At 41.4% G+C, this 132,678-nt stretch overlaps 9 protein-coding genes and 3 long non-coding RNA genes across 19 annotated transcripts in view; 4 read left to right on the forward strand and 8 right to left on the reverse strand.

Annotated features, from left to right (window-relative positions):
* Positions 1-1,523, reverse strand: part of LOC145429175 (uncharacterized) — a 1,648-nt gene extending 125 nt beyond the window's left edge. The window contains exons 1-3 of the long non-coding RNA XR_013909392.1: positions 1,054-1,523; positions 314-395; positions 1-140 (exon numbers count right to left, since the gene is read on the reverse strand). The exon at positions 1-140 is cut by the window's left edge and continues 125 nt beyond it. This is a non-coding gene — a long non-coding RNA (uncharacterized LOC145429175). The remainder of the gene's footprint in view (positions 141-313; positions 396-1,053) is intronic.
* Positions 1,524-1,648: 125 nt separating this feature from the next.
* On the forward strand, positions 1,649-6,699 carry LOC113019587 (hyaluronan and proteoglycan link protein 3-like). Of its 2 annotated transcripts, none has more exons than XM_080302257.1 (7): positions 1,649-2,073; positions 2,202-2,257; positions 2,907-3,068; positions 3,147-3,369; positions 3,465-3,610; positions 4,798-5,100; positions 5,531-6,699. In XM_080302257.1, exons 1-7 carry the CDS (start codon positions 2,018-2,020, stop codon positions 5,824-5,826), a joined length of 1,242 nt encoding a protein of 413 aa, XP_080158383.1. In that variant the 5' UTR covers positions 1,649-2,017; the 3' UTR covers positions 5,827-6,699. The 2 variants fall into 2 exon arrangements, with proteins under 2 accessions (XP_080158383.1, XP_080158387.1); XM_080302261.1 differs by having other exon boundaries at positions 2,907-3,035.
* A 280-nt stretch (positions 6,700-6,979) lies between these two features.
* On the reverse strand, positions 6,980-9,473 carry LOC113018711 (uncharacterized). The gene is made up of 4 exons (XR_013909393.1): positions 9,096-9,473; positions 8,391-8,568; positions 8,101-8,315; positions 6,980-7,361 (listed from the first exon to the last, which is right to left on the reverse strand). It is a non-coding gene; the product is annotated as an uncharacterized LOC113018711 (long non-coding RNA).
* A 5,932-nt stretch (positions 9,474-15,405) lies between these two features.
* On the forward strand, positions 15,406-17,805 carry mibp2 (muscle-specific beta 1 integrin binding protein 2). Its single transcript, XM_026163389.2, has 8 exons — positions 15,406-15,725; positions 16,119-16,209; positions 16,411-16,459; positions 16,686-16,875; positions 16,959-17,030; positions 17,125-17,231; positions 17,338-17,428; positions 17,517-17,805. The coding sequence occupies exons 1-7, from the start codon at positions 15,700-15,702 to the stop codon at positions 17,421-17,423; spliced, it is 621 nt and encodes a 206-aa protein (XP_026019174.1). The 5' UTR covers positions 15,406-15,699; the 3' UTR covers positions 17,424-17,428; positions 17,517-17,805.
* An 8,775-nt stretch (positions 17,806-26,580) lies between these two features.
* Positions 26,581-29,928, reverse strand: LOC113018776 (uncharacterized). Its single transcript, XR_003271858.2, has 2 exons — positions 29,641-29,928; positions 26,581-27,855 (listed from the first exon to the last, which is right to left on the reverse strand). It is a non-coding gene; the product is annotated as an uncharacterized LOC113018776 (long non-coding RNA).
* A 1,993-nt stretch (positions 29,929-31,921) lies between these two features.
* bloc1s6 (biogenesis of lysosomal organelles complex-1, subunit 6, pallidin) lies at positions 31,922-36,362 on the reverse strand. The gene is made up of 6 exons (XM_026163435.2): positions 36,202-36,362; positions 35,904-36,002; positions 34,414-34,573; positions 33,594-33,681; positions 33,400-33,486; positions 31,922-33,296 (listed from the first exon to the last, which is right to left on the reverse strand). The coding sequence occupies exons 2-6, from the start codon at positions 35,965-35,967 to the stop codon at positions 33,177-33,179; spliced, it is 519 nt and encodes a 172-aa protein (XP_026019220.1). The 5' UTR covers positions 35,968-36,002; positions 36,202-36,362; the 3' UTR covers positions 31,922-33,176.
* slc30a4 (solute carrier family 30 member 4) lies at positions 35,908-46,785 on the forward strand. 4 transcript variants are annotated; one of them, XM_026163412.2, is made up of 8 exons: positions 35,908-36,082; positions 36,849-37,358; positions 39,042-39,188; positions 41,058-41,211; positions 41,354-41,579; positions 42,001-42,106; positions 42,221-42,355; positions 45,575-46,785. In XM_026163412.2, the coding sequence occupies exons 2-8, from the start codon at positions 36,965-36,967 to the stop codon at positions 45,727-45,729; spliced, it is 1,317 nt and encodes a 438-aa protein (XP_026019197.1). In that variant the 5' UTR covers positions 35,908-36,082; positions 36,849-36,964; the 3' UTR covers positions 45,730-46,785. The 4 variants fall into 4 exon arrangements, with proteins under 4 accessions (XP_026019197.1, XP_026019189.1, XP_026019201.1 ...); XM_026163404.2 differs by lacking the exon at positions 35,908-36,082 and adding an exon at positions 36,362-36,520; XM_026163416.2 differs by lacking the exon at positions 35,908-36,082 and adding an exon at positions 36,399-36,419.
* A 5,619-nt stretch (positions 46,786-52,404) lies between these two features.
* Positions 52,405-53,913, reverse strand: coxfal3 (cytochrome c oxidase associated subunit FA4L3). Its single transcript, XM_026163514.2, has 4 exons — positions 53,629-53,913; positions 53,434-53,522; positions 53,220-53,280; positions 52,405-52,911 (listed from the first exon to the last, which is right to left on the reverse strand). The coding sequence occupies exons 1-4, from the start codon at positions 53,665-53,667 to the stop codon at positions 52,843-52,845; spliced, it is 258 nt and encodes an 85-aa protein (XP_026019299.1). The 5' UTR covers positions 53,668-53,913; the 3' UTR covers positions 52,405-52,842.
* Positions 53,914-54,089: 176 nt separating this feature from the next.
* On the reverse strand, positions 54,090-58,542 carry afg2b (AAA ATPase AFG2B). The gene is made up of 11 exons (XM_026163479.2): positions 58,405-58,542; positions 57,616-58,216; positions 57,308-57,493; positions 56,903-57,187; positions 56,479-56,664; positions 56,050-56,208; positions 55,738-55,947; positions 55,412-55,639; positions 54,708-54,842; positions 54,428-54,553; positions 54,090-54,310 (listed from the first exon to the last, which is right to left on the reverse strand). Exons 2-11 carry the CDS (start codon positions 58,207-58,209, stop codon positions 54,173-54,175), a joined length of 2,247 nt encoding a protein of 748 aa, XP_026019264.1. The 5' UTR covers positions 58,210-58,216; positions 58,405-58,542; the 3' UTR covers positions 54,090-54,172.
* Positions 58,543-60,147: 1,605 nt separating this feature from the next.
* On the forward strand, positions 60,148-77,593 carry nnt2 (nicotinamide nucleotide transhydrogenase 2). 2 transcript variants are annotated; one of them, XM_026163458.2, is made up of 22 exons: positions 60,148-60,289; positions 60,960-61,126; positions 61,846-62,075; positions 62,397-62,596; positions 62,679-62,766; positions 62,909-62,997; positions 63,084-63,271; positions 63,830-63,963; positions 64,091-64,282; positions 64,790-64,940; positions 67,610-67,771; positions 67,863-67,973; positions 68,083-68,228; positions 70,582-70,777; positions 71,470-71,703; positions 72,229-72,389; positions 72,562-72,741; positions 72,820-72,979; positions 76,396-76,477; positions 76,603-76,721; positions 77,057-77,172; positions 77,273-77,593. In XM_026163458.2, the coding sequence occupies exons 2-22, from the start codon at positions 60,997-60,999 to the stop codon at positions 77,417-77,419; spliced, it is 3,216 nt and encodes a 1,071-aa protein (XP_026019243.2). In that variant the 5' UTR covers positions 60,148-60,289; positions 60,960-60,996; the 3' UTR covers positions 77,420-77,593. The 2 variants fall into 2 exon arrangements, with proteins under 2 accessions (XP_026019243.2, XP_026019234.2); XM_026163449.2 differs by lacking the exon at positions 60,148-60,289 and adding an exon at positions 60,717-60,862.
* Positions 77,493-82,371, reverse strand: dtwd1 (DTW motif tRNA-uridine aminocarboxypropyltransferase 1). 2 transcript variants are annotated; one of them, XM_026163492.2, is made up of 5 exons: positions 82,259-82,371; positions 80,267-80,568; positions 79,952-80,089; positions 78,108-78,384; positions 77,493-77,985 (listed from the first exon to the last, which is right to left on the reverse strand). In XM_026163492.2, the coding sequence occupies exons 2-5, from the start codon at positions 80,564-80,566 to the stop codon at positions 77,756-77,758; spliced, it is 945 nt and encodes a 314-aa protein (XP_026019277.1). In that variant the 5' UTR covers positions 80,567-80,568; positions 82,259-82,371; the 3' UTR covers positions 77,493-77,755. The 2 variants fall into 2 exon arrangements, with proteins under 2 accessions (XP_026019277.1, XP_026019287.1); XM_026163502.2 differs by lacking the exon at positions 82,259-82,371 and adding an exon at positions 81,709-81,839.
* Positions 82,372-88,023: 5,652 nt separating this feature from the next.
* On the reverse strand, positions 88,024-94,165 carry fgf7 (fibroblast growth factor 7). 2 transcript variants are annotated; one of them, XM_080302324.1, is made up of 5 exons: positions 93,738-94,163; positions 93,170-93,447; positions 92,847-93,052; positions 89,629-89,735; positions 88,024-89,501 (listed from the first exon to the last, which is right to left on the reverse strand). In XM_080302324.1, exons 3-5 carry the CDS (start codon positions 93,001-93,003, stop codon positions 89,292-89,294), a joined length of 474 nt encoding a protein of 157 aa, XP_080158450.1. In that variant the 5' UTR covers positions 93,004-93,052; positions 93,170-93,447; positions 93,738-94,163; the 3' UTR covers positions 88,024-89,291. The 2 variants fall into 2 exon arrangements, with proteins under 2 accessions (XP_080158450.1, XP_026019312.1); XM_026163527.2 differs by having other exon boundaries at positions 92,847-93,447; positions 93,738-94,165.
* Positions 94,166-132,678: the final 38,513 nt, after the last annotated feature.

A 132,678-nucleotide genomic window follows, 5' to 3' on the forward strand; every position in this document is an offset into this window, starting at 1 on the left:
AGGAACAAGGCTGAGGAGGAAATGCTCCATTGGAGACTGGTGTGGCCTCTTCAGGGACACCAGGGTGGCCAGCTCCACCGCCGATGGACCGTCCTGGGACCCGTCCCTCATCTGCCTCGGAGCCGTCCTCCCCTGTGGGCCTGTAAAACAGCACAAAACACAAAGAAATGAGAAGGCTGCTACTAGATTTTAATTTCAACATTGAGAAAAAAAACAAAAACAGGATATAATCAGATTGGTTGTAGATATTTAGTAAAGGTGATCACAAGGGAATCCCACCGACTAAAAAGGTATCAGTGCTTGCTGTACATACCTGTGGGTGCAGCAGCAGGAGCTCAGGGACTGGGGAGCCAGGAGAAGCAACAGGGGATGCTCTGCTGCAGAATCAGTTGGTTCTATCAATATAGTATTAAATGTTAACAGGTTGAATATAATAATCATAGAGTAGACAGTGGTCCCTCATTTATTGCAGCAGGGGTTGTCAGAATAACTAGCCCCTGGCCACGCACTTTATACACTTTTTTCCACACACACGAACATTGGTCACAGTTCTCACAATTGATTCTCAAAGTGCAAACCTTTGTAGATTGCAAAACGTAAAAGTATTATTATGCCGCCGTTTGTCTTCATCTGCCTGCCACTTTCGTGCGCGGTGCAGGTGTCTATTTCCGAATGAGGCTCATAGTTATGGGTGTCTTCGTGCTGTTTTTTCTATTGGACGTGATGGTTATCAAAACCAAACATGATAAATTTGGCAAGCGCAGGAGACGACACGGAGCAGATTTGTCAATCAGGCTGCAGAATGCAATGCTGTACTGTGCAATAAAAAGAAAAAGAAAATTTAAAAAAAGAGGCAGTGACGGATGAACAGCGGGACCACTGTGTGCTGTTTATTAATAAACAATAAAATATATTCTTAAATGACAACATGCCTAAAAGCAGAACGGTATTTGTACGTCAGTGGGAAAATAGCGGTGGCTTGCTAGCTTTTGTGCGGCTTCCCCGGGTCAGTGAAAACTTTAGAGAAAACTTAAGAAAAATGAATGAACTTACCAGGTTGCCCGATCTCTTTACATATCTTCCTCCAAGCTCGGTCCTTTATATTCCTGTCTCGGTCCAGAAAGCAGCTGGTGTCGTACGGCTCCGGGTTGTTTGCTACGGCATTGATTAGCCTTCCTTCTATTGAAGAATAAAGGGCTTTGGCTGGATCTGCCCCTTTGAACTAGGTAACAGCCACGTCACCAGGCTCCTGATTGGTTGTCGCGGCGCGATTTGACGCTGGAGTTCAGATTTTTCCGACTGGAGCGGGGGACGCGAAACGCGTGTATGCACAAAATGCAACACATAAACTCACGCGCGTGGTTTTTTTCGCGAGTCAAACGCCTGAAACGCGCTACACTCACGCGCGTTTCAGGCGTTTTCGCGTTTCGCGACGCAAATCTGCGTCCGAATTTTCGCGGGAGCCGCAATCGCGGGTCATCGCGCCTTTCCATTGACTTTACATGTAAGCCTGACGCTCTGCCTGCCTCTATCGCGTTCGGTGTGAACACACCTTAACACATGATACTTCTTCACTGTTTGTGTCTGCTGTATGTGACTGTGTAGGTCATGTTTTCCACACCATAAAAGGAGCTCTTTTTAAAGATTACGGTGTTTCTAGTGTTTCTAGTAAATGCTGCTGCCCTCCATAACAAGTATCTGCTTTCAAAGAGTTTTCCTCCACAAACAGCTGCTCAGCGATCCCATGTGCCGTTCCTGTTGAAGTGTATTACTGTGGTGACCTTAATATTTTTATAGAGCCTCCACAAAGACTTTACCCAATAGTAGAATAATATGCGTAACATAAAAGGCTAAATTTCCATCAAAATCACGATGATCTTTAACTTTCCTTTAAAGCTATAAACCACTGTAACTGCGCTTACTTTGCGGGGGTGGGGGTAATTTCTGTAGGTCTTCTTGAACCGCAGATGCACAGCTTGCACAAAGAGACACACGCGGGGATGTTTCCAGCAGCTTGATGACTGTGCTTAAGAATCAGAGCAGCGGTACGACCCGACACTCCTCGGGGAGAAGGTCAGGACATTCTTCATCATTATTAACTGGCCCATAGCTGCACCTGTTTTTTATCATCGACAGAGACCGAGGGGAAGCTAAATGCGGTATTAATATCCTGGGAATATTTTTGATCACTTTGCCTCCAGCTCTCCAACATCAGACCTTTCACACGAGGTGGAAAAACCACGCAGACAATTTCGCGGTAAGTGGGAAAGAAAGCCATCTAATAATTATTATTATTATTATAACAACTGTACGTCAGATATAATTTGTTAGCTTTAACCTCCTGCATTTTTAATTTCTCTTTGATATTTGGGCTGATTGGGACCTGATGAATGTAAAAACAAAGAATTACCAGATTTTTTTTTAACGAGAAAACTACTGTGACGAACATTAATGGCTATTGTTACATCTAAACACTGAAGTCACTTTAAGTGACAGTCCCGCAGTGTGAAAACGCATTTTCCCTGTATAAACACAGCAAACTATATACAGTGAGGTCATTACATTTGGCACACCTGCTAAAATTGTATCGTGCTTTCCTTTACTGCTGCTGCTTTATTATAACATCCAGTGTTCACAATACAGCAAGCAGAGTCTTCATTTTTTTTAAAAACCCTCGAGAACAAATACTTTTTTGTCCTCCTCCCTGTCATCTCCATATTCAACATCTTTTGTCGACTATATCCACTATCCCGACTCTGCACATGCCCTAACCACCTCAGCCTTGCCTCTCCTTGTCTCCAAGCTGCTCAGTCTGAGCCGCTCCTCTGCTGAACTCATTTCTGATCTTGTCCATCCTGCTTCATGACCTTTAATGATTAATTAGCTAATATTTTTTCTCTTCGCAGGTTTGAGGATAGTGCAGACACTGATGATGATGATTTGGTGCTTCCAGACTGTATTGTTGTTCATAGCTCACCTGGTTCTCTCAGACTGGGCCCCGGCTGCCCCCCCAACCCAAAACAGCTTCTTCTACGGTGACTACCTCAATGAAAGCGGCAACAACGAACGTATGCACATTATTGCTCAGACCCTAACCTTTTAATATAAAATTAGTATGATAAGTTAAATCTGTATTTATTCTGCAGTTCATTTTATTGGTATGAAACTCTACGTGGACTCTGCTGAGCAATCAGTGCTTTCGGTCAGAGGGGGTAATGCGACCCTACAATGCAGATTTTGGTATGAGCCTGTGCCGAGCTCACCAAGGGAGGTCCGGGTCAAGTGGTCCTGGCTGCCCGCCGCTGGGGGACAGGAGACTGATGTGATCGTGGCTTTCGGGACTCGATTCCGAAGTTTTGGAGATTTCAGGTTAAAGATATGATCAACTGAATAAGATAACCTGATCGCTGACTGTTTGACCATGTTTTTCTTTAAACTATTAACATGCACTGTCTGTCGGGCAGGGGTCGTGTGCAGCTCCGACAGGATTTCCCAGGAGATGCTGCACTTGTGTTGAATAAACTCTGGCTGAATGATACAGGTCGCTATCGATGCACTGTGGTGGATGGACTGGAGGACCAAAGCGCAGTGGTTCACCTAGAGCTACAAGGTACTGCATTTACACCTTCAGCTATCCTGTTTGCTTCCGTGAATGAAAGCTGCGACATGTAGAGTCTAGATCAGCGGTCCCCAAACTTTTTTGCACCACGGACCAGTTTAAGTCCGACAATATTTTCACGGACTGGTCATTAAGGTGTCGCGGAGAAATTCAACAAAATAAAACCGGTACCAGTACCAAAAAGAAGATGATTTATTCATAACACAAGGGAAAATTCCCAGAGAAACAGAGTTAACGATAAAAACGTCGGAAAAAAACCCTCTGACAAGCTAAAAACCGATAAAAATGGGGCGATCGTGGCTCAAGAGTTAGGAGTTCGCCTTGTAATCGGAAGGTTACCGGTTCGAGCCCCGGCTCAGACAGTCTCGGTCGTTGTGTCCTTGGGCAAGACACTTCACCCGTTGCCTACTGGTGGTGGTCAGAGGGCCCGGTGGCGCCAGTGTCCGGCAGCCTCGCCTCTGTCAGTGCGCCCCAGGGTGGCTGTGGCTACAATGTAGCTGCCATCACCAGTATGTGAATGTGTGTGTGAATGGGTGGATGACTGGATATGTAAAGCGCTTTGGGGTCCTTAGGGACTAGAAAAGCGCTATATAAATACAGGCCATAAAAACCCTGAAAACCAGAAATTTCGCATCCGAGCCTCATCTTTTACGGCCGTTACCAAACGACTTACGGACCGGTAGCGGTCTGTGGCCCGGGGGTTGGGGACCGCTGGTGTGGATATCCATTATAAAAGCAGACTGCTTACATTTGCAAATAAATAATCAATTTAAAAAAAAAAAAGACAAAAAAAAGACAAAAAAGAAAAGAAAAAAAACCCCTGCAAACAACTGACAAACATTTTACTTTCCAAATTGAGTTGTCATAGAAAACCACACAATTAACTTTAACCACTCATCTGTTTGGTTCAGCTGACCCAGTAGCCTGTGATTTCCCACTGTTGCAGATCAAAGTGTTCCGTTTTGTAGTTTGTAGTAAGAGCAGATGATTGCAAACCTACTTACTGGAATTTAAAAAAAACAAAACAACAAAACAACAACAACAACCCCACAAGCCAGTGGTAGTATCACCTGGTAAGCAAAGTAGTAACAATAGCTGAAATAACAATAGCAGTGAAAGCTTGACACACTTTGAAGTCCACATAGATATTCTGATGTCTGATTGAATCTTCCACCCAGGTGTGGTGTTTCCCTACCAACACCCTCATGGTCGTTACCATCTGAGCTTCCTGGGAGCCCAGCAAGCCTGTAAGGAGCAGGACTCGACAGTGGCCACCATCACACAGCTCTTCCAGTGTTGGAAAGAGGGAATGAACTGGTGCAATGCCGGTTGGCTAGCTGATGGGACAGTCCAGTATCCGATCACGCAGTCCAGGGAGCCCTGCGGGGGAGCCCGCCTCGCCCCGGGTGTCCGCCGCTACGATAGACTTCACCTCTACCCTAATCACTACGATGTCTTCTGTTTCTCCTCTTTGCTCCAAGGTGAGGCGAAGCAGAAGGTGATGCGAGGTCAACAAGGCCACAGAGAAGCTAAAGTGATATTGAGTGGCCATTTCCTGATGTGTAATTGTGTTTTCCTTACTGTGACATGTCAAGATGCCCACACTGACAAAGATTAGCAGATCCATTACTTAGCAGTTTCACACCCTCATTTCTGAAGAGCACAGTGGCACAGATTCCCATTATCCCTCTCTTTAAAGGTGCTAAGACTCATTACTTGAGCCTCCATTTATTTATACATATAGTGTATGAATAAATGACCTAACTGAATGTTATAATTCATCATAATTAATTTTACAGAAACTCAAGTACAAATACACATTAGCATTTATGGGTGATAAATCGCAGCTATATAGCAGTCTGAAACACGTCTGTGCAGCTAACTGTCAAAATAAATGTGTTTTATTCTAAGGGAGAGTCTACTACCTTCAGTCCTCTCACAAGATGAACCTGACTGAAGCTCAGCATGCGTGTCAGGAGGACGGAGCAGAGATTGCCAAAGTTGGACAGCTGTATTCTGCGTGGAAGTTCACGGGGCTTGACCGCTGTGATGCCGGCTGGCTGGCCGATGGAAGCGTTCGCTATCCCATCACCAGACCTCGAAGTAACTGTGGTCCGTCTGAGCCAGGGGTACGCAGCTTTGGTTTCCCACCTCCGCAGCACAAGCATGGAGTCTACTGCTACAAGTTAGATACTGAAAGAGTGTAGATCTCCACCCATCCTTGGTGGGCCATAACATTTAAATATTTTTTAAAATTGTTATTATAGCCAACAGGATGCTTAACACTGTAGACGAGTGCACTTCTGCAGTCTGCAAAACATCTACAGGTTCACAAGATGATGAACAGAAGAAACTTTAATGCTACAACATTTTAAAAAAAAGAAAGAATCTAAACTCATATACATTTCTTTCCATGTGAGCTACTACAGATTTTACTTATAATTACCACTGAAATTATTCAAGTAGAATAAAACTACTTTCAGCTGTTTCTTCATTAACAAGGGCTCACCACATCAGCTAGCACTGCACATTTGATTTAGCAGTTTTTGTAGAGCTTTTTCACTTCTTGGATCCATATGTAAACCACTACGCTATGGAGCTTTAAATACTCCAACAGAATAGTAAAAAGAAAATCCCTCGTTATATTTGACACGAGGATTCAGAGCTCAAATACTAGCATTCCTGTACTTTTTAAACATTTTTTTTCCTTTCACTTTTACTATAGCTGAGAGACAGCAGGAATATAAAACGAAAACCTGGGGAGAAGGAAAATAACATTCAACAAAGTTGCTGTCTGATTTCCTCTTTCATATATGAACGTAAAGCATTTACTGTGACGTCTCACCAAGTTGTACTTACATCGTATCTGAAGCACATGACAATCAACTCAAAATCTAGCAAAGGAGCCGTCTAGTTGATTTTTTTAATGGAAATATATATCCTATTTATTACAAATAAAGATCCTCATACAGAACATCTGGTTTTGTCTCTCTGCTGCTGCTCAGTGTTTGAATGTATAACTCAAGCATGCCACCTGTCCTCAACAAATAAGTCTGTTAATTGTTAAACTAAAAAAGAAAGTGTTTGAATTCAACTATCCTGCTAATTCGCACACATTTATATTAAATACTGAAATGTTTGAAATAATGTCATGTTGTAAGTTTGCATTTGAGATGCAGTAGCCTGGCACAAAGACACAAAACACTCCAGGCTTTGTCCACAGTGAAAAAGAAAACATATCACTTCCACTTCTTTAAGTAATTCATGTGCAATCAAAATAAATAAATCTGTATTTATATATATATATATATATATATATATATATATATATATATATATATATATATATATATATATATATATATATATATATATATATATAAAAAAGACGGTATGCTCTTCTCTATGTAAATTGAGCTTCGAGAAGAAGATGCTCGATTTTCATCCTGACCCCTGCCTTTTTCTGAGGAGCCAACTTCTTAAACACTTTCGTGAGGGTCATAAAGTAATACTCATCGCAGTCTTGTGGTTTTGGAGTGTCTGTCTGTACTCCTTTGTGACATTTAGAGGAGTCCATCTCTGTACTCCTCTTCATTTTCCTCCCAGTGTCACATTTGCCTGATCTGGTGAAACTGTGAGACACAGAATGGCCGCCGCTGGCTCTGTGGCTGTTTTGGCCCTCTGAATCTTGGCCCTCTGAATCTGAGACGATAGTTATGCCGTTACCGTTCACATCCCTCTCCTGTAGAGATAAAACATTTTTTAAACCAATTAAAATCTCTTGGATGACTTTCCTTTTTGTTGGTTTGATGCTCAATTGGTAGAACTGGTTCCACATCAACAACGTTGAAAGAACACACTGAAACATTTGGAGCTATTAAGCAAATAGCTTAAATATGTGCAGGGTTCACATCTCGCCATAAGGATTGTGGTAATCAGTGGGACCTTCAACCGATGTTAGCATATTTAAATTTAGCAATGAAACAGAAGCAGCTGGTTGAAGGTAATGGGTATTAGGTGACTGCTGCTTGTCTGATATATGGCTGGCAGTGCATGATTTTATTAATATAAATAGAAAGGTACTCTACTACAATTAAAGGTCTGTAAAAATCTTAAAATGAAACCCATTCTCTCAACCCCCTCAGCCCCAGTTATCATGAATGTTGAATATCAGAGACATCCACTCATTCTGGGCCATCTCTTTTTCCTTCAGAGAAGGGGAGCTGTGCCCCATCTATAAATTTCTTGGATGTCCCCCTGATGTTTTTAATAAATGCTGGTTTGCTTTGTTTGGACAAGCTGACCAATTGGAAGTGACTGAGTCTCTTTCTAAAGTGGCTACAGCTTTTCCACTAGACCACACACAAAGTATTTAATAAAACTATAGACATGCACACTAAATATTTAGGAACATTGTTAAGAGATAATGCATATCTGCTTTAACGTAGAGCATGTGCAGCACTACACCATCACACCCTCACCATGTCATATGAAGGGCTCCCTCTGTCATTTTGGAATCTTTGTGTCAATTCAGCCTGTAGTTTGGATAATTTCCGGACCCTCCTCTGTTGTTGCTCACTGCAAAATGACAGATGACTGTGGAAAGTTTTCCTTCTTATCACTGTGGCTTTGCAGTACAAACAGTGGTAATGCGCCTGACTTCTGCACTGGAGTCTACACCTGTGGAAGGTGTATTCTGAAACAGAAAAGATGTAAACATCATGATTAGGAATGAGTTGGTTTAACTTAAACTTAAAGTTCTGAAACATACTTCCAGTTTCAAAGGCTTCCCTTTGATGGCTGTCCAAGTGGATCCTAAGACTGGGGCGGTTTGTGGGTTTGAAAATTTCAGGTGAACAAAACGGACAATGAAATTTTCCTGGAGAACAGCAAGTGTTGCATTTTTGCAGAGCAGGAATAGAAGATCCCTTCCGGATAGACACGTGAAACTGGAACAGATAATAAAGTCATTAATCCGAAAATATCAGATGCACGAAGAAGGGCAGCCAATAACAAGTCCTGATTTCTGCTGGAGGTACGACAGCAAGGAAGCTTAGTAGAAATACAATTACTTGGAAACAGCAATGTGGAATTATAAAGTTTTAATTTGTGTTATTTAATGTGTCCAATGCAAGGGGAAAAAATGTGTAATTCTGATTGCAGTTGAATCACTTTTAATGACTCTTAGACTATGTTTGTCAGCAACTGCTAGCCTTTTTCAGAGTTAAACTTACTCCTTTGCATCTCTTTGTTTAAGAGATGCAAACTGTTTGTTTGCATTTTTCTTTTTTGACCTTGTTTAGGTCAAAAAAGAAAAATGCAAACAAACAGTTCCTGTGACTAATGACTAGCTTCATTGTTAGCCACCTGCTAGATAAGCTGAATGACACTTAGTTAGTTGCCAAATAGAAAACAGTCAACCTGCTATGAAGGCAAAAGACTTATAATCAATGCTGCCTAGAATAAAAATACTTACATTTAACTGCTTGGGACTGTCCATCTTTCTCACAGAGCTACCTGAGGCCTGCTCTTCTTCTTTGGGGAGCTCACTGCAGTTTTTCACCCTTTATATTGCTTTGCTGCCTCCCTCTGGTTTTGAAGTGTCTGTCTGTACACATTAACATTTTTGTACTCATTTTCGTCATCCTCACGTTCACCTGACCAGGGGAAGCGTCGGTGCTCTGAAATGATAGTTATTTTGTTACAGTCAAAACCTTTGATGTAACTCGCCTCTTAGTGTGATGCTCAGTTTGTAGTAACATGCAGGTAACATTATTCAGCATGCCCACATCTTTCTAAAGGCTTATAAACCAGCTTTGTCACCGACTGCTAACCATTTTTAGGGTTAAAGTTACTCTTTTGCTTCTCTTATGTTAAATACAAATATAAGCAAACAATTTCCAGTGTTATGATAGCATACATATCAGCCTATCTGATATGTTGCCTGTAAGCCAATTAGCTACCAGACAGAAGAGTTAACCTCCTATGAATATAAAAGGCTCATAATAACTGTTAGTTGCTAGCTAAAACAATATTTGCATTGAACTGTTGGTCACTGTCCGTCTTGCTCACAGAACTACCTGAAGCCTTTTCCAGTCTTTTCTATGAATATAACAGCAATTGGTTATCCCCCCCCCCCCCCCCCCCCCTTTACTAAGTCCACAGCCTAAAGTACATGTGCAAACTTGATCGTAACTTGCACCAGTTCTGATGTAAAACTGTAACCACTGCTATCTATAAACAGTAAGTACAGTTATCAGTAAAGAAGTATGCACAAATCTTGAGTCACCGCTCTTGTCTTTATATTTTGCTAGAAAACTGCTAAATAAATGCAGCGATTTTTTGAGTTTGTACAGTTCTAATGAACATGACAGTCAATATTTATTATGACCATCTTTATCCTTTGACACACCCTGAACTTTCTTAGACAGCTTCCTTCTTTAAATAGTCTTCAGGAATAGTTCTTCAGGCTTCTTGAAGGACATTCAAAGCTCTTCTTTGAATGTTTTGCCTTTTGTTGTGTTCTCTGTCAAATTTCTCCCACACTAAGGTTGAGGTCCAGGCTCTGTGGAGGCCAATCCATGACTGATAGTTTTCCACTATGTGTTTTTCTATCTAGGTGAGCTTCCAATGCATTGAGAATGTGTTTGGGATTATTGTGATGCTAAAACAAATGCGGTTCCCAGAAACTTTCCAAATGGTATTTCATGCTGGATTAAAATTTCACAGCACTTTTCTGTGCAGAACAGCAGTTGCTGAAATGAAGCCACAAACCCTCGTGTTTTACAGAGGCTGTAGGCACTCACCTCACTCCTGACCTCCTCTATACTTGCTGATGATGATTTTGAAGCAAAAACCTTACATTTGGATTCATCACTCCATAAGACTTCTTGTCACTGATTTTTAGAACAGTTTTTATGTAACTTGGCATGCCTGTGCCTTTTCTCCCTGTTTCCTTCCTTGAGAATGGTTTCTCGACTACCACCCTTCCACTGTGAATATTTCTGATGATGCTTCAGTGAACAGTGTAGATGGAGCAGGTCCTGTCAGGTCTTTGGTGGATTTTGTTCCCCTGTTTTTTAATAACATGACTCTCGGATACTTTTCATCTGCTGTAGATAGTTTTACGTTTAAAGATATACCTGGAAAAAAAGATAATAGGGGAAAAGCTGGGAGCCGAGGATCAAGATGATACTGACAACCTTAAAGCTGCTTAAAAGGGAAAAACAATATTTTACATGATGTTTCTTTACTGTTAATGCTGCTGTTTACTCTATCTGTACCAGACTTTAGACAGGACATAGTTTTTATTAGGTGAAGTTTTTGTTATTGAACTTCCCAACATGATCCCAACCATACTCGAGATGCTGACTCACAGTCAAACCAAATATTGCACTGTCTCAAACACAAATGCCTCATACACCTGAAAGATACTGAGGGGTGTGTGAATGTACACTGACGTTTCTGCTTTCTTCTCACTGTTCACACATAATATTTCATTTCAGATTTTCAGAGGTCAAAGCTTTGCCACCCAGAACTCCTCACGCTCAATTAAGTTGCCTTTGAAAATAATTTTCTGCATGATATTCACGCTGAGTTCAGGAAATCAAGGAAATCTATTATCTTGCCTGGCTGTGTGATGCAGATGGGGGATCATGTGAAATTAAGGCATGAATGTCATGTTGATAAGAATTTAAAATGCTTTGTTTTAAATAAGTAGATGCTACATATATCCTTGAGCTCCACATTACAACCAAAACATATGACTGTCATCTGGTGGATTTAAAGGTTGTGGTTCTCATTGCTTACCGAAAAGCCTCCATTTCAACCAAAGAATTGTCCGTTTATATATAACAGAAACAAAAATATGATGTTTTCAGAGTTTCGCTTTAATATAATAATATAAAACTGTCATTCAACTATAAAACTTTATGGGTGATTCAGTCCCTATACAACCACAGTGAGAGCTAAAGCAAATAATTCCTTGAAGTACATCCTAAGAAAGGCACAATCCCACCACTTGCAAAAGATGGTGAGCAAAGAGGAGCTAATCCCACTCCTCGTCCTCCTGCCGCCCCTTGATTCCAGATAAGACACTTTGATCCTCAGGTGTCCCAACAGGTGTTGATTGTATCTCCGGTGTTTGATCCTTTGAGGAATTTCCTCTGCTTTGCCACACGGTGGAGTCAGTGTAATACAACACAAGGACTTTTGCAGACAAAATAAGCAACCCCAGTCATCTCATAAACTGCTCACATAGGAATTGAAAAGGAGAAAAGAAAAAAAAGGAGGAAATGATCGTTTTAGATCCCAGACAATCAGTGAATCAACAATCAGATATAAGTCATTAAATGCTAGACAGAAAACGACCTTCAGAGAGTGCCACCTTCTTACTGCTTTTCTTTGTGAAACTACTTTCTCTGTACACAAACATCCTTTTTATGAATCTCTCGTTAAATGGAAACAGGGCATCCTATTGTGAGTCATTTTATACAAATTGGTTTGTTTGTATAAAATGATCTAAAACCTGTTTTTCTGTTGAGTAACTGGTTCCCGAAACTGACCCGAAAGCAGAGCACTGTGTGTTTGGCAAGCTATGGCATCTGTGTTTTATTGGAAAGGAAAGACACAAAGAGTGCAGTTTTACAGCCATGTGTAAAAATGCCTCTAAATAGAAACAAAACAAAGGCGGTGGATAAAATTTGACCAAATATGAGGCTGCCAAGTACACAAATGTTTGGTTTGTTGGCTTTACAATGTGGACTTTTAATAATCTACCTTGCATAACAAGTAATTCTTCACAAAAACATGCATTAGGTGGATTCATTCATTTTGTTCTCACATTAGAGCCAACAGCAGAATATGCAATATAGTTCCACTTCATGGTCCTTTGTAATGGCTTTATAGCAATTTTGTTTTAGGGAAAAAATATCCTGTTTCCAATACAGGTGCTAATTGCCTTGCAGGTCAGGTTACGGTAAATTGTAATTAGCCAACATTATACAGCAATCTGCCAATACAGCAATGTGTGAGAGATTTTACAGGACTCTGAAAACCTAAATATACACCATGCCTCAGTAGCTTGTAGAACCAGCTTCAACAGCAACAACTTGAAGTAATGGTTTTCTGTTTAACTTTATCAGCCTTTCACATCACTGTGGAGGAATTATGGCCCACTCTTCTATACAACACTGCTCCACTTCATTGAAGTTTATTACCATTAGTTATGCATGCCTAAGTCTTGCCACAGTATTTCAGTCGAGCTGAAGTCTGGACTTATCATTTTCAGCCATTCTGTTGTAGATTTACTGCTGTGCTTGAGCTCAAGTCCTGTTGAACGACCCCGTTCTTTCCAACCTTTAGTTGTCACACAGATGCCCACATGGCCTACAGTTGAGTTTGTGGTCAGCTCAATGACACCACCACCATGTTTAGTTGGTATGAGGTGTTTGTGCTGATATGGCGTCTTGTTTTGTTTTTTGTTTTTTGTTTTTTTTTTTCAAATATGCTACCGTGCATTACAGCCAAAGATCTGTAATCTGGTCTCATATGTCAAAAAGACATTGTTCCAGAAATCTTGTGGGTCATTGTCATGCAACTTTACCAGCTCTAGTGTCGTGTTCTTTTTAGAGAGAAGCGGCTTTTTCCTGGCAACCCATCCAAACAAACCAAACAAGTATTTTTAGTGAATTTAGATATTGAACTTGAACATTTAACATACAAACCAAGGGCCTGTATAGTGTGAGATGTAGAATTTGCCAGAATTTGTGTTTCTGTAAAGGCGCTCACACTTTCTTATCAGCTAATCAGTTAATTAAGTGCATTTAATTATCAGCACCTGGCTGCTACTTGTCCACCTAATTCCTGTGGAAGCACCAAAGATGTACTTAGTGTCTTTTTCATGTAGAGCTGTTTTTCAGAGCACAATAATGATACAAAACTAACAAATATATTTAGGGTTCTAAACTTATGCATAATTTAACAATTATTATTTTACCTAATTTTTAGGTTAAAGGAGCATTTTTATATTGTGCTACATTTGCCTAGCAACATGAACTTTTGTTTCACTACAGGCTGCTTTTGTATACATGAGAGGACTGTAACACAGAAGTCACACAGCTAGAAGTGACTTCTTCAGTATTCTAGTTATCTATATTTTGTCAAGTAATACTGTGTAATACTCAGAGAAATTTTTTTATGACTTTTGGTGCAGATGTAGTCTCAGTATCAGAGGTGTTGATTATTTGACTGTTGACCTTGAAGAACACAATTACACCATAAAATGAAGGCTTTGTTGCTGATTCTTCTTCTTCAAGAAATTCATGAAACTCTCAGACTACAAGCTGCCAGAATATAGCTCTGTCAAACTATAAATATAAGTCTTACAAGCCTAACTGAATTCCACACTTGGCCACTTGCTCTTCATAGTTGAGGTTGTAAGGCCTAACACAGGCAATATTTTGGTGCAACCTCAGGAAACAGTGTCATGGAGTTGGTTGGGAAGTTTCAAAACAAAACAGAAAAAGGTCAGCAGCAGACTGGCCAAAGTAACACCACAGCAATGTGAGTGTGTAAAGACACACTCACATTGCACATTACACACACACACACACACACACACACACACACACACACACACACACACACACACACACACACACATACATACATACATACATATATATACATATATGCCACAAGGTTATGAAAGAAAATCTGTAAAAGAAAGCGGGAAATGGGAAATAATTGGAGAGTTCATCTTCCACCAGTTGCCCTAAAGTCACGCGTCTGTCAGCCCCGGTTACTCAAAGAGCCTCTGTCTTCTCTGATTAGATAAGTGAAATGCTACCAATGAGGCACTTTCTGTAAAGTGCTTTCTGTCTTTATGGTGATTTTACACCTTCTATAACTCAGTGAAGTGGCATAGTGTGCACTATAGGACTCTGTCTATCATATCTTAAAGGTGATGATATTGATTATGCCATGGTGCTCATGATAAAAATCAGGAATTCAGTGGAAAGCGTTCATATGACTTGTAGCTGATATTATATTACAGTACTGTGCAGAAGTTCATCTAAGTTAAAACTCTTTACAACTAGTGCACATGTGATGCATCAAAAGGTTATGCTGGATAAAAAAAATGTATCACTTCTGTTACCTCATTGTTACCATGACCACTTATTTTAAAATAGTTTTTTGTTATTTTAATTTTTGGTTTTATTGTCATTTCATTGTGCATATGTTTTTAAATTGCTGTACTAATGTAAACTGCTTTTGGGCTTTGAAATGGACCTAGAAATAAAACGTATTATTTTTTTATTATCTTTATGTAAAAAAAAATGTAAAAGGGGCAGTAACATTAAAAAGGTATGCTTTCCTGGGTCCTGTAATAACTCTGTAACTAACTAGACTTTCCTGGTTTGAGATGTTTCTTCTCGTGATTAAAATTAAATGGCACTTGCCTTGTAAAGTTCAAAACACTAAAAGAATACATTCGAAAAACCTAGCGGCAGTGTCTATTTCCATAAAATAGGGATTTGAGAGAAAAAAAATCCTTCACCAAGCTTCACCGAGCAGTTTCATGTAGGAACCTTTTCCATCGAAGTTGACAATATTAGCGGCTCGCATTCATGATGGCTGTGACGTCATGTAAACATTAATATAGCTGGTTAAATTAAGATGAAATAGTATAGTTTAATCGTATACTGCAGACCAGAAACAGTTAAATTAAGATTAAAATAAAGAAGTTGACGCTACTTCTATTCCGCTTCTGATTGGCTGAGAATAGAAGTACTTACGCCTCCGGCCAACTCGAAGTGTTTAAATAGCCAATCGCGTGGCTCCCTCCGGTATGTGTAGAAGCGACAGAGAACCAAGGTCCTCTTTGGTGGAAGACCGTGTGCGCGTGACAGCCCGTCTCCTCCGCTCTTACCTTACTCACTCAACTCAAGTACCATGGAGGAATCAAGTAGTTGACGTTTCCTGCTGCAACCTTCTCTTTTTAAGCTTCTTCTCGTCTGATCACTGTGCTCCTGACCCGGTTTTATTGACGTTTTGACCTCTCGGCTACTTACGGAAACATGAAGTACATCATCGGTATTGGCGGGTGAGTACTAGACGATGAATGGCTAAGCTAAGCTAAGCTAAGCAACCTTGTAGGCCTTGTAAGGCCGTCACACGTGGGGACGGCGGTCATTACATCCGGTATGGCTTTTTGTTCGAACCGTAACGTTATAACATTTCGATTGCCACTCATTGGGTTCTGTAAATATTAAACTAACCATGTGGTAATTTATGAATAATAGCTAACGTTGTAAGCATGTAATATAGCCGAGTACACCATGCACCCGGCAGCCCTGACATTACACGTTAAAATGCATTAGATGAGTAATTAACGAGGAAATATGGCTGCCTACTACCTTAAAATGACCCCGCAACACATGCCCTATTTTACATCAACCACACGTCATTCATTTTAATTCCTTTTCTTCCCCTGTAGTGTAACCAACGGAGGGAAAACCACCCTCACCAACAGACTGATCAAGAACCTGCCCAACTGTTGCGTGGTACATCAGGATGACTTCTTCAAGGTGAGCCACATGCATATCTCCATATCTTTACATTTTGGATTTAGTTCACCAAAGAGACTGCTCTGGGTAGCAGTTTGACACAGTGTGTGTATTGTTAAAAAAAACAAACAAACAAACAAAAAAAAATCTAGCGCCTTCCATATAGCAGAGTGTAGCATTAGTGGAATGTACCTGGGTACATCTCATCAATGTATGTTTCAGCCCCAAGATCAGATTGAAGTTGGTGAAGATGGCTTTAAGCAGTACGATGGTAAGCCTGGGTTTTTATGAAGGGCTTTGTGTGTGGGTGTCTGTGTGTGTTTGTGTTTTGTGTGTATGACTCAACCTTAATGTTGTGTTTCATTCCTAACGTGCATGCAATGTAAACGAAATCTGGGAGTTTGAACATGTGTTTCTCACTTGTTTTCTTTTTTGCAACTTTCTGCACACTTCTGTTTTTTTTTTTTCTTCCTTCTCCCCCTCTGCCATCTCTTCAGTCATCACTGCTCTGGACATGGAGGCTATGATGAGTACCATCTATGCGTGGCTGGAGAACCCGGTGAAGTTTGAGAAGTCTCATGGCGTTAATAACACCCTGGATTCTGAGATCGTGCCAAAGTCTGACCGCAAGGAGGATGAGGAGACTCACATCCTTATTGTGGAAGGCTTCTTGCTTTACACCTACGAGTAAGAATCTGTGCTTAGCTACATGTGAGTTAAGTGCTTGTTCTCGAAGTCAAATGACACCAATTCATCTGTACCTGTTGCAGACCTTTGATCGACGTGCTGAACCAACGCTACTTTATTTCCATCCCATATGAAGAATGCAAAAAGAGGAGGTGGTAAGTGCTCTAGTGTTGTTCTTCACATGTGTTTGCCATCCATGCAGCTGTAGCTTAATCTTTTTTTTTTAACTGGTCTTGTGTCATTCTGCAGCTCAAGAAACTACCTGGTACCAGACCCACCTGGCCTTTTTGACGGCCACGTCTGGCCCATGTACCTGAAACATAAGAACATCATGGAGGCATCAGCTGTTGATGTTGGTAAGTTGATTCCGTTTTTTATTATTGTAAATGTTGTAACCATGTGTGGTGCTTTGTCACATAAAGGCTGACCACACTGATTAAATGTGTGTGTATCCTCTTACAGTGCAGCTGGACGGAACCAAGTCAAAGGAGGCGCTGTTCAACTTTGTCTATGGCGACATCCTGAATAACATCCAGAAGTCTCTCTAACAAAAGTATTAAAATCCTGTAATTATATAGCAAAAAAAACCTGTTTTATATGTAAACTTCTGTTACTGATTTTGTGTACTTTCTGTATTGCAGATCATCTGATTGGCTAAAAGGATCATATAATCAATCTGCAAGCTGAAGACCGCCTTGCCTTAAGTTTCCACCTGGCAGCTCATTTATCAGAGTGCTATGTTTTGTTTTTTTTTTGTTTTTTTGTTATTTTGTAAATGTTTACCTTTCAGCATATGATGCTGGCATGATTTTATATCGATCGTATTTATTGCTTTGATACAGAGTACACTCCAAAGAGAATTGATGGATTTGTTAACAGGATGGTTGCACTCAAGTTGCGTATGTCAATAAATGATCCTCCTGCCAATTACAACGTGTACTGATTATTTTTAGAACACGACACTCCCACTTCAGCTGTTGCAAAATGGAACTTTGTGAATTCTGAAGTGTTTAACTTTAAATTGGTTATTTAAAATATACACCAGGAACATTGAGTAGCTGCTTAGATGGGCACATTTAGCTTTCTCTATCTTGCTCCCAGGCAACAGTTGGTGCAAACGATAAGAGGGACTCTCCTCATGAGTACAGCTTATCCAAATTCACACACATTTGGACTCTTCTTTCATACAGATTAAACTCAATTACATAACTTTGAAGTTTTACTGATGAAATGGGTTCGTGTAACAAATCGCATGAATAAACGGCTGAAAACAGTCTCATTTAGGAAAAAACATGCAGTGTCAGATTGGACAATGGTGTAAGGCACACAGATCATGTTTTTGAGTATATGCTATAGTTTGTTTCTTAAGCACATTAGTGAGCGGAGGTTGTTTTAAAAGTGTTTTTGATTATTAAAAAAAAAAAGCACTATGCATTTTTTTTTTTTTACTTATGTCCTAAAATCTTAAACATCTACGGTGCTTAACAAATGTATTAACCACCTGTCATAAAAAGAAACATCTTAGGAATTAAATATTTTAGAAATGTAAATACCAGTAATGTTATTTATTAGGAAAGCAAACTGAATGTATCTTGTGTCCAAATTTGAGGCGACACATTGGACGCCTCATAGAAAAACTGGTAATTGCCAGTACTGTTAATTTAGATCCTGTATAAACCTTACACTTAGTGATCAGTAATTGGGCCCATTCACTCATTTTTAACGTTTTTATACCTTATCCTATAAACAAACTTCAGTTTTCCCCCATGTTTAGCAAATGTAGGAAATTTGATGTTATTTTCCAGCTTTTATAGACGTGTCAAAATTATATTAAAAATCCAACAAAGAATAAAAACCCATGACTGAGTTTAAACAAGTAGTGCTAATTACACATTTACAGAAACATCGACCTTCATATAAAGACCCCTACAGACTGTTAGCTAACACAGACCGTTAGCCACGTTTAAAGATTTCAAATGATACTTATTTAATGTGCACTTTGAATAATAAAAATAGGAATAATAGAAATTGTGTAGCCACATATGGACTAAACCCACATCTTTCTATGTAATTTTTTTGAAGCAAAAAAAGATGTTCCCTAAAAGTCTCAGAAAGTTTTCCTTTTGCTTTTGAAAATTGAAAAGGAAAAACTCGAGAGAAATGATATGAATCATTTCCCTAATGTTTTATAAACAGGCCTATATAATGTGCACGAGTCAATACAGAGTGTTGTACTTCTATTACAGCTGATGAAATCTAATTCAGCAGAAGAACTATCTGAGCTGGGTGTGTCCTCTGGGCCTCTCTGAGTCACTCCACACGTTATGTAATGTGGCTGAAGGAATGTATGGAGGCATTATGTAGGTCAGAGAAATGTGAGAAGTGCTTTTTTCCCTCTTTGTCAGTGTCGAGTCGTCGTCTCATCGTTTGCAGTTATTGTGCAGAAAGCTCCTTTTCAATATCCTTTGGATTGGTTAAAAAATATGACTCATTGTACAAGAGGAGCCGTTTACCCTGATGTTAAACTAACCAGCCTTTTGAAACAAACTGAATTATATTTTTAGATCTGTCGTCATAAATCTTTTCCCTTTAGTAGTCACTGTTTCCCCAGTGTCCAGTGTGTTATTGTGGAATGAAACAGACATGTTGATATTATACTACAAGCATGCATGAAGGCCTGAGCGCATGGTACAAAGCAGCTTTTATGGTTTTTTGAGGTTAAAAAGCAGCTGCACTGAACAACCCCAGAGGAGGTGAATTAGGCTCTTACAAGCTGTGTGTTAGATTTTATTATAGATTTCATGTTTTATTGTTGTATTTATCGACATCGATGGCCTCCATACACTCTTCAGTCTGCTTAAACTTCCCCTCATTTTGGTTTTGATTGTTGTGATTTTTTTTCAGCGAAAAGCTTCATACATTCATTTAGAATATTTGATTTATGCTTGGCCTCGGGAGTAATTTTGTATCCTGGATAAAAGTATTGTACTGTGACCCTGTAGCGGCCATTCGGACCAACAATAGTCTGTCCCCCTTTTTTCAGCTTCAGCGTGGCACACGACAGGGGTGCCCTTTGTCACCTCTCCTTTTTGCCATCGCAATTGAACCGCTAGCTATTGCTCTAAGACACTGTGTTGAGGTTGAGGGAATACGTCGTGGGGATATCGAGTATAAAGTCTCTCTTTATGCCGACAACATGCTCTTGTTTATTTCCAACCCTTCAAATAGCCTCCCTAAACTTTTAGATGTACTTAAGGAATTCGGGACAATTTCCGGATATAAGGTGAATTTCGGGAAAAGTGAGGCAATGCCTTTAGGTACAATAACCGGGGAACTTTCGTCTATTTTAGCACCTTTCAAGCTCAGCTATAACAATTTCAAATACTTGGGCATTTGGATTACGCAGAACCATAAAAACTTGTATAAAACCAATTATCTTCCTTTATTGTCTAAACTAAAGGAGGATTTTGGAAAGTGGGAGTCCTTGCCTCTTTCGCTGGGTGGTAGATTAAATATCATTAAGATGACTATATTTCCTAAATTTCTATATCTTTTTCAGTGTCTTCCAATTTTTTTAACCAAGTCTTTTTTTAATAATCTAAATAGTCAAATCTCCTCCTTCATTTGGAACAAAAAACCACCTAGGCTGAAACAGAGTGTATTACAAAGACCGCGGAGCGCAGGAGGCTTAGCACTCCCAAATTTTCTGTTTTATTACTGGGCAGCTAATATAAGAGCATTATTGTACTGGATAAAAGACCATGATAATTTATCATCATCATGGGTAACACTGGAGCGGCTGTCGGTGAGTCAATCCTCCCTGGTGTCTTTGCTGTGTGCCAGATTACCTCTGGCGGGACCGATCTCCAGCTTCACCACGAATCCTCTTGTTGTCCACTCACTGAAGTTATGGTATCAGCTCAGACGGCACTTTAAACAGACTGAACTCTCTCTTAATGCACCACCGCATAGACATTGCATGTTCTCCCCATCCTTAACGGACGAGGCATTTAACATATGGACAAAGCTTGGAATAACGTCAATGACTGCTCTTTTCACGGACAATATCTTTTCCTCATTTGAACAGCTGGTGAACAAGTTCAAGATTCCTCAGTCACACTTTTTCAAGTATCTACAACTCAGGAATTTTGTTGCTTCTAATACTGACTGCTTTCCGTCCTGTCCACCACCATCCCTTTTGGATGATATTTTTGATTTTAAACCAAATGCTAAGCGGGTTATAAGTGATGTTTATGAGCTGTTAAGTAATTTTAGGCTGTCCACATTGCAATCACTTAGGGAACGATGGGGAAGTGATCTTGGCCAACGGATTACAGATGAGACTTGGCATAAGATAATCAATAGTGTTTCTTCGTCATCTATTTGCCTTAAACATGTGGTGATTCAGTTCAAAGTGGTTCACCGTCTGTTTGTTAATTTTGCCATAATTGTTGTTGGAAGCAATTCTTTGTTCAATAAAAAGACCTTGATCAAAAAAAAAAGAATATTTGATTTATGCCATTTAAACTTCAAAAATAATCTCTGCTTCAATTCTTCCTCCTACTAGAAGATCAGTGCATTCAAACCAGTATGTTCAAATGTTCATTCATGGGCATTGAGGGGTCAGAGAGAGAGAGCAGGAGAGATAGTGAGTGGGAGATCTTATTACAATCCTACACTTCTTGGGAATTTCCTGGTTTCATGCAGGGCAAAACCCATAATAATTCATCCCATCCATTTACAATGCAATTCCTTAGCTTGGACCAGACTTTCTGAGACAGGAAGTCTGACATTGTGTGCAAAGTCACAGGCAGAGATATCAGTATTTGAAAATTCTCTGTGTGAGAGTCTCGCTGTGAGTGTACTCTGTGTACTAATGTCCTCAAATGGGTCAGCCTGGCACGAAATGATGCCAAGAATCATTTCATAGATGGTGTCAATTTCCTCAAGAAGTAGCAAACCTGTTTTAGAATGGGTGTAAGTGAGTCAGTCTAGACCTGGCTGTGGGAGATAAGCAGTTACATAACTCTTGATTGTTGCGGGCAGGGCCTGCCTGGGAAAAAATGAGACGTTTTCTCAAATCTGAACTGAGGCATGGTGGCATTTACATTTCCATGGCTTTCCTTACTTTACAAAACAAAGTGGCTGGCAAGTCAAGGACAACCAAAAACTAACAAGCTCTACTGGTGCAGAGTTGGGCCCCCCTTTGCCTTCAGAAGTGAAGTTTGTAGTGAGCTGATTTACTTCTTTTTACTTTAAGTGCAAAATCTCAGGTCTAAATTTGGACTGTTTATGGGTGACAAAAATTTTAAATAAAAATTAAATGCGGAGAAAAAATTGTGTCTGAAATTTTGACACACAAAATCAGTTGGAGGACTTTTGTGCTTATCTTGGTCCAGGACACTCTCACAAAAGAGATTCTTACTCTCAGGAAATACATTTCCCAGTTTATGTTATACATTGTTGCAATAATGTGAAGTACAAATACACTCACTGGCCATTTCATTAGGTACACCTTACTAGTACTGGGTTTAACCCACTTTTACCTTCAGAACTGCCTTAATTCTTCATGGAGCATATTCTAGAAGGAGATGGAAACATTCCTCAGAGATTTTGGCCCATAATGGCATGACAGCATCACACAATTGCTTCCGATTTGATGTGCATTCACAGATGACCTTGTGCTTGGCTCTAACAAGTAGCCATTCTCCTCTGACATCAAAAATGCATTTTCACCCATAGACCTGGCCCTCACTGGATATTTTCTCCTTTGCTTACCATTCTCTGTAAACTTTAGAGATGATCATGTGGGGAAATCCCAGCAGATCAGCAGGATATAAATCACTCAGGCCAGCCCATCTGACAACAACAGTTCGTCTTGACCATGTCTACATGCCTAAATCCACTGAGTTGCTGCTGTGTGATTGGCTGAACAGGTGTTGCAAAGTGAAGTGGCCAGTGAATCTATAACTTACAGCTGCAGTGAACTCCTCGTATTCAGATACAGCGCTAATAGAAAGGCTGTGTGGGGAGAGAGGACATCATCTTCTGACACTCCTACTGCCGTTGGACTGCAACACACCCTGGAGTTTTCCAAACCACACAAGCCACCGCACAAAAGGTTAGGAGGGTTGCAGTACTGGTTCTTGCTGGATTTTGTTTGTGCGTGTGAGTGTGAAAGTTTTTGTATGCCTGCTTTTCTGTCTGGGTGTGTGTGCGTCTTCTGTACCCGTCACTTGCTCTGTCTCCTTACGCACCTCTCCAACGTGCATCCTAAAAGCAGAGGAAGCAGCAGACGTCTCTGGTCGACTCAAATAGAGCATATAAAAAACCCTATAAATTCCCTCCAGACCTCTAACTTCAGGTTTGTATTATCACATCTCCACCTCACACAGGTCAGACAGGACACAGCCGTCCAACCGCTAACCACCCTGCCAGAAGAGGTGACTGTAGCTCTGCGGCTGCCTGTCTCAAAACTATCTCTTTGTCTCTCTCGCAGCGTTGTTGCTCTATTCCCAACCAAAGAAAACAACAAGAACAGGGCACATTCATTTAATCAAATCACCCTTTCCCTTCACCACAGCTTCACTGTTTAAAGCCTTATTTTCAGCCTACCAGTTGTTTCTATATTTACCTCTTTTACTGCAGTCTCCGAGGAGCCCGTGAAACCAGCCATTTGTGCCATAAACCCTTTTAGTGGCATTTGGGATTGTTGCAAGCATTTGTTTTGAAAATGTGACCAGCGCGGCAGCGAGCTGTTGCTGCAAGGTTCAAGTTGCACCTGAAGGCTTGATGTGAAAACATCTACTGTGGTTCAACAACTATGTCTGTGTTTACACTGAGCAGAACTAACCTTGGAAGAAATTATACCACAGTGCAGACACAACAAGCCACCCATTAACCCCAGCGTTACATTAGGTACTCAAACTGTAGACGCTGTACTGCTGTTTCTACAGCAGATAGGTGCTAGAAGTAGCATTTACTAAAAGCAATAATAATCTACTAACAAAATGTAAAAACATTGTATAAATGCAGGAAATTTTGTACAGTGACGCTCACGTCTTAGTAAATACAACTAAAAACTGGATGTGTAGGCTACAGTACAGTCATTTTCCTTTAGCAAGTAGAAAATGTGAAAGTCCAAATCATTAGAGTTATTATAATGGCTAGTTCTGCTCTGTAGTGTTTAGACTTTGATGGTTGAAACTCCCATGGTGATTAATCAGGACCAGCCTGGGTCCAGCTTCAGGGTGTTGGTGGGAATGTCAAATGTTATGGCAGCATTACCATAACTGTGCTGCAACTTCAAAGGGAAATTTATTACAGTATAGAGGTTCAGTGAATCCACTGAGTTTGTTTTTGATTTTTTACTGTAATGAAGGTACAGGCAAAATGCCCAGCTTAAAAGCATTTGCACTGGCTGTCATTTTTGGATTTTTACAACTAAAAAAAAAAAAAAAACCCCAACAAAAAACAAAGTTAGATTTTTCCAACAGCTCCATCAGCTGATTTTACTTATTTGGCACATGAGGTAATAACGTATAATATTATAGGTATGCTTAAAGGTAGGTCCTACCATATATATTGCTTTTGAATGTTAATGTCTGTTTTGGTAAATATTAATAAAATCTACAGACATGTGGCAAAAAAGCTTTCACAGTTCTGTGAAAAACAAAGCACCAAGTAATGGTGTCCTGTATGACTTCACCAGTCTCTCACATCTCTTACAAAGTTGCTTCAATTAATTGAGGCCTGTTATCATTAGTTATGCACACTAATCTTAGTGACTTATCTTTTTTAGCCATTCTGTTGTAGATTTGCTGTCGATATCATAGCTCTGCTGCATAACCCGGTTTGATCCAAATGTCAGTTGTCACACAAAAATCACTTCAATAAAGCGATCTATTTAAAACACAATCCACTTAATCCCACCCTCGTTATTTTCCTTCCCTCCCTCCTCCCCAAACCATAAAAATTAAAACAACACCTGACCATATTCAAACTATGTGTTATATGTTAGCAGCCCACTTGGTTTGACTTTAGAGTTCTTTGTTATTAACTCAGTGATTGCAAGGTGCCCCTTGGATTTAAAACAAGCTTTACCACCCCTTGCATTTCTGTGTTTGACAGCTGGTATGAGGTGTTTGTGCTGATGTGCTGTGTGTGGTTTTTGCTAAATGTGGTGCTGTACATTATGGCTAAACATCTCTTCTTTGGTCTCATCTGTCTAAAGGACGTCTTGTGGTTTGTTTACATGCAAACCTAAGATGTGCTGTCATTCTCTTTTTAGAGAGAAGAGGCTTCCTCTTTTCTAATTTTATTGTCATGAACTTTAACATTTAACATGCTAACAGAGGCCCGTAGAATCTGAAATGCAGCTCTTGAGCTTTTTCACAATGCAAAGTTGAGGTGAATTTTCTGAGATTGTGTTAACACACACCTAAAGCTCCAGACCAGTAAACATCAAAAACATCTGCACTTATAGAGGTGCTCACACTTGCTGGTGATCAGTTAATCAAGTGCATATAATTAGCAGCACATAGCTGACATTTACCCCCTTATTCCTGTGGAGGTAGAAAGGGCATATTAGTTTTTCACAGGATTACACAGAATCTCATGAAAGCTTCCTTTTTCACATGTAAGTGAAGCTTTTCATGTTTCATATCCCTAAACACAGCAAGCCTCTCACTGGTAAAATCCCAGCAGTGAAACTTTCACAAAGAGGAACAGCCGACAATCGACACTTTCATTACGTAACGCTCCAGTAGGTTGTCTGTTTATTTTATCAGCTCATCGCATATAAAATCGTTACTGGCAAGCCAGCGGTCAGCCAAGACAGTCATATAAAGTTTGTGGACTAAGATGAAGGACATCTTGCTCTGGCTGAGTTGAGTAAGCCATAGCATAGAAACAAAACACTTTATAAAATTATCACTGAGTTATGACATTTTCTTCCTTCCCATCAAAGCATAAAGTTGAAATATGTTTGAAAATTACTGTTTTGGAAAGATGCGGTGGTTACATAGTAAACTGTTGTGCTTAAAATCTGCACTGTACCATCTGTTGAGTCACAGAAACCTAATTACTAATCTTCTCCGTGCCCACTTATCCAGACTTGCGTATGTAGAGTTATATAAGACACAGATGAGAAGGGAAAGAAACCTCACTCACTGTCACTTTGGTCAAAAACACCACAGTGAGATATATTTTCCAGAAACATGGGTCCAGCTTCTCACATGGTAGTCAGCGTGCATGAATATTACCAGGCGAACCAAATGGTAAAAGCTGGAGAAGACAATATTATGAAGCAACCATGGCCAGTGTGGGCCCACGGACCATATCCTGTTGTGGTGGAGCTGGGAGAGGCTTGGTGCTGCCAGGCTGGAGCAAACCACAGCCTCCCACTCCTCATCCGTCTGAATCACTGTTTACTTAGACAGGAAGGCTGCACGCTACAGCATCATCTGCTGTTGCTCCAGTCTGTGACTCGCTTGCGTCTTTGTGAAGGAGGGGGGGGTGTTATGTTTTTCCTGACGGCCAAGTTTCTAAAAGCAGAGACAAGTTTAAACCAAATGCCTGCAGGGAACAGAGCTCAGCCCCAGAAACCACTGCTCCTCTATAGCTGTCTACCTCTGGATCCTTCTCCTTTTGGGAGACCAGAGCCTCATTCAATCAAAGTATTAACTACTCAAGAGCAGATCCGGATACAGGTTCACTTTGTCAAATTTTATGAGTCCAAAAAAGGAAAATAAAACCACTCAATAGGTTGGGATAAATGTCACTTTTAAGTGGATAAAAAATTATTTGATTATAAATCAAACAAAAACCTCTTTACACAAAGGAGGTTTTTTTTTCCTTTTATAATAAATCACAATCCCAAACATAACCTCTCTCCTTTTTTTGGGTCTTTGCATGACCCATTTTCAGAAAAATGCAGAAAAACACCAGCAATTAGTGTTGCAAAAACGCATCCATATACTGAGCCACTGTATTTACAAAAAAAAATGTCAAATAAAATCAAAGTCAAGGTACTGAAAGTGATATTCAAACTGTGGTTTCCACTGTACTTCAGTTCATCGGTGTGGAACCGGAGTGCCCCTCTCTCCTAAGTCTGGACCCCACGATGCTTGCCACGCTGTGGTTCACCCCCGGCCGAGAAGGACAGGGCGGGTGTGAACAGAGTGATGTTGTTTTTGACTCAGTTTCCTGCTGTAGTAGTGAGTATAAAATTAGAGTTTTATGCGAAGTGGAAGGAGGTGGGAGAGACTCATGGTCGTGTTGGGAGAGAGAGGAATGTAACCTACTTTGCTGTCAACAAACTCCTGTTGTGTGTGTGCCTCGTACGTGACAACAGTATATAAAATTAACGTGAACAGAGACAATGTTTGTCCGTCTCGTGTTTGTTTACCAGTTCAGCGACAATTTAAGGTTTATGTGGGGACTGTTGAGGCCGTCTTAGAAACCAGCGAGGACCAGAGTCAGTAAACAAAAATCAGTCCTGCTGTTCGCCTCTATAAGAAAGTTACTTGCAGTCAGAAATTATGGAGGACCACAAGAGCCACGCGCATGGAAAACCAGCACCTGGACTTCATGCAGGAGAGAATTTCAACAATGTATTGTAAAAAATGGAACTTTATATGACAAATGTGGTGTGGTGCTTGTGGAATTTTTAACAAGGACCCTACAAAACTTTACAGTACTCATGCTGCCAAACTTCTGGTGGCTAGGTGCGCAGTTCCTGCTTTAAATGCATTCACTTTTAAGACTAAGAAATCTAAGTGATAAGAGGCCAGAAAATGTTTGAACTCGCTTATGAACCTAAATCACTGAGGCCGTCTCTCCTGCATGAAGGTTTTCCAGTGTGTGCGTCTGATGGCCCAAAGCTGCCTCAGAGCCATAACACCATCAATGGCTGCAGTATGGAACAGATGTGGGTGTGTCCTCATCTCCCAGAGGAATCCAAATCATCATCAAACAGCCCTACAGACACAAAAACGTGAAAATATAAACAACCAGACTATCAGCAGTGATTTAACTACGTTAAGACCTCTGTGAAAATCATTTACAGTATCACAGAATTTAAGGCCTTTATAATCACAGAGCATACAGAGAAAAGTACTGAACTGAATCAATTTCAGCTTTCATTTTTCATGATGTATATTGTATTAATAATTACATTTCATTATCTGTGTCTTTACCACACAGGTGTAGATACTGTAGGTTCAGTGAATGCTTAAATTGCATTGATTAGAATATACTGGACATTCAAAGCTAAGATTCAGCGCACTGTGTTAGAGGCTGGGATTTGATGAATTCATCATATATACAACCTTTGATCATCGTTTATGTCCAGTTGAGAATGAATCTGTGCACTCACATATTAAATGAACTGAAATCAGTAGTGTGATCTCCAGTCTTGATATAAGGAATGAGAGAACTGACAGCTGTTATTTTAATCAACCTGTCTCAGTTGTTTTAACTCTAAGCATCATAAAGTAATGTGGTAACATCTGGACTGACGAGTTTACTGTCAGCATTTTAATCGCTAGTTTAAAGGCTGTAGGTTGCAGCCATTGCTCTAACACTGTATAAATGTAACAGGCCTCAGTGCCGGTTCTAATAGTCTGAGCTAGGGCTGGGCGATATGACCCAAAATTCATATCTCGATATTTTTTAGCTGGATGGCGATATAAGATATATATCTCGATTTTTTTTTTTTAAAGCCATAAGTTAAGAACAAAAAGAGAGTTCTAGTCACACTGTGTCCCAGATGTCACACGGGCACTTTTATTTACATACAGCATAGATGTACATGAAGAAATTACTCAAAAATAAATTATCAGCATTTATTAAATAATCATGGTCCATAAATAAAATAAAATGTTGTTTTTGTGCATAACAAAAAGCTCACAATTGTGCAGTCAAAATGTAAACTAATAGATGCTGAGCATAGTAACAAAGAGACAGATTTCACAGCTGCACCACGTCTCTGAACAGGTGCCATTTGTGGTCCTTATACACACACAGTACGTATCACTCCGCGAGGCTCCTCCCCGGTAGCCGTAATCCTCCGACATCAAGCCGTGCAGCTCCGTAGCTTAGCAAAGTCATATTAAAACATTTTTTGACAGATTGCTGAGTACCACATAAAATCGGTTCGCGGTCAGTAAGCACAACCAGAATTCATACATAAGGCGCACTGTCGAGTTTTGAGAAAATGAAAGGATTTTAGGCCGTGCAGCCCCTCCGGGCTGCATGTCGTTAGCTCGGTTAGCTCGCTAACACGTTGACGCCGTCCAGCCCCACGCACTGGGCCATCCGCGGTAACTCGCTAACGGAGATTTTCCGCTTTCATCTTGTCATTGCCTTGTCATTGTCAGGTGAAGCTATGGGGGAGGCGGAGTTGTGTTCAGTGAAGGAGAGGCGAGGCAGAGTAACGTTGCGTAGAGACAAAAGTGGACGAAAGAGAGGCAAACCTGCGGCTCCACAAGTATAATTATAACGTAACATAGACTATATCGATATAAACGATATTGTCACATTTTATATCTCGTATGAAAATATATCGATATTTTTAAAAAACTCGATATATCGCCCAGCCCTAGTCTGAGCTGATTCCAGCTTTATTTGTGAAGAGCACAGCAGCTTACAAAATCACGTAGCTAGCTCGTACAGCTGCCACGTAAAATTTTCATAAGCTAAGATGACCTTAAAATAACGGGGCTACGTGAGGTGATGCTAGCGTTAGCCATGTTAGCACGTTACCTTCAACAGGTGGTCAGACTGCGAAAACAGGCACTCAGTCAGAGGTTGAGCTCTCCGTTTCGCTGCAGGGTCCCTTCATTCTTCACATATCCATGTCGAGCCGAGTGTAAATCCAAAGGCTGCACGGCCTTTGTACAAGCACACACGCTTCGTAGCAGGGCGAAGCTATGAGCTAGAAAAATCCAAGCAGACAGCCTGTGTCTGTCCAACCAATCAGAGAGCTCCTTACATCCCACTGTGTGGCTAATTTGAATAGCCGCAAGGAAATTAATCCAAGAGCTAATCCGGAGCGAACAGGAAAGGGAAATGGATTTTGAAATGCAGTTTATTAAAGTGCAAATGCAAAAATGATTTTGAAATGCAGTTTATTAAAGAGAAAATGGAAAAAGGATTTTGAAATGCAGTTTATTAAAGTGCAAGTGGGAAAAGGATTTTGAAATGCAGTTTATTAAAGAGCAATTGGGAAAAGGATTTTTTTTTATTTTATTTAACCTTTATTTAACCAGGAATGTCCCATTGAGATGCAGTTTATTAAATTGGAATTCAAAAATGAATTTACAAATGCAGAATTTATTCTACAATTCATTATTTAAGCACAGAATTCTTTATTTCAATGCGCGTGGCTCTTGTGGTCCTCCATAAGAAATTGTCACCTGCCAGCACGATAAAACCCAGCACAGGATGAGGTTTTTAAAATATACATTAACAGATTAAAATTTTCAGTTGTGAGTTTTCATTTAAACCACAGAATATGCAGACATCCAAAAAAAGGAGAGAAGCATTCATGGATCAGTCACTTTGCAGGGGTGTGTCCCACATGTGCCCCATCGTCACAGAGCCAGATCCGGGTAAATTAACTGTCACTCTGCTGACACCTGGTGGACTTAGATGCTTAGTACAACTCATATAAGGTCACTAATTGTTCTTTTGTCAGTGAAATGTCCCAAATATAGAAATGTGTGAGAAGAAAAATAAATGTTGTCTTCTATTTATGGATATAAGAAGCTGGGAAAATTGCACAACACACTTACCAGACACTTTGTCAGGTACACATGAACAACCACTCATTAGTGCAAATATTTAATCAGCCAATCAGATAGCAACTCATCTTAACGATATCTGTGCAGATATCGTTAAGATGACAAAGTTGATGAAGTTCAAAGTGAGCATCAGAATTTGGAAGAAAAGTGATTTAAGTGACTTTGAATGTGGCGTGGTTGTGGGTGCCGTACAGGGTGATCTGTATTTCAGAAACTGGTGATATTCTGGGATTTTCCCAAACGAGCATCTCTAGGGTTTACAGGGAACGCTTCGAAAAGTATTCAGTGAGCGGCAGTTCTCTTGGCAAAAATGTCTTGATTGCAGAGTGGAGAGGATAATAGCCAGACTGCTTTGAGCTAATAGGAAGGCAAAAGAAATTCATTACAACAAAGTATGGAGAAGAGCATGTCTGAATGGACAGACTAAAGCAGATGGGTAGCAGCAGCAGAAGATCACACCAGGCAAACACCAGGAAAACATTGCCTGGTCCATTGAGATTGCCTTTCTGCTGCAACCATCGGTAAGGTCAGAGACGATGTAAACAACATGAAAGCACGGATCTATCCTGCTTTGTCCCCGGATGATTGAGCATCCTGCTGTGTATTAACTGCCTACCGGTCTTCGCATGACTGCCTCCAGCAGGATAACGCACCATGTCACATAACTCAGATCATCTCAGACTGCTTTGTCAAACATGACGATGAGTTCACTCTACTCAGATGGCCTCCACAGTCACCAGATCTCAGTCCAATAGAGCACCTTTGGGATGTAGTGGAATGTGAGATTGACATCATGGATGTGTACCTGACAAATATTTGTTTTGCTATCATATTCTGACCAAAACCTCTGAGGAACGTTTCCCGCACCTTCTTGAATCTGTGCCATGAAGAATTAAACGGCAAAAGGGTGTATCTAATAAAGTGGCCGGTGAGTGTATCTGTGCAGCCCAAAATGTAACCTGCCCAGATATTTACCAGACAGAAAACATTCTTAAGATTAAAAATCTATAAGCAGAAGATTCCTACTTTGCTCAAATCCAAGAAGCTTGCGGCATAAGCGCACTTTTTAAACTTCAGTAGAGTTTCAAACCATCTCGCAGCATCAGGAGCATGACCCACAGTGCCCCACACAAACACTGTCTTTGCACTTTTAGTTTGCTTCGACCTGTTCACCCTAAATTTTTCCACACATAGACAGCTGAGAAGTAAAGAATACAAAAGAACACAGCAATAAGACCGTATACTATAAACCAGTCTGTTTTTTTTATTAATAGTACAAATACTGAGGTTTCAGGAACAACTAGTGCATAGAAGCCTCTCAAAAGGTCAACTAAACAAATTTACAGACACTGATCATTGTGATGGCAAAGTTTGATACATTTTTATTCATCCACCATCATAAATTAGCTATACATCATCTGAACGGCAGAAATGCAGTCAGGCAAATTTAGTGCAGACCTATGTGGCTTTAAACAGCATGTCTTGTTTTATAACATTCAACACTAAGAGGGTCCAGGAACAACATATTAATACTTCAACAAATGACACCAAGCGCAGTGATTATCCCAGGCTGTGGTCTGATGGCTACGTGAGTAATTTTCAACAATTCTGTTTGAAGAAGTGCACAAATTGGTGTGCCATCAGACACTGATAGTGGGAAGTACCAGCATTTGATGATTTAGTTAATGTCTTTGGTTTGTGGTCTTCTTGGCAATGTAATCTGGGGTCAATCAAACCAGAGGTTTTGCAAGTTTTAGTCCATGTACTAAGAATTACTTAAGAAGAGAAACATTTTCCAAAGCATCTTTCGGTTTCAAGACGGTTAAACAGATTTTTTTCTTTACGTTTTTTTTCCACTTCTTTCAATTCATATTAGTCACATAGAAAAATTACATCTTGTTCCAAATTTGTTTCCTTATGAAATGGATCTAAAGATGGTGGGTGCTGCCATAGAAATGAAGAAACAAGTCCCAGAGAGTCGCAACTCCAAAACTGAAGCAAGTTCCAGTTATTCTAGTCAGTTTACAGCCATTCCCGTTACTCCTAGAAACCAAAAACGTCTTTGAAGCCATTCTCAGCGTATAACGACTGCAGAAACAGCCATTAAGATAACAGGTGGTAAACTCTGTCTGTGCCACACAAACCTGCCTGCAACAGGAACAACGTACGTTTAAAACAATCATGCTTCAAACGCAGTTAATATTTCAAAGAAAATTTATATCAGTGAGCTCTGCATTAACATTTAACAATAATTTAAAGTAGAATTTGATATTAACTGTCATGGATTACATGTATCAAGCACGTTTCAAGTTGATGTTCATATAATATTTCCCCATTTCATTTGATCTTATAATTTTAAAGTTGTGCACTTTGGAAAATGGCTAGCAGTAACGTGCTTTATAATGATTAAGAAATGTAATAAATAGACTAAAACATGCAAACCTCCGCCCCCTTGCCCCATATTGTCTTTTAATACAGCAGACGCACTTGGGGATCCTACGTTCTTTTAGCAGGTTTGGCGTTGAGCTGCCTTTCTCTCTCCAGTTCCTTCTCCCGCTGCTGCTCCTTCTCCAGCGCCTCCTTCTGCTTTTGTTGCTGCAGCTTCAAAGCTCTTTTCTGAGAGGACACAACATGCAGGACTTTGATTAATTTGCCTCCATTCAGTATTTTGCCCTCCTCTTAAGAGCACGGCCTCCAGTGCCGTCTAAGATAATAGTACCTTTAGTTTAGTTGTCTTTTCATGGAGCATAATCATCTCTTTCCTTATGTTCACCAGTTTATTGTGGTACACCTTCGCCTCTGTAAACTAAGGAAAAGGGCCTTGCTTACAAATCACTCCTGTAGGCTGATGTAGAGTGCACAAACAACAACAACAACAACAACAAATTAGATTAGAATTCAGTTCACACATACCAGGGAATTGAGGTCCAATAAGGCATTACATTCTCTGAACTTTGTGACTTCTTGGTCCAGTGTGTCCAACAGCACAAGCTGATTTTGTCTGAAAAACAAGAAAATAAAGTGATTATATAGATGAAAAACATCCCTTTTAAAAGTGTCCACAAGCTTGTGTTTGTTTTTCATGACACATGATCTCACTGGCAGCATCAGAGGAACTGGTCAAACCAACTGTAGTGTGTTTACTGTAGTTAGCGCCTGTGTGTTTTAGGGAGTTGTCTGTGCAAAAGGCAACTCGAAATTACAAAAACCAGATTCTCTAAACAGCTTTTTAGTCTCTACTCCAGGTTCATGGGTGCTTCTTATTAATGCAAATAGTTCAGTGATTACTGACAAGCAAAAAACTCTTGGGCCTTATTCAGATCCACCAATGTGTGCATTTACCTGACTGGACTTAGAACAATTGCAACAGCAGGAGTAATCTCATCCTTGATTGCAGCCTTTGGCACAGACTTGCCCTGACATGTTATTTGATTACCAGATCCTGATCTGGAATGCTCTTGTGTATTTACAGTTCCCCCACTGAAGCAGGCTGGACAAGAACATGCCGAAAACTGGAGAAACTGCAGTAAACGGAGCGAAATGGAGGGAACCTGCTGCTGACTGAAGCTACTTTCTGCTTCTCTCTTATTCACAAGGGGTTGCCAAAGCAAGTACCTCCGAATGCTTGATTTGGTAATTGATTATGATTTTTTAGGCAAATGTGTGAGTGAACCCTAACATGATGTCAAGCCCAAGAGTGCGTCCTGAAACAATGACACACGTCAATACTCACGTGAGCTCCTGGAGGGCTCTCTTAGAGTTCTGCAGATCTGGTAGGTAGTGAGTGAGGAATCCCTCTGTGAGTTTGTCCACTGCTTTCTTATCCACATACACGTTTTCCACCGGGGCTGAGCCATCCAGATGCAATGATTCTTGCTGGACCGACTGTAGATCTGTGAAATATTTATGAATATTTATGAAAGAAAAAGAATATCCTTTAAATGTAACGGGCTACCTTTTACTTCATTTATTCTAATTACTGAGATGTTGGCTTTCTTTGTTGTGAGTGTGATCTGGATTAGCTGATGTTTCAATGTCATAAATACAAGCTGAAAGCTTTACTGTTCTCATTCTATAAACATGTGCATTTCAGCTAATTGTTGGACCATCCACAGAATGACAGTTTAATTTAATTATCAAAATTGTATGCATGTTCTTTACTCTTTGAACCTCAAGACCAGAAGTGCCCAGTTGATTTCCCCAAGGTGCCACACGAGAAACCGTGAATGCTGTGGACGGCTGTACCAACAAGCTTCTAAAGACATAAAGTTACCATTAAGCAGAATGGAGCTCAGCCTTTTGGTGTGGCCTTAATAAAAGCTAAATGAAATTCACCTGAAAATCACATCATCCATACTTTATTTTGATTTTATGGATAATATGAATAACAGCTTTTCACAACTGTCCAGTTAAAGCCTCCATTATTCTATTTTTGTTTTAATAAAATAGTTTTTATTCTCATTGTGAATGTTAAAATGGCACTACGCTGTGTAAATGTGTGTCTCTCTGGAGGAGCTTTCTAAAGTATGATAAAGATGTTGTCATTGGGATTATCCTGACATCAGGTTAGAGAAAACATCAGAAAGGTTTCTGAACTACAACTGTTTGTATAGTTGCAGAGCTGGTTGTGTAGGGGTTACATTAAAATGGAAAATTTACTGTGAAGAACAACACACTTTGGCTAATGTGAGAAAAAAGCGTTAGCCTGCTTTTAGGCACCTCTGTGTTTTCAGTTAAGGGGAATATATTACACATTAATTTTTAATACAAATATTACGCTCATATATATATATATATATATATATATATATATATACACACACACAAAGTCTGTCAACCCTTTGAAACCATAATTCCACATTGTGCTCTTGGTGCAATATGTGTATGAAAGTTCCCAAAGTTCCCACTTGTAGGCAGTTTCTGTTTTGGTGGAGTGGCTTTGTGAAACTTCTCACATTTCTATAACACTGCTGAGGTCGTGTGAATGTATTTGTCATGCTGTGTGGATCTATAGTTGGGACCTATATAAACCTTGACTACGTTATGCGTAAAAAAATGCAGAAATACTGGTAACTCCACAAACAGTTCTTTCAGCTGTAGATTAAAAACCTTTTACAACTACTTGAGGATGCCTGAGCTGCCATGTCAGGGCTTGCAGTTAAAGCCAACCGCAAATTCAAGTGTAGGCAGCAGAGGTTTAAACACACACACACTGACACACACCTTCACTGTGAGGAAGTTCACTTTGGGACGAAGATCCTTCATCTTCCATTCCTTCTACCTCCATATGTGACGATTCTACTGACCCAGTGCTTTTCTACCCTACAAAGAGGCACAGAAAAGGCAGACAGTCGGCTTTTACTGTTTTATCTAGAGGCAAATATCAGCTGATCGAGCATCAGGTATGTAAAGGTTGTGAAGAACTAGCTAGCTTGCTCAGCTGCTCCATAATGAGCACAGCGTGATCCACGAGAGGCAGAGCAGCGGCTCGGCAGTCTGTAAACAGCAGTCAGCACCTTACCTGGTTTAATCGGCATGTATCAGTAACTGTAGCCGTGATTAGTACGGCTATGTTAGCAACAAAAAAAGAAGAAAACAGAGCGGAAATATTTTGGATTTGTCACTGCGTCTTAAAAGGGAAAAAAAAAGACCCGTCATGTGATCTGTGTAATCACGTGACTGTGACTGTGCCTGTGAAACCAAACTTGCTGCTGGGAATGTGTCAACAGCAGTACAGAGGTAGTTCTTTTCCTCGACTCTGACGGTTCAACCACATTTGACGTGACCGTTTTTAACGTGGGAACGAAATACGTTTGAACAGTCTGAGGGAACAGTTAGTGGTAAGTCCCGCTCATGTTTCCTCACAGTCTTCCGCGCTTTGGTGACTGTGTGAGAGTCACAAGCCAACACCACAGGGTAGCTAACGTTTACTAGCTAGCTTGCTATTGTTTAGCCAATACTGTTTTTAGGGGGACTGTTGAACTCAAAGTTCATCGGCTCACGTGGAAAAGTGAGCGACTTGAGGGCTTATATTTGAAACGTAAGTTCAGCGTTTTGTCAGTCGTGTAAATGGCTCTTTGAGACCCCGCTGTAGAAATCGGTGAGCTGTGCGAACGTGAAGGGATGCTTTCTGTGTGTTTTTGATACCACTTTTTTTTTGTCCTGCAGTTGCTGAGATGGAGTAGACGTACAATCCCACCGTCGAGCACCCGCTAGAAAAGCGTGAATGATTACCCCAGAGAACAGCAGCCTACAGACAGAGCTCACCCTTATCGGTATCAAAGATGTCAGGTGGGAGCCTGTTCGGCAAGGTGCGGTCCGCCTTCAGGAGGGAGCGAAGCGACTGGGACCTGAGCGACACGGCACCTTTCGATTTTTCGGACGAGCTGGCGGACGATGAGGCGCCCAGATTCAACAAGCTGAAGGTCGTGGTGTCTGGAGAGATGTCGGACTATTCCGCCGGAGCTTCGTCCAACGGTGTGGCCGTGAACACGCTGGTGGCAGATGATGATGACTCCCTGCTGGACTCGTCTTCCAGCCTGGGCAGCCCGGGGCTAAACATGGATCCTTGTGACAGCTGCACTAGAAAGCGGGAGGCCATCAAACACAGGAGGGTGATGAAGAAGCTTGGCATTGCAGCTTTGCTGTATTTTCTCTTTATGACGGGTGAAATTATAGGTAAGAGATGGACCTTTGTCGCTGTGTGGTTGATCACAAGAGGAAACTTAATAACAGATCTATGAATGATAAGAGGCGAATGAGATGTCAGTAGCAATAAAAGGCTTCCATGTAAGGCCAGCTTTCTTAAAACAAAAACACCATAAAGCATGAAGATTAGGTAAGTGTGAGCCAGTAGATTTCATTCACATGTCTCAAAGTTTGAGAGTCAGAAAGTGGCAGCATTTTCTTCATTGGTGTTCTGCGTAAGCTGCATGTCAGGATTGCAGGCAGCCTGCAGATCCTATGACTGATTATACACGTCAAACATTAATTTCAGGCATGGGTTAAAATAGGGCTGGGCGATATGACCCAAAATTCATATCTCGATATTTTTTAGCTGGATGGCGATATAAGATATATATCTCGATTTTTTTTTTTACGCCATAAAGTAAGAACAAAAAGAGAGTTCTTAGTCAAAGCTGTGTCCCAGATGTCACACAGGCACTTTTATTAACATACAGCACAGATGTACATGAAAAATTACTCAAAATTAAATTATGAGCATTCATTAAATAATCATGCTCCATAAATAAAAGAAAACAAGGTTGTTTTTGTGCTAAACGAAGAGCTCACAATTGTGCAGTCAAAATATAAACTAAAAGACGCTGAGCGTAATAACAAAGACAGATTTCACAGCTGCTCTGTTCCCAAGTTTTGCTGTGTGACTGACAGCCTGGAGTTTGAAATCCGCTTCATAACCACGTCTCTTACAGGTGCCATTTATAGTCCTTATACACACACAGTACGGTAATATTACGTTGATGCACAGTACGTATCACTCCGCGAAGCTCCTCGGTAGCCGTAATGCGCCGACAATCTATCAAGCGGTGCAGCTCCGTAGCTTACCAAAGTCGTACTCAAACATTTTGACAGATTGCTGAGCGCCGTGTACCACATAAAATCGGTTCGCGGCCATCAAGCACAACCAGAATTCATACATAAGGCGCGCTATCAACTTTTGAGAGAATGAAAGGATTTTAGGGTTAGCGCTGTTAGCTCGTTAGCGCGGTTAGCTCGTTAGCATGTTTAGCTCGTTAGCACGTTGATGCCGTCCAGCCCCACGCATGGGGCGATGCGCAGTAACTCGTTAACGGAGATTTGCCGTGTCCGTCTTGTCGCTGCCTGCACGTGAAGCGATGGGGGAGGAGGGAGAGTTGTCTTCAGTGAAGGCAAGGCGGAGTAGAGACAAAAGTGGACGAAAGAGAGGCAAACTTGCGGCTCCACAACTATAATTATAACGTAACATAGACTATATCGATATAAAGGATATTGTCACATCTTATATCTCGTATAAAAATATATCGATATGTTTTAAAAACTCGATATATCGCCCAGCTCTAGGTTAAAACCTCTCCTGTTTATTTCTTGACGCCAGCCATCTCATAGATTAGTGAGTTTACTTAGCCCCGGTTAAAAAATGATTATTCCAGAAAGAAAAAAAGATGGTAGAAAAACACAAACTACAAGTCATGTTTAATCAAGGTTTTATCTGCCGTTCTTGTTTTGAACCCACATGAACTGGACTGCTCGTCTTCTTTATGTCTCAGTTGTCTCTAGTAAAACAGTACTTTTTAATAGTGTATTAGTTACACACAAGTTGTTTGAATATATTTTGTGATTATTATTATGTTTTGCTTTCAGGTGGTTATGTGTCCAACAGTTTAGCCATCATGACCGATGCGTTGCACATCTTAGCCGATGTTGTGGGTATTCTGTTTTCTATGCTGGCCCTCTTTCTTACGACTAAACCACCAACCAAGAGATTCACTTTTGGACTCCATCGTCTAGGTATGTTCTCATTTTTGTTATAATTCCAGGTCTGCCTGGCCGACTAACTCCCAGAACTTTTTCTGTTTTAAAGGTTTATTTCTTACAGTTTAAACCCAAAGAGACGTGCTGAGAAATTGCACCTTTTATTTCTTTTATTAAGATATCTCAGGGATTAGATGTGTAGTTAAACTTCTTTACACTGATGGAAAGGGGACTTTAACTGGTCCGGCCCACTTAAGATAAACTTGGGCAGTATGTGCCCCATGGTGTAAAATCAGTTTGACATCTCTGCCTTACAGCATTAGAGATGCATAATTGTAAAAGTTCTGCCAGAAACTGATAAATGTCATGTTGACTCTATGAATGTTATCTGCTATGAATGTTTATCCTTTGGTTATAAACCACTGTTTCTATTTTATGGCGGTAGAGTTAAAGTAAATATATAAATGTCTTCATGTGTCTCTGGATTTATTACAAAACTCTTGTTGAAGTGCAATCATTCATGTAGATGGCAACTACTTGAACTACAGGACGCATTGTTTTCTAAGTTTTGGAGTCCTTATACAGCAGTTAGTGTGGTCACTCTGTTTGGATCTAAAGGCCCCCGAATCCTAGATTATTTGTGTTGACTGCCCTTTTCTTCTTCTCTAGCTGAAACTGTGTTAGACCTTTGAAGTAGAATATCAGCTATGGGAGGGAATGTGTCTGAAAATAGTTTGATATTAGAGTGTTTTAGTTTACATTCAGCTAATGCTTTGTGACCTCAGCTAATATTATTCCAGCAGAAGTGTTGTAAAGTTGCAGTCCGTCATAATTTTTATTATCAGTTTATCTTAGAGTTTGTTTAGTTTACTAGGAAAGGCCTAGTTAACACATTCAATTTGCGCTGTTTTGTTTGACCAAAAGTCAGAAACGCCAAAAGTTCATCCTAGCTGGTTCCATTTGTGAAATGTGGAAATCTGTGGTTATTGGAAGACATCTCTGAGGAATCTCTGGGATAATAAAAGACCCAGCAGGGAACCTGACTTACAGTTTTCTTTCTTTTTGTATTTAAATGTAATGTAAACCAGGATAGTTCTGTTTTTTCTTTTGTTTTTTTCTTTTTGCTTTCTTTAATACATTAATTAATTAATACGCACCTCTTTGACACGTGATTGCTTTGGTCTGCTACATTTTATCAGTTCAACACTTATAAATATGACAGAGCAGATTTTTAACACTACAAATTTCTTCATTCTCCCAAGATTTATGTCTTCTTAAACAGCATACTCATTGGCTCAGATAAGACATGGTGAAATAATACAAAGCAAAACATGAGCTTAAGGTGGACTAGAAATAAACTAAAACAGGGAAAAAACTAACACAGGGTATTGGGGAGGAACAATTTGTCAGTAGACAAATAGAAGGGTTTTTCCTACATAGAAGAAAAAGTCTCTCTGAGCCGGGAAAACCCCACATGGTGGTGTCCACTTAAATTAAAATTAAGGTTCACACTAGACTTGTGTTTGAGCCATAAATAGAAATTATATTTGATCAGGAACAGCATATAACTTGGAAAACAAATGTTAGATCAGGGGGTGAAGGTGCAGTAAATTCTGTTTAACTTTCAGTAAAAATTAAACCTGACAGGAAGAAAATGGTCCACAGTGGGCAGAGCGAATGAACTGAGTTATAGTAACTGAGTAAGAATAAGATCATTTCTGCTTTTTGGGGGGTAGTGTCATAGAAGCGTTATATCATGATAGTGTCTTATTCTAAGTTGCCTGATAATACTTAGTAACATTGAATAGAAATGCGAGATTAGATTGGATGGTCTAAAAAAAAAAAAAAACCCTTAATTTCCTAGACTGGTAGATAAAGATAAACTGGTTGTTTCTTCCTTTCTAGAGGTGGTAGCAGCAGTCCTCAGTGTGCTGCTCATCTATATACTGACTGGCATACTGCTCTATGAGGCAGTTCAGAGGACAATAAAACAGGACTTCAGCATAGACGGCGATGTCATGCTCATCACTGCAGCTGTGGGGGTGGCTGTTAACATTATGTAAGTAATATTACACACATCTTCAGTGTGTAATGTTTAACCACAGCTTGTGACTGCAAGTCTTTAAACCCCTGGTGGTAGCAGGGAAAAAAATATACAAAATGACTCAATTACTTCTTGTTTGCTTCCCTGGCTATGATAGAATGGGCTTCTTGTTAAACCAAGATGGTCACCTGCACTCACATAGCCACGGCCACGGCCACAGCCACGGTCAGTCTCCCGCCCCTGCTGGTGCTTCAAGTTCACAGTCGGCTCAGCAGCAGAGGCCACATGGCAGCCTCGCCGTAAGAGCTGCATTCATCCATGCTTTGGGAGATCTCCTCCAGAGTGTCGGAGTGCTCATAGCTGCTTACATTGTCCGGTTCAAGGTATGTGTTTGTTTGCTTTTTTTTTTTTTAACAGCTTATATTTATTTTTAATACTGCAGGTGTATTTGCTTTGCATAAATTTCATTTGAGACACACTTAACTGATTGAAAATGATCTTGAATGTTATTCCACAGCATAAAGTGAAAAAGTTTTGTTTTATTATCTTCCTCAGTGACAAGTTAAAAAGAAGTGTTGATGTCCCTTTGTCCTTATCAAACCTGCATTTAGAACCAATTAAACTAACTAAAATGGAAATGTCACTGAAGTTGCTAAACATGGGAATTTTGCCTTTTGGAAGTAGTAGTTATGGAGCTTTACAACAGTGTAGGTCTGATGTATGATAAATTGTATTTAATAAAATATAAAAAGAAGATTAATTGAGAAGATTCAGGAGGTTTGATGTAGCTTTGTGATTTCACAGCCAGAGTTAAAGTTGGCAGACCCCATCTGCACGTACATCTTCTCCATTCTGGTTCTTTTTACCACATTACGCATCTTACGAGACACAGGAGTCATCGTTTTGGAGGGTAAGTCCCATCTCCTGTTGCAGAATCCCATCAGGGCATTCTGTTTACTTTAAACAGTATAGAGCGGGATGGGCACACTAATTTGTTTGCTGACGTTTTCTCTTGCTGTGTCAGGTGTTCCCAGGCACCTGGACACTCAGCGAATCAGAGAGGACCTCCTTAAGCTGGAGGATGTCCAATCAGTCGATGAGCTGAACGTCTGGGCGCTGACGGCAGACAAGACTGCAGCACTGGTGCATCTCCAGCTGAGTGAGTAGCTGCAATAAGAAATGTGTAATGTGATTGAAAATAAAAACCACAATTTCACGACAGTGCAGAGCAGGTGATTTTTCATCTGGCTAAAGCTTTTGGGGGGATTTCTGTATGCAGGAAAAACCCTGTTCAATTTGGGATTGACGAAACATCTTCTTGAATGTTACCTAGAAACTACTGAAACACTGAAAAACAGAACTTCTTTTCACACAAAAAACAGTTGTCATTGTTTGCACACAGATGATGAACACTTTTTCTTTAGTCGTGTACTTTACAATGGATGTAATACACTCACTGGCCACTTCATTAGGTATACTTTGCCAGTACCAAATTGGATAAAATTTTTCCTTCAGGACGAGCAGAACAATTATCAATAACAAGAATTATTCAGTGAGCTTATACAATGATAACCATGTAGTCAGAATTGACAAAAAAAGTAAAATTTACATTAAGAATTCCTTTAAGTCTAGTTTAAATATATTTTAAAAATCTGTTGGCAGTGACTTCTTTTGTGCAAGATAGAGTTAGTGACGTCATGAACTTTCTGCTGAGGAAGCACATCTGGGCTGTGGTTTAGCAAGCTTCTCTTATTTGTGCCATTTTCTGTACTGATTTGTCTGTGCTTTAAATGTCAGAAGCAAAGGGTCTGTGTAGAGTCTTTGTCCATCTGTATCACAGCCTTCTCTGGAATTTCTTTGTTTTCAGACTTGTTTGTTTTCATAATTCTGGCCCCATCGGACTTGACAGCAGGGAAGATTTGCAGGAAAAGTGCTCATACTGGTTGCTGCGAAATGTAGCGTGCTAGAGTATGTTTGAAAAGTTTGGGCCACACAAATGTTTTTTCCACCATTTTAAAAGTAAAGTGCCAGTTCTTCATTTATTTATTTATCATTGTTAGACAACTATAGACTTTTCTTAATTCAAGCTTTTGCTTTAAAATTAGAAATAAGTGTTTATAAAGCCAATGCAACAAAGTAGTGTATAAAACTGGCTTTCACTGTTTAACTCTGACCCACTTAACTGTATTGAAATGTGGCACACAGAACAGTCCACTCATGCGCTAAGCTGTAGATTGTACACAAGAGGGAGCTGTTCAGTCATTGTTGGAGTTGGAGCGTGAATTTTCACTGCCTACAGAAAAGTCAGTTCAACAATAGTTGCAGATATCAGCCTAAAATTAAATATGATAAAAATATGATTTCTTGATTTCTTTAGCAATGACCAGAATGCCAAACTCACAATGGCCACGTCCACCTTAAGATAATATAAACTTTATGTATTCCGAAGCTTGGACATGCCTGTGTTAAAGCAGCCAAAAATGTAATTATAACAAACATACAACAACTATCTTTAATGGTTATGCAACTCAGTACAATAGTATAAAGAGCGACTTTCATCTGCTCCATTTGACCTTTAGGAAAGGGTCACAATAGTGGGTAGCTCTGCATGTTTGATTTGGCAGAGGTTTTACACCATCCTGACACAACCCCAGAGGGATTCGTGTCCCCTCCTGGGGTCTTTGGCTTCTTATGCAAATATGTAAAGCATTACAATAGAGTTCCACTTCACTTCAATAGAATACAATGTGTAAAATTGTCCGATTTAACGAAGTAAAAACAGAATACAGTTCAGTGCAGTAAAGCAGTTTAGTGTCTGTGTGTGTTATGTGTTGTAGTGTTGTAACGGTGCAGGTTGGAAATCTTTTTACTTGACTAGGTCAGATTCGAAAGACAGACACCCTCTCTACTTTTAAGACTAGGCTTGAAACTTTCTTTTCTTTCTTTCTTTCCTTTTTTCTTTTCTTTTTTTAATTTAATATAAAGTTCATAGTTGGGGCTGGATCAGGTGACCATGAACCCTCCATTAACTAATAAAGTGTTAAGAGTCACGGTGCTTCAATAGCTGTAGGCTTCTGGGGGTATTTCTTCTTCACTCACCTCTTTTCACTCTGTGTGTTTATACACCACTCCGCATTCATTCATTATTATTAACCTCTCACTCTCCTCCACAGTGTGTCGGCTAACACTTCCTAGATGGCTGCCCCTCCCTGAGCCTGGTTCTGTTAGAGGTTTCTTCCTGTTAAAAGGGAGTTTTTCCTCCCCACTTTCTTTAAGTGGTTGCTCATAGGGAGTTGTTTGATTTTGGGGGATTTCTCTGTATTGTTGTAGGTTCTGAATTAAACTGAATTAAATTACCATAGCACATAACATGGTCAGGAGCAGATTGTGTTCAGAGTTTCAGGTTAAAATCACCTGGAAGTAAACTGAAACTGGAAGTGCCACATTTTCACTGATTCTTTTATTCACGGTATCCTCTTCAGAATGGATTCTCTGCTGCAGGAATACATATAGATGCATCTTGTAGAGGTCAACACAGCCAAAATGTGACCCAGCTGTGGCAACACAAACAGAGCATCACATTGTCACTTTAATTTACATTAACTTCGATGATGGCTCTTTTATTTTTTTCCCTCTGCTGTTGGAATTGCAGCTACTGCAGCACACATTAGAAAACTGATCTGTTACAGTTTTAGGTTATTCATCATCAAAAATTAATTTCACTTTGATATGGTGACACAACAAATCGAGTTCTCTTCTTTATTAGGCTATGGGATAGTGTCAGAGCTGAATGCACCGAGTAACCATTAATGTTTAAGTGCATGCAGTTTAAAAAGAACACATTAGTGTAAATATACTATTACATTTATTCTTCTGCATGTGTTTGTGATCAGATGAATTTAATGTGACGTAAGCATGCCCAGAGCCAGAAGCAGAAAGCCTGGAGTAACAAAGAAAGCTGCTAACTGCTGTTGTCACACCCCTCACCTCTGACTGAGGTTTTTAAGTTTGTCGATCGAAAGCCTGGTCATGTTGGTATACTGCTCAGACAGATGTGTTGCAATGTCTAGACTTACTGCGAGATTTCCTGCATCTGTCCTCACGGCAGCACAGCTGAATGAATCTGAGAGGAGAAAACGCCTCCTGTCCAGTAAGTGGTACAGACGGTGGACAGGATTATCCGTGATGCATAATTTCTCCACCAAAGTTTAAACAGTGTCCAGTGTGCAGCCAATCACAGAGCCAGTCTGTTGGCGTCACCAGCCCTAATTATCATAAGCTGTTTGTTTGTTAGTTGCAAGTTGTTGTTGTTGTTGTTTGTATATGTGTGTGTGTATATATATATATAATATATTTAAAGGTCTCTTTGTGTGCACAGCGCCCTCCAGTGCTAACAACTGGGAGGAGGTCCAGGCAAAGGCGCGTCACATGCTGCTTCACACCTACGGCCTCACCAGGTGCACAGTGCAGATCCAGACACACAGGCAGAGGGTGGCACGCAGTTGCACAAACTGCCAGGAGGCTAGCGCCTAAAGAGGGAGGTCAGCAGTTCATCACACAGTGACGGATGGCAGAGAACGCAATATATAGAGAGCCCTGAATGTAACAGCGCTGCTGCAGCTCAATGCCACAGCAGGATCCACAGCACACTGATGTAACTGGAAAAAGAGGGGTGCCAAAGGACAGGCAGAGGAATAACAACAGATCTAATTAAGAGAGATCTACAGCCTCTGGGGGCCTCACGTCTTCACGCTTGCAAAGCTTTTGAAGTGGGAGTTGAATGTTTTACCTGAGTCAAATGACAAAAACTTGCCCTTAATTCACCATCAAGGCCTCTTCTAAACCATGTAACCTTTTATTTTTTGTTTTATAGATTGATTTGTCACCACTGATGCTTTGTTATAAGATGTAAATCTTACCGTTTGTTAGAACTGCACATTATGATTTTTATTACCGTACAAAGCATGTCAGCTGACATACCTCATGTCTAACAAGATATTTGGTCAGAGTGAGGCACTGTACTCTTTACAAGTGGAATAAGTGAGCAAAACCTGCACCACTGCATCCCTTCAGGAGACAGTATAGCTCATTATGTGCTTTGGAGCTTTCATGTTATTTAGCTGATGTCTGTAAAAAGGCAGACTTTAAGAGAATAAATAACCTTAGAAATTCTTAAATTACTAAAATTACCATCACTTAAAGTTAATTGGCTTTTTTTGATACTGACATTTTCTCAATTGTGATGAGAAGGCCACTGACAATCAAATCATGACTTTAACTAAGGGGACGTGCTAAAACGGATAGCTTCAGCATGGTATCATCCATCCTATATACTCCACTTTCTTTTCCATATCATCAACTGACAGTATTTTAACACAGACAGGTGTATGCCCAGTATTTCAGAGTTGTGTTGTTTTGATGGAGGAGGTTGCAATTTGCCACTTATGATCTTTAAAATGTTCTTTCTTTCACTTGTTAAGAGGCTGTGGGGGGGTTGTGCGTAAACCTTTCCATGTCTCTGATATTAATCACCAAGGAAATTCAGGAACGGTATCACTGTTTTTGTTTGTAATAAAATGTTTTAATTTTTTTGTTTCTGCCATGATTTTCTTGACAAACCGAGCTCACAAGGCAGCATAATAATAGTTAGAACTGCAGTGAGCAGAGGCAAATGTTAACTTTTCTTTATCTCTTTTCTGTTGCTAATTGTGAAATTGTAATATTTTATTCTGAATGATATTACTCATACAAAAAAGAGAGAGAACTGGAAATTTAAGAAGCCTGAATATAGAAGTTGCAAATCTTTGTTAGAAACATTGTAGCTCAATACAGACCTCATTTAGGTGTACACTGACTTCATTAAGTACATCTATTCAACTGCTGGTTGCTAATACTAGCTAATTGGCCAATCACATGTCAGCAACTCTGGGCATGTAGCCATAGTCAAGACTGTGGGTGTCAAACATAAGGCCCAGGGGCAAGAATTGGCCCACTGTACAGCTTTGTAAAATTTGACTGAGAGGATTGATTTTGGACTTTTAACTGTATTTTAAAAACTTAAAAAGTTTTCCTATTCATTAAGATCTAACCTGTTGCCATTCATACTACACGAAAGTAACTAACTTATAAAGAATAACATTTAAAATATGAAAAAGTGACTTTTTTCACAACTCAATCTTTAGATTTAGTTTAGATTTAGCCATTTAGAGTAGGTACAATATAATACAATACGATTTTATTTATATAGCACGTTTATGACCAGGGGGGTACACCAAAGTGCTTCACAGTAAAAAATGTTACATTTGAATGCATTTGTACAGCACAGTTCATCAAAACTTCATCAGTCTCACATCCATGACCACTTTAGAGTCACCAGTTAACAGGGAACACCTGCTGGCACGAGGATAACATACAAATTCCATACAGGCTCACCAAAACTGGACAACAGAAAATCGTAAAAAAATGTCTGGTCTGATGAGATTTCTGCTGATACAACTGGATGCCAGGGTCAGAATTAGGATAAATTACATATAACAATGGATTCATCCTGCCTTGGATTAATCGTTTAGGCTACTGGTGGTGTGGGAGATATTTCTTTGGTACACTTTGGACCATTTAAGCACCACAGCTTACCTCAATCTTTTTGTTATCAAGCCGTTTATGACCACAGTGTGCCCATCTTCTGTTGGCTGCTTCCACCATGCTCAAGTCATCTCCAGTTGGTTTCTTGATCATAGCAATGGCTTCACAAGCACCAGATCTCAAGCCAATAGAGTGCCTTTGAGATGTGGTGGAACAGGTAGGTTCTTATCATGGAAGTGTGAAGCAACTGTGTGGTGCTGTCATGCTACTATGTACCAAACTCGTTGAGGAATAATTTGGGCACCTTGTTAAAACTATGCCATGAAGAATTAAGGCTGCTCTGAAGGTTCATCCTGGATGTTGTTCCAAAAAAGGGATTTGAGAATTGAAACTGTAATAAATGACCATGAATAAATGGCCTAAAATCTGTGAAAAAAACAATATGCTAAACATAACTCTCATGATAATATTAAGTCATGTTGAACCAGAAAGAACATTCCTATCATGGATAGAAGCTGCAATCAGTTTCTGACAAAGTGACTCTTTCATTTTATTTATTTATCCAGGTAAAAAGTCTCATTGACATAAAAAATGTCTTTTTCAAGAGAGATCTGGCCAAGAGGGCAGAATATATAACACATATAACAACAAAAAGTTTTATAAAGATAACTTAAGTGATTGATAAGTTACAAGAACGCAGAGTTGTGAAGATACTTGCAAAATTTTCTTTTTATATACATTCTTCATGAATCCTGTTTATTACAGTATAATATTATACTTTATTTATTTACCAATATAAATAAAGATATTAGACATTTAAAAAACCCCACACAGGAATTCAAAAATTAATTTTTCAGACGATTACTTTTTGACACAACAAGTAGCAAGGTGTACCTAATAAAGTGGCCAGTAAGTGTACACTCACTGTTCAACGCTAGGTGGTGCACTTCTAAAAACAACGAAAGAATATGTTTCCTTGTGGTGAACAGCCCTGTGATGGACTAGAAACCCGTCCGCATTGTGCCACACCTCTTTCACAGTGACATCTGGGATAGGCTCCAGCCCACCCCCACACCCCCCTCCCACAACCCTTAATTGGATGGATGAGCAGATAGGTGGATGGGTGGACGGTGAATCTATTGTTTATACAGCAAAACTTCCTTTACCAGCATGACAGTGCAGAGTGGTGTTGAATGAATGCCTTGTTGTTACACGGAGCCATTATTGTCTTCACAGAATGAAACTGAAAAACTAGAATATAAATAAGTATTATTGAATGGACCCTATAATATGTCAACACACAGTGTGTGCTTGTGAATATCTAGCTTTAAATAGACAAACATACTCCAGATTACTCATAATTATGCAATGGAGCATCAAAAGAGTCATTGTTAGAGGCTTTTATACACAGAGCAAAGTTAATGTTTAAAATGTAGACATATCAGAGGTTAAGTACTGACAATATCAAAAAAATCTAGGAGTGCCCCAGTTTCCAGGCAACAGCTTCTTTATCAAAAACCCCTGAAGCAGTGAACCAAAGGCAGTCTGGCAAAGGAAGAACTGTTTACAGCGTGTACCTGTCTGCCTTACCTTACTTTAGGGGGCCATAAAACGCTGCTGTCGTCTCTCTCCTGTTACAACCAACTACTACAGTCGCAGCATATCACACTCAAGCTCACACACATGCATTTTAAAAAAAATACTAATTCAGAGACAACAAGTGGCAGAAGGTAACTTTTTAAGTCTTAAAGTTGTACCCCTGTTAGCTGAGGAGGAAATTCCATCTCTTATTTTTTTTAACGTGCCCTGCAAACAATACCTGCTTTGCTTGGACGTCACATGATTTGTGGTGTCGTGATGTGTTTCATAGTCACGTACACAAATTCCAACACCACGTACGAGCGCGCACACAAACACACAGAGACACAAAATATCCTTCCTCTTCTGTCATTGTTCCCCTAAATAGGCTTTCAGCTGCGCTCCCCTTACCTGATAAAAGAAGCATGTTGTGACTGTTGTGTGTGACCTCTGCCCCTGTAGTAGCCTATATTTGACATGAGAGCACTTGTAGCCGGCAGCCTCAGTGCAAGTTGGCGCTTGTCCACAGTATGTGTAGTATATATATATATATACACCTCTCACGGCACATGTAGCATCAGAGAAACAGAGGAAGGAAATGTTTTTTAAGATGTGCGACATGTGCGTTAATAATTCAACATGTAACTGAAACCAAGCAGAAAATGAACTTCCTGAAAAATAAGCGCAGCCCAGACAGACCAGGAAACAAAACCCACTACTCGTCTGCTTACTTTCTCTTTGTTTAGTGGTTAATAAGTCATAAGACTCATCCTTAAGGACCATCACTGTTTCAGCAGGCTGTGGAAGGGCACGTGGTGCCTTGAAAGGACGGACACTTTCTGGTGTTATCGCTCTTTTATGAGATGCAGTATGGGTGTTAAGAAGATTGTCTGTTATGCTGAAACACAATGGGAGCACTGAATGCCCACTCGGCCATAAAAGGAGCAGATGAGTGGAGATTAGATGGTGAAAAAAACAAAATGGAATCCTAAAAGTTCATCCTAAACAATTCTAAACAGCCGTCTAATGCTGAACTTTAAGTCTGAGCGTCTTGTGCAGCAGATTGTTTACTCAGTTGCTGTGGATTAAAATTGCTCAGATGACAAATGCTTAAAAACCCAAACACACACCTATACAATTGCATGCAAGCTTTGGCAAAGCTTGGCAAACAGTTTAGTTATGAAATCATGTAATATGATCAAAACCTAGACAGTGGCTGCTTGAGGAAATTGAGGGAATCTTCCGTGTCACTGCTGCAAAACGACAGGTGGGTCTAATAACGCCCATAATGGCACCACGCCATGTCCCAAAAAGCTGCTATTGTACCAAGCTGGCATGTTTTTCAGTTATGCTTGAATACAGAGCCACTGACTGTTACTAGTTACACCTGTTCCTTTCATATCCAACTATTTGTGAGGGAGTATTTTTTTTATGACATATTCTTAAGGCTATCCTTTCAGGAAGGATTCACTCATCCAAACAGAGGAAGGGGCTCATGTAGCTGTGTGATAATAAGAAGACCTGTACATTGCTCTTAGTCAGCATCACAGCATTATTTTCACCATACAGAGAAAAAAACCCCCAAATCAACAATTCTTAGTCAAAATATTCCAGCACGTAAATGTTTTTTTTTTTTTTTAAACAGAGTATTATTTCACGCCTGCACACTTTGAAGCTTCGGCTATCATATCTTTAGCTTAGCTTAAAATAAATACAGACATGTCTTCCTGCCCCGTGCTCACAAAGCACTACCATAGGGGCTTGTTTGTTTGACCAACAGCTGCTAAAAGAATGGTACCATGATGCTGGTCACCTCTACATGCTCCATCAGCATGCACCTGGCTCTGTGCTTGTTGGAATTTGGCAAAACTTTTGAAATAAGATGAAATTACCCACATTCAAATTATCTTAAAAGCAACAAGATATAATATATAATATTATATAATATTATATTTATTTTTTATAATATTATACTGTAATATATATATATATATATCATTGTTTATTTGTTATTTGTTATTATTTTCATAGATATTGAGATTATTAGCCTCTATCTCTATTTACTTTTCTGCTTGAGCATTGTTGGATTTTGTGTATAATGGTCATGTGACACCTGGGAAGCATTGGAATGGAGCTGCAAGGTTAACGGTGGGGATGGAATGGGAAGGGGGGAGGATGGAAAATTGCATACATCACCATTGGGACTCTGTTGCCATCCTTTTTTTCTGTTCTTAATTCATTACACACAGGCCTAAGAGGAGCTTTAAACCCCCCAAATGAATGTTCCTTATATAACCAGTGTGCTGGAAAAAGATAACCAGCTTATGTGAAAGAGGCTGTGTGCAACAGCGATTCGTAGTATCTTAGTAAAGCTTTTAAAAATTCAACAGTGGATTTTGTGGTCCAGCCTGGCTGTCCGGCTAATTTCTTGCTGCCTGTGCAGATCTGCTCCCGTGACCCATTTGCTTGCATCTCTAATTTTATAAATTAGCTAATAGGTTTATTTTTAGCAGTGTGTTTATTTTGGAAAATGTCCCTCATCAGTTAAGAGGGAACTTCCTTTATTTTGATTGCCCTCAATTTCCTATGTTCACTTGAAAAAGTGTAAAGGTGAGTTTTGAACCGTTTTTGGTGTTCTGCCTTTTTAATGAGATATTTTACAGGACGTGTCACAGATAGCATGTGGACATCAGGTGCAAACACATTAGAATAATGAGACTGAATTCCATTCAGCTGCCTTTTAGCCCCGGGGTTCTCGTATTGCTAGTTAAGCTTATTAGTAACACCTGCACCCTTCCTGTTTTGATGAGTTGGCATGTTTGGTGTGAAAAACAGCAGCGTTGATGTCATGAAGCTGCTGTTATAAGAAAAATGCACAAGAGCTTAAAACTAACCATGTGTGGCATCTCTTTTGGCTACATTTAACTTCATAATGGATTTCTAGGTCAAACATACTCTCAGAATTAAATGATGCTTATAGTTTTATAGCAGACAGCACATTTAAATACGTTAGTTTGAATAAAGCACAAAAGCAGCACTGGGACAGAATATTTTTAAAATAATTTATTATCACTGTACAGTACATTACAAAATAAATCAACATTCTGTGTCTTTTCCATTAAAACACTATCGTACATTCACATCTACAGCAAGAACACGTGGACCACCAACCTTGGTAAAATAAATTCAATGATATATACTTCTGTAATAATATATACTGACAGAGACCCAGAGAAAGATAACATTATCATCCTCGGACTCAAAGGCTGCACGGTCGTCAGTTACCATATTTGCCTATTGTGGTGTGATGGATGTCCTTGAGAAAGGTCAGTACAGAGCAGGGTGAACCCCACCAGTTGAGCAGAAGCATTTCCGCACACTGAGTGTCAAAGCGTCCTAGTTTGTGCAGAAACGATTCTGTTAGACTAATGGGGGGGGAGGGAGCGGAGGCGTGTCGTCAGACTCTCGGGAGAAACCCGGGCTCTTTCACTTTGTGAGGCTCTTCACGATCTCCAGCTCCTCCACGGGCTTCCACTGCTGATTGATGGTGATGAGCTGCAATGAAATGCCAGAAATTTAAAAGAAAAAAAACATGACGAGGCTTCGTCTGACCTATTTATAAGTGTTACACTGAACAGACTTAATGATGTGGCCGCACCGGGGCTGTGCCATTACTTGTGGTAATTTATTTTCTCTCGATGACATTAATGACCGGCGTTTATGATAAAATTCTTTCCTCAATGACTCAGCAGATTGAAGCTGCAGGAGGAGAGTCTGCTTATATTTTGGTGCTGATAAGAACCGGAAGGCTTATTAGCCAGAATATAAACATTATTAAGTGCTCTGCAATGTTATTACATTACCTTCTGGGGCTTTGACGGGTCCAGCCTCTCCCATGGCTCTGGGTTGCTGGTCTTATTCAAACTATAAACAGTAAATTTAAATGCATTCTTAAGTATTTGTACACAACAGAGTTTAAGCAGCTGTGAAAGTAAGATAGAAGTGCAAATGAATCTAAAAAAAACATAAGACAAATGCATTATTTTAATAAAGGAGAAAGAGCTTTGTAACACTCACATAACGTCAGGTTTAGTGAGCAGAAAGTAGATCGATGCAGAGGTGGCTCCTGTTGCAGCAAAAGCCATAAACCCTATCAGAGGGATGAGCTACAGCACAAAAAACAATCCAACAAATTAAAACACACAATGCCCCCCACACAGGATATAACTCAACGCAACAGAGTAATAATAATAATGATGATGATGATCTTACCTCCTTCCTTTTTCTCAACATTTGGAAAAATCCAGACATCTTTCTGATTGGTTTTAAGCACTCAAAGAGGAGTTAAGTGTATTTCCACTCAACTGTGGTTATTCTAAGGCTTCAAGCATCCACTTGCAAAACTGAAGAGGAGCAGTCTCACACGCAGCTATGTTGTGACAGTTTACCTGCTGCTGGGAACTCCTTTTAAGTGCGACACGGTGTGAGCTCATGAGATGGAGGCGGGACAAGAGGTTGTACGAGGTGATAAGCACGTACACAGAGAGAGTTTCCTGTACTGAAATGCACCACTGGAGGTTAACCCATCTATAGATGATGATCAATATATTTTCTAAGTCTGCAGCACCCTCCCATGGCCATGTTGTAAAAGTGAAGGTCAGTAACTGGTGGTTGGGTTTCGAGCCGATCTCAAAAAGGATGTTATTTGAAATGACTAAAAGAGAGAGAGTGTGTCAAATTTTAGAATTTTTTATTTTATTTTAAAACAATATTTGAGTAATGATACAATTTTAAGATCAGTCAAACATTATGTGTGTCATCGGGGAGGAGTTTCATATTTGTGGATCTGCTGTGCAGTCAGAGAGGAGCTCATTTTGCTGAGGGATCGCAGGAAATGCGTGTGTTTGATGTCTGAGGCTTCCATGTTCCCGTCCAGCAATGCCAAAAGAGCAGCCTGAGGAAAAAAACAAAAGCAAAACAAACAGATATTTTCAGTTATTTCAAATCTATCCGCCAAGAAAGGATTTTACATTTTACAAGTCTAAGAATTCATTTCATAAGTTTATGTCACCTCTTTGCAAAGATTTTCCAAGTCAGCTCCAGAGAAAAGCTCGGTCTTTGCTGCGAGATCCTCCAGCCGCACATCGGCACCCACAGGCATACGCTTTGTGCACACCTTCAGGACAGCAAGTCGAGCCTAAATATTAGAAAGTGAGGGTCATTAAACACAGATACGCTGACAGGAGAGGCGCGGTTACTTTATTTTAAATGACCTCTTCATGTTGTAAGTCTTTCTTACAACATTGCTGGTATATGTAATATATTTTGTCCTGTTTTGAGAAGTCCTTTACCTCATGGTCTGGTGGTGGGACATAAATGATGTGATCAAGTCTGCCGGGCCTGAGGAGGGCGCTGTCTAAACAGTCAGGTCTGTTTGTGGCGGCTACAACCATTACATCTTTGTTGCACACTTCCTGGCAGTCCAACTGTCAAACAGTTAAAGCACATAAAGTGTTGATTAAATTATGAACAGATGGATGGATGGTGTGTCACAATGAACTGCAGGATGGTATTATGTCCTCTTTCATAAAGGATGCTCCAGTGTGTCCTCCGCTAAAAGCTGTAATAAAGGAGCGTTTAGCGCATCTTTGTTACTTCCTTTAGTATCTGAATTCAAAAAGCTCTTATTATGACCGCCACACATCTACCTCACTCATTAAGAAACCGACTGATAGTGTTGACTGATCTTCAGGGCAGTTACTTTGGAAAGCTGTAACAGCAAAAACCATTTATACAGAATCAGCTTTACGAGTTTGCCTCAAAATAGGGTTAAAAATAAATAAATAAACTTTTAAAAATTCAGCTGTTACAAGCAAATGTGGAAATTTTGGGGGCGATAGGAAAAGGGTAAAGCCAAAGATCAATAGATGTCAACCCCAAACATCTGAAGTCTACCCCTGAAAAAATCTGTGCTATTTTTACATTCACCTGTGTGCCACGAAAGCAAAATGAAACAAAACAAATTGGAAATTCAAGAGAAGAACCAGAAGCTGACCTGCTCAGGTGTGAGACTCTCCTCGACTCCCTCTGCCTGGAGGATCTTCTCCGTCCCTCTCCTCTCATGAGTCTTCAGGCCGATCCCATCCATCTCGTTGAGGAGCACAGAGAGAAGACGAGTCTGTACGCTGTTTGGTGTTTGACTGTGTGACCGCGAGCCAATCAGTGAGTCAATCTCATCGAGGAACAGGATGCTTGGAGCGCAGGCCCGGGCCTGATGAAACAGCTGCATGGGGACAGACAGACGCAGGGCTTAGTGGACGAAACACAAGGGAGGACACAATCATTAATGCTCATCTGTTCGAGATTATAAAAAGGAAGAACCTGAGCTAAAGCCTTCTCTGAATCTCCGACGTAGGGAGAGTAGAGGTCAGCGCCACTGACAGACAGGAAGGCACAGTTGGAGGAAGTAGCGGCAGCTTTGACAAGCGTCGTCTTTGCGCATCCCGGAGGCCCGTACAGCAGCACACCTCGAGGTTGACACAGACCTAGACGAACAAAGGCTTCAGGGTGCGCCATCGGCCACTCGATGCTCTTTGACGTGGAGACAATGAGGGAAAACAAACCTCCAGTAATAAGGTTTTTTCTCCGAATACATAAATGTGCATTTTTGAGCAAAGCCACTCAATTAGCTACCTGTCTTAGTTTGAGTTTGACGTCATCCAGGCCTCCAATTTGCTCCCAGGTCACCGGAGAGAGCTCCGTCCTGCCCATGCTGCTCCTAAGGCAAGAGGGACGCACCGACTTCAAAGCCTCATGAAAGTGCTTCATACTCACCAGCTGCTCCCCTGAACACTGCAGACAGTGACAGAAACAGCAACAGGTTTTTACAGCTGTCATCCACTCAGTCTCCCTATTATTTCCTATGTAATCTTTCACACATCTAAAGAACACATTCACTGTGAGCCTTTTGAGATGAATTTCTAAATGTGATTCTTATTCAGGCTTCAACTTTGACTTTACAATTACAACACAGCTGCACAATTTGCAATAAAGTGAGTCGTTCCTGTAGCAAAAAAGCAAAAACTAGTGTTTTGTTTCGCTGTGACAGGTCGCTGTGGTTACTTTGGAGTCTTCCCGTATAGCGTGCATGGCGGCCTCCCGGCACAGGGCACTGAGGTCTGCTCCCACGTAGCCTGTAGTTGTTTGTGCAAGCGCTGTCAGGTTCACACTGGGACACACAGGCATCCTCTCACACAGGACAGACAAGATGGCCTTTCTCTGCTGCAAGGTTGGAGCTCCGATTATAATCTGTGGGAAAGGCGAACACTCAGAGACTAACGACTCACATACACATATCTGCACCAACTCACCGACCTGGACATTTATTTTATATAAAAGTAAAAAAGGTACATCTTGCCTTATAATCAGAAAAAACAAACAAAAAAACCCAGCTGAAACCAATTGAAGAATTACAAACGTCATCAAATGTCATCTTTCTCAAGAAAAATTAAAAACACTGGATCCGTGACAGTGAGCGGACACGCACCTCTCTGTCAAATCTTCCTGGCCGGCGCAGTGCTGGGTCTAAGCTGTCGGGCCGGTTGGTGGCTCCGACGATGAGGAAGCGGTCAGACTGATTCATCCCGTCCATGAGTGTGAGAAGCTGAGCAACCAGCCGGTTCTCCGGTGCCGACGAGCTGGTTCTCCTCGGACACAGAGAGTCCAGCTCGTCTAAGAACAGCACACAGGGACCCTCATCTGCTGCCGATCGAGCACGCTCGAACACGGCCCGCAGCGTCTCCTCGCTCTCACCCGGCCGAGCCCCCACCACCTGAAATTATTGTTCAGAATTACTGGTAATGCATTTACATGCAAAATGCTTCGTGTATTACGAGGAACATTAGACGGCATCAACATTATGATGAGGTGTGATTAGTATCGTCTTTTTTACCTCTGGCCCTCTGACCACCACCAAGCTGGCTCCCACCTCACCCACCACTTGGCGGACCAGCAAGGTTTTGCCTACACCTGGAGGCCCCACCAGAAGCACCCCTCTGGGACAGGATACACCGAGAGAGCTCAGTGTGCTTGGATAGAGAAGTGGCAGCTTCAGCATCTCTCTAAGTGATGCAGACACCTAAAATGTTGTAAAAAAACAAACAAACAAACAAACCAAACAAACAATAAAAAAGCCCACACACATTAGGTGCTGTACAGTGGGAAAGAAAATGCTGTAAGGTGTCATTTAAATTGATTCACCTCCTCCAGCCCCCCCAGCTGCACCGTGTGCCGCTCCTGCAGCTGACTCCTGTAATGTCGGAGTGTCTGGACGCCAGCAATCTCAACAGCAGTCTTCGAGGTGATGAATCCAGCACTATCCGACTCTGGACTTATGCTTTCAATAACAACATATTTGATCTCTGTGTCGAAATCCTCCAGGTTTATTAAAAACCCATCATGGACACAAACACCTTTCAGCGTGTCTTTTACGAGCTCATGAACAAGGCGATGCGGTGTGCGTTTCCTGAAATCGACACTCTGGACTATCACGGTTATCCTGACGCCTTTCAGTTTGGAGCAGACCACAGGTGTGAGCTGAGCGGGGTCCAGGCTCAGGTGCGAGGGGAGCTCAGAGAGAAGACTGGGGGAGAAACATTTTAGGTCCATCTGCAGGAAGCCCTCTGCCAAGTCAGCCCGGGGCCAGGCAGTGCACAGGCAGCTTCCTCCGGAGACAGACACCAGCAGAGGGGAGCCCAGGTGCACACCCAGCGCCGACATCATGCCCGGACCAAGCCTGCATCTCTGAGAGCCCCGGTCTGATGGATCCACGGAAAGCAGCCTCAGAGGCTCCATACTCCACCTGATGGGGAAATAGAGACAGACACGCACGTAACGTTAGTGAAGCAGAGAGACGAAGCAGAAACTCAGAGGCAGCATAAAACTTCACCGAGGCTACATGCTACATGCTAGCCGTTAGAGCTTCTTTTAGCGGCGCTAAATGGACAAAACTCTGATTAAGATGGGTCTAAGCCAAAGAGGTTTAAGTACCGGAAACGGCTGAAACCAGCCGACAGCAGCCAAACAATCAGAAATAAAATGGGTGATAATACCAACTATATACTACACAGAACATATCAACTCCTACTTTACTGTTTACAAAATCCATGTGGCATTAAAATAACAGGGCCAACCAAAACAGCCTCCTGCGTGAGGTGACGCTAATCTTCCGCGTCTATACTTTACTATGTAAAAGTCTTCTGCTAGGAAATACAGTATATAAGACAAAGACAGTTTTTACAATTTTCGTGAACATAAAAGTCAATATTTGGAATGTTTAGGAATCTTTATTCTTCAACACAGTCTGAACTATCTTAGTCAGGTTTTCTTGTGATTTCTTTACGTAGTCTTCAGGAATAGTTCCCCAGGCTTCTAGACAGACATTCAAAGCTCTTCTTTGGATGTTGGCTGCCTTTTGTTCTGCACACTGCTTCAATAATTTAGAGGTCCAAGCAACTGAATGGTCACATGAAACTCTCACGTCCTGTGTGAGGCCTTTGCTGTTTCCCCCCGTTTCTTAAGGACATTATTTTTTAGATATAATTTGTCTGCTGCATTTGTTTTTTTGTTCTTTTTAGGCCTGTCACTTCTTCTGTTGTTCTCCACTTGTCGATCTAATTTTATGCCTGTCAAACTTGTTATCTTTGGCTTTAATTCATAAATTCAACCGAACAAATGAGAACAAATGATGTGTTTTGTGACAGGCTGCTGGTCTAAACTCTCCAAAGAAAAGATTTGAAATCGGTTCTTTGCTAAATTGTCTGTAATGTGTAGGCACAACGCTGGTCCATCTCTTGAGTAAGGTGCCTTTTTATGCTTTTTCTTTTCTCTTTTTGCCTTTTTATGTTTGAATGATTCATAAGTCAGAGTTAGGTTAGCTTAACAAAAAACACTTCTCTGAAAATGGTCAGGTTTAAGGATTGGAATGAAAATAAGTGAAAAAGAATTTGCCATAAACAACAATCATTAGAAAACTATGGATAAGATACTTTAAAAACCCTACCTGCTAAAAATGACCTATTATTGTGTGAATAAATGTTTGGCTACATGTTTTGTACTGAGGTTATTCCTCAAATATCAAGTAAACATTAAAAAAGAATAATATAATATAATATAATATAACATAATATAATATAATAATGATTTTATTCCCGTAATTACCATTATTATTAATTGTTCCTATCTATCTATCTATCTATCTATCTATCTATCTATCTATCTATCTATCTATCTATCTATCTATAATGCAATTATGGGATTTTATGTAAATATAAATGTAAATATTAATTTATAAACCGATAAGATTGCATTATCACGTGACAGGGACTAACAAAGAGAGGGAGCAGTAATAGTTTTTGCCGTCCAACCATTTACAGGTGGGACAGCGTTCTCTGACTCTCTGGCGTCACCTTGTGTGCAGAAACGAAAATGCTCACTGGCCTAATTAACAACACCGACACCAGGTAGTCCCCAATTACTTGTGCCCAAGATAGACTGAAAGTGTTTGTTCTTACTGATACTGTTTTAACAGCTACTTTATTGCACAGTAAGGACCATAGCCGGTCGGTTCATCCGCTCTAAAATAAAATGACCAGCCAGTGTCTTCCTTCCCGGGCGTCTTAATCCAGCCCTTAATTCTGTGGGAGTGTGGCAGTGTATCAGCCTGCGCAGGGCCTGAAGGAGTTTAGCTGCTTCAGAGGTGGTGATGACTGAAGTCACGTGGGCTTACTATTTATACTCAAATAGTCCGGCAGTGATAAGGAAACTGTGGAAGGTCGTCTGTCTCTCCTTGCAAGCAGACGGGAAGGATTTTGGGGGTATAGGAACCTCGCAGGTGACACTGCTGTGAAACCCGCTCTTTCTGGAAACCTGAAAGGCAAGTGTGAGAACAAGCAAGTCCATCAGCCGGTCTTTGAGTGTGTGACTAGATTACTGGAGAATGAGGAGCAGTGATTTGAGTGTGATTCAGTAAAATGAATGAATGAATGAATGAATGAATGGGAGGGAAGGTAAACAGCAAAACGTTGTTGTGACTCAGAAATCAAAACATCAACCAAAGCATGACAAGTTTCCACAGTCATGTGTTTTGTTTTGTCTTTCTGGTTGTGGCATTATTTGTCTTTATATAAGACAGACCAACATTTGTAAACACCACATTTTTTCCAGTCTTGACTGTATCTGAGCTGTCCCCCCTCCAGCCCCCCCTTTGTTATCTGCACACTGGTTGCTCTTCTCCGGCTCACAACAACCAGGCCACACTTGGCACACTTTCCCCCCTGTGCCGTCATAATTCCAGTTCTCGCGAAGAGAAGCCTGGAGTGTGTAATCAACCCTGTGCTCTGCATGTGTGTGTGCGGCTGAAATGTCACTCTGCTGTTTGTAGGCCTCGCAGCACGCATAGTCTGAGTGTGTGACTTGGGGAAAGGGGGGCCCGGGACTTGCTTTGAGGGTATTTTTAAAAAATTATGTTCTTTTTTATTTGACTGTAGATGTAGTGTCGCCTTATCGCCAACCTCTACTTCTCCTTGTTTGTGTTCGTAATCAAGAGCTTAGAAGGAGCCTCAGGGCGGACGCTCAGCAGCCATGTCGACCCTTCTCCGCTGCATCTGTAGCTCCTCTGTCATTCTGTCCCAGCGAGGGGTCCATCTGAAGTTCCCTGGAAGGAGGCATTTCAGGACTTTCCCTGTGTTATGGGACCAAAAGGCCTCCAGAGGTAGGAAATTTACAAATCTCTCTGCTTCACAGAGGACAGGCTGGGCTTGCGTGCTTTCTCGTGTCTGACTTGAGGAATGAGAGCGTAACGGTTCACTCAAGGACAAGCTCCGGCCGGCCAAAGGAGTGGAAAACTTCCACTGCAGATCACAAACTGTTTGCAGCAGGTTGCTAGAGATGTTCTCAAAATAGGGGAAGCTGCTATAAAGCAGACGGCGGCTTTGCTCGTGAGAGCTGCTAACATGTGAGAGCGGACGAGAGGTCAGTTAAAGGTGACCTGTAAAAACTTGACAGCAGTGCAGCTGATTCTGATGACAGCCTTTTGTGTATGGAGCCTGTGCTGTGTGCGAGGCACACGGCACAGAGTGCTCGTCAAAGTTTTGAGTTGCTGAAATCTTTTAAGTTTGACTTTGGAGTGTGTCTGCATAGGACTGCAGGGCCTCTGTGTGTGTGCTGGCCTGGTGCCAATCACCTGCTAATAATGTCTCCATGGTGGCGAGGTCACTACACCATGTAGGGAGAGAAATGTGTAACCTGACACTGTTTCCAGCAACGCAAATCTCAGCTGTACGCGCATGCCTGCTGCGTTGTTGCGTAAAAGAAGATAAACTTATGTCTTGTGCATATTTTTTTTGTGTGTGACAAGTTCCAAGTTCTTCACTCTCGGCTGCATTGTTTTATTTCCCCCTTTTTCTTTTTGTTTTGTTTTTTTGACCTCAGGTGTGCTCTACAAGGACCTGGTGGTTGGAGTTCCTAAGGAGACGTTACAGAATGAGCGTCGCGTGGCGCTGTCTCCGGCTGGGGTGCAGGCGCTGGTCAAACAGGGCTTCAGGGTGCAGGTGGAAAGCGGCGCCGGGGACGAATCAAAATTCTCCGATCAGCAGTACAGAGATGCTGGAGCCACCATTACTGATGTTAAGGGAGCCCTCGGCTCAGACTTGGTCCTTAAGGTTCGTACCCGGCATGCTTTGGGCCGCAGATCAGACTCTTCTTTGCAGCTTCACAGCTCAGAAACCGTAATCACCAACAATCTTCTTAAGGCCTCATACTATAGACTCATCTCAGTGCAGCATCTGACACCAATGATCACTTTGAGCTTCCTGATATGTTCCAGTCAAAGTAACCACTCTCCTCTGGTTTGAGTAATCTGTATACTTTGTGAAAATGAGCACTGATGTTTTGATTTGCTGCTACATAAGCAAACTAGATCCACATATCTGTCAGTTATATTTAATTGTGAGTGGAAAATAGATTTTTTTTTTTCTTTTTAGGTTCGAGCCCCCAGTTTGAGTGAGGTAGATCTCCTGAAACCCAAATCCACCCTGGTGAGCTTCATCTATCCAGCACAGAACCAGGAGCTGATGAATAAGCTGTCACAGAGGCAGAGCACTGTGCTGGCCATGGATCAGGTGCCCAGAGTTACCATTGCACAAGGCTACGATGCACTCAGTTCCATGGCTAACATTGCTGGGTAAACAAAAATGTATTTTTAAGTCCAGATTTCATCTGTTTGTTTAGTTAATGTAAATGTGACTTGAGTTTTTGTTATGTAGGTACAAGGCTGTGGTTCTGGCTGCCAACCACTTTGGCAGGTTCTTTACTGGTCAGATTACAGCTGCAGGAAAAGTGCCTCCAGCTAAGGTAATAGTCTATGTTTTACTCAACCAAGCATGATCTATTTCGACAGTCAGTACAGCGTTTTCTTTCCTTTCAGTATACTTAAAATTAAAAATGAAGTGTGAAGTGAAATCTTGGTACATTTGGATGTTTCTGTTGTAAACAGGTCCTGGTTATTGGAGGTGGAGTGGCTGGTTTGGCAGCAGCCGGGGCAGCTAAGTCAATGGGAGCCATAGTCAGAGGGTTTGATACCAGGTATAAGGTTGGCAACGCCTCAAACTGCAGGCTTATTAATGATGGACAGAATTTTGCTGATAGGCTGGCTGCTTCTTGACTTTCAGGCCAGCTGCTCTGGAGCAGTTCAAGTCGTTTGGGGCTGAGCCTTTAGAAGTAGACCTCAAAGAGTCTGGCGAGGGTGTTGGCGGTTATGCCAAGGAGATGTCAAAGGAGTTCATCGAGGCTGAGATGGCTCTTTTTGCCAAGCAGTGTAAAGAGGTCGACATTATTGTCAGCACTGCCCTGATTCCCGGTGAGTCACATCGGTACTTTAAGCCACTTTTGCCTTTATCGTTTGGCATCAAAAGTTTCATCACTATTTGCTTTTATTTCATCTTTTCCACAGCAACACTGAACGTCAATTAGAGATAAACATATGAAATATTGCTCTGCAAGTGTGCTAAGAATTTCACTCGCTGTTGGCTTATTTTATTTAATCTAGCAGCTAAGGACTCAGTAGGCTTCGTGGGAGTTGGTCCTAAACATAAGCAACGTATAATTTTATCTGTTGACACTTGAGTAAATTGTCTGCTAGTCTGCCCCTCACTCATCACTTTCAAAAGAGGTGGCGATGGCGAAAAGCCTCCGCTTTGGACTTTGCAACTAGATCTAACTAACCAACGTATGATGGCACAGTGGCCTCGTCCAATTTTTCTATACTGTCTATGGCTTAAGCCCCATCAACCCCATAATGTCGCTTTCATGAGGGTCACTACATCTTTAATACGGATTGACTATCCTCTTTGTTAGACAGCATGATGCTGTTTGATGCATCTCATTCCTTTCTACCTGTGGTCCTATGCTCACTCAGGGAAGCGTGCACCCATACTGATCAAAAAGGAGTTTGTAGAGTCTATGAAGGATGGCTCTGTAGTGGTGGATCTAGCTGCAGAGGCAGGGGGCAACATCGAGACCACAAAGCCCGGACAGCTGCATGTTTACAGGGTACGTTTTGGCCTAGCTTGCACATTTGGATAAACTGGATAATTTTAAGGAATGCAAAAGATGTATTTCTGATTTGGGTTATATATGATTTATTTATGTATGAATAATGTACTTTTTTGTTAACTAGGGAGTAACACACATCGGCTACTCAGACCTGCCCAGCCGCATGGCCACCCAAGCCAGCAGTCTATATTCAAACAACATACTGAAGCTTCTGAAGGCCATTAGTCCAGACAAGGAATACTTCCACTATGAGCCCAAAGAAGAATTTGATTATGGAACAATTGACCACGTCATCCGTGGGACTCTTGTTATGAAGGTGGAGTTTTTTTTTTTTTTCGTGTGACTGTCTCCTGTCAGCTTCCATCCCCACTGGCATCCCTCCTTCCCTCTCATGCGCTGTCAGATCCTGTCATGCTTGGCTAGAGCGCCAATTGAGTACCAAAACAGAGTCCCAGCTGGGAATAGCTCAAGTTGGATCCCAGCAAGAATGTTATGAACGTTTCAAAATACACTTTTCCAGGAATTTAGCTTTGACACATTGTTTATGGCAGAATAAGCACGCAACCTCAATAGGACATATCAGCTTACCTCTTGTTACACTAAGCATTATTCAGCCCCTTAAAAGAGAATTTATCTTTCAAAACCACTGCTAACTGGTTTGTGATTGCTTTTTTGTTTAGCGTAATCCCCTGTGCCGTCCACGAGTTCGTGTTCGAGAGCTCACCCACTGTGTGAAAGTCTTGCTGTCTGTTTCTCACGCAAATCTTTTGTGGACTCCTCTCTCCTCACTCTGGTCTTCTTGTGTGTTTTCTGGTGCATTCAGGAAGGCAAGAACATGTTCCCATCACCCCTTCCAAAAACAGTCCCGCCATCGCCGGTGAAACAGAAAACGGTTGCAGAGTTGGAGGCCGAGAAAGTGGCGTCCGTTTCGCCCTTCAACCGCACCATGACCTCTGCTGGTGTCTACACTGCAGGTTAAACACAAACACAGAAGTATTCAGACTTCTGGGACATTTAGCACTGCTTTATTTGGCTTCACTGAGAGGATTTGTTCTGTGTAAAACATTAATTTGTACTGAAATTAAAGCATGCAAATAATCCAATTAAAGTAAAATATCAATTTTCACTATCTTTTGGTTTAAATCAGGGGTGTCCAACTCCAGTCCTCGAGAGCTACTGTCCTGCAGCTTTTAAGCGCATCCTTGTTCCAACACACCTGAATCAAATACTGGCTTGTTATCAGACCTTTGCCAAAATGGATGGCATGCTGAAAAGAGGTAATCCAACAATCTGATTCAGCTGTGTTAGAGTAGGGACGCATCTAAAACAGGGGTAGACAACTCCAGGCCTCGAGTGCCAGTGTCCTGCAGGTTTTAGATATCACCCTGGGTCAGCACATCTGAATCAAATGATTAGTTCATTCCCAGACCTCTGGAGAACATGGGCTGTATCCCAATTCAGGGTCTGCAGCCTTAAAGTACGCAGCCTCAACGATCCTCAAGGGCCGCGTACTTAAAGACCGCTAAGGCCGGAAGTGCGAGGCTTGTGAAATGGGACGGTCTAGCCTCCGTTGCGCTGCCCAGGTTGCCTAGCAACCATGATACTAAATCATACAGCTTTGTTTGACAGAAATGAAGGAGAAAATCTTTTGTTCATTTCTTTGTTTGTTTCTACATGAGCTTTGATCATTCTCTGTAAGATTAAGGTCAGCTATTGAACGGCGTATATTTTAAAGTAAAGGCTTTAAAACCAAGTTAGTACAAACGTCACTAATGTCACATAACTTTGCCGACATGTGGCCAGCAGTAATGTTTTAATGTTCTTCGTTATTAAACATTTGCACATAAATAAGTGACATGATATTCAGTACTTGAAGTTTACTCTTCAGGCAGCCCTCATCCGCCGTTTGTTAGGAGGAAATTTAGCCATTTGAATCAGCTGCGTTGGATCAAGGACACATCTAAAACCTGCAGGACACTGGCACTCGAGGCCTGAAGTTGCCTACCCCTGATCTAAAAGCAGCAGGACAGTAGCTCTCGAGGACTCAAGTTGGACATCCCTAGTTTAAATGGCTTGTGTTAGTGTGACATTAATATTAGACAAAGATAACTTAAGTAAATGCAGAAGTTTTTAAATGATTATTTCATTTATTAAGGAAAAAAGCTACCCAAACCTACCTGGCCTTTCAGGTAAAAGTTAAAACAATCTTTGGAAGATCTGAGTCCAGTTACATCTGGCATACACAGCCTTTAATGAAAAGAACATCATACCAGCAATCAAACATGGTGGTGGTAATGTAATGGTCAGGGGTTGCTTTGCTGTTTCAAGACCTGTACAACTCGCCATAACTGATGGAACAATGAATTCTGGTCTCTACCAGAAAATCCTGAAGGAGAATGTCTGGCCATGAGTTTATAGCCCAAAGCTCAAGCACACTTGGGTTATGCAGAAGGACAGTGATCTGAAAACACACCAGAAAGTCCATCTGTTGATGTCTTAAAAAAACAAAATGAAGGTTTTGGAGTTGTCTAATCAAATTGTGGACTTGAATCAGATTTAGATGCTTGACCTTAACCTCCTAGGACCTGGCATCCACATATGTGGACATCACATTTTGGGTTGTCTAGACCAAAATACTAAACTTTGCTCTACAAGGGCCTGATATCCACTTACGAGGACATCATGCTGCCACTGTTCAATCGAAATTTAATGTGAATGTCCTCATATGTGGCTCTCATTTTTCCTCAGAAACAAAAATCAGTTAAAAAAAATAAATTGCGTAACTCTTTGTTGTTACATTCATCAGCTCCCAATCAGCCCAAATGGCAAAGCGAAATTACAAATGCATACCATGAAGTTTGGGTCTTAGGAGGTTAAACAGGTTATTCGTGCTCAAATCCTCCAATATGGCTGAATTACAATTCTGCAAAGAAGAGTGGGCCAAAATTCCTCCACAGTCACGAGAGACCCATTTCCAGTTTTTGCACATGCTTGATTGCAGTTCTTGCTGCCAAGGGTGGCTCAACCAGTTATTACATTTAGTGGGGAGGTGGTTTTTCACATAGAAGTTTCAGGTAGGTTGGGGTGGCTTTTTCCCCCTTAAAAACCTGTTTACTCAGGTTATCCAATATTAAAATCTGTTTGATCTGAAACATTTGGGTATGGCAAGTATGCCAAAAACTAAGAAATGTAAAGTGGGACTGCTTTTCTACATAATGGATATGTGCTGGAAACCTTTGTATGTGGACAAGAAAAGCAATTTGCAATTTAAGCATGTCTCTTTGGGATTTCATTGTAAGATTCATGAGGGGAAAAATCCTTTACTTTCCAGTCTGACTTTGTAATTTTTCCATTTTTAAAACAAGTCATTGTAACAGATCTTACTGTGACCTTTGGAAGCCCCCCTGTAACTGAGCACAGCGATGAATATATTTTTCAGTAAATTCAAACATTTCGCTTCACTTCTTTCAGAGAAACTATGAATCATAATAGCTGGTAATAAAACGACATGTTTATTTGTCTTATTCAGTTATTCCATTCCTTCAATGGTTAAGAAGGGACTGGAAACCAAACTTGAAACTACAGCAGCAGGGAAAGCACAAACATGGCAACAGCAACACTGCCTTGCTCTGTCTCTCTCTAGGCCTGTCTACCTGTCTGGCTCTAGGCATCATCTCGCCCAATGCTGCTTTCACTCAGATGGTCACCACCTTTGGTTTGGGTGGGATAGTGGGATACCACACTGTGTGGGGTGTGACCCCCGCTCTGCACTCACCTCTCATGTCCGTCACCAATGCCATCTCAGGTCAGAACTCATTAAAGTCATGAAAATCTGTATAGATGTGGTGATATTTGAGTGATTCCTTTTTATTTGTTAACAAATTCTTTTCTGTCAGGTCTGACTGCGGTGGGAGGCCTGGTGCTGATGGGTGGAGGTCTCACACCTTCTTCCCTGCCCGAGAGTCTTGCTCTGGCTGCTGCCTTCGTTTCCTCCATCAACATTGCTGGTGTGACATTCAACACTGGACACAAAAATGGCTTCAGTGAACATAAATAATTTCCCACCCAAACAAATGAAAACGGCTAATTCATTCATTTATTTCTGCACCTGTGCAGGTGGTTTTCTGATCACCCAGAGGATGCTGGACATGTTTAAACGGCCCACCGACCCTCCTGAGTACAATTACCTGTATTTGCTGCCTGGGGCTACATTTGTTGGAGGATATGGAGCCTCTGTGGCTGCTGGGTACAGCATCGAGCAGGTGAGACGATGCACATCATGTCATCTCACTCAGATTTGTTTCCACTGACAATCCCCTACTTAATGTAATGTGCATTAAGTAGCGTGACAGTGAAATTAATTGTTTGTAGAGCAGCGGTCCCCAACCTTTTTTGTGCCACAGACCAGTTTATGTCTGACAATATTTTCACCGACTGGCCTTTAAGATGTCTTGGATTTGTTGTACTAATCAACAAAATAAAACCTGTACTGGGAGCAAAAAAGTTTTATTCATAAGACACTGGAAAAGACTGAGGGAAACCGAGTTAATGATAAAAACCCTGAAAACCATAAATTTCACACCCGAGCCATAACTCTCGCGGACCTGTACCCAACGACTCATAGACCGGTACCAGTCCGTGGCCCGGGGATTGGGGACCGCTGTTGTAGAGTAGATGGTACTCTGTCTGGTACTTTAGTGTGGTGACCTCTGCTTGCTAGAAAGTGCATCTAATTTCATGTATAAATTTGTATCTTACAAAATGAAGATACCATGAAATGAATGCATAATTTAATTTTTATATTTATTAGACTGAAACTGAAATATTATGTTAACTTTAAATATGGCTTACCATATGAACATAAATGCAGTTATGTCAGTTTAATAGAAAAGTTAAGCGCGATCAAAAAAGGATTTCAAATACAGAAATGTCCAACTTCTGAAGAGTGTGTTTGTTTTTGCTCTCAGTACTGGATTGTTGCATGAATTACTGCATCAGGTTGCCATGGAGGCAATCCGCTTGTGGATCTGTTGAGTTGTTTCTGAAGCCCATGCTACTTTGATAGCTTGTCTGTATTGGATCAGGTGTTTCTCATCAGGTCAAGTTGTCTGGCCCGTCTTGCACAGTAATAACATGGTCAGCAGGCCATTTGGTACTAGTTTTGGCACGGTGTGAAAGTGACGTGTCCTGCTGGGAAAAGAAAATCAACATCTTCATAAAGCTTGTCAGCAGATGGAAACTTGAAGCTCTCTAAAGCCTCCTTGCAGACAGCTGCACTGACTCTGGAGTTGATAAAACACAGTGGGCCAAACATCAGCAACACTGGCAGATGATGTGGCATCTCAAACCATCAGACTGCAGGAAATTCACTCTGGATTTCAAACACCTCGGCTTGTGTGCCTCTTTGCGCTCCCTCCAGACTCTTGGACCTTGATTTAGAAATAAAAAGTGAAATTTACTTTCATCTGCAAAGAAAGGCTTCGGACCACTGCACAATAGTCCAGTCATTTTTTAGATTGACCCAGGTAAGATGCTTTTGACTTTGTCTCTGATCTTTGTTTGATCTTAGGAAGATCAAACCCCAGCCTCAGTCCACTCGTTCTCCAAAGCTCTTGAATCAACTTCTTTTTTAACAAACCTCTCAAGGCTGCAGGCGTCCCTATTACCTGTGGACACTTTTCTTGTTACTACCACACTTTTCCATTTCAGTCAACTTTCCATTAACGTGTTTTGATGTGCTATATTAATGACCTTCTATGAAAAGAGTCAATGATCCTGCTTGAGAAGAGACTCAGTGATAATCATCTATACAAGTGTCCAGTCAGCAGTCTTCTCCATGATTGTGGTTGTGTGTATTAAGTAGGCTGAATCATTTACAGGTATTTATACTGTTCTTCTAATGACATATTTTTTTGAGTCTACAATATATAAAATTTTCACTTGTTGTAACTAACTGATGGGAAATACTGAACTTCTTTTAAATATTTGAATTTTCTGAGATGCATCTGGTTAGAGACCTCCAAGGTGAAGTGTTTGGGCATGCTGTACTGGGAGGATCTCTCAGCTGGTTTTGGAACGATGCGCCCTAGAGAACCTATTAAGCTTTTTATATATATTTTTTTCTCTCACATAGATTCTGTTACTGCAGTAGTGGATGCGTTTTAAACATGTTTTTTTCCCTTTCTACTCTTGGCTCTGCATGAGTCAGTGAGATGGGGAAACTCTCATTATGGTCATGTCAGGTACACAGTTCTGGCTTGAGCACAGAAACCAACCCACCTGCTATTCAAATCTTTTCTTTGAGGGAGTTCACTGTGGGGCTGTATCAAGGCCTGGTAGAGGCTATATAGGGATTTTCTTTAAGTGTGAGCCATACAAAGATGATAAGTAGAATGTAAGACTATTTAAAAAACAAAAACAAAAAAAACAAACCCTGTAGATTAACAGACTGGGTCCACTTTGATGTCAGGTCTAGATCAGAAGCTTTCATTTAATTGGGATTACCTCTCATCTTTAAACTAATTTTCATCCTGCTTCTCGATTCTTTGATGACTTATTGATCCATTCTCAACATGTAGCTATGATAAAATGCTGATTCTCACTTTTTCTCCTCAGATGATGTACTTAGGCTCAGGTTTGTGCTGTGTCGGGGCGCTGGCCGGCCTGTCTGCCCAGAGCAGCAGTCGCTTGGGGAACGCCCTCGGCATGATGGGAGTGGCAGGGGGCCTTGCTGCCACCCTCGGTGCCCTCAAACCCTCACCGGAGCTGCTGTCTCAGATGTCTCTGGCTATGGCCGGTGGGGGAACCCTGGGTAGGTGGCTCCATGCATTCAACTAAAATGGATATGATATTGTGTTCACTGATATTTCTTTACTTAAACTGCCCCCCAAAAAAACCTCTTGTGCTGCAAAATGCCCACTGTAGCTTCACAGCGCTTCTAATTTCATCTTATAACAACTCAAGCGGTATGCCCTGCTGTTTCATTGGGTCATGTGAAGGAGACTTGCAAATAACGTAGCACCTCAAGGTTTCAGTTTTCAATAAAAAACAAATTGATCAAGTTTCGGCATGACTCCTCTGAAGTCTAGCGGTTTGTTTCGTTATTAGCTCCTCCTAGCTAATTCATAACATGCATCAATCACTCTGTTGTACATGTTAATCGTAATTTAAGAAGCAGGAAGATGAATGGCAGTGTAATCATCCTAAGAATGAGCGCATACACACAGCATTAAGAGCCGCTTAGTTTTCAAGAAAACGCAATTAAATCCTCAACTTTGAACTCCTGGGATTACCTTTTGAAGAACAGGCCCCATAACTAGAAGCAGGTGTCTGCCTTTTAACCATTTTTTCCCCTTTTTTCTTTCTTCTTTTTTTAATTTCATGTTTTTTTTTCAATGCCCTAAATGTTTCTAGCAGTCAGACTCTGCCAATGTGCATGCGAAGTGTAGTTCTGGTGTTTAAATTTTTTTTTTTTTTTAAACTTTCTTCATATCTCAACTACAGGTCTGACCATTGCCAAGCGTATTGAAATCTCAGACTTGCCCCAGCTTGTGGCAGCTTTCCACAGCCTTGTGGGCCTGGCGGCTGTTCTCACATGCATTGCCGAGTATATGATTGAGTACCCTCACCTGGATACTCACCCAGCTGCAGGTGTGCTCAAGACTGTGGCTTACCTGGGCACTTACATCGGAGGCGTCACATTCAGTGGATCACTGGTGGCCTATGGCAAGCTTCAAGGTAATCGATCTGACACTAATCTCTCATTTGCACATTGTCAGTCCATATCTGACGAGGTCAGTCCCTGTCAGATCTGACCATAGCTCTTCTTATTACACACAAATCTCTATGAAAACACATCAGGTTGTCTGGCCGGCTGCTGATTGTTCCTTTCATCTACTGAAAGCCAAAGATCCCCTCTTAAATCCAGGAGTTTCTGTGTAAGTGTCAGCACTCTCTAATTTGCGCTTTAGGCCGACCAATCAAGAGGAACACATGAGAAGCTCTCTGGTAATTTGCCATGGGAAGGGCAGGCCAGTGACTGGATGGCTGTGGTTGGTAGAGGGTTGCTGGCTGATTTGTGGATGAGACAGATGCTCAGACAGCTGATTAGAGGCTTTCGCAGATAAGTCTGAGGGTTCAAAGACACCTGACACTGGTTAAAGAAAAGCACGCTCACTTGTTTTGTCTTGTTCCTTTTAAACCCTACAAAAGTGTGAGAACAGTTTCTCTTCCCTCTCTGAAAAATGTGTTTTTTGGTTGTAGGTCTTTTGAGCTCTGCCCCCCTGCTGCTACCTGGACGGCACATGCTGAATGCCAGTCTGATGGCAGCATCTGTTGGAGGCATGGTGCCCTTTATGCTTAGTTCCAGTTATGGTACTGGCATGGGGTGCCTGCTGGGAGTGTCTGGGCTTTCCACTGTCATGGTGAGTTTGTGACCATTATTAAAGCTGCCAACAGGCAGGGGGTGGGGGGGATTGGCAACATCTCTTTCAGTGAATTTACATTTCAGCAGTTGATTTTTAATGTAAGAATTGTTTTAGCTAACTTGGAATATGTTAAAATACTTGTTTGTTTTTCTGATTCAACCTGTCATAGGGTGTAACGCTAACAGCAGCCATCGGAGGTGCTGACATGCCCGTGGTCATTACTGTGCTGAACAGCTACTCAGGATGGGCACTATGTGCCGAAGGCTTCTTGCTTGACAACAATCTCATGACAATTGTTGGAGCGCTGATTGGCTCCTCTGGTGCAATTCTCTCCTACATCATGTGTGTGGTGAGTAGATGCACATTTCCAGCATTATGCATGAAGTAAAAGGATACAAACGTGTCACTGGGCTGCTTCTTCCTCAAGGCTATGAACCGCTCCCTGCCAAACGTGATCCTGGGCGGGTACGGCACCACCTCAACATTGGGTGGTAAGCCCATGGAGATTGTTGGCACTCACACCGAGGTCAATGTGGACCAAACCATTGACATAATCAAAGAAGCCAACAACATCATCATTACTCCAGGTACACACTGTTTTACAGATGTCTCGAAGCACTGTTGAGGAATGTAATTTTCAGCTTTGTCATTGGTAACTTTTTCTAACCAACCAATCTGTGAAACTGATCTTTTATCAGTTTGTTTCGTTTAATGTAGGTACCTATATTACCACAATAGTACCCCACTTGTAAGTGACTGTATTTAGTTATTAGGTTGCACTATCTAGTTTGATTAGCAGTGTATCCGACCATCCAAAAGCAATGGACAGTGCACAAGAGAGGTGAAGAAAAGGGTTCAGGCAGGGTGGAGCAGGTGGAGATTTAGGATAGTGGAAAGACTGAGATGATTTTTGACAGAAAGATAGCAGCAGGAGTGAAAGGAAAGGTTTACAAGATGGTAGAGGGACCTGCTGTAATGTATGGTTTGGAGACTAGGAAATAGGAAGCGTAAATGGAGTTGGCAGAGCTGAAGATGCTAAGATTTTCATTTGGGTACATCAGAGGAACAGAGCAGGCTGATCAGCTTGGAAACAAAGTTGGAGACGCAAAGCTGATATAGTTCAGAGATGGGCAAAAGAGGAATGGTGGATATATTGGACAAAGGATGTTGAAGATGGAGCTACCGGGCAAGAAAAGAGAAAGACCACAGAGAAGATTCATGGATGTAGTGAAGGACATGCAGAGGGTGGGTGTGACAGACGAGGATGCTGGGGAGGGGTGAGATAGAGGCAGATGAATTGCTGTGGCGACCACTAAAGGGAGACGCCGAAAGGAGAAGAGAGAGGGAGAGCGAGAGAAGAAGAATCCTGTGTCGTCATGTTGGATCAAGTGAATGAAGACCCTATTCATAAAAGCCTAGAGGTTAGACAGTGACTTTCTGGCATCTACAGGCTGATAGGGAAAATGTGCTGTTTTATTTTTGTTTGTTTCCCCCCAACCTGCTGGTGATAACCTTGCGCTGCTCTTATATTTAATGGTGGCAAAATATGGTTGACCACAGCAATCTAGTGACCAAAGCTATTCTAAGGAGGTTTTTGGTGTAACACCCTGTTTGATTGGGGAGGGATTCCAGGTTGCAGCGAATGAAGATACATCATTTCTTTTAATTTTTTTTTAAAATGACGAGTCATTGGGCCATGTCCAATATGGAGAACAACTTGAGCATAATGCACTAAGAAAATGCATAATAAACGTCTACTGTGTATACTATGTAACATGCAGGTAAAATAATGCAATCTTACTCACTGAACTGGATCTTGGATTTTATTTAATTTTTTTTAATTGGCTGTCTCAGAGCGTGCCATATTATTTATCAGATAAGCATTACAAATGCAGGGCTAAAGGAAGGATGTCAAACTCATTTTACATTGTGCCACGTACAGCCTACTTTGACCTTAAGTGGGCTGGACTGGTCGAAATCCCCTTTGTTTATTTAAGAGACTGATAATGTCCTTTTAAAAAAAGATTGTAAAGCATAAAAACGGGAAGTTTCTGTGATCTGCTTATCTATTAATTTACTTTGGTATAATCGATGTGGAAGGTCTTTATTAGTAGGAAAAGCTGTAAGTCTTTTCCATAGCTGATTCGGTGGGCTAGCTTGGATTCTTTGGCTGGCCAGTTCTGGCTCCCTGGGTCTCACGTTTGAAGGGTTTCCAGCAAAATGAATTAGCTGAGGTGAAGGCCAGCAGACAGATATATAGCCACCTGTAATGGCATCTATGTGTTAATGAAGCCATGTCTTTAAGCTCAAAGATTGAATTTAAACAGATGAGTTAAAATGGAGACAAAGTGTTTTGGTATGTCTATTTCTTTGTGTTAGCTTCAAATGGCCATTTAAGAAACTGTTTTTGGCACTCCAACATTGGTTTCAGGTGTGTTGTGTTATCAGTTGTTAATTAAGTCTTAAGCAGACATGAAGAGCAGGTAGAAAGTTAGATAACACTGTGCTTCACCCAAAGTTTCCTCATTTTTGAAGTCCTTAGCTATAAGTTGTTTCATCTGGGGATTTTTTTTTTTTTTTTTTAGTGCTGCACAAAAAATTATGTAAACTGATATAAACTGTTAGAATTTGGGCTAAAGCCAGCTTGCAATCAGTGCATTGGAAGAATGCTCCACCATGATTTATATTTTTCTTCAAAGGTCAGCTACTTTTGTCATTTGCCACTTTGTCTGTAAGCAAATTTTGGTGGAAGCTTTAAATCTTCTACATAAGTAGAAAAACTTTTTTCCCCCAGTTGTGGGTGGAGACGGTGCTGGAAACAGATGGAGCCCTTTAGAGACGGGTGTAGACAGGTGTAGAAAGAAACTTGGACTAGCATAAGAGATTTATATTGGTGCTCCTGTCAGTAGATGGCGTGGAGTCCAAATGTCATTTTTCAGATCATTAGTTTAGATCAGTACCATCATCTATCTCCCACATAACTGCTTTCACCTGACCAAAAAAACCAAGCAAAAAAAGTTGCTCTGTGAGATCAAAAACAGCTCTGGGAAAGCCCAAATGTTTTGCAGAGTACTTGGAAATGGTCAGGCATCTGATGGTAGCGTTTTCATTAAACTCAGAATGCTGAACTGTAGTGACCACAAGAGGGAGTAGTTTGTTCACAAACTGTCCACGGGGCCTAAATAATGGTGGTTTGGATTTCAGAGTGTGAGATAATGCCCTCATGATTTATTAAGCAGAAAAGCCAGACTTGTCTGACAAATGAGTAGCTGTTGAACGGCCTGTGCGAGAGGAACCACTCCGTGTAGCTTGGATACCAGGATTGCTGTTTTTTTTCCAATGGCTCCGAATTGGTGCAGAGACAGCTGTGTGGTCGAACATGCTGGTTTGATTAGAGAAACAGTGAAAAATCATAAGGGCTATTCGGTCCAGACTCTCCATGTGCTGTCAACAACAAAGCACGGCAGTGAGGAAACAGAAGGCTCCGGCTGTTTGGGGAATTATAGAAGATACAGGATACAAGTCACTGGCTTGGAAAAACTCGATTAGGGGTAATGCTGAACTCTAGAAGGTACCTGACCACCAAGGTTAAGCAGGGGTTATGCAGACAGAGGGTAACTAGCTCTTTGCACGCAGGGGACCCCAATGCACACCACACATGCAAAAGTTTTCCTTAGAAAAATGTCTCTCAGACTTTTGGCTGCTATGATTTAACACAGAGAGGAGTCTTGTGGTGGTGGAGGACAAAAGAAGGAATGAAGGGTGATGAATATGTGGCTTTACTGTTGTCCTGCAGGACTGCTGTGCCTGTCATTTAGAAATGAACAATAGCTGTGAAATGCTTATCTATGACCAGGCACCCATCCAATAAAAGAAAAGCTGTTTGACAGGAGACTCAAGCAACCTAAAGGGATTATGGAGTATGTAGATAAGATATAACCATTATATTCCTACTAAGGCCAATTTGCTCAGCTATTGCAAGTTTCTATATTTATGTTGTTAGGTTGGGGTCTGTGTGCGGCCAAAGCCCAGTATCCTATTGCAGATATGGTGAAGATGCTGAAGGAACAAGGCAAGACTGTGAGGTTAGTTTGTACACACGTGTGTATATACACACACAAGGCAGGACATTCTTTTATCAGTGTGTGTGTGTGTGTGTGAGACAGGTTTTCAGTGAAAAATCAGTGATGTGCTGTAACATCTCCAACAGGTTTGGCATCCACCCAGTGGCCGGTCGTATGCCCGGCCAGCTGAACGTACTCTTGGCCGAGGCTGGCGTTCCCTATGACGTGGTCCTGGAGATGGATGAGATCAATGACGACTTCCCAGGCAAGCTCCGTTTTTAAAAATAAATTCTAGAAAGATCTGTTATATTTACCGTTACACGGCTGTCACTTTGGCAGGGAGGTGTTGGATTAAATTACTCGATTGGTGATTTTTAATAAACGCATCCGTTCCTTTTCATCTGCTCTTGAAGTGGCCACATGTTATGTCTGGATACTTGGATGTGCCAAGTTATTAGGACAACACTCATTGTTTTCTTAGCAACCAGGCACGCAGGCTGACACACATGGTTCTGTTTATGGTGGAGGGAGATTAGTGCAGCGCCGGAGTTTGAGTTCATCCGCCTTGTGCGTAAACGTGTAAATGTTTATGACCCACAGAGACAGACTTGGCGCTGGTCATCGGTGCCAATGACACGGTGAATTCGGCGGCGCAAGAAGATCCCAACTCTATAATTGCTGGCATGCCGGTCCTGGAGGTGTGGAAGTCCAAACAGGTTGGTCTGCCTTTATTAGATGAAATGTGTTTGAGGATATAGTACCAAAATAAGAAAAATCTAATCATATACCACCTTCTTTTCTTACTATTACCACCAGGTGATAGTGATGAAGCGTACTTTGGGTGTGGGCTACGCTGCAGTAGATAACCCCATTTTCTACAAGCCCAACACATCTATGTTGCTGGGAGATGCCAAGAAAACTTGTGACAGTCTGCAAGCAAAGATCCGAGAGACCTTCTACTAATTACAACTCATTACTGCCGTGTACAATTGTTAAGAACTTAAAAGTTATTACAATTTTTGGCATGTGAGATACCTATTTTACAAAAACAAGTTTATTGGGTCTGCAACAAATGTGATTACAGCAGAACACAAACATCATTGTGCACTAATTTGTAAATTAAAATGTTTAAATGTATCAGAAATTCCTTTCTTTGTACTACTACGGTCACACTGTCCATTCATGCATAAGAAAATGTCATTCGAGTTCAAAAACTAAAAATTATTTTTCTGCATAATCAGAATCTATTAACATAAAACGCTTCAGCTACAGTGTTTGATGTCTTTTAGTCTGTCCTCTTCAGCATTTTCCAGCAGAGGTTTTGGCTTTGTTAACAATTGAGTGCAGGTAGGAGTAGAAGAAGAGAAGGTTGTCGTATTCTCCGCTGTACTCCTCGTCGAGGCAATGCTCGTGGAAGTCCATGAGAAAATAATATATGGCTTCGATAGTAGCTAGATAAGTGTCCGGCTTGCCCTTTTGATGACGCCAGAAACACGTTTTTCTCATCTTCAACTCTACCTGGAGCAAATCTGGGGGAGAAACACGTCAGTCACAACATCGTGAGATCATGGTAAATTCAATTGTGAGTGAATAATCACCAGCAGTCTCGAGTTCTTTGGAAACCCACTCAAATGCAATCTTTCATGATTACCTTGCAGTCTCTCGTCTGTGCTGATCTTATTGGTCTGGTTCCATGTGCTGTCAATGAAGACCACCCTGTGTAGGGGATCCACCTTTGACACTGAGCTTTTTGCTTCATCTGGCGTCCCCGACTCTGAGCTCTCAGACGTGCGTGTGGAACCTTGAACTTGCTCAGTTTTTAACCTCTTTCTGCACGGTTCATCAGCGGAGTCGTGTGACCTGTCATGTAAACACTTCATCATGTCTTGAACTGAGACGGCCCTCGGACCAGGGAATACCAACACCACCTGGAGCGAGCGAAGACGGAGAGGAACGCCATCATGCAAACTGTGCTGGGGCATAAAATGTGTCTCGAACACGTGTTTTTACAGTGGGGTGATTTATAAAAGGCTAAATTTAGGAAGCAGAGAACAGGATGTAAACTGTTTGACAGGTGAGGGATAAAGTTGAAGAAGTGAAAACACTAAATCAATTGATTTAAATAAATGAGAAGACAAGAAAAACAATACAAATGTATGGCTTGTGGACTAAACTCATTCAGCTGAAATAACAATCTGATTGCATAAGTGCTGTGAGCTTTGAACTGAAGAATGGAGCTGCAGCAAATAAATCTAAATCTTTTAGAAATGTTTCACTGGTTGTTTGCAGACTGGGTAAAAATCTAAGATTTTTATGCTGAAAATAAACAACGGTACAAAATGCAAAAGATAAGCATTTACAATTTGACTTTAGTGGAGAGCAACAGTTTCAGAACATACGCTTAAATTAGATTTCTGCACTAAAATGAATACAGTTAATTCAACATAGTATCGAGAATTATTGTAAGCAACAATATAAAGAAAAAGACTAATAGATGCCAAAGAAAATGCTAAGTCAGTGATATCAGACATTGGTTCAAAACTAGCAAAAGCCGCTGCATAATAAATACTCAACTACTTCCATTGGTTTTAGTGTAAAGTAAATTCTGAAAGGGAACCATCAGTTTACAAAAGGGGAGTGGCTTAACAAACCAAAAAAACAAAACAAACATTCCTCTTAATAAAATGGTCAGGTATAAAGACTGGACTAAAAACAATGAGTGAAAAAGCAGCCAAAATCCAAAGACAAACTTTGATAGACCTTCAGAAAGCCTGAAGAACTATTGCTCAATAACAAAAAAATTGCTTTCGTCTTGGAAGAAAAAATGGTGAGTGACTCAAGACTGTTGTATAGTGAGCTCAGTGAAACACACGGGCGCAGCTCCTTTGCGCAATCACCTTTCCTCAGTTTGCTATGGTGTGCTTGTGTAATGTTTTTGTCACTGAGAAAGTTTTTAAACTTACAATGATTCCGACCACTGGATCGGATGAAAATAACAGTTCGCACGATCCCTTTTAGTTCTCGAAGCTTTTAAGTCTTTTTGGTACTAAATACACAGAAAAGTCCAAAAACTACATATGCCGCCCCGCTCTTTATATTATACACTCCAACAAGCCATCCAGCAGGCCTGATGGGATCTTTTGAAGCGCTGTTCTGGCCTGTAGGCCATATGTTTGACACACATGGATTAGTAGATGAGAGAAAATCACTTTTGATGATCAATTTAACCTCTGTTTCCAAACAAAACATGCCACATGCTTTTCTGTGTTGTGTCATAGAAAACTGAATATGCTATTTGACTGAGTAGTGAAAACAAGACAAGTGAAGATACAAAAAAGTTTTCTGGGAAGTAATTTCCAGATGAATCAATCATAAACGTAATTGTTAGCTGAAGCCACATAAGGTACAAGGCAGACAGCATGTTTTACAGTTAAATAAACTCCATTCTTTCTTTTAGGATAAAAAACACAACTACAAGGATAAAAAAGAACTAACCTTGTCTTTTTGGTATTCAGGTATGCAGGGGTAAGTATATATTGTGATGTCACTGGGTGCGAGAATCTTGGCGTGGATGGCAGTGCTCTTGCCATCTGTCTCGTTGGGATGCTTGATGATGTCTATCTTCACAGGAAGCTGAGTGTAACACACAGTGTGTAAAGTCAGGTCGAGGGGAGAGTTGGATTTCAGCAACATCATGCCAAAATATTTAACGTTAAATAATTTTTAAAAAAGGCATTTTGCAACCAATTAAGACAATGGTGAAGGCCTCTGTTAAAAGACAAAGCAGGTGAGTCCTAACCTCCTACAAACCTTCACTGTGGGGACATCTTGCAGGCTCATGCCCACTAAGGAGCAGCATGTGTAGCAGAAGAACATCCTCGAGCCTCCACATTTAGAGCACTTTAACCTGCCCCTTTGCTGTGCTTCCTCTAGCACTGCATGTGATGCCAATTTGAGCCCCTGGAGCTGCTGACTGGGAAGCTCACGGGAGTCGGATGAATCAGAGGCCAGTGTTTTTTCCCGGCAACTGGGATGATGACGCTGGTCCTGATCCAGGCCGCTCATTTTTGCTCTGTTGACAGACTTGTCTTGGAGCACAAGTACACTCATAGCTGATGAAGAATAACAGAGCAAATAATGCCAATATTAGCAGACATAAATAATCTAACATTTACAAAGACTTAAACTCAAAGGACACAATAACATGGAAAAAGCTAGTTATAGAGCTAAGAGTTCATTAAAATTGTGCGTGACTGGTAATGATTAGATTGGAAAATTTGTTGCTGTGATAGTACGGTGCAGCTTGAATGCTTTTCATCTAAAAAATTTCATAAAACAGAGCATTGTAACTCTTGGAATGAGTAAATCTTTTAAAAATAATGTTTCATTTAACTATTTTATTGTAGCGTCTTATGATTTTACATTGGCCAGATTAGAAGCTAGTATAAATTAATACGAGTGGCAAGATCATCATGTTAGTTCTGCAGTTCTGGTAACTGAATAAGATCACATTATATGACATTACCCATTTCTGGTTCAAATATGAACACGTCAAATTCCCAAACATCACATTGTGAGCACAGTCACTGAGATAGAAGTTCTTAGAAAACAGAAAACCATAAATCTTGTTAATGGAAATATCTAATTAGTCAATCACATAGCAGTAACATAATCCATTTAGGATAGTAGACATGGTTCCAGAGGACATGAAGAGAAGATGAGATGAAGTTCAAAGCAAGCATCAGAAAGAAGGAGAAACCCATGGCTGTTGATGCCAGATGGGCTAATCTGAGCTACTGGGGTTTAAAGACAATAGGAAGAAAAGTGTCAGTTCTGTAGGTGAAAATGTCTTGTTGCTGCCAGAGGTGAGAGGAGAATGGCCAGATTGCATCAATCTGATCGCAAGGCAAGAGTAATTCATTAACCACTCGTTACAACCAAGGAATGCAGAGAGCATCTCTGAAGAAACATGTTGATGACTACAGTAGCAAAGGACCACATCAGGTGCTGCTCCTGTCTGCTAAGAACAGGAGACTGAGGCAACAACTGGTAAAATTGAAGACTGGAAAAATGTTGCATGGTCTGAGTCTCAATTTTCAAATGGTAGGATCACAATTTGGCAAAAACAGCATGAGAGCATGGATCCATCATGCATTGTATTAACAGTACTGGTATTGGTGTAATGGTGTGGGGAAGATATTCTTGGCAAACTGGCCAATCTGTAGCGACTGTGAATCAAAAGTTTACATCACCTTGATGAATCGATGACACGTAGAATTAACGCACCTCTGAAGATTAAACTAGCAGGGTGTGCCTAATCAAGGGGCCAGTGATTGTATGTACATACTGTTGAATTTCTGATAAACATGGGGGATCGTAAGCATCAGCTAATGGGGAAACGCTGGTGTCCGAGTGTAGCGCGTTTGCTAAATACAGATTAGTAATTAGCACATGGATAAACAACATGAAACGTTGCTCTCTTTAACCTCTCTCTAGCGCAGTGAGATGTGATAGAGCAGAAACCGTACACCTGCAGCTTGCAGTTACTTTTCTTTGAAACCACAGACAGTATAAAAGAGTCAGTATTTTACACTGCCCATGCTTCAACATAGTGGAGCTAGCTTCTGTTAGCAAGCGTCACGTTTCCTCAGCCCCCGCTGCTAGCGTTAACAGACACAAGTCAAAAAGTCTAGTTAAGAGGAGCGAAGATCAAATGAAGACGGATGCACTGTTGTGCACTGTTAGCTCAACTGGGTTCACTAGCTTAGCTACAAAAAGAAGTCCCATTATAAAAGTGCCTACCAATGAAGTGCACAACGGCATGAGCGTCTTCTTCTACGCCGGAAGCACAGCTCCGTGTGAAGGAAATGCTGGGTAGTTACCTGTCGCTAAGCAACGAATGTGCTACTCGGTGCCCTTTGGGGGTGTTATGGCAGGCGATTTATAAATATATATTTATAGATGGTTAATTTTCAAAATGTATCAAAGTAAAGTGAATAAATGAGTGTGCTTTAATCCAGTAAAATAAAATTACGAAGTTAGATTTAAGTTACTCATACTAGCAGCCAATGAACGTCAACTCTCGCTCTTATGTATTTCGGTAAACGTTAGAAAGAAAAAATTTTTTTTTCTTAAAATAAAACACAGTTTATGATCATGTAAACCTCTAGATTTTAAATGTACAAGTTAAATTACAAGTTTAATATTAGACACACAGTGTATTGTGATGCTTTTTGTTGCATTTAAAAATACAACATTTTAGGCAATTTAAAAAGAGTTGTGCATAGTTCTCAAAAATATTTAAAATAATATATTAAAAATAACCTTAAAGAAAAATCCTTAGAGACTCTGCTTATTCATATGAATCTGGTCCGTGGCAATAATTACAAATTCCAGAAAGCACACATTTTGCTTGGAGCAAAAAATAATTTGCTACCAGGAAATATTCAAAGTATGTTTTCTGTAGAGAACATAGCTGTAATTTAAGGGGTTTTAGCAACTTCAAAACTATATTAATGTGTGTACTACCAGAAAATGTTTTAGTGTTTACGAGTCAAAATCTGGAACAGGTTGAGTGTGGAAGCAATTCAAAAACAGAAATAAAGGTAGAGATTTTCCTGATATAGAAAAAGATATTTGGCTTTTAGTATATATCTGTATATCTCTATTTGTAAACACACAATAATATGGTAATATTTTGGTAAATGGATTGGATCTTTGTAGCACTTTTCAGCTCTATCTGAGCACTCAAAGGACTTTATCCAGCTTGCCTCATTCACCCTTTCATACAAGTACTATTTGTATACATATGCGGTTTCTATCTAATATTTACACATGCTCATACTGAGATTATTTCATCAGAGATGAACTTGGAGTTAGTATCACACCCAAGGGTATTTGGCATGCAAACTGGAGAAGGCAGGAATTGAACCACCAACCTTCTGATAATTAGATGACCTGCCTGACATCCTGAACTACAACTACAGCCGCCTGACCCTTGCATAGTGTACATATTCTGTGTAACAAAAATAGTAACAACAATAATTTATTATAGTTGTTGATGTTAACACAGAAGCTTAATAAATAACTGATGAATTATGATATAAGGAATTGCACAAGTTTTGCCCCTGTACACCACCCTTTAAAACCAAATAATCAAGCTGTGATTGTGCAGGCTGCCAGCTTCAGTTCAAGGGGTTTGACTAAAACCTTTGTATTAACTGTAAAAATTACAGACTTTTTATACACCACCTACTCTCCATTTTCACAGTCTCAAAAGTTTGGACAGCAGAATGATAAGCTGTTTAGAAGCCGCATCCCTCCTCCTTTCATGGCAGTTTACACAGACTGCCCAAACTGCCCTTTCATGGCAGTTTGGGATTGAAGTTGCTTTTAGTAGTTTTTAACTGGAACTCTCAATATGACGTCAAATTAATGTTTATGAAAGCGATGGTGGCTAAATATCTAAAAAAGCAAAGTTTAGGAGTGGCCAAATCAACAATCTGGTGCATTCTTAAAAAGAAGAAATGCACCAAAGAATGCAGAATTCTTTCCTTGGTTAAGAAAAACTCTGTCACAACATCTAACTGAATGAAGACTACTTGGGGAGCTAGGTGTTTCTAGGTGTATAGGCCTACAGATAAGACAGGTTTTCATTAATGTAAATACAGATGATTTACAACTAGGTGCAAACCACTAATTAACCTCAAGGACATGAAGGCCAGATTCGATTTTGCAAGAAGACTGTCATGGTCCTGAGTCTTTGACCCAGGTTTTTGAGTTTGTTTAGGCTTGCTGTTCTTTCTTTGGGAATATTGAGATTTTAATATTCAGTTTTGATAGTCTCTGAGTTTTGTTACTTGTGTGTCTAGTTTTTGCTTCTTGTTTAATTTCATTCTCTTTCGTGTCTGTCTTAGTCTCACCTCTGTGTGTCCTTCCCAGTGTCCCCAGTGTGTAGTCGATGAAGTCTGTTTATGAATGTCAAGTTCGATCTCTGTCCTTCGCTCTCTCTTTGTCTTTCGCTCTGTCTCGCTCCCTCTACCATGACCGCAACATCTAAAAGAGCCGGCGCAGTTCTGGGAAAAATCTTTGGACAGATGAAACCAAGATGAACTTTTATTAGTTATCGTCATGATGGGATGAAAAAAGAATGGAGAGGGAGGGAAATAGCTCATGATCCAAAGCATACCACATCATCTGTCTTTCCTAGATAGATCGACTGAAAGATTGATAGACAGAATTACCTTCATGCTTATGATGAGTGGATGTAAACTTAGGACTGCACATTTATTTAGGGGATTAATTAGAAATATTTCCCAGCACAGTGATGATTTTTGCATTCTAGTAGTTTGTTTTGTTTGGTGGTGTTGTTGTAGGGCACAATAGTTTGAAAACCAGTAGCGCTTTTTACTTCAGTTACATGGTACTAACCCAGTGAATTACTCCTTGGTATGTCAAATACTAATTTATATTGTAATCACTGTGTGGTCTCATTTGGCACCGATTTAATTTACTTCTCAGTAAAAGTGTGATGCTGCAGCGAGTTGCTGGAGGTCCTGATCTTGTTTCATAATAATCTGGTGGTCTGGGGATTCCGTGCAAAGAGCTGCAAATACAGAATTCCCCAGGTTGCATAACAACAGATTTCCTCCAGGGAAACAAAGTTTTACAGCCCTGAGATGTATCAAGTTCAACTGAGTGTTCCCTCTCCCCCTCCTTCAGGGCCTCCCCTTTCTCCCGCAGCCCCAAGTCCACTGCTTCACTTTGTACGAGACTCTCTAATGTCTCTCCCTGTTACTCTTCACTCAAATTAGTAACTTTCCCCCTATTCTTCTTTTCCCTATTGCACTGTTCAAAGCGAGTGTCAGACACTGCAATTGTCTGCATATGGTGCTTGTAATGTGGTGCACATGTTGCTTTCTGTGCATTCACTTTCACAATGATGCTGCTGACTTGAACAACAGTAATTACAGCTAGTTAGTTACCCGTTCTCTGTTTCAGAACTACTGTTATTATCTGGTAATATAGAACTTTGATTTCAGATTTAAGTTTTTAATTTGACTGTAAATTATCACGACTGGGGATGATTGAACAATACTGATGGACAACATATTCGGCTGAATGTCAATTTATTTGCACACATGATATTTATATTTGTATTAATAGTGATGGTAATAATATTACAGGGCACTGTTTTTTTTTAATGGGAAGTGACTTTGTCCTTATGTTCCTTACTTGCAAGAGTTTTGCAAGTAAGGATTTCAGTGATTTTTGATTTCAGAAATAAAGAGTCTTGGAACACTGTGTAAGCTGTAAGAATTTATGTCCGATGTGCCTGTGTTGCATCTTTTTTCTTGGACGTCTGCAGCTTCACGTCTGTGACAATCTTCTCTCTTTCTCGTTAGCTTTGGCTTCTCCTCATCCTGCTGGGAATACGCAGCCTTGAGTCTGAAATGTGTTTACATTTTGAGTATGTTACAAATTATCTGCTAAGACTAACTTTGCGTGACTTGGCAGAAGCCTTCACCTTGCTCAGATGTTGTTTGGGTCAAACGTTTTTTTACAGGGTTGCACTCTCATTTTGACTGTCTTTATCTGACAAGGGTTTTCCAAGCCAGATGTGAACCCAGGAAAAAGTTAAAACTCACTATGCTGATGTCTGTCTGTGGGCCTGCACACATGTGCTCATATGAGTGTATGCATGAACGTGTGGTGTAGGCACCTTGCCAACATGTCCGCAATATTTTTCTCAACTGGGAAGAATTCACCTTTTCATAATACAGCAGAAAACCAGAGGCAATTACCTAAACAATCTGACAACATTAATGTATTTTTAAAAAATCTGCTATTGTATATTAATAGTTCTGTTATATCTTAACCTCCCTTATCAGGTTAACTGATGTTATATTGTGTATCAAGGATTGTCCAAGGACATTCAAAATGTTCCCTTGCAGTGTGTTTGTCTTTAATCTACTTAAAGATATCAACATATTTTATTATGCTACTTAATATCCCCAGGGTACTATAGAAATATTAGAGTCTGAAACTGAGTGCTTCTTGTGCAATGTGTCCTTTCAGGATTGTGCTGTTTTCAGTAAGAACAGACTAGAACAATCCCCAAAGACATTTAAGCTCAAACTCACAGCAAAATGCATTTTCTACAGTTTTATCAGTAATTAAAACAAGGCCTGAGTAACACATATTTAAGAGTTGTGCCTGAAAGCATATATATGTGCTTTCTGACTCAGTCCTCATTTCTTTCTTTTAAGTCACTTAATGTTTCCCTGAGAATCATTCAAGCTTAAAAATGCATGTAATACTTGTAACCCAAAGGTAAAACCAGTATTATGTCAACATTTATTAGAAAACTTAGTAAAGAACCTGTTTTAATCTTTATCTTTTATATCTTTAGGTTCTTTGTTATGAGCAGTCTGTCATACATGAAACATAATTTTTTGTAGTAACAATGTGGTTCCCAAAGAGCTATTAGTTGAGAACATGCCGTATCTTGGTATGGTGTGCCTTAGATGGTTAATTTTCAAAATGTATCACAGTAAAGTGAATAAAAGAGTGTGGGTTAGTCCAGTAAAATAAAATGGCAAAGTTAGGGTTAACTCAAATAAATTTAAGAAAAAAGGTGTTGGACAAAATAGAAGCAAGGGAAACAGGGAGAAAAGGCTGAGTTTTGCCAAATTACACAAGAACTGGACACAAAATCAGTGGCATCAGGTCTGATAGAGTGATCATTAATATGTCTACAGCCATCTGTAAAACACAGTGGAGGCTCTGTCATGGTGTTGGGGGTCTTGTCACAACTAATGAAACTACAAATGCAGAAAAATGCTGTCAAATTTTGACCCACCATGTAAAACCACCTGGACAGTGCTTGATTGTCATTATTTTTCATCATGACAGTGATCAATAACACATTGCCCTTGCAGTAAAAGCACCTGGATAGAAAAAGACACAATGGAGCACTATCAGTCATGAATTGACCTCCCCAGAGCCCGAACCTCAACATTATTGAAGCAATGTGGGATCATCTTGACAGAGAACAGAACAAAAGGCAGCCAACATCAAAGAAGAGCTTCCTATTCCTAACTAACTATTACTGAAGACTACTTAAAGAAAGGACAGAAAAGTAGGCCCAAGAGAGTTCAGGGTGTGTTTGAAGAATACAGGTGGTCATACCAAATATTGACATTCATGCTCCGTAGAATTGTACAAACCTTTTTCATCTTATATACTGTATTTATATATATGTTTGCATGCGCTTCGAAAAATACCTGAACCTGTTTCCAATTTTCCTAGCAGGATATAAAGAAATGAGGGTGGGTCGGGACTTTTGCACAGGAGTATAAATAGATAGATATGACATGTAATGAAGGTGTGCTGACAAAAGACAGAATATTAGGCAAGATAACTTTCTGTAAAGTATCTCTGTTTCTATTCTGAATATGTAAGTAGGTCATTGCTTTTTCTCTCTCTCCAAAGTTTACTTCCTGAATTTATTTGACCATTTATACCCCCTGGTGGACAAAAACAAAACAAAACAAACAAAACCTGAATACAGTGTGCAATACTTTATTTCCACTGTTGCACAGTAAAAGATCCAAGTGGGTTACATTGAAAGAAAACGGGACACCTTAACATACAACATATATTTTACGTAAATAAAACAAATAACTTACACCCATAAATAACAAGGTACTGTAGTGATATAGTTAGTACTGAGATATTGCAGTGATATCATGAAGAGAGAGCTGGCCTAGAAGTTAAAAGTTACAACTATTTGACGAGTGTGGTGAAAATAAATACATCTCCTGGTGTATTTCTGTCTTTTTCATGCTTAGTAAAATGGGAATGATCCGTAACCTAAAGATAACATCTGTAAAAATAAATATCATAATCTTTTAGTGTACAGGATTGTTCACTCTGATAGAAAAAGATTACATAACACATGCATTTATTATGGTGTTCACTTTGTGTTTTCATCTGGGTATCTTTTAGCAGCATCAGCAGCAGAATATTTGAGCATTTCAAAGTCACACCCTAAGGCAGAGGGAGTTGGCGAGCATCTACAGTGCATATGGTTGGAACCTGCCAGTCAGTAGCAGCCTTTTTGTGTGGACTTTGCATGTGTTGGATTGGTTTTCGTCTGACATTCCCAAGAAAAAAACAAAAAAACGAACCAAACAGGAACAAGTGTAAGGTTAATAGGTGACTCTAAATTGGCTTTAGGTGTGAGTATGAATATGTATGCTTCCAGCTCGCTTCACAGGATGGTTGATAAATGGATGCCCTGTGTGGTCTGAGCACCATGAGGGGAAAAGAAAGAAAGAAAGAAAGAAAGAAAGAAAGAAAGAAAAACAAGTCCTGCTTGCTTCAGCACATCATGGTCAAGCTTATTGTGGACTATTCTGGTGATCATACGATTGTCCTCACCTGGCTGAATGTAGCTCATCGCTGAACAAGATACAACACAGGACTGTACTGCATCGTATAATTTATATTTGTATTGTATTGTATAGTTTTACTGTATTATATAGAAACACTTTTATAAAGAAGTATTGTTATTCAATTCAAAACACCAATAATATAGAATAGCTTTCATGATATTTCCAGAATTCCTGTTTCAACTTAGTAAAACTGTAAAAAAAACTGTTTTGGTGCTCAAATTGAACTTTCTGTTTTCTGTTTTAAAAATGAGAACATTTTGTAAAACAGGTCCTGGCTCATCTGCAACTGGAGTGAAAGTGGAGTGTATTCAAGTGTCTGTTAGCACGTATAGCATGACTGAATCCACAGATATTTTGCAGATAAGTTCTTTGATTTTTCAGTCTACTCTCCTCTCCTCTGCCTTGCATTTCATAGGGATGAAATGAGATGCAGTGTGCTCCCTCCTGGTCTTCTTCCCTCTCATGGGCTTTCCCTTTTGTGACAGGGCTATGAACATTTCTTTTTTTGTCCACTTGGCCGAGGAGTAAGCATTGAAGTAGTTTTCTAGGAAAACCTCCTTAAAGTTGCAGTTGTCGTTGTAGATCCTCTGTAATGGAAACACATCAAGCCATTAATATGATTAAGTAAACGCTCTGAACTGTTTGTTTTATTTCTGCATGATTTAAATTAGCTGACAACAGCATATGACTTTCCTCCCTGTGGAAAAATATTACCTTTCCTTGCAGCTGTCCAGCTTTGTTCATAGAAATATAATACTGGCTTTTTACGCCTTTTATAGCCAGTATGCCTCCCTCGGACACTGTCCTGATTTCTAGGATACCTGCCGGACAGTCAGAAAAAGGAGGCATGTTACAGGAGAGATAAGGCGCTGTCATCATCCAGCTTTTACTCTGGCTCCAGCTCCACATACATCTTCATTAGCAAACGAGGTGGAGGTTCCTGTGATTAATCAGTCTGTGGTCTCTCTGACTTTATCCAAGCTTTGTTAAGTGGCCTGGGTGGCTTTTACACAAACCACAACCTATGCCATAGCACATATGGGAAACAGATTAGGGCTCTCTTCCCCAGGGACTGAGAAAACTACCTTCTTGCGTGTGCTTTAGACCTGGCATTTAAAGCCTGCTTTTCAAATCTGTGGGAGGGTAAACACATTTATTCTTCCCAATGTGCCATGTTGAAAGGATGGAATTTTTAAAGTATTTAAACACAGAAAATCAAATGATGTAAACAGCAAATTTCTTTGCCCAGAGTTCCAAAACAGGAGATCTTTCGTGAATATTTGAAATGATTACATTATTGGGTAAAGTGAAGTAGATGTTTAGTTATCTTGTAGGACTTTAGCGAAAATGTAACTTAAAAAAAAATAAAAATCATGTCATGTCAACAGGCTGCACCAATTATCAGTTCATAAATCAAATATCCATAACATTGACCTTTGGTAAAAACATTGCCATCATATATGAAAAATCCTTTGCATGCTGTAAACATATGATGTTTCTGTTTAAAAATAGCGAATGGTGAGATGTGGCAGTGGCAGCAAAATTAAAATAAATAGAGAAATGTGCTTTTTACAGACTGGCAATCTGGTTCAGAGCTCGTGTTTTTAGGCAATTCAAAACCTTGTTGATTTTTTACATACTCTAGAAATTCTTTCATTTGATAGGCAGAGGGGAAAGTAGGGGGAAGAGGTCTATTAAAGCTCTTTAGGCTGACACTGAGCATGCCACATTTGAGTGTTTGCTAGATCACAAACAGATGGGATCTCCCAATCTTGGAATGTTGTTTGTGCTTTTCTTGCTCTTGATATCTGACTTAATACTACTGACCTTTAACTGTTTACTCATATTTATTTAACCCCGCTTTTAGGTCCCCCCCGGCTTCTACTTATTTCAGAGGCAATCTCGAAAGTTCAGTTTAACACTATAAAAGCTACAACCTCATTTGTAAACCTGTTTACAGACTCAGAGTCAGCCAAACGTTTGTTTAATCCACATATATTGGTGGGATTTATCGATGCAACTGCATGCTTGTCGTCTGAGAGCATCATCCCCGTAATGTAACGTGCAACAGCTCCAGTCGTTTGGTGTACTGTGGAAAGATGGATCACATTTTTACACGCATATTGTAAACATTTTGGCTCTGATGCAAAAGCCTCACAAGCTGTCCTCAGTTGAAACAGATTTGCCATCACTCGCTGCCACTGGCTAAGTAAACTACTTTGTGGATAATCCCTAAGTCTACTTTCTGAGCACTGTTGGACCTCAGTGTTTACATTCATTGCGAAATGTGCTCCAGACATAACTTTCACGGAATATTGTTAAATGTGGAGTTAGCTTCAGACTAAACACCTTGTAGTTTCACAGAGGTGCAAGTTTAGCAAATTGATTCCATTTAGCTTTCATTTTTGCTGCAAAATACTGCAGGATTTAATCAGGTAATATGTATTTTACTTCGACATTCATCAAATTCGATTTAGAAATGCTTTATTTATCCCCAAAATTGAGCCTTTTCTTCTCTTGAGTTTACTGACCTAAGGTATTTGTCATGTTTTGGCTGCGGTAACACAGTGATTTTCCATCTTTTGGGAAGAAAGCATTTCTAATTCTAATTCTAAATTGCAATGAATTTAGTTGGGTGGCCGTAGAGTATGGTGCAGCCAGTCTACTATGCTACGATTGCTCTGACTCAGCAGAGAACTGTGCCAAAACATATGTCTTTACTTTTATTAGGTTATTTTCCTAGAAGTCCCTGTTTTCCACCTGCTGTTTAGAAATTATTTATTTCCAGCTTGTTGTTTGTCTGACTTTCTGTGAGGGTTAACATACCTTTTATCAGTATGGCCTCATTTTGCTTGAACCACAAAAAAAAATATGATTTTTATCTTTTACTGAAAACAAAAAACAAAACACTACAATGTAATATAATAAATCATAAAAACAAAGATTACTAAAAGTGACCTGATATTTGTGTTAGAGGTACAAAGCAAACGTTTCTCATTTTGGTCTCCTATTTTTCTTTTCTGTCTTTGTAATAAAAGACTTTTTGCAATCAGCTTTTAAGGATTTCTTGTTCGCTGCAATCAAAAACATAAATCACGGATTTATTCCATGTACATCTGCACCATGCTGCTTTCATCAAAGAACTTTGTGTGCTTTTAGCGTGCGACTGTCAGCCGCATATGGGCGTATCAGTTTTTCAGTCTTTCATTGCCAGTTGTTGCACAAGCATCTTTTCCATGAGGCATCTCTCTTTCAAGCCAACATTCCAGCCACGGAGGCACTGTCAGATAGGAGGAAATGATAACTACTTAAAACATCCTCACCATGACACAGAGACTCCTCGTACTATCTCACAACCTTTGAGAAAATGTTGGCCCCTGAGCAACAATTCAAACAAGTAGGTGTGTCAAAAAGCACTTATCACGGTTAGCAAATAAAATGTGTCATTAAGTAGTTAGATGGTAATCATTATTTTAAAATATTTGGCTTCTAATTTTAGAAAAGAATAAGTTTGGGCTGGACACAGTGTGGTTGCTGTCTCTGTGTTTGATCTCAGCAGCCAACCACAGATCCATTACAAAATTTGATTTTTCCATTGCTAATATTCTCTCCCACTCTTTTCCCTGATAACTCATTCTGGCGCTCTGAGTACTGAGAGTAAATCAGGCAGAACAAATGTGAATCTGTGTGAGTCTCAGGTCATAAGTCTCCAAGACCCTTCAGTTTACTTCATTACAGCCTGTGCTGTAATTTAACCCATCAAATCTCCCACCTGCTCCATTTTACCTGTCACTTTGGCTGCTCTAACAGAGACACATGACTTATTAACAGAGTAATAGCAGTCAGATTCACATACATTTTGGCAAATGCCTATAGATATATAGTGGGACCTATAATAAACGTTTGGTCTACACAAAAAGAGCGATGCTTACTGTAGCAGTTGGTAGAGTCTTGAGTACCATTGATATTGCCGGAGTCATCAATAGTTAGGAACCACTGCGTGCCACTGAACAGTTGTCGTATGCGCACATCTCCTCCCTCCATATAGTCATAATTCCTGGTGTGGCGCTCATGTTTGGAGCAGTTCATGATGGCGGCAAGTTGTTCTGGGGTGCAGTCACTGTAGACTACACACACACTGCCAAACAGAAAGATTGCATGCAGGTACAGTCCCGGGAACAGATTTTGAAGGTTCCATGTCAGCATCCATTTGCGCATTATAATACAATGCAGTGGGGATCAGTGAACAACATACTGAAATACAAGATAGAGATCTGTGCGTCGTTCCTCAGCTCAGGGATCTTCTGACCCCTCACTTGTGACCTGCTGGTTTTCGTTACTGCAGCACTGCTTCCTGGCGGGGAGGTGAGACAGAGTGGCTGTAGAGGAAGCAGGTTGGCAGAAGTTGGCTGATTGTATCACGAGATTATGCCCCTCTTTTAAACTTCAGTGACGGCGCACATCTACTGCTCCATCTTCTTGTCCCTCAAGGGGCATTGTAGTCCAGTTCAGGAAATATTATGCAGAATATCACTGTAATAAAGAAACAATGCATTTTAATACTTACATACAAGATTACATTTTCAATCAACTTTCAAAATAGCTTCTGGTTTTCTGTGTTTACACAAGTATGTTTTGTACATTCCCAAGCAGTAAATCAAAATTTGGGTGATGCAGATATACATCTCCCTCTCATGGATCCAGAGCATGAAATATTGCATCACTGGTGCTGTCTATAATTCCTGTACATACATACATAATTTGAAACAAGCAAAATATATAGCTTTAATTGTAACAAACAAATCTGTATTGTAATGACTTACATGTGCTCTGAGTGGTGACAGGAGTTGGCAGAGGTGCGCTCCCTTTCAGCAAGAGTTTTAATTTGAAGGCTCTTTAGATCTAAAGCTGCAGTCTCAGTGGTAAACCAGACCCAGTGATGCAGAAAAGTTAAGCACGAACTGGGAGCTTCTGTGAATTCCCATGGATGTTTCTCGGATTCTGGCAGACTGACTCTGTGCATCGTCCACTGTCGTTGTGCACTCTGCTTAGATAAATGCCTCCTGCTGACCTCACTTGAGAGCAATTAAATCCCAACCAGTCAGCTGTCCCTGGCTGATATGCAATGAAGAAACACCCTCTGCCTGCCTCTCACTGTCACTCAACCACCAGACATGAGAGGGAGCTATAAACTCTTGGAAGACTGAAATCACAAGTACTTTAAGAACATTTGCATGCTCACTCACTCTTGCAGACTCACTCTTGTTACAACCCTTCTGTCTTGTCCAAGAAACATCTTGTGCTTAAATAGACTTGCACTGTGCGTGCCACAGATCTCAGACTGACTCACATTTATTTTATTGACGGTTACAATATTCGCTGTAATGACAAACCTCAAAAGAATTTCTTTCCTATTCAATTTAAATGTCATAATTAATTTGCGGTTTTACTCGGCTGCATTGGATCACTGGTAAGGGGTTTACTGATTGAAGTTAAAAAAATAAAAACTTCAAAGAAGTCCTTTAGTTTTCTTTCTTTTTGAGTCTTAAAGTGGCTAAGGTTATGACTGGCAGGTATCCGTCCAAGCAAGAAAAACAGAAGACGTAACAACTCAGAAGCAGTCGTCTCAGTGTCAAGGGTCATACACTCTTTCACTTTTTAAGTTTGTATTTAAAGCCATAAACTATTGCCTTGCATGTCTGGTGTTTTCCAGGACGCACAACTTCAAAAGTTTATATGGGCCCTAATGATGCGCTCCCCTGGGGAGCTCAGGCCTGCAGCTTGAGAGAGTGGGACCTCTGGTCGCAGCAGGTTTCCTTCTTATCTCTAAACTGGCAGTTGTAAAGACCTCATTCTTTCCTGTTCATCTGTCCCCTCTATCACCTCAGAGACAATTTGAGTTGTGTTTTTTTTTTCAGTACACGAGCCAAGAAAATATTACTTAATCTGTTACAAACACCAGAAAAACAGACATTAAAATAAATGCTAAATGCCCAATCTATATAAATCAACATGAACAGACATATAATTCCACAACATTCTATATATTTTTTCAGGTCATCTGAAGACTGTGAAGTTTACAGGATCCGTGTCTATAAAATCCCAAGGTTCTCATGGTGGGTGGATCTGTGTTGTCTGGGCAGGTAGCACCTGGTACGTCCCCCTGAGGCAGAGTGTGTCCGTGAGAGGAACCAGACAAGGTGTTCCCAAGACTCCAATGAAAAAAATCCCTTCAAAAGAGAGAAATGACCTTACCTGGAATTTTTAACACGAAGTTTAGAAATGTAGTTGGTGAGCCACAAAATACCAAAAAGATCAATTGTACAGTTAATTCTGCCCCAAGTGAAGATATTGCCATGCTCTTTCTTTAGGCCCTGTTCATATCAGGCTGACTGAGCTCTCGACTTACTGGTGTACAGTCTCACCCTACTTACCTACACGTATTCATCAGCTTCAGCTGAAATGCAAGCAGATCACAATGATGCATATATTAATATCATGGACCTGACTTACCCAAAGGAGCTCAGATTTTAGTTGTTTTGCTTTCATTTCCAAAAGGAGCCAGTTGAAGCGAGTGAGCCATCGGATTAGTATGTCTCCCTGCGGAGGCATTATTGGTGTGTCCAATTTAGCACAGACCCTGTTTCATATCCAGAACATCCTTCAAGGATAACTTATCCAGTCAGACTTGGAAAGACATGATAATCTCTTAAGAAGAGCTTCGCATGGCTCAAGAAATGGAGATTTAACATCTAATATGGAATTGCATGCACTGGAAAATGGAAGGAATAATAGAACCCTCTGCTACCAAGTATTCATACATTTTGCTATTTCAGTAGGTAACCTTTTGGACAATGATTTATTCCACTATCCTTCAACCACAGTTTTACCATTTCATAATTTTTGTATTAAGGTAGGAAGAACAGGAAGATGTTGTAAGAATAGACACTATTTCTAGATTATCATTTGCTTAATCAGTGAAGCCTTTTCTCACTTTTGGCGGTATGAGTGGTGTCACAGAGGTGATGCCTCTGGGACTACAAATGTAAAAGTTTGTGTAAATCTTCCAATGCTCCTGGAATGCCTCATTTACAGTTCATAGCACCATTTAAATGTACTCCACTGTAGAGTTTTTCAAAAGTCCAAATTCACAGGTCAACTGCAGTGTCGCTGACCTTATGTGATGTGTTAAGGGGGAGATGGGGAAGTTAATGTCTTGGCACACAGTAACATGTTGTTTTTTTATGCACTTTATTTTTCAGCACTTATGTGGGGGGTTTCCATTTAATCTTTGTCATAAATATATATTAGTTTTTAGAAACTGTTTTTCTGAATTATCACTGCCCAAGTGCTGTAATTATTTCAGTGACTTCAATGACTTAAGTGCTCTGTTCTCCCTGTTGTTGCCTAAAGACTCACTATTATTTAAAGCATATTTGGAGACATCGTTCTCTTTTTAAAAGTGGTAGTAGTTTATTCAAAGTTTATTTAGTAGCATGAGTAAGCTATTAATTTGTGTAACAATCAAATAAAAGTTGGAGCTCTAACCATATAAGTAGTGGGAGTATAACTACTGTTATGGATGTTAATGTAAAAATGCTTTAATAGGTTATTATGGGTTGTTATGGTGATACTGCAAGCTATGTTTTAGTTGACATGATATATTCTACTGTAATCATAAAGGACATGTACTTAAATCTTGTGTCAATGTGTGCAGACATCTGTGCACTTGGATACAGTGTGTGTTTGCAGGTAGTTTGGCTTTATAGACTGAATTGCTGCCTCAAGGATCAAAGGCACTGTTTGAGGTTTACAGTAGCATATGAAGTACAGTATCTGTAAAGCAGACAAACAAGCAGCCTTCATTCCCATATGTCTGCCTCAATACTTTATTTCACTCTTTTTCTGAGTTACACGCTGTTGTGACGAATAGAGGTCTGTGTTTAGGAATCTTACTAGTCCTTTTAATTGATTCCCATTGCTATGTTAAATGCTATTGAAACCAGCAGGGACTCTGGAAGGATTTAGATGATTGCAGCATAACACGCAATCATGCAAGCTCACCATGAACCCAAATCCCATTCCAAATCCAGACCAACCAGCAGCTCCAGTTTCAAGACCCCAATGTGTGTCATGCTAGACACTCCAGCATGAACTCACAGTGACACTATTGTCAGTTGGTCTCATTGCTTTTAGAGAAATGAGACCAACTTTATACTTTCACCTACACCTTTGCACCATTTATCTCGCAGATGCAAAGATAATTAAAGAAAATACTCTTGCTTTGGCAGATTTGTCTTGTTTAGCTTTAAAAAAATATCCGTCCTAAGGTACAGTGCATTATTTATTTATGCATTATTTTGAGCCAACTCTAGGAAGTATTGATCAAAATTTTACCAGATAAAACGACTTAGTGGCTCCAATGAGTTTTTTTCCACTCCCTCGGACAGGAATATTACTCTCTAATTTATCCCTGTTTGGTTCTTAAGAACCTCTTGGAGTGTTAGCACATGAAGTTAGGTTCATAATTTATGATAGTTTCCACTATTATTGCAGAGACATCTGCCTTCACACACGATCTGCTCTCAACACTCTAAAAGCATTCCTCAAGACAGAAGAGCCTATCTCTGTCGCTCTCTCTGTGCTCTTTCCCTTGTCTTCCAATGATATAACTACATTTATGTTGGAAGATTGGATGATCTCTAAGGTCACTCTATTCTTAGCGCTGTTTTGGACTGTTTGGTTTAGCTTTTGCTTTCTAAATTCCATGGTAATTGGGGGATCTCTTGGGATGGAGCCTCACAACATTAGCTCTGACTATAAATAACTGTAACTTAGAAACACACAGTGTACACTTGTACACGGACACAATTTTACCCAAATAAGAGATGTTTTACAGTAGATATATTGGTAATAGTATATTTATTTCAAGCAAATCAAATGTGTGCAATTTTGCTAACAATTTAAGGTGTGAGAAAAGTAAGCTCAGCATGCATATACAGTGTCACACATTGCACTGTTGCTATTGTGCACATTTGATTATGTTATTAATCTGAAAGAGTATCGATTTAATAACAGTACATAATGGCTGTATGCTGAGGTGGTAAAGATGTGGTAAAATACAAAAAGTGCATATTTGTTTTTCATATAAAAATACTTTGGTTTGGAGGCAGTTACAATGCATTAGTGGTGGTGTAATCAGCCTTGTTGCAGAATGTGAACTGGCGTTGTGCTTCGCTGTCGGGGGAATACTCTGATCCCAGCTAATGCAGGAACAGCTGTTAGGGATCACAGTCTTAACTACTCACCATATCTGCTCATGTATCAGAAAAAGCAGAGCTTTGCTTATAAAAACATGCCCTATCTTAGTAGCTTTGTAGGAGAAAGAGGTTTAAAACGAGCAGGTTTTAGTTCCTGAGTCAAAACAGTGGACAGTTTACATAACCTCTAATTAAGTTCACATTTATAATTTGAAGCATGAATGCATGAAGAAAAGATACCAGCTGTTTTTAGTGTTATAAATATGTCAGTTTTGGACCTTGTAATTTTTTTCAGTAGCTGTTTACTAATTTCCATGTATTTTACGAGAACATGAGCCCTGTTATCTCTCATGCAATGTCATACTCTCATCTCCTGCTTTGCTACTTGTGGCAAAGAGCACTCTCAAGCCACATTTTCCAATATTTAAGCTGAGATTTGCAAAAAACAATAGTAGATGATTCATATAATTTCATTACTGTTCAGTGACCTCTTGTTCCCTAAAGATGGTGACATCGCCATTTTCCTTTAATGTACAGGGTGGGCCATTTATATGGATACACCATAATAACATGGGAATGGTTGGTGATATTAAAGTCCTGTTTGTGGCACATTAGTATATGTGAGAGGGCAAACTCCTCAAGATGGGTGATGACCATGGTGGCCATTTAGAAGTCGGCCATCTTGGATACAACTTTTGTTTTTTATATAGGAAGAGGGCCATGTGACACATCAAACTTATTGGTAACGTCACAAGAAAAACAATGGTGTGCTTGGTTTCAACGTAACTTTATTCTTTCATGAGTTATTTACAAGTTTCTCTTGGTTCATAGCCATTGACATGTCGAAGAGGTTAACATGTGAGGAGCGGATCGAAATTGTGTTGATATCTGGTGAACGCAGTAACCGGGTCATTGCAGCAGATTTCAATGCAAGACACCCTACGAGACCACCCATCTCCCATGCTCCAACTGCTTGCTAAGTTTCGTGAAACTGGTTCAGTGTTGGATTTGCCAAAATGTGGACGCAAGAAAACTGTCATTAATGAAGAAACATTAGTGGCTGTCCTAGCTTCATTCAGCAAGAGCCCACAGCGTAGTACTCGCCGCATGTCACTGGAGAGTGGCATTAGTCGAACATCCCTTCGGCAGATATTAGCTACTAACAAATGGTACCCTTACAAACTCCAGCTACTGCAGCATCTCAGCGAGGATGACCCAGATCAGTGCACAGAATTTGCAGAATGGACAAAACAAAAATTGGAACAGGATCCTCAGTTCACCCAGAAGATTTTGTTCAGTGATGAGGCAAACTTTTATGTGAATGATGAAGTTAACAAACAAAACCAGCGCTATTGGTCTGACACTAACCCACATTGGATGGATCCCTCCAAGACTGTTGGAAGAACAAAAGTGATGGTTTGGTGTGGTATATGGGGTACAACGATAGTGGGTCCATTCTTCATCAATGGAAACCTCAAGGCCACTGGATATTTGAAATTGCTACATGATGATGTGTTTCCCTCTTTATGGAAGAAAGAAAAGAAAAGAAAAGAAAAACAAACAAAACACCTGGATCACCTGTATGGAGAAAAAAAACAGAAGAGAAAGCAAACAACAAAGATCAACATAATAAAAAAAACAGCACCATCACAATAAACTAGCTAGCAGTAGATATCAGTAGATACTAAATAATAAACGATATTGTGCAGCACGCAAGATAGACAGCGCACAATGTGCTTTGAGGCAGCAGCCAAGAAAGGTGTAGTCCGCGTCTGTGAACACCCGTGTGAACACCCGTGTGTACACCTGTGTGCACACCTGTGTGCATACCTGTGTGGATCAGCATGCTTGTATTCCAAAGGTTTCTCCATGTAACGATCTGCTAGGGAGTGTGGGGAGCCATAGCCCCGTCCACCAGGGTATGAAGCAGGTATGGAGGAGATCCAGGCCCCAGATATCCAGAGGCCCCAGAGTACAAGGACCCGAGGAGGACCACCAAAGGGGGGGGGGAACTGTGCCACCCTCCTGGGAAGAGCTGAGTAGAGCCCCAAAGGAGAGGTCACCCCGCAGCTACGGAGCAGAGGCCAGAGGGGGTTGCAGTGGCGTGCCGGCGGGCTCTGCCGGCAGCCAGCTGTGCCAGAGAGGACCGAGCTTCAGGCCCAGAGGCCAGAGGTCTGAGGGCATCCCACCCCCCGGAAGGAGCCCAGCCGGGCCACAGGCACCCAGCCCCGCCAATAGGCCACCAGGAGTGAGCCGGTACATACATGAGTGCCCAGCCCCAGACGACAAGGACCACCAACACACCAACGTCTGAGGGCATCAGCCACCGGCAGGGAGTGTGGTGAGGGGAGATAGGCCTCCGTACTTTAGAGGGCCTGAGATGTACCCAGAGAGGTTGAGTCTAAGACCCAACCTGACATATAGACACAGACGAACAGGCACACGCGGACACAGACGTGCATTCCCACCCCATATGCACAACCAAATACTCGGCACTCACCCAACGTGTAGACAGACACAAATAGACACTGCACAGACAGTCGCACTCCCCAAACATACCCATATCCCAGGTCCAGGTACCCCCGCCCTTAGAGGGGCAAGCCGCACCTAGACCCAGGAGATGTAACCCTTCTCTCTGGGGTGGAGGCAAGCGGACCACCTCCTTATCTGCAGTAGCAGGGAGGCCCCGCATCCCAGACCCCAGTCTGACGGCCAGCACCTCCTCCCAGCCCCCCAGCCCTGACGGCTAACAGAATCAGGGTGAGTGAAGACCTTAAACGTCCCTACGCCCGCTCATATGTAGTGTTGCTGTGTGCTGTTCTAAAGTGCATTTAAAACTCAGGAGAGCATGGTACTAGCTTCCTCTCAGGGAGCAGCACGGCTCCTCCCGAAAACCCTTAGTGTCTAAATGCATTTAAAATTGAGGGTAGGGCACCAGCGCCAGAGGTGGGTTGGACTACACCGACCATCCTCTGGATGCTGTAAAACGTGCGCACCCCCAAGGCCCTATATGTGTTATGTGAGAGTGTGAGTAATGTGGATGTCTAGGTTGCAGAATAAAATTGAGGCACAGGTGGCCAGAAGGGGACAGAGGGGGAGTCCCTCCCCTGCACCCTGGTGACATACCTGCACCCCAAGCCCTGCGTGTGTCGGTGGGTGTGGTAGAGCAGGAATAGGGAGGCAGCTGAGGATGGGGAGGGAAGAAAGGGAGGGGCAAGCGGCCCCTCCCTGGGACCAGCTCCCCTGCTGACCCCAGTAGGCACCCCCACACTCTGGAACCCACCAGGGCAAGGGGGCCCAGGCCCATCTGGACCGGGACCCGCAGCAGCAGCACCGCCCAGCCCCACAGAGTCCGGGGCAGCCCACCCGACTCCACCCCAGAGAAAACTGCACCCACCCCATCATCCAATCATCTTCCAAACTACACAAGACAATAGACACCCAGGTTGAGTTCATTCTCCACCTCTCCCATATCTCTCCCCCCACCTGCAGAGTGAGCTCCTGTAGTGAGGAGACCACCTGCAAAGATATAACAACCTCCCCACCAGTTAGAGAGCCCCCTAGTAGGGCCGATGCACCAGAGGTCCCCTGCACTTTTTCCAGTTAATGAGGACCATTTTCTTGGCAATGCATAGGGCCGTAAAAACAACGTGGGCTGTTTTTATTTCTGCAGTGACCTCATCCAAGTTGCCCAGCAAGCATACTAAAGGGGAGGCTGGAATGTTACATTTCAGACACTTTGATAAGTCTTCACATATCTCACGCCAAAATTTCTGAACTGGTGGACAGAACCAAAGAGCGTGGATGTAATTGTCCGGTGTATTTGCTGTGCAGTGTGAGCAGTTGTTGGAAGGCGTATAGCCCATCTTGAACATCCTATGACCAGTATAGTGCACTCTGTGTATTATTTTGTATTGTATTAATTGCAAACTGGGATTTCTGATCCATTGAAAGGTTTTTAAGCATATCTGAGACCAAAGGATTGGGTCTAAGTTGATTGATAAATCTGCTTCCCATTTTGTAATAGGAAGGGATATTGATTCATCTATTTTAGAAAGTGTTCTGTATATTTTAGACAATAATTTGGGGGGTTTTAGACTAAAAAATTGTACCACACTTGGTGGTATTTGTAATTCAGCTTCACTGGGATTAAATTTCTTTTTTACTATGGATTTAATTTGTTGATATTCCAAAAATCGTTTCTTGTTGATCCCATATTGTGTAACTAGTCTGTCAAACGAAATAAAGTCTGTTCCTTCCCACATATGTTCCAAGTATTTAATTCCTTTGCAACTCCAATCTGGAAAATTTATCATATTATTGTTTTGTAATATGTCCGGATTGTTCCAGATAGGTGTACGTTTGCATGGGATTAATGAAGACTGTCATTTTTAGAAACTCCCACCATGCTGTCAGAGAAGAGCTAATATTGATGCTTTTAAAGCATTCATGTCGTTTGATGTTTGAGCTGATAAATGGTAGGTCTGAAATTTCTAGGTTATTACATAGTGCCTGTTCTACATCTATCCAAGGTTCATCTAAGAGGGTGTGTTTAAACCATCTAGAGATGAACTGAAGCCTGTTGGCTAAAAAAATAGTGATTAAAGTTAGGCAGATCTAATCCTCCTTTATCCTTGGCCCTTTGTAGTGTTTTTAAGCTGATATGTGGGGGTTTATCTTTCCAAAGGAATTTAGAAATATACGAGTCTAGAGATCTGAACCAATCTTGTGATGGCTTATTTGGGATCATTGAAAATAAATAGTTTATTTTTGGCAAGACCATCATTTTTATAGCGCCGACCCTTCCCATGAGTGATATGTCTGAGCATTCCTAGATGAACAGTTTCCTGGAAAGTGGATTGGTCATCGTGGGCCAGTTGAATGGCCCCCAAGGTCTCCCGATCTGACCCCCTTAGACTTTTATCTTTGGGGTCATCTGAAGGCAATTGTCTATGGTGTGAAGATACGAGATGTGCAGCACCTGAAACTACGGATACTGGATGCCTGTGCTGGCATTTCTCCTGCGGTGTTGCTATCAGTGTGTGAAGAGTTGGAGAAGAAGGTTGCATTGACAATCCAACACAATGGGCAGCACATTGAACACATTTTATAAGTGGTCAGAAACTTGTAAATAACTCATGAAAGAATAAAGTTACGTTGAAACCAAGCACACCATTGTTTTTCTTGTGACATTACCAATAAGTTTGATGTGTCACATGGCCCTCTTCCTATATAAAAAACAAAAGTTGTATCCAAGATGGCTGACTTCTAAATGGCCACCATGGTCACCACCCATCTTGAGGAGTTTGCCCCCTCACATATACTAATGTGCCACAAACAGGACTTTAATATCACCAACCATTCCCATGTTATTACGGTGTATCCATATAAATGGCCCACCCTTTAGACTTTTTTTTTAAATTATAGGATAAAACTTGCAGTCTCTGATGGGACAAGTGCACCAAAATGTCTCTCAAAGCATAACAAAGTAACTGTTATTGTATCATATTGATGAAACGTTTCACAGTATACACAGTAGGTTTCTCTGACAACACAATGGGTGGTAAAAGGTAATTTTTTTAACAATACTTTGATCATGTGTTTTTTTCTTTTTGATGCTTTTTTTCTCACCACAGCCAATTCGTGGTAGGTAAAATAGCTGTGTGGTCATGAAGTAACATTGCTTGTAACATTCACGGTACAGTTGTTGCTTAAGTAAATTGTTTATGGGGGAAAAATGCTGAGAAAAAACAACAAACTCTAAAATGCTCAATGGTAAATTCCATGCCATTTTCAAAGAACAAGTCAAAGTCTGACCACTAGATTGTTTTCAGCTTTCAATATCCCTCTCTTGTGACTTGCTTTGATTCCTTTTCTTTTGATTCCTTTTCTTTTTTCCCTTATTGATATATATTTTTAAAAAAAATTTATGACTAGGAATGAACTTAGAAAATCTACCTGCATTATGTTGTTCTCTCTTTGGCCACCTAGGCCAAGGTAATGTCATGCGGGTAATGTTGGTCATTTTTGTCTCACAGTGTGACAAACTTGAAACTGACCATGCTAACTTAATCTTGGTTAACTAACCTGACCCAAAAAGTGGACGTTTTGGGAGTCTGCTCATCTGGAGCATTCGGTTATGATTATAAAATCCCATAATCATTCCAGGAGTGGACATTCCACAAAATTCACAGCAAGCTCAAGGACCGTGCAGTGCAAGAGCTGCACATCAGAGTTTACAGGCCTAAATTCGCGTTGTAAAATTTTAAAGTTCATTAAATTAGAAAAAGACACAGGACCTGAGCACCTTGTAGTCACTGAGTCAACCATATATACCAGAATACAAGTATTCTAGAGTTGAGCAGATAAAGCTTGGCCTAAACTGAGTCTGCACAACAGGACAATGAAGGGAGCAGCAAATCTAAAACAGAATAACTGAAAAAGAAAAGAATCAAGGTGTTACGATGACCCAGTCAAAGTACACATATCAGCCTAATTAAAATGTTGTGTTGGGGCCTTGAGAGAGCTTTGCATGAATAAATGTGCGCAAACCTCAATGAGCTAAAGCAACATTATACTGAAGCGTGCACCAAAATTCCTCCACAAGGATGTTGGAGACTAATTTAGGCATACAGAATACTATTACTTTAAGTTATTGCTGTTAAAAGTGGTTCAGCTAAAAGCTAAAACACATTAAATCATGGGGTGTACTCGTTTTTTCACAGGACTGTATAGTAAACTTAACTAGAAAATTTAAACCTTTATATAAAGAGATTTGATTTTTTTAAACAGTTTTTAATGAGAAAAATTGACTAACAATCACTGTTAGTAAAACTGTTTTATTTAAACACTTCTTTTACAACTTCATGCTCTTGAGATGTGATTATATATTTAATTTATATGACTTTAACACAATATAAGAACCATATAAGCCATTGCTGTGTCTTAGTTTGTAGATTTATTTCAGAGATATCATGACTTGATGAAACTGTAGCATTAGAATGAGACTGTCCAAATAAATTATGATGATAATTACTACCAGCAGTCATGTGTTATCAGTGGAGCACCCTAATTAAATAATTATCTGAATTAAGATGTCAGATAACTGTGTGTACTCTAGAAAATTGCTGTCACGACCATTTTAAGAACTACAGTTGCTTTCCTCTTTGACACAAAATGCTTCCACATGATGTTTCATTGTTAATCAGAACCTCTGCTTGTCACAGGCTGGGTCTCTGACCCAGCGCTCTGAGTTCATGTTTGTATTTGTCTCATTTTGTTATGTGATTTAGTTTGTGTTATTTCCTATCTGCCTTTAGTTTAGGCAGTTATTGTTCCTGGGTTTTCTATGTTTTGGGGTTTTGTATTTATTCATCACATATTAGGTCTGTTAAGTTGTGTTGTCATGTTTTAGCATTTCCTGTTTTATTCTGACAATGTCATGTGTTCTTTGTTTATTGTATTTAGCTTTCCTCTCCTGGTCCTGTCATTAGGTTTATGTCTGTCAGCTGTTTTCCCCCATGTGTCGCCACTTCCCCTGATCACCTCATGTCTGTATTTAAGCCTTTTGTTTTCTTCATGCCATTGTCAGGTCGTCTGCTCATCCATGTCTCATCTCCAGGTACCCATGTCAGTTCACTATGGTTAAGGTTTTTCATGTTTTGTTATTAGTTCACCCAGTTTAGGTTATTGTTTAGTTTTCACCGATGCCCTATTATTTTGTACCCTCGTTGCTAACCTCAATAAACGGCTTGTTTTGTTAATCCACACCACATTTTGGTCTGCGTTTGAGTCCTCCTCTGCAACACATACGGTCTGCCCCAGCCAGACCGTGACAGTACGACCTGACCACTATGGACTCAGCAGACCGCGAGCTTTACGAGCGTCGGGAGGCAGCCTTCGCCCAGCTGGAGGAGGAGCTCCGCTGGAAGCCGTGGCGTACCCCCGACTACGAGCGCATTTTCCACGGGACTTGGCTAGCTCTCGGAGGTCCCAAGAGCTGCCGAAAGTCCCCGCCTGTTGCGCTGCCTGCATCTAAGCCTCGCTCGCTTCAAGTGGGAGTTTTTCGCGTGGCTACAGGCGCTCACGCTCCAGGCGCTCACGCTCCAGCCTCGTTATTGCCGTGTTGTGCACCGGGGGCTCAGTCGCTCGCTCCGCCGGCTTCCTCCGCTCGAAGGAAGCGGCGCACCCGTCGCCATAAACTGGACAATGCCGAGCACACGGTGGTGAGTGAAAATGACTTTTATTCTCACGTCCCGTCTGACATTAACAACAATCGGCTCACTTCCGATCCATGGGGAATTTCCCTTATGGATGACGACGTGGACTGGGAGGATCCGTTTTGTTTTACTCCCTCTACGCAGGGAGGGATGAAAGACAATTCCCGCTCGCTTAAGTCTGCACATGCGGTTAAAGGAAAAACTGTTAACACTTCTACCAGGTCTACAACACTCAGTTCAGGTTTTGTTAAGTCTGGTTCAATCATCCCCAAGTCAGCTCACTCTAAGACCGTTAACCCAAGGACTGCTAATACTAAGACTGCTAAACATGAAGTGGACGGCGGATTCATTTTTGCTAGGTCTGTTTTTGTCGACCCAATACATATTAACCCTAAGCCTGCCGTTTCTAAGACTGTTTTTTCTGAGCCTGCTCCTTTGCCTGTTCGTGTTTCTGCTGCCAGGGCAGCTCGGGCCCAGCGTACCCCTGCACCCGTACCAGTTCCTCGGGTGAGGGAGTCTGAGGCCCAGCTGGTCCCTGCTCTGGTTTCCAGGCCAGCTGAGGCTCTGTCCGTTTCTGCACCCGTACCAGCTCCTCGGGTGGGAAGGGCAGTTGCCCAGCCGTTGCCGGTGCCTGTCCCGGCTTCCGGGGTGAGGGGGGCTGTGAACCAGTCCACCCCTGCACCCATGCCGGTCCCCAGGGTGAGGTCAGCCAGGATACAGCCCGTCTCCGCACCCGTACCTACTCCTCGGGTGGGAGTGGCTAGTGTCCAGCAGGTGCCTGCACCTGTTCCTGTTTCTACTGAAGGCTCAGGAGAATTCAGTCCGCAACCAACACCACCATCACTACTGCATGCTTTTCAGTCTATAGCTCAGTCATTAGCTCTGTTAGCAGCCCAGTCAATAGTTCATTTTCCTGTGTTTCCGTTAGCTCAGCCCTTAGCCCACTGTGCAGCTCAGCCAGCTCCCCATTGTTCAGCTCAGTTATTTGCTCAATCACCTGCTCAGCCTTTTGTTCAGCCAGTAGTCTCGGCACCTACTGGTCCTGCCACTGCTTCTGCTGGAGGGCCCGAGGAGCCCGTCCAGCCTCATGGCACGTCAGCTGGGGGGCCCGAGGAGCCCGTCCAGCCTCATGGCACGTCAGCTGGGGGTTCAGGAGAACCGCACCAGCCTCATGCCACGTCAGCTGGGGGTTCAGGAGAACCGCACCAGCCTCAAGCCACGTCAGCTGGAGGGCCCGAGGAGCCCGTCCAGCCTCAAGCCACGTCAGCTGGAGGGCCCGAGGAGCCCGTCCAGCCTCAAGCCACGTCAGCTGGAGGGCCCGAGGAGCCCGTCCAGCCTCAAGCCACGTCAGCTGGGGGGCCCGAGGAGCCCGTCCAGCCACCTTCAGATTCTGCTTCTGTTTCGCCTGCTGCAGCTCCAGCCTGTGCTTCGCCTGCTGCAGCTCCAGCCTGTGCTTCGCCTGGTGCGGCTCCATCAGAGCCTTCGTCTTCGCCTGGTGCGGCTCCATCAGAGCCTTCGTCTTCGCCTGGTGCGGCTCCATCAGAGCCTTCGTCTTCGCCTGGTCTGGCCTCTGCTACGCCTGGTCCAGCCTCTGCTTCAGCGTCGCCTGGTCCTACGGCTGTTATGCCGCCGCCCAAGCCTCGCTCTGCACCTGGGAATCTTCGGCCACCTGCTGGACGTCACCGCCGTCGAGGTCGGCCACCTGAACTGTTTCTACGCCGTTGCCGTCCACACGGTCGGCCCCCTGAACTGTTTCTACGCCGTTGCCGTCCGCACGGTCGGCCCCCTGAACTGTTTCTACGCCGTTGCCGTCCGCACGGTCGGCCCCCTGAACGGTTTCCATGTCGCCACCATTGCCGTCCGCACGGACGGCCCCCGGAACTGTTCGACCATGGACTTCTGTGCCGTCGGCCTCCGGGCCGGCCCCCTGATCACATGAACTATGATTTTCTGGACCGTCACCCTCCGGGTCGGCCCCTTGAGGAGTCATGAACTGTTCCCTACGCTCCTGTGATTTTGATGGACATTTTGGTTTTTTTGGCCTTGTTTCTGGCCCTCCGTCCTGGACCCCCACCGCCCGCCCTTGGTGGGTTGTTTTTGGTTTTGTTTTTCGAGGTTTTGGGCGTCTGGAATCCGCCCTTGAGGGGGGGGCTCTGTCACAGGCTGGGTCTCTGACCCAGCGCTCTGAGTTCATGTTTGTATTTGTCTCATTTTGTTATGTGATTTAGTTTGTGTTATTTCCTATCTGCCTTTAGTTTAGGCAGTTATTGTTCCTGGGTTTTCTATGTTTTGGGGTTTTGTATTTATTCATCACATATTAGGTCTGTTAAGTTGTGTTGTCATGTTTTAGCATTTCCTGTTTTATTCTGACAATGTCATGTGTTCTTTGTTTATTGTATTTAGCTTTCCTCTCCTGGTCCTGTCATTAGGTTTATGTCTGTCAGCTGTTTTCCCCCATGTGTCGCCACTTCCCCTGATCACCTCATGTCTGTATTTAAGCCTTTTGTTTTCTTCATGCCATTGTCAGGTCGTCTGCTCATCCATGTCTCATCTCCAGGTACCCATGTCAGTTCACTATGGTTAAGGTTTTTCATGTTTTGTTATTAGTTCACCCAGTTTAGGTTATTGTTTAGTTTTCACCGATGCCCTATTATTTTGTACCCTCGTTGCTAACCTCAAACGGCTTGTTTTGTTAATCCACACCACATTTTGGTCTGCGTTTGAGTCCTCCTCTGCAACACATACGGTCTGCCCCAGCCAGACCGTGACAGTGCTTTACTCTAGCTGTCCTCTTTTCCTCACCTCATGGCCATTACCATGGTTCTTTACCATGTATCTGGATGGTTGTGTAGGTTGCTTTACAATAATAATAAAGTGCTAACACCCTTACACAGCCTGTTTTTAAAACAGGATAAATGTGATAATAAAATGCCACGGCTGATTTAGGTAAAGTGCTTTATATGTTAGCCTCATTATAAAATGTATGTGAGGGGTTTCAAACAGCAGGGTGCAGTGATAATAACACTCGAGGTTCAAATACACCACACATATTAACTTTATGAAAACAATCACATGCTTAGAGCTTCCCTTAAACAGTGCACGTAATAGACCTGGCAAGAATCAGGGTTGGTGTACTGGTGCCTTGGTGGGATAGACCTCTTACAGTGTTGTTTTTATAGGGCTCGTTCACCAGGGTTTGCCCGACTCTTATCTGTAACCTATACAGTGTGTGTTTCCCCTCTTGGTTGACTGGAATTAGGTGGACTGATAACTGTTTTTAACATTTAACTTGCAATACAGGGCAAAGTTATTTGGATAGTGTGTTCCTGAGACTTGGCCCATAGACAGTGTCATACAATCACGCAATACTGGTCTTGTCATTAATCTCTACCTGTATATTAATCAGTATTTTTACTGGACAGTTATACAAAGGACTTGAGCCAACCCTCATTTCCTTACATTTTGCTGTAAAATGGGAAACATGTGCAAGGGATTTTTTTGAAACATGTATAAACACGTATAGAAATATAGCATAAAAAGGCAAAAACCGAGCTTGTGAAATTCATACCCACAATCCTGAGAGACAAGTTGGAGTACACAGGTGTTGGCAATCACCTCACCACATGGATCCTAGACTATCTTACCAACTGCCCCCAGTATATGAGGATCCAGAGCTGTGTGTCTGACCGGGTCATCTGCAGTACAGGCCCCACATAGGGAACAGACTGGGCTCCATTTCTATTCACCATAAACACCACAGATTTCTCCTGTAAATCTGCTAACTGCTTCCAAAGTTCTCTGACAACTCAGCAATTGTTGGCCTCATCGCCAATGGGGATGCCAGGGTTAGGGTTAGTCAGAGAACTGACTGAGGACTTCGTCAGGTGGTGCCTGCAGAATCACCTCCAGATCAACAGTGGGAAAACCAAGGAGCTGGTGGTGGACTTTGAAACATCCTCCACCTATACCGGTGAACATCCAGGGAATGGACATTGAGATAGTGGACTCATTTAAGTACCTGGGTGTTCACCTGATCAATAAACTGGACTGGACTAACAATACGAAACAGTATCTGCACTGGGGACAGGAAGAAGCTGAATAGGCTGATCAAGAAGGCCAGCTCTGTTCTGGGACGCCCTCTTAACATAGTGGAGTTAGTCAGTGACAGGAAAATGATGGATAAGCTGTCATCACTGTTAGATAACACCTTTCACCTCATGCAGGTCACCCTGCAGCACTGTGCAGCTCCTTCAGTGACAGGCTGCTGCACCCAAAATGTGAGAAGGAGCGATTTCAGCTGCTGTCAGACTCAACAATGTACAACAGCAGTAATGTACACATGTGAAAACACACCACATGTGTGCACACTGGGGTCTGTACATAGTTTAGGTTGCAATATTTAATACCTGCTGCTCTTAACATCCAACCACTGCACTGTGAAATATTCCATTCTGCTGGTACTAACATTCTGTACTATTGTATCATATATACACACACATGCTTACACATATATGTAGATATAATTATATCTAAATTATCTAGATGATATTTCTTCTAGTTTGTATAGTGTATACTATTTTTTGCATATTATTGTTTTTCTTAGGTATGCTGAATCTATTTCTTTATTCCTTATTTCTTCTTTATTCCTGCCCAGTCTACTTTGCTTTATCTTATCTTATCTTATCTTATCTTATTCTAATGAGCTTGAAAGGACTTGGATCAACTCTCAGGTCCTCTGTCAGATGTTGGCATGATTTTTGGCCAAATTTCTGGGGTTCATCTTCTTTAAATGTATTTTAAAGTGCACTGTAATTTTATTGCTTAAGTAAATTCTTCATTGAAAAAAACCCAACTAAAACAAGCAAACAAACAAACTCTAAAATGTTCAAGGGCAAATTCCATGACATATTCAAAGACCAAGTCATAGCCTGACCATGGGGCTTTTTAAATTTGTTTAATAACCCTCTCTCATGCCTTGCTGTGATATCTTTTCTTTCACCCCTACTTACTGAGCATAATAAAAATATTTCTGTTTATGACTAGGGGTGAAATAAAAAAAAAATACTTACGTTATGTTGTTCTCACACCATGCTGAGACATGCCAGGTTTTTGGCTAACAGTTCTTTGGACTGGACTGAAAAGGAGTGAAAAACAGCCAAAGAAGAGAGACCTATAGAGAGCATGGATGGCAAGTAGTAATAGTAAATAGTTTAGGACAGGACAGAGATGACAGATGGTTTGAAAGAGAAGTGAAAGAAGCCATCTATCTCCACTGTGAATGGCCATCTTTGATGGCAGACAGTCATAAGCCATCTATAATCAAGTTTTGAAACCCCTCGCAAACGCCTTAATGCCCACTCACATCCTGGGCCATTTGACCTCAGTAAATCACATGATAGGTGGGGCTAGGTTTCACAATAGCTTCACCTGAAACCTTGGCTGACTGTGACCTACACCCATTTTCACACCTTGGCTCGTGTGATTAGGTAGAGGATCAATAGGGGGCCCATGACCCTCTTGGGGACACTCCCATAGGGACTCTCCACCAGTAGCTCTTAAAACTGAAGAAGCTTCGCGGATGAGAGGTGAAATGTCTTAAAGAAGTCCAGACGGTTTTCTTTCCAAGCTCCTTAGACCACAATGACCTGGATGACTGAAAACCTTCACAGACAATAGTAAATGTTGTTTCAAGACCTTGAAAAGAATGGACTTCTTTAAGTGTTTGAAGATGTTTTAATTCTCATCAAAGAAGCTTCTTCAGTTCTAGCAGAAGTTCTAGGAGAAGAAATGAAAGACGTACTTTGACCTGGATGAGTGAGAACCTACACAGACAGTAGTTGTAGTTGCGAAAATGATACTGTTGTATGTAATGGATTATATGCCAAACAAAACTACAGAATGACCGTTGTTAGCTCATTACCACAAGTAGGGTATAAATATTTGATTGTAGCTACAGTATCATTAAAACCCATCTTTACTGCAGATTTGCTTTACTGCAGAACATTAACTATACTCTACAGTAAATTAAATATATTTACTGCAGAGTTGTTACTGTAAAATGTGACATAAATTGGTTCATCTTCTGCCAATGCAGTGTTCACTGTTTTTTAATTAAAATACTAAATGTAAGTGTGTGCAATCATTAAAAAAAGAGAAAAGTCAAATCCTCTAAATAAAAAAATAAGAATAGTAAGTGAATCACATGTGTTGAGCACATGAGTTATAGTTTGATTTGGAGACAGCTGGAGAGGCCAGCAAGGCAGGCAGTAAAATGAGGACACCTTCAGCTGCCCACAAGACTCACAGGCAACAATCAAGACTCACAGGCAACAATCAAGACTCACAGGCACCAATCAAGGCTCACGGGCCCTAATCAACTCTCTGTCACTTTTGTATTAGCCTTGGTAATTAGTGAAAATAATAAGCAGACAAAAAGGGCTTATGATCAGAATTAGTCTCCCTTGAGTGAAAGGCCAAATCAAATTCCTTCTGTAGCAGAGCTTGTTTTGGATCCATCTGAAGTCCTCCTTAATCTTCTCATAGCTACCGGCTTTAGTGGGGCCATAACCAAAACACTGAGTCACTCAACTGTTCATTGGCTTCTGAGAGGAATGTCTGTGTCATGTGTTATGACAGAAGTTAATGAGAGTCAGTATTTTGTGTTTTATTTTCATAACCCTCATTACAAAAGGCTCACAAGTTCATCGATCCACGAATGCTTGCACACATGCGCACTCACAAACACACAACTAGGAGTTTACATGCAAGAATTTCTCAAAACATGGAGGGAAACAAATATATTTTTATCGAGTTTACATCTATTGCTTTCAGCACTAAACACAACCTCTGTGGTATCGACACGTTTGTTTGCAAGCTAGTCATCCCTCGTGGATATTTGTCTAACCAGACCATCTGTTCAGAGTGATGCAAGTGAACCTGTGTGTGCATGTCTGTGCGTGTGAGGCTTGTCTATTTTCATGTGACGTATCCATGTGGTTTCATTTTTGACAAGTAAAGCACTGCTGTCTGTGGGTTTATGATAACAGTGCCTCTTCCATTCCCTCTTTGTCTGAGGATGGATGTCTTTTTAATGTTGGAGGTGTGAGAAGCACAGCAGAGCTGGAGAACAGGAGCTGATATTGGATGTAGAACAAACACATTGCCCTATGAATTCCTGATGGAGTGAACTTGCCAGGAAGTTTCTCTGTCTGCCTCAAGCCTGACGTGCCTTGGGTTTGCTACGTGTTTAGGTGATAAACCATTTTATGGCACTGAACTGGCTTTTCCTGTTATTTATATTCACATCTACTTCTTTTTATTTTTTGATTTTGACCTTGCAATGAATGCTAATGGTTATTGCCTGAACTTTTTCTAGCAAGGTTAGAGGTCAGTGTTTCTTAGTGTTTCATTTAAGTCCACCATCACCTGAGAAGTTGAGACTTGCCATGAGGGGAGGAGCGCTGGATCAACATGAGTTATTCGTGTGGAAAGCAGGTGTTGCCTAGGAGAAGAAAGCCTGGTGCGTGTTGTGTTTGTAGATGTGTGTTTGTGTACCCTACAAAGACCCATGTGAGGTTGCACGCATGCAAAAGGCCAGGCAATCGGCCAGAGGAAATAACTTTTGTGAACAGTTATGTTCTGAAGTGGCCTGGTGTATAACCAAAGGTGTGTTGCTGTTGTCTGTGTGAACAAAACAAAACTGAGAAACCTACAAGGGTGACATATGTTTCTGTTTACTTGTGACATCTGTTGTAGGAAATCAGTCGTAAAAAACGCAGTTGAAACATTTTCTAAGCCGCCATTCTGCTTAGTAACAAAGCATCCATACTGAAAACAATTAATGTTTTTTAGCAAAACTTTAAAAAAAAAATAAAGCAAATGAACTTTTCAGATGCTGCTTTCTTCCAATTTTTCATACAAACTGCACCTAATACTCAGATAAAGTCAAGTTTTTTAAAGTACTTATTTATGCAAGTTTCAAATTTTTTTACACATTCACTAACAGCGGGACAGAGGAACACAGACAATAAAGACAACAAAAAGAAAGTCAAAACCAAAAAGCAGGAAAAAACCAAACAAACAAACATCTTGATGCATTCTCAATCATCCAGGAAAGTAAATCTCCAAAAGTTGGTTCTGTTCATCTGTAGCGTTTTGTGGGAGAAACGTTTCGTCACTAAGTGACTTCTTCAGTCTCAGCTGACTGCAGTTTTCCCCAATCTTATAAACAGTACATTTGCATAATGACTGAAACCAGCCCACTGAAGGAACAATGGGCTGGGAGGTCAGTTCCTTAATCTTAATTATGCAAATTCTTATGACCATTGATCAACAACCACTGACCAAAACCCACTGATCAAAGACCACTGATCAATGGCCATGAGTACCATTCACAGAGAGTTGGGGAATGGCTGCAATCACAACATTGTAAGATGGCGAAAGATGTACCCTTAGGCCCCCTCCTCGATTCAGAGATGGACTTTCCCTTTTCACGTAAATGGCCTCCTTGACTCCGCGCTCAAACCAGCGTTCCTCCCTGTCCAGGATGTGTACATACTCATCCTTGAAAGAGTGTCCACTGGCCTGTAGGTGTAAATCGTAAATAATGAATAACATAGTGAACTCTGATTAGTGTTTTATATTGTTTTCACTACTGTTTTAATCTATTTATGAACCTGTCTTCTTAAGTGTATTTATTAAACTAGATCTCTTTCAAATAAATGTTTTTCTTAACATATTTCTACAGCATTCACTCTTCATGAACTAAACATAAAGCAATTCACATTTTCTCTTATTGTGCAAAATATATATCTTGTGGCTTTAACCCAAAAATACCTGCACCGAGCTCAGAGTTTTGGTACAGTCTAATACTTGGATTGGTACAGGCTAACAACTGGACCAACTTGGAAATTAGCTCTCTAGCTTAACATTCGGCACAAACAAGACATTTATCATTAATCGCCACTGCTGTCTGTCACGTTTAGAACCTCTGTTTTATATTATCAACCACCCAGCTTACCTGTAAAAACATAAAAATATAACAATCAGTTCTCTTCGTAGGCTGCCTCTGTAGGCGCAGGCCGTAGGCTGCCTCTTCACACTACTTCTTCTAGTGTAGCGTCAGCTACCGATGCGTACGAGACTGAGCGCCCTCTGTAAACTGACATTGCAGTGGCCTTACTAAAAGAAAGTGTCTCTGAGTATAAAATAAAATGGGGGACTACTATTTTCATGTCTCTGTCTTTAACATAGTGCCACACTCTCCCCCACAAAATTAAATGTCTCCTGACATTTCTGTGTGCATCATCCATTCAACCATAGCTTTAACACACTCCCACAGCCCATGGTCTCCAGAAGCTATTACAGTCAATAACTTGAGCAGTAGTCACTGTACAGTTTCTCTGAACCAAAGTTGGCTGACCTAAAGTGTCATAGCTCAGTACAGTTGGTTGCTGTCTTTGTCTTTGAGGTCGTTGCCTCACAGAGTCAGTCTCACCACCAGTTGCAGCTAGAATGTCAGTCATAGCATCACCACTCAATGGCCTGTCAATGTCAGGGTCAGGGCCTTGGATCTGCCCAGGCACAGTCTCTTCACTTTGTAGTGGCAAATCCTCTTCGCTCTGTAGTGGCACATCCTATTCTTGACAGTGGAGTCTCAGATGAGGCTGGAAGGACTCTGCCAAAGGGTTAAGCGGAGTCTGCCTCTGTCGTCTCCCTGGAACCGGCCTAAGGTACCACTGGTAGGTGCCACTGTCGTCATCATCTGATGTGTTGCCATTCCCTGGCTGCAGCTGTCTACACGAAGGTCTGAACTTTTTCCTTGTCACAGTTGGAGAGCCTTTTATGGGCTGAACAGTCTGTGTTGATGGCTTCTCAAGTGGTAGGAAGTCACAGGGCAGTAGGAGATTTCTGTGCACCACTTTATCTCTGCCTTGGCCATTTTCAGGGTGGATCAGATGCACTGGACTGTCATCTGCTTTCCTCTCCTTCACTTTGTAGACTTGGTTCTCCCAAAAGGACTGGATCTTTGTGGGTCCACCTCGAGGAGTGAGATTTCGGAGGAGCACTCTATCCCCAGGCTGAAGATCTCTCCCTTTAACTTTCTTGTTGTACTATGCTTTGCCTCGAGCAGCTTCCTTGGTAGCAGTTTGAGAAGCCACTGTGTACGTCTCCTGCATTCTCTTTTTCCAGCAGCTAACATATTCATCATAGTCCACATGAGCTTCATCCCTTTTCAGGTCGAAGAGCAAGTCGTGGGGCACGTCTGAAGATGAGGTAATATGGGGCGTAGCCTCATTCTTCGTACAGTTGTACACGTGGACGACTTTAGCTAGCGACTCTTTCCAATTATCCTTCTCCTTGTCCTCCAGGGTCCGCAACATGGAGAGCAGGGTGCGGTTGAATCTCTTCACCTGTCCGTTACCCTGCGGGTGGTAGGGTGTCGTGTGGGAGCCTTGGATACCAGAGAGTTCTTTCAATCTTGCCATGAGTTTGTTTTCAAACTCCTTGCCCATGTTGTGGTGTAGTCTGGTCGGGAAGCCTGAACTTGCGTGCAAAGTCATTGAAGCGCTTGCCAGCGACTGTTTTAGCTGCTTTGTTCTTCGTTGCATATGCTTGGGCAAACCTCGTGAAGTGATCCATGACAACAAGTTTATACTCGTAGCCCTGCTTACACTTTTCCAGGTGAAGGAAGTCTATGGACACCAGCTGGAATGGATAAGTGGACTGGATCGGGGACAGAGGTGCACGGGTCTGCTTACTCGGTTTCTTCTTCTTAAGACACTCACATTCTTCTGTAACAAAGTGTTCAACCTCCTTTGCCATCTGCAGCCAGTAGAACCTGTCTCGAACTAGGTCGAGCGTCCTTTCCACCCCTAAGTGGCCCATGTCTTGGTGGAGTTCTTTAAAAACCAGGGGACGATAGGCTTTAGGGACCAGTAGCTGCTCTCGGCGTGATGTTTGGCGACGCAAGACACCATTTTGGTCGACGTGAAGCTTCAACCACTGCTTGAGTAGTGCAGCTACTGCAGGATGCTCTGACTTCACCTCAGTTCTACTCAGTCTTCTACCCAGCAACTTATACCAGAGCACTCTTGCCAGAACTTCATCTGCTTCCTGGGCTCTGCGAATCTGGTCTGGTGTAAAAGACCGAGTAGTGTCAGAATCTTTGATTAACTTCAGAGCACTCACCTGGATAACTCCAATGCCTTGGCAAGGGTCTCTCTCCTCGACCGTTACAGACTCCATTGATGCGCTTATGGCTTCCTGTCCAACTTCAGCTGTACAGCTCTTCATGTAGCTGTCAATGTCCAGCGGCATTCACAACAGCCCATCAGCATCTGCGTTGGTCTTGCCTGGATGTTAGCGGATGGTGAAGTTGTAGCTGGCCAGCTCCGCGACCCATCTGTGACCTGTGGCGTTAAGCTTTGCAGTAGTGAGCACATATGTTAGTGGGTTATTATCAGTGTACACCACGAATGATGGGGCATGGTACAGATAATCCCGGACGTTCACAAATTGCCCACTTCATAGCCAAAAGCTCTAATTTGCCAGAGTGCAGGTGGTACTTTTTCTCTGCTGGACTCAGGGTGCGGGAGCCATATGTTATGACTCTCATCTTGCCTTGCTGCCGCTGATACAAAACAGCACCTAGCCCAACCTGTGATGCATCACAATGTAACACAAAAGGCTCTATGAAGTCGGGGTACCCGAGAATGGGGGGTCTTGTAAGTGCATCTACAAGCTGGTTCAATGTCTCTTGGTGAGAGGTTGTCCACTCAATGGGTGCCCGTGATGGTATGTGCCCTTTACTTTACTTCACCTCCTTTTTGGACTTGTCGGCTGAGACTAGAGCAGAATTCTCAGAAGATGGAGGGCTACACGGGAGAAGTTGGGGATGAACGGCCTGTAATAAGAGAGGAAACCAAGCATTTCACGTACCTCTCTGACGGTTGCAGGTGTCTTTTCCTTTAAAGCCATCTCTGCCGGGTTCATTGTGTAGCCTTCACCTGTTACCAGCTTTCCCAGAAACTTGACACTTCGCCTGAATAGTTCACATTTCTTTAACACCAGCTTAACACCATGCTCTCTGTAACGCTGGAGGACAAGGCGGATATGTTCCAAGTGTTCATCAAAGCTGCTGCTGTGTACAGGGTTGTCGTCCAGGTGTGGGAGGCAGATAGTATCTCTGAGGCCTGCCATGCAGTGTTCCATGCTCCTCTGGAACTCAGCGGGTCCGGAGCTCAGACCAAAGGGAATGCGTACCCACTGATAGAGCCCCCAGGGTGTGATGAAGGTGGTTAAGGGACGGCTTTCTTCATACAAGAAATCCTGGTGGTACGCCTTACCCTGGTCTAACACGGAAAACCAGGAGCTCCCGCCCAGCGCATCCAACATGTCTTGGATCCTTGGTATTGGATGGTGGTCTGGGACTGACTTGCAATAGAGCTCCCTAAAGTCACAACAAAGGCGGAGGGTGCCGTCTTTCTTGCGGACACACACCACAGGTGATGAGTAGGGGGACCGTGATGGTGTGATCCAGCCTTTGTTAAGCAGGTCTTGCAAATACTCTTTCACTTCATTGTGCAGGGGTTTTGGGATGGACATGTAAGTCTTTTTCACAGGATTTGTGTCATGGAGGCTTATATGCATCCTCAGGGATGGTAAGCAGCCAACATCGTCACTGTCATATGCAAATGCCTCACATTCCTCTCGCAACATCTTCCTCGCAGCCGCTCGCTGATTTTCATCCAGATGCTGGAGATCCACTGGTGGGTCCCATGACTTTGGTCTCTGTTGGTTCTGACGACTGTGTCGGCGAGGTGGTTTTGCCGCCAGTTTTCATTTACTATGCTGGACTGTGCCCCTGAATCCCATAACACCTTGGCTGGGTGATTGTCCATAAAACAGTTCACAGTACATCTGTTTCCCACCAGGCTTACTAACCGTGACTTTTGTTGAGGAGGTAGATAGTGAACCTCAGTTACCACTGATGGGACACTAGCTGCAGTTTCTTTGGAGGATGTTGGTGGGCTTTGCTGGTCATTATGGGACCATGGGCTTTGGGCTACTGCTGGTCCCGTCTCAGTAGTCCCTCCCCGTTTCCCGATGACAGTCTCAGTGCTCGGCATCCACGGGAGTAGTGGCCCTCTCGCCCACATTTGAAGCACTTGCAGGCAGTTCTCTCCTTTCCCCTCTTCTTTGCACTTTTTACAGCCTTTTTCTCGTTGCTTTGGTGCCATGACTGGTTTCCATAGGAGCCATAAACATTTGTTTCATCTCTTTACGTAGTTCTTCTATAATCTGCTGCGTGTCTGCCTTAGTCTCTTTATTTTTCACTGTTGTCATGGGCACTGTAGTGGGGGATTCTCTGGTTTTTGAGGGGCTCTGAGCAGATGTCAGGGCTGTTTGGTATCCTGTTTGGAGTTCTTGGACCTTGGGAACCTTGGCTGCAGTGGACCTTTTCTGTTTCTCAAATGTTTCATTCTCTAGCTTTGAAGCTTCATTGACTTTCTCAATCAGTTCTTCATCTGTTATGGTTATGTTGTTTAGGTGGGACAGTAGCTGATACTTGATAGAGTGACTGAGCAGCCCAGTTGCAATGGAGCGGAGAAATTTGCGCTGAATGGTGGCTCTGCTATACAGTTCATCTGTCTCCTCATTTGCCGCTTTCCATAACAACTTCTCTTTAAGTTCAATGGCACGAAATACAAAGTTTAAGGCAGTTTCTTTGGGCTCTTGGGAGATACTGAGGAGCTGATGGTAAAGCTCAGTGGGGCTGTCTACCCTATAGTGTCCCTTTAATATGGTGAGCAGTTTGCTAAGTGTTAACCTACGTTTAATCTCCAACATGTCTCTTAGGGGCGTTCCTGGACTAATGGCCCTAATTACTGCTTCCACTATTTCAGTCTCCGAGTGCCCTTTTTCACTTCCATTCTCAATCTGGCAAATCAAGCTGAGATAGGATAGCTTATCCTTCTGCCCATGCTCTCCAATCTGCCCACAGATTTTAAACTCCCTCTTCAGTGTTACCTCTTGAAGAGTTCGCATCGCCTCTGGTCGGGCTCTGGGTGAGTAATCTGCAATATGTGTTGGAGTAGCACATGTGGTGTCCTCAAGATCTTTCTTTTGCATAGACTCTATGCCTTGGGGTTCCCTTTCTGACTGTCTCTCCCCTTTGCTTAGTCTCTGGATGTATACAACAATGTCTTTATAAAACTGTTTTACTTGATCTTCTTCCTCACTTTTCTCCACATCATCAAACATGCCCTCTGCCAACCTGATTAGTGCCCTCTTGGTCTTGCTGTGAGACTCTGCGCTGTCCAGGCCAGAACATTTCAGTCGCCTGCAGACATCCACAAGATGCTCTCTTGGACTTGGATTGAATGTTTTCTTAGTGTAAGAATTGATTACGAGAGAAGATTTTTCAGAGTACTGTAGTTTAGCTTTGCTCCCCTTCACTGAATCCCCCACCCACCCCCCCACAATGATTTCAACCTTGCACCCCTATTAGAAAAGCTTGAATTTCCCTTCTTGCTGGCATGCTTTTTCCATTAGCCAAAGAGGAGATTGTGTCCCAATTTGAGAACATGACTGGCTGAAAGGATGAAAAAAACTGAATAAACAGTCTTGGCCAAATGGAGGGATAGCATGAGTTTACAGATTACTCCTTCCCACAGGGTGGAGGGGAGCCTGTTTCACAATGTGCTTTTACTCAGCCCATATCTTGAGTTGCGTGAGAGATTTCCATATCTCACACACTCTTGTAAATCACAATTGAACAGTAGTAACTCAGAGAATGAACTCCAAACATGTCTGCTTTCAATTTGGACCCAGGGGTCCTGCCAAGGCTGGGACAGCCTTAGAGACCACCCCTCAGTGGAGATTTACTGGCCTCATCACCTCCTAAGATTGCAAGAGCGCCTGCCCTGCTCTCATCACTATAACACACATCTCACACCTATGTAGCTGGGGTAAGCTGAGGTGCAGGGTGGCGTTTGTGTGGTCGGGAAGTGAGCTTGGGGCGATGTGGTGTGTGGGGGGGGGGATCACACGAGAAACTATTTTTGCAACAAAGACATTACACGGGTGGCAAGCAAGCAGAGAGGGAATCCACTTACTTAACCATGCAGTGCATATTGGTTAACCATGCAGTGCACTCTTTTTTCCTGTTTTTGTTTGTTTTGTTTTTTACAAAATTGCAGATTTTTACATTATATTTATAAGGATTATGTTAGAATACACTTCATAATAACAAATTATGTGCACGCAAACAGACCCATACTCTGTCTCCAACCCCTTACTTACCAATTTAACACACTATTTCCCATTGTGGGGAGTGAAAACTTCCCAGTTTCCTCTCTCGATACATTATCATAACATGGAATGCATGCATAAACGAGTCTCAGAGGTCATCAATATAGTTTCTGTTGTGTGACTTATATGTGGTCACACCACTCATCTGTACCACAGAGTAGTGTAGCTCAAGGGCCGCAGCAGAGAAGATTACAGGGATGTTTCAACAATCTGCAAAGGTTTAGGAAAGCTGGCTGTTGAGTCCAGTTCACTGTAGTGGTTTGCGTGTGCTTGAAACAGACAGTGTGGCTTGCCATATCCCTGTATGTGGTTGTGCAGTTGTGATCTGCATAAACAGTGCAAACAGTGCTCTGAAAGGGCCTCTTTAAAAAGGGCAGAGTGAAGCTTGAAGAGCAAAATAATGCACGTAGTATAGTATGCTGGTGTACGTTGACGGGATGTGTAAAATCACCTTGACAGGTGGAAAATAACTGAGACTCTTTATTGTGTCAGCAACAAACATTTACCACCAAATCCTCACACTGAACAAAGTGTATTAAATTTTAGCATTAGCGCTCCACTCTCTGGTACACTGGCCCTAAGAGGCCAAACAGACTGCAACTTAAGAAAACACCAGCAATAAGAAAAACCCTGTAAAAGCACACAAAACACAACGGAAATAGGAAAAAAGAAATAGAAAAAAAAGCACAAGTGTAGGGTTTCTGTGGAGACAATAACCTGACGGACCAGTTGCAGGAACCAAAATATGCTAAGACTTGTGCTTGGAGACACTTAAAAGAAGTGGAGGATCTATTGCTTTTTTGAGAAAAGAGTTGAGTTTGTTAGCCTAACTGTTAGGCTAAAAATCCATCCATCCATTTAATCATGAGATTAAAACACACTTACCTAGAATATCTTGATTTGGCCTTTCAGGGCCACCGTGCTCTGGTGACTACAAGTGCCACTGTCAGCTCAGTCATGATGTATGGTGTGTTAATAATTTCCTCCCACAGTCCCAAGACGTATGTATCTCATTTTGCTCCTTTTTAATAAAAGGTCGTTTTTGCGACCAGGTCTGTGACCACTCACAGTCAGTTCCCTGTTGTGTGAAGAAAGCGATAAAATGGCAATAAGACGGAGGAAGTCTGATATCAATCTACGATTCAGCAGGGTCAAGTTGGCAATTACATGCAATGTGTTTGTGAGAATCAGCAAGGCTGAATCAGATTGATAACAACTTGTTGACAACAACAGTCTGGTTGCATTCATAAATGGGTTGACCAGAAGTTGAGAGTGTTGCTTTCTCAACCACTGGGTAACCAGTTAGTCTCTGCAGTCAGTTTACAACAGCAAAAAACATAAAAAATTACCAAAAGAAAAAAATGCAATCGCCACCCACTGATTGTTTTTTAATATCATATCGGCCGTAATTCCATAAAAGTTTCATATCACACATTAAACACAGTATAAATTCATAGAAAATAATCCGTCTACTGTCTGCCCACCAGGACCTCACAGAAACGATGTGTCATTGATCTTATTAAGTCATTGCCAGTTTACATAGAAAATTCCAAAGCAATGAAAGATACGAGCCCGACACTATAATATTTAATTTCACTTTTGTAGTTGTCCAGTAGTAACACTGTGGCAAAACTGTGGATTGCTAAAGAAGTGTTGGGCAGATCAAAAAACCACAACAATTGTAAGACTAGAACAAGGGAGGCCAGTAAAGTAAACATAGCTGTGTGGTCAGGAGGAACCACACACCAAGGCCATGTGGGAAGCTAGGAGGGCTTGTTTAATGTGTGTGAGACTGTGGAGAGCATTGCGTGTACTGACTCACAGACAACCTGCAGCAGCTCATCGTACATATCTGGCTCATACTGTACATGTTGAGGTTTCACAAGCATGTTTGTTTTTCGAGCCATGACCCTTTGCAGGAATCTAATTCGCTGTGCCTTGATATCTGATTGCATTACATAAAGGTGGACAGTAAAAAACAAAAAAACAAACTCACGCTCTGTCTGTGCAGTCACTGAGGGATGTGAGACTCACATGGAAAAGCATGACAGAACCTGAATAATCAGCTTACATTGGAGCTAAGTAGGAACAGAGGGTGGTGGACTTGTGTTTGCTTTCCATTTTCAGCTCTGGCACTAATTCAGGCCACCTTGAAGAATCTGAAAACCATTATCCAGGACAGTTGGTCAAAAGTGCAGACTGTATAGGATATCACAGAGCTGTGCCTCGCTGAGAAAACGAGTGCTGAGGCTGGAGGTGGGAGAGAGGAAAATTAAGGGAGGTATCATGGATGAGCTATCGTGCGAGAAGGGGAGAAATTGAGACTAATAGATGATCGGCACGCCTCCCTGCAAAGACATCTCAAGTACAGGCACCTTGCCATGTCATTCACGAGGATGTGTTTGGTTTCACAGAAACAAAGGCATCCTCCCCAAGTGATGTAATTCAGAGCGGCTGTTTGTCCATCTGAAGTTACCTTCGTGGTTGTCTTATACACCGCCTTTTGCGTGCAACAGGAGATTAGGTATAGACAAAGATGCAGACAGACCTTTCACCCCCATTGTCTCTTCCACACGCATCCACTGAACATGCATAAGGAAAACTTGGGCACATAAAGGCAGCATCAATCGCTCTGTCATATAGCTCTGAGCAAGCTGCTGACTGATGCCCTTTAAAAGGTGCTATTCATAAATATAGGTCTGGTTTGCTCCTTTTATGTGCATTATAAATGGTGTGTGAGGCAAACAGATCAGTGTCACTGAAACTTTGTCAGTCAGCTCAATCACTTTGCTTTTTATAATTTAATATAACATGAAAATGATCACAGTTGTTACAAATGATAATTATGAATTATAGAGATCCATTCTGAGAAAGTATCACTTCTCTGTTCCAGTCATTTTACCTAAAGTGTGATCATGATAAAAAACATGTCACAGATATAATCTATTTTCCTAGAGAAGTACATTTTCTGTGTGGATTAGCAAGGCTAGTTCTGGCCTGCTGTTGGGCTGGGTGGTTAGATCAGGTGATTATTAGTTTATTACTGTTTGAGGAAAAAATATAATAAATAAAAACCTGAGCAAACTGAGATTCATTTATTTGGCAGCAATGTAGTAGCTATAGGATGGTTTCTACAGGCTGAACACAAGACTGAAGTGCTATGTGTTTATTCGTTTTAAGAGTTACACAGCACACAGTTAATACACTGGCAGAGACATAGGCTCTCTCTAAATACTCCAATTTGTGCAGTGCCATCACAGTAGCTGCACTAAAAGGTAGATGGAATCAATCATCGAGTATAAGAGTGATTTCTATAATAAATGTGACACTAGAAGCGTTTTTCAGAAGTGCTGATGTTGTAGGTTTTTCAGTCACTTTTGCCCTTCAATAAAAGTACATGGGAAAAATTAAAAAGGCAACACCTAACTCACATCTGGAGGGAAAGTTTATACATTATTTTTAACAAAAACAAATGTTTTTCTTTGGGCAAGCAATAGGGCCATTTAGGTGGGCTGCACTCAGCCCCGCTTGTAACACTAGTATCTGTCCATTCAAATATAAACTCTCCTGAAAGATAGGACTGAAACTGAGCTCTTCCAAACATTATATATATATATATATATATATATATATATATATATATATATATATATGCATGCCGGCTCGGACGTCGCCCGGATCAACAAGGTCCGCGTCAGGTGTTGAGGAACCAGGGCACCCTGACGAAAAGTGGGCTACTGGAACAAGAAGGCATCGGTGGGCAAGAGACGAAAACAGGGCGACAGAAAGGAATTGGCAAGAATACCAGAGGCGCAAAACACCAGCTACTGGTAGACAGAACAATCAGCCGAGACTGCAAGACCAGACTGACCAACCTGTGCACTGCCTGGATTGATTACAAGAAGGCCTATGACTCAATGCCCCACAGCTGGATACTGGAATGCCTAGAATTGTACAAGATCAATGGGACCCTAAGAGCCTTCATCAGGAACTCAATGGGGATGTGGCGTACAACACTAGAGGCCAACTCCAAGCCCATAGCACAAGTCACCATCAAGTGCGGGATCTACCAAGGAGATGCTCTGTCCCCACTGCTGTTCTGCATAGGCCTGAACCCCCTCAGTGAGATCATTAACAAGACTGGCTACGGATACCGACTACAGAACGGAGCAGTTGTCAGCCACCTCCTGTACATGGATGACATCAAGCTGTATGCCAAGAGTGAACGAGACATCGATTCACTGATCCACACTACCAGGCTATACAGCAATGACATTGGAATGTCGTTCGGACTGGAGAAGTGTAGTCGGATGGTAACAAAGAGAGGGAAGGTAGTCAGAACTGAGGGGATTGAACTACCAGAAGGCAACATTGCAGACATAGAGGACAGTTACAAGTACTTGGGGATCCCACAGGCGAATGGGAACCATGAAGAGGCCGCTAGAAAGGCTGCAACCACCAAGTACCTGCAGAGGGTCAGGCAAGTCCTGAGGAGTCAGCTGAATGGTAAGAACAAGATCCGGGCCATCAACACGTACGCCCTACCCGTGATCAGGTACCCTGCTGGGGTAATAGGCTGGCCAAAGGAGGAGATAGAAGCCACTGACATAAAGACAAGAAAGCTCCTTACCATGCATGGAGGGTTTCACCCCAAGTCCAGCACCCTGAGGCTGTACGCTAAGCGGAAGGAAGGGGGCCGGGGACTGGTGAGTGTCAGCACCACAGTCCAGGATGAGACAAGGAACATCCAAGAATACATTGGGAAGATGGCCCCAACTGACCGAGTGCTCAGTGAATACCTCAGGCAGCAGAAACCCAAGAAAGAGGAGGGAGACGAGGAACCATCATGGAAGGACAGAGCCCTGCACGGTATGTACCACCGGCAGATAGAGGAGGTGGCTGATATCCAGAAATCCTACCAGTGGCTGGACAAAGCTGGACTGAAAGACAGCACAGAGGCACTAATCATGGCAGCACAAGAACAAGCTCTGAGCACAAGATCCATAGAGGCTGGGGTCTATCACACCAGGCAAGACCCCAGGTGCAGGCTGTGTAAAGATGCCCCAGAGACAATCCAGCACTTAACAGCAGGGTGCAAGATGCTAGCAGGCAAGGCATACATGGAACGCCATAACCAAGTGGCCGGCATAGTGTACAGGAACATCTGTGCCGAGTATAACCTGGAAGTCCCGAGGTCAAAATGGGAGATGCCCCCAAGGGTGGTGGAGAATGACCGAGCTAAGATCCTGTGGGACTTCCAGATACAGACGGACAAAATGGTGGTGGCTAACCAACCGGACATAGTGGTGGTAGACAAACAGAAGAAGACGGCCGTAGTGATCGATGTAGCGGTTCCGAATGACAGCAATATCAGGAAGAAGGAACACGAGAAGCTGGAGAAATACCAAGGGCTCAGAGAAGAGCTCGAGAGGATGTGGAGGGTGAAGGTAACGGTGGTCCCCGTGGTAATCGGAGCACTAGGTGCGGTGACTCCCAAGCTAGGCGAGTGGCTCCAGCAGATCCCGGGAATAACATCGGAGATCTCTGTCCAGAAGAGCGCAGTCCTGGGAACAGCTAAGATACTGCGCAGGACCCTCAAGCTCCCAGGCCTCTGGTAGAGGACCCGAGCTTGAAGGATAAACCGCCCGCAGGGGCGTGCTGGGTGTTTTTATATATTTATATATATATATATATATATATATATATATATATATATATATATATATATACATACATACATACATACATACATACATACATACATACATATTAGGGGTGCAGCGATACACAAAATTTCAATACAAAAAAAATGTTCATGCCTTTTTAATTTGCCATTTATTAAAATTATAAATATATATTTTAACTCAAAAGTACAGTTTTAAATTTAACCCTAACCCTTGTGCGTGTTTTTTATTTTGACAGCGAATGCGCACCTGCGGACCACTTATGTGCAGCCCCGGTTATATAGCTCATCATATTGCAGCCACAGAAATTCTTTTGTCCATGAAACCATAAAGCTGCACTTTCTTTTTGCCTTATAGTCTGATTTGTCATAACTTTTCCGTTTTGCGGTAAGCTTTTCTTTGGCTGTCACTTCTTCACCCTGACCTGTCTTATTTGGCTCAGCAGAACTGAAATATATATCCTGCTGCTTTTACACACACACTCACATAAGCTCAGCGATTCTCTGCGCGATCAACCTCTCACATATTTAAGCTTGCTGTGGGAGATTTCACTTGTCATGTTTGCATATTAAGCTAACGATTAATAAGACGATGTCAGAGGAATTGGTGCACAAATTATCATCACTCACCAATCAGTGCTGTCGCTCTCTATACACAGTTCGCGCGATAGCAAAGTGAAAGCAAAAAACAAGCGCAAATTCAAACGCGATTTCAATATGTCACATATTGACAGTGGCTCACCGATGCCAATGACATAATTACCCAGCTACATTTCCGAAAGAATGCAAAAGCATTGACATATATTTTCCTACAATAGCCCGACGGGTAGGGCAGAGATAGATTTTGGTAGCCCGACTGGAAAAATCGCTAGCCCCGGGACGTCGGGCTAGCGATATTGCAAGCCCTGTATCTGATTGAGGAATCACTCATCTTTGGAAAAGAGAGTTTATTACAGAGAAATGGCTCTTTCCAAAATAAAAGCTATACTATACGCTTCTTCTGGGCTATATTCTCAGCAGCATATTAAACATATCAGGTCCCCATAAGGAGAATCATGTGCTGTCTAAATGACTCGGGTAAAGTTTGTAGCATGCGTGCTTGTTGTTTTTGTCTGCTTCCACTTGTCTTTGCACTAAGATGATGTCGGAGTAAATGTGCAGTCATATTCGTTGTGTTCCCACTAGTGCTTTCAGGTTAATCTCGTTGAAATGACCTTAACGCCACAACACGGCAAATCTCCGTTAACGAGCTACCGCCGATCGCCCCGTGCATGGGGCTAGACGGCCAACACGTTAACGAGCTAACTTCGCTAACACACTAGTTCCCACCCATGTAATTGAGCATTGCGTGGCACATCCAACATACTGTTTTACTTTAGTCCATGACTCGCTTACCTTCAGGGTCATACGTCACATGAAAACCAAAATAATTCCAAACGCCAGATCTGAATGAGGGTGGGGGAGGTCCATGTTGCAAGGAAAGCTTAACTTCTGTCTCGCTAGCTTGCCCTGCGCTCGACAGTGCAGCCTAGGCGGAGTAGTCGAACGCAGATTCACTGAGCGCTCAACACAGACACCATCGTCAGAAGGAAAGTTGATAAAATAAATTACAAATTTTGTATTGTTCGATACATATGCGTACCGAACCGAAAGCACTGTATCGAACGGTTCAATATCGATACGAATATCGTTGCACCCCTAATACATATATATATATATATATATATATATATATATATATATATATATATATATATATATATATATATATATATATATATATATATATATATATATATATGTATTCTTCATGTGAAGTGACAGCACTAAGGCACCATTGTGACATCCTGCACCCTTGACTGGCCAAATGTATTAGCCAAACAAATTGATCATATTAGCACAGCTTTTAGCTCTGATAATATTTCTTTTTATATCTAAGACATGGAAAAAACAGTAAAGCAGAATATTTTTGGACAAGGCTGTTATTATAACACAAGACTGTAATCAAAAAGGAAATCTTAGAGTTCAACATAATCACTGCAAATTTCATGTTGTCGCTTTGTTTTAGCCCTGATAATAGATTATTTCACAATGTTTCCAGTTTCAGTTGGTAAAATTCTCTGATCTTCTCTGAAAAACATTTTGATAATATTCGCGCATACTCAGGGGAAAAAGAAATGAGACCAGGTTGATTTTTAGAAGAAACAATCTCCTCATAATAACGAGAGTAGGGCGATATCTTTTAAAATATTAGATCATTAAATGAGATCATCTTAAAGTAATCAACCCTTGATAGCAATCACGACAGATCCTTAGCAGTCTACCTCTGACTCTCACGCTAACATACTGATGTCATTTAAAGCCTCATCTTCACAGAGGCTTGTTGTTTTATAAAGTCACTATTATATTTTTTATCACATTATCCTGCAAAGAGCAAACAGGTATAAAAATAAACAAAATATACTGTGCTATATTGTTTTGGCCATATATATTTTAAAAAAAAACTTTGACAAGTGATAAAAGCAAAAAGCAAGTGCAGAGAATATGTTTTCATTTTTTTCTTCATAGCCTGACCACCTGCAACTTGCATGTGTCATGCTAGTGCCAGTTCAGACATAAACTAAATGAAAGCCAGACTTATGCTTTGGGGTTGTAAGGGGGACGTGTAATGGGAAAGCAGCACACTCCCTCTGCACTATACACAATAGTCATTAGGCAACCCATCTGCTCAGCGCTTGCATGCTAAGCTGTAATTTTCAAGCTTTGGTGTATGCGTCTGTGTTTCTGTGTGTGTGCGTAAGTGTGCGTGAGAGGCCAGTGGTGGCAAGTTCGAAGCAGACGAGATGCTTGTTCTTGTGCATCTGTTGTGTGTGTGTGTGTATGTGTGTGTTTCTGCTATTATCTGGATGTCATCAAAACCACAGAAATCAGGGCCTGATAGCATCTTCCCCACCCCCTGCTTCTATCCCCAGCCAGAGTCACGAGAGCTGAGGGTCTCCTTTGACCACACACACACACACGCACCCCCACTTGTGCGCACGCACACTCACACTCTGAAACTGACACATAAGCACTGCATCATGCTTCCACATTTTGCAAGTAAACATCTCCAGATTGGTGAAGTGGGATGGAATTCCCGCCTGTGCAGGAAATGTGCCCAGAACCATTTGTAAACCCTCTTCTCCGCCGCCTCCTAACTCTTTACAGATTGTAAAACTCTGGATTTCTATATTAGGCTACACACGGAGGTTCTTGACCCTTCTTTCAGTGGGTCACTTAACTTAACAGTGAAAAAGAAAAGAAAAGAAAACACAGTCAAAGAAATGAAACATATTTATCTTTCTCGGGCTGAAACCTCACAGGTTCAGTCACATGTATTCATTTCCATAATAGTTTGAAAGCAATAGCTTTGCTATAGCCTGTTGCTTCTGTGTAAATATGTGGTTAGCAGACCTCAGCCTAACATAGACAGTTTACATGTAGACAACTATGTGAATGATATCGATTTACTGTATTGCGCTATATACTATGCACAAGTAAACCTGTTTACTCTTGGGGTAAGGTTAAGCACCGGAGTCTACAATCAGGGGAAACACTGACCAGCCTTTGCTCCAGTCATGGCTAAAGCTGAGCCATATGCCCAATTTAAATCAATAAAACAGCGTGATATGTACAATGACATTTGTTTTATTGTACTTAGCACGAATCTTGCTCTCATAAATATGAAACATTTTGGCAACTGAGTCTAAGTTCATAAAAATGTCTGCACGCAAAATATCCTCTGATGCAGCACTGGCCATAACATCCTAAAAAGTACCTCCAGCCTAACGCCCACCCCCTAACACTCAGTACAGCTCCAGCCTTGCGCAAACTTTCGGCTTTTTCTCTGCTTTTCAGGGTCAGCAGGGCTTGTATCACACCAAGAAAAGGGCTCCATGCTGAACTACTATTTGTCTTTATCATTTCCCACCTTATTGGATTGCCTAGCTGTTGTTAACCACACCGTCATCTGTGGTAGCTTATATGCACACTGCCTTCACAGAAGCATAAGAGAAAAACAAATGAGAGTTTGATGTGGCTTTGCTTGCTGTTAAATGTCTCCATTAACAGTAGTCTGTGATGACTGGTATTATTTCTGAGTTAACATTTGCTTGATTCACTGCAGCAGCTCCAGTGTTGACAGCCATGTGTGTCACCTCTGCTGCTGGTTCTTATCTTATGTAAGCAGTGATCTCATCAAGTCTGGGAAATGGAAGATCATAGTGGATCATCCATCTCTGGGGAGGTTGTGCAACACGGCTGACACTATTTACATCAAAACAACAATGTACTAACTAGCAAGTAGGCACTAACAGGCAGTAGCTGTACACAAACATAAATATGAACTGTCCAAACATAAATACCGTTAGAACCTATGAATGGTCATCAATCCACTCTGTTATCAAGGCTGTTTGCTCTTCCATAAATGTCTTCCCCAGAACTGTAATTTGTTGCCATTTAATCCTGAGGACATTCAGACATAGATAAGACCAGGACCCTTTTCCATGCAATGGAAACTTACTGTTTGAAACTGATTGTGGAAAATCTCACTGCCTCCTCAGTAGTAGACCACCAGTCTCAACTCACAATTTGGGCGACTCAGCGGAGAGGTAAACAAAGTTGATCCTAATGGGTGGATGCATGGGCTTTTATCTAATCCAGGAGATGCTCACAGTCTTTCATGGCAGACATAAGAGCCTGCTGGAGTGACAACAGGGCAGACAGATGAAGCCACAGCGAGCTCTGCACCATGCATACAGTGTTTATCAGACCAATATATATCTCCGTTATACTAAACAGAAGTAATTTGTGGCTATTTTTCAACAAAATGTGTGTGAATTTAGTTCTTTGTACATGACCGAGCAGCGAAAGAAACTCAGGCACAGGTTAAAGTCCAAAAAAAGTTGTTGTTTTTTTATTTAACCCCAAAACACAGTTGGTTAAATCTTACAAAAAGTCAAAATCTTGGGCCCATAAAAGAGGTCAAAATAACAGAATTCTACTCAAAGTTAACAAACAATACTGATAACCCAAACAAACTGACCTACCCAACAAGACAAAGGGGGAACTTAAATAGTGGCTGATCAGCCCACAAAAACACAAACAGGGGTAAAACACACAAAACTTAACTGAAACTAACATAATGAAATCCAATCCCCCACCCATGGTCCCGAGTTATGGAATGAGCCAATTTGCAGTTTTCCATCAAGGCTTGCTCCGCCCCTTTTCCACCTATTGGCTCCTCAAT

The sequence above is a fragment of the Astatotilapia calliptera genome, chromosome 1 (assembly GCF_964374335.1).
Source record: "Astatotilapia calliptera chromosome 1, fAstCal68.1, whole genome shotgun sequence".
Taxonomy (NCBI): domain Eukaryota; kingdom Metazoa; phylum Chordata; class Actinopteri; order Cichliformes; family Cichlidae; genus Astatotilapia; species Astatotilapia calliptera.

Bases quoted from the DNA above. Each gene is read 5' to 3' on its own strand.
- LOC113019587 (XM_080302257.1), top strand. From the start codon at position 2,018: ATGACTGTGCTTAAGAATCAGAGCAGCGGTACGACCCGACACTCCTCG. The intron at 3,069-3,146 runs GTATGCACATTA...TTTATTCTGCAG, and splicing joins TGAAAGCGGCAACAACGAAC to TTCATTTTATTGGTATGAAA. The intron at 5,101-5,530 runs GTGAGGCGAAGC...TTTTATTCTAAG, and splicing joins TTTCTCCTCTTTGCTCCAAG to GGAGAGTCTACTACCTTCAG.
- mibp2 (XM_026163389.2), top strand. From the start codon at position 15,700: ATGAAGTACATCATCGGTATTGGCGG. The intron at 15,726-16,118 runs GTGAGTACTAGA...CTTCCCCTGTAG, and splicing joins TACATCATCGGTATTGGCGG to TGTAACCAACGGAGGGAAAA. The intron at 16,876-16,958 runs GTAAGAATCTGT...TACCTGTTGCAG, and splicing joins TTCTTGCTTTACACCTACGA to ACCTTTGATCGACGTGCTGA.
- bloc1s6 (XM_026163435.2), bottom strand. From the start codon at position 35,967: ATGGAGGTAGAAGGAATGGAAGATGAAGGATCTTCGTCCCAAAGTGAA. The intron at 33,487-33,593 runs GTATGTGTGAAC...CCTTTTCCTTAG, and splicing joins TATTGGACCTCAATTCCCTG to TTTACAGAGGCGAAGGTGTA. The intron at 33,297-33,399 runs GTACTATTATCT...GTGTCCTCTCAG, and splicing joins AAAAGACAACTAAACTAAAG to AAAAGAGCTTTGAAGCTGCA.
- slc30a4 (XM_026163412.2), top strand. From the start codon at position 36,965: ATGTCAGGTGGGAGCCTGTTCGGCAAGGTGCGGTCCGCCTTCAGGAGG. The intron at 41,212-41,353 runs GTAAGTAATATT...TGGCTATGATAG, and splicing joins GGGGTGGCTGTTAACATTAT to AATGGGCTTCTTGTTAAACC. The intron at 42,356-45,574 runs GTGAGTAGCTGC...TTGTGTGCACAG, and splicing joins ACTGGTGCATCTCCAGCTGA to CGCCCTCCAGTGCTAACAAC.
- coxfal3 (XM_026163514.2), bottom strand. From the start codon at position 53,667: ATGTCTGGATTTTTCCAAATGTTGAGAAAAAGGAAGGAG. The intron at 53,281-53,433 runs GTGAGTGTTACA...TACTGTTTATAG, and splicing joins CTCACTAAACCTGACGTTAT to TTTGAATAAGACCAGCAACC. The intron at 52,912-53,219 runs GTAATGTAATAA...ATTTCATTGCAG, and splicing joins ACCCGTCAAAGCCCCAGAAG to CTCATCACCATCAATCAGCA.
- afg2b (XM_026163479.2), bottom strand. From the start codon at position 58,209: ATGGAGCCTCTGAGGCTGCTTTCCGTGGATCCATCAGACCGGGGCTCT. The intron at 55,640-55,737 runs GTTCTTCCTTTT...GTCCCCATGCAG, and splicing joins CAGAGAAGGCTTTAGCTCAG to CTGTTTCATCAGGCCCGGGC. The intron at 54,311-54,427 runs GTGACATAAACT...TTTTTTCCTCAG, and splicing joins TGGAAAATCTTTGCAAAGAG to GCTGCTCTTTTGGCATTGCT.
- nnt2 (XM_026163458.2), top strand. From the start codon at position 60,997: ATGTCGACCCTTCTCCGCTGCATCTGTAGCTCCTCTGTCATTCTGTCC. The intron at 62,076-62,396 runs GTTCGTACCCGG...TTTTCTTTTTAG, and splicing joins GCTCAGACTTGGTCCTTAAG to GTTCGAGCCCCCAGTTTGAG. The intron at 70,778-71,469 runs GTAGGTGGCTCC...TCTCAACTACAG, and splicing joins GGCCGGTGGGGGAACCCTGG to GTCTGACCATTGCCAAGCGT.
- dtwd1 (XM_026163492.2), bottom strand. From the start codon at position 80,566: ATGAGTGTACTTGTGCTCCAAGACAAGTCTGTCAACAGAGCAAAAATG. The intron at 80,090-80,266 runs GTTTGTAGGAGG...TGTTACACTCAG, and splicing joins AAGATGTCCCCACAGTGAAG to CTTCCTGTGAAGATAGACAT. The intron at 77,986-78,107 runs GTAATCATGAAA...TTTCTCCCCCAG, and splicing joins CACAGACGAGAGACTGCAAG to ATTTGCTCCAGGTAGAGTTG.
- fgf7 (XM_026163527.2), bottom strand. From the start codon at position 93,132: ATGCGCAAATGGATGCTGACATGGAACCTTCAAAATCTGTTCCCGGGA. The intron at 89,736-92,846 runs GTAAGCATCGCT...ACTGTCCGGCAG, and splicing joins AGACTCTACCAACTGCTACA to GTATCCTAGAAATCAGGACA. The intron at 89,502-89,628 runs GTAATATTTTTC...TTTCCATTACAG, and splicing joins CTGGACAGCTGCAAGGAAAG to AGGATCTACAACGACAACTG.